Source organism: Oryctolagus cuniculus, chromosome 6 (genome assembly GCF_964237555.1).
Source record: "Oryctolagus cuniculus chromosome 6, mOryCun1.1, whole genome shotgun sequence".
Taxonomy (NCBI): Eukaryota; Metazoa; Chordata; class Mammalia; order Lagomorpha; family Leporidae; genus Oryctolagus; species Oryctolagus cuniculus.
The window spans coordinates 68401904-68518204 of NC_091437.1; the positions used below are offsets into that span (position 1 = coordinate 68401904).

The window sequence follows — 116301 nt, forward strand, 5'->3', positions numbered from 1 at the left end:
TAGGACAGAGATGGAGACTCTGCACGCATTGCCTCCCCTCTTCCCCGTCCCACCCTCCCCGACCCCCATCACAGCTCTTCCCTCCTAGGATTAGGTTTCCAGGAAAAAATACTAGATGCTGAGTTAATTTGTATTTCAGAGGAACAATGAACACTTTTGCCACATAAAAAACGGGGCTTACTTATACGAAAAAATCCTTCTCTGGAATTCAAGTTTAACTGAGAGTCTTATATCTTTATTTGCTAAATTTGGTCATCCAACCTATAATCAGTACACTGTACGTGGAAAGAGCCGCATTCTCCATGGTGCCCTTGATAGGACCAGGTGTTGGGGGAGGATAGGGGTGGACAAGGAAGAGCCTTCTGCTAAGACCCTTCTGTGAGTATTCCACAGATGCTTTTCAAGAACATGCAACGGATTCTCCACGTGCCTGTTAGATTGTTTCCAAATATTTTGCTTCTTGATTTTTTTGTCTTCTCATTCTGATAACTTGACAGAAGGTTGTTTGCTTACTCCCACTGATTGTTGATATTCTACTGTTTCTCCTATTTCAACTCAAGCTTCATCTGTTTTCCCCACCATGGAAAAATGAGTTGTTTTACTATTTTGAGGCCGTAGGTAGGAAAGCAGAGAGATTCCCAATAGCTCTCACCTTTTTGGTGACATCATTCTTTTACCTTTATGAGTTGGCCAATTTGATTTCCAGAAATAGTTTGTCTTGAGGCTTCCCTCTGACAGTGAGGCTTTTTTTTGGTGAGCTGTCCCAGGATAATAATTTCTATTCCTTTACTTTCAACTTTTCTATGTTCTTTGTGTCCTACTTGTACCTTGTGAACATACTTTTTTGGCACATTAGTCTAACATTTTTTATCTCTTAGTTGGACCACCTAGTTCACGGCTCTTCTGCTGGTCTCCATTGGTCCTGACTGCTCTGCGCTCTTCTCTTTCTTGCCTTCCTCTAGGTCGAGTGCTTTTCCATCCCACTTGAACCTGCCCTTAGCTTTGAAGCTGCATACTGCTTCTCCTTTAATAAGTCTTCAAGAAATTTCAACATGCAGTCTCGATCTATCAAAATGTTATTACTCTCAAGTTGAACCTTTTCAAACAAGGCAAAGTCTTAGAACAGTGCTCTCAAACTCTCACTTTTCGTCTCATCGTGGACAAATAAATAATGAAATAAAAAGGCAAAGATGTACAAAACACACACAGTTTTGAGATATAATAAACATGCAACAAACTGTACATGTTTAGGTGCATAATTTGTTAAGTTTTGGAATATGAGGGGGGTTCAAAAGACTCATGAAGAAATCGTTAAGATACAAATAAAAATATAAGCTTTATTCTTCAATGTAAGCACAGTCAAGTTCAATATACTTTTCTAAGTCATTATCAGTCATTTAGTTCGTCCCCAAAGAACAAAGGGGCCTGGGAATTTCACCATGTCATCGCAGTCCTGTTTACATTGTTCACTATGAAGAAAAAGTGGGTGCCTTTTAAAGGTTTTTACATTACAGGGGGAGATGCAGTCAGAAGCAGAAGGTCCTATTCTCCATCAGAACACTGCCCTTGTTTGATGTGAGCAGGAGCACCGTCGTGGAGGGGAAGATTCTGGTGCAGCTTTCTAAGGTGTTCTGTTAAAGCTCTGCTGACTCTCACGTTACTGTTCTCCAACCCTCTAGAAAGTAAACAAGCAAAATGCCTCGAGCATCCCCCAACCCTGCTGCTGCAGTCTCTGCTCTTGACTCGTCTGCTTTTGCAGGCCACTTCCCCCCTTGGCAGCCACGACTTTGTGCTTTGCCTTCAGGATTCTACCAGAATGCTGTCTCATGTCCTGGTACAATTCTTCAAAGAAATGCTTCAGCATCTTGATCCCACTTCTTTAAAACTGATCCCACTTCTTTAAAATTTCCACTGAAAGCCCTGCTTTTGTCTGCAGTACAATTTTGATACCCACTGCACAGAGTTTGCTCCTCTTTGATTTTTCAATCACAGTTATGTCAGCTGAACCATGAGGTGTCCTACAGCACTGACAACTGTTTCTGCTGTTAATCATCGGTCCTCCTCAATTAGGGCACAAACAGGATAATTTTTTTTCTCTTAAATTGATGTGGATGGTCTACTGCTGCTGGCTTCATCTTTCACATCATCTTGGTCCTTTTTTTTTAATTGATTTATTTGAATGTCAAAGCTCCAGAGAGAGGGAGACACACACACACACACACACAATGCATCCACAGGTTCACTCCCCAAATGGTTGCCACAATGGCCAGGACTGAGCCAGGCTGAAGCCAGGAGCCAGGAGCTTCATCTGGGTCTCCCACATTGGTGCAGGGGCCCAAATACTTGGGCCATCTTCTGCTGCTTTTCCCAGCTTATCTAAGCAGGGAGCTGGATCAGAAGTGGAGCAGCCGGGACATGAACTGGCACCCACATGGGATGCCAGCATCCCAGGCAGCAGCTTTACCTGCTATGTGTGGGGAGCAACCCGGACTGGACTGAGTTACTGGAATTAAGACTTATTCTATGCATCTGCTCTCCCACAATATGGTGCTGAGAAGGGAGAAACAGCTTCTACACAGCTGCCTCCGGTTCAACCAATAAACTGTAGGACCTACTCCTGATTGGAGGAGAGCAGCGTACTCGGCGTGTGGGTAGCAGAGTTGGGATTGGCGGAAGAGGACTATAAAGGAGGAGAGAGACAACATGCACCAGGAACATCTAAGGGGAACATCTAAGGGAACACCTGTGCAGCCCCCGAGAGAGCCGGCCGGCGGTGTGCCGCTCCCCTGCGGAAGTGGGGAATGTGGCAGGGGGAACTGCCCTTCCACGGAGGTGGAAGGGACGGCAGCCAACCCGGGAAGAACCAGCAGCAAACCCGGGGAGGGCCGAGCAGACAAAAGAACAGCGCAGGGTCTTGTGTCGTTCCTCCACGAAGAGGGGGAGCAACATAATGGTGCCGTGACTCGGATCGGAAACCTAGGAGGGATAGGAAACCTAGGAGGGAAGAAGTGGAAAATACCGGAGAGAGAGACTAGCAAAGAGCCTACGGGAAAGCTGGACAGAAAAGGTGCCGGAAGAAGCTATTGAAAGCCTAGGCATAGACTTGGATACGGACTGTGGGAAAGAAGTTAGGATTGAAAGCGAAAGTGAAAGCTTTCATAGACTCGGATGCGGACTATGGCGGGGAAGCTAGGAGATTGAAAGCGAAAGTGAAACCTGGAGGAGGCTTGGACTCGGATATGGACTGTGGGGAGAAGCCAGGAGAAATGAGAGGAATATTGTTGGAAGAAAACTTAAGGAAACATACCGGTAGAGAAAAATGTTAGGGAGGATGAAGCCGCGAGTGCAGGCCGAGGCGGAGACGTAAGCCACCTTGGAATTCTTCAAGTCACCCTGGGGAGCAAGAGGCGAAGATCTGGAACCAGAGGCAGAGACGTGGGCCGCCAGGTTGGAATTCGCCAGGTTAGTCCGGGGAACTTGGATTGAATGCTAGTGGCGGAGACGTAAGCTACGCTGTGTGACTCGTGGAAGCCGCCGCGTGCAGAGAGAGCACGGGGCGTGAATAGATAGGGAACGCGGGGCTGGCGCGAGGCCGTGGTGCGGACGCGAAGGGCGTGGAGACCACGGAGCGCGCGAAGCCAAGCCGCGCAAAGCCGGGAAGCCGCACAGATGAGAGAGGCGCGGGCTGAAGCGGCTCAGAGCCGGGAAGCCGCCAAGAAGTAGCCTCGGGGCGGGCGCCGGGAAGCCGCAGGGATAAGAGAAACAGAAGTCTAGAAGTGAAATGAGAGAAATAGGAATGCTGGTAGATAGAAGTAAAATAGGAGAAATAGGAATGCCCGGAGATAGAGAAATAGAGAAAGGCCTCCCCACAACACAGCAATGAGAGAGCTTGGATTCGGTCTGCCTGATTAGGACGATAAGCACCTGCAGGCGGCTAGCAGCTTATGCACTGCAGGTCACCGAAGACAGGCACGAATTAACACCAATAAGTCTCCCCACAATATGGCAATGAGAAGGCTTGGGTTCGGTTTGCCTGATAGGACTTGTAAGCACCTGCAGGCAGTTCTAGCAGAGTAGAGCATGCGCTGCAGGGCACCGAACACAGGCATGCATCAGCGCCTAAAAACCTCCTCACAACATGGCAAAGAGAGGACCCGGATTCGGTTTGCCTGATTGGTAGGCTTGTAAGAACCTGTGGGCAACTCTAGCAAGCAGAGCAGAGTGTGTGCCGCGGGGCACCGAAGACAGGCGCGTATCAATGCCAAAAATAAAAAGAAAGGGGGATCTGTGGGGAGCAACCCGGACTGGACTGAGTTACTGGAATTAAGACTTATTCTATGCATCTGCTCTCCCACAATATGGTGCTGAGAAGGGAGAAACAGCTTCTACACAGCTGCCTCCGGTTCAACCAATAAACTGTAGGACCTACTCCTGATTGGAGGAGAGCAGCGTACTCGGCGTGTGGGTAGCAGAGTTGGGATTGGCGGAAGAGGACTATAAAGGAGGAGAGAGACAACATGCACCAGGAACATCTAAGGGGAACATCTAAGGGAACACCTGTGCAGCCCCCGAGAGAGCCGGCCGGCGGTGTGCCGCTCCCCTGCGGAAGTGGGGAATGTGGCAGGGGGAACCGCCCTTCCACGGAGGTGGAAGGGACGGCAGCCAACCCGGGAAGAACCAGCAGCAAACCCGGGGAGGGCCGAGCAGACAAAAGAACAGCGCAGGGTCTTGTGTCGTTCCTCCACGAAGAGGGGGAGCGACACTATGCCACAATGCTGGCCTCATCTTTTTCCTTCTTAAAATGAACTCTCCATTTGCGAACTGCTGATTTATTGGAGGCATTGTTTCTGTAAACTTTTTGCAGGGCATCAAGGATTTCAGTATTCTTCCACTCGAGCTTCACCATAAACCTGGTGACTGTACTTGCTTTGATTTTAGAATTCATTTTGCTCTGATCGCAGCTCTTCAAGCTGATGTCTTCTCGCTTCTTAGTGCCTCAAACTAGATCCTCTTCAGATCCTCTTCCATTAGTATAAGTTTATTTTGGTGCAAAACACCCAAGATCCATGCATAGTTTTTTATAATACAGTTTCCAGGAACTATTTGAAGATTTTGTATCCCACACCTTGCACAAAAATTAACTGAAGGTGTATCCTAGGTTTAATTGTAAAACATATAATCATAAAACTCCCAGAACAGGAGAAAGTTTTACATTATTGTGTTAGACAAAGATTTCCTAGATACGCTCTATAAAATTTTTCTTCCAAACTTGTGGACTTCTGCTATCAGCCCCACCTTGCCATAGGGCACAACACAGTTTTGTTTTGGAAGGATGCTTACTGTCAGTCATTATAAAAAGCTCTCTGGAACTTACATGTATAATATATATTTCTGAACTTATGTGGCTATTATATCTGAATAAAGTAGTATTACTTTAGCTTTACCAAAGATATTTTTAAAAATGAAATGTAGGGGGCCGGTGCTGTGACGAGGCGGGTAAAGCTGCTGCCTGCAGTGCCAGCATCCCATATGGACACCGGTTTAAATCCCAGCTGTTCCACTTCTGATCCAGCTCTCTGCTATGGCCTGGAGAACAGTAGAAGATGGCCCAAGTGCTTGTGCCCCTGCACCCTCGTGGGAGATCTGGAAGAAGCTCCTGGCTCCTGGCTTTGGATAAGCCCAGCTCCAGCTGTTGCCACCAGTTGGGCAGTGAACCAGTGGATGGAAGACCTCTCTCTCTGCCTTTCCTTTTCTATGTAACTCTGCCTTTCAAATAAATAAATAAATCTTTTTAAAAAAATGAAATGTAAAGCCACATAACTGATATCTGCAAATCATTTAATTGACAAGGGACTTGTTTACAGATCATAGAACTCTTGAATCCAAGCACTAAAGAAAAACTCCAAAAATGGGCAAGATATATCATTAAGAAGATGTACAGAAGGCAAATGTTGGGGAAAGATGACCAAAATCACTATTAGTTATTAGAGAACTGCTTTTTAAAACCACAGTGAGACACCATTAGTAATCTATTAGTATGATTAAAATGAAAAACAAGAGGCCAGCCTTGTGGTGCAGCAGGTTAAGCCACCACTTGTAATGCCAACATCCTATCTGAGTATTGGTTTGAGTCACGGCTACCCCACTTCTCATCTAAGTGGAGGTGCTAAGGCACTTGGGAAGGCAATGGAGGATAGCTCAAGTACTTGGGCGCCTGCCAGCCATATGTGAGATCAGACGGAGGTTCTGGTTCCGAAATTTGGCCTGGCCCAGCCCTGGCCATTGTGGCCACTTGGGGAATAAACCAGCAGATAGATCGTCTTGCTCTCTGCCTCTCAATAAATAAATAAATAAATCTTTTTTTTTTTTAAAGGCAGAAAGTGTTGGGGGGGGCAGAGAGAGAGAGAGAGAGAGAGAGTGAGCTTCCATCCGCTGGTTCACTCCCCAAATGGCCACAATGGCCAGAGCTAGGCTGATCTGAAGACAGATGCCAGGAGCTTCTTCCAGGTGTCCCACATGAGTGCTGGGGCCCAAACACTTGGGATATCTTCCACTACCTTTTCAGACTATCAGCAGGAAGCTGTATCAAAGTGGAGCAGCCAGGACTCAAACCAGCACCCATGTGGGATGCCAGCACTGCAGAGGTTTAACCTACTGCACCACAGCACCAGCCCCTAAATAAATATTCTTTAAAAATAAGCAAGATAATCAAACCTTGATGATAACAAATCTGGGAAAGATGTGGAGCAGTGGGAACTCACACTGCTCAACAATGCAAAATGGGCTGACCACTTGGACAAACACTGGCAGCTTTCTATAGTTAAGCATTCACTTTTCAAGTGACCCATCAATCTTGCTGGGGACTTAACCAATAAAAAAATGTATTTGTGTAGATACATACACAGAAGAGTCAACATCTGTGGGACAATTACAAAGGATTGATAGACAATGGGAATATAAGAAAAAAGAAGAAACAATTGTAGTACTGATGGCCCAGGGACCAGCACTGTGGTGTAGTGGGTAGAGCTGCTGCCTGTGATGCTGGCATTCCATATGGGCACCAGTGGCTCCACTTTTGATCCAACTCCTTGCTAATGGTCTGGGAAAAGCAGAGGTAGATGGCCCAAGTGCTTGGGACCCTGCACCCAAGGTGGGAGACCTGGAAGCTCCTGGCTTCTGCCAGCCCAGCCCTGGCCATTGGTGCCACCTGGGGTGAATTGGCGGATGGAAGACTCTTCTGTCTTTTCTCCTCTCTCTGTAGCTCTTCAAATAAATAAATCTTAAAAAAAAAAGATGACCCAAATTCTTGCAAAATCAAATGACACCAAAGCACAGATCAAGTGAGCACAGAGAATACCAAGACAGATGAATATAAAAAAAATCTACATGTAGGCACAGCATATTCAAATTGGAGAAAACCAATGAAAAAGAAACAATCTTTAAAGATGCCAGAGGAGGCTCAAACTACCTTATAGAAGCACAATAAGCATTGCATCAGCCCTCACCAGAAAGCATGAAGGAAGATTTTTGCATATTGACCATAGAATGTGAGGCCTTACTAAATTCCTTAGTTCTAAGAGCATCTTTGTTGATGCCTTGGGATCTTCCAAGTGGACAATCATGCCATCTGTGAAGAGAGACCATTTTGTTTCTTCCTAATATGAATGTCTTATTTTCTTCTCTTGCCTGAGTGCACTGAGGACTTCTCATATGATGCTGAACAGGAGGGGTAAGTGGACATCTGCATCTCGTTCCTGATTTTAACAGCATCTAGTTTATCATCAGTAAGCATGATGTCGTTGTGGATTTTTGGTAGATGCCCTTCATTAGGCTTGCTTTTATTTCTAATGGTCTGAGTCTTTATCATAAATGAGCATTTGATTTTATCAACTGTTTTTTTTCTACCTCAATTGCAATGATCAAGTATCCTTTTTCACGTATTGTTTGAATACGTATTATTAGTCCTCAAGTTCACTCACTGTTCTATCATCTCCATCCTGTTATGAGCCTTCTAATGATTTTTTGTCGATTTTGTTATTGTATTTAATTCTAAAATTTCTATTTAATTCCTTTTTAAATATTATCCTGTTGAAAATTTTGACATTTCCAATCATTTCTGGAATGATCACACTTTTTGAAATACTATCATATTTGAAAATATTTTGTTTCGTAATTCCAACCTCTGTGTCATCTTGGGGTCAGTGTCCATTGTCTCTTTTCTTACCAATTGTTGAAATTTTCCTGGTTTGTATTTTTCATGTAATTGCTGCACTGCATCTTACACATTTTGAATGAAATTCTGGGTATTTAGTTCTTAGAGAAAATGTTTTCTCAGCAGGCTGTTTACCTGCAATTTTAGGTTGTGGTCACCAGTTCCACTCCACCTGCTGTGGGCAGTGCTCCCAGAGTCAGTTTTCTCAGTATTTACAGTGCTAATTGGATCTATCCTACACGGCCAAAATCAAACCTAAGCAATGGCCCATCCTTTCAGCATCAAACCTCTACATGTACAGCTCAGGGGAAGCCCAGGACTGCCATACAACTTCAGGAGATCACTTTCTGGAATTTCTGTTCTCTGTCATCACCCTAACACCGTCCAGCTCCCAGCAACCACTGCCTCTTCCAGTCTTCTGCTTAGGAATCCATTGCTGCAGGTTCTCCTCTCTGCTTCACAACTCATGGACACATCCAGTTCCAGTCCAAGTAGGAGGAAGACAGGAAGAGAAGGAAGCAACAGGGATTCTCCCAATCCTATCTGGCAAGGTTCCTCTGACCAGAGGTTTAGATGCCCACTCAACCATCATTCCTATCACAGGAAGGCCAACATGGTGGTACTTCAGATTCTGGTTTCCTTCCCAAGTTTGTCTGCTACCATTACTTTTCAAGGTCCTCAGACAGGTGCTCCACAAATATGTAGTGAGACAAAGTGGAATGTGTTTACCCCTTTTAGAAGTGGAACCAGTGAGGGGCCGGCACCGTGGCTCACTTGGTTAATCCTCCACCTGTGGTGCCGGCATCCCATATGGGCACCGGTTTTAGTCCCGGTTGCTCCTCTTCCAGTCCAACTCTCTGCTGTGGCCTGGGAAGGCAGTGGAGGATGGCCCAGTGCTTGGGCCCTGCACCCGCATGGGAGACCAGGAAGAAGCACCTGGCTCCTGGCTTCGGATTGGCGCAGCGCCAGCTGTGGCAGCCATTTGGGGAATGAACCAATGGAAGGAAGACCTTCCTCTCTGTCTCTCTCTTTCAAACTATCTATAACTCTACCTGTCAAATAAATTAAAAAAAAAAAAAGAAAAAGAAAAAAGAAGTTGAACCAGTAACAACTCAAAGTTATTTTACTTCCAGTGATTACATTCCTGGAGAATTAACTTTCCAAGAATCTAAGTGAGAATTCTGAGTGGAAGTTTCATATTCATTACTTTACCTTATAACTTTTTGCTTCAATTTTTATTATAAATTTAAACATACAGACAAGTTTAAAGGAAGACCAATGAACATCTCCATATTCACTACAAAGGTTCAACAACAGTTGACTTGTTTTACATATTTATTTGAAAATATAGGGAAAACATCAGGACTTTCTGAACTTCAAATCCTACATGCCTCTCCTAAGGGCATTACATTACATACCAATACCATTATCACTTTGATGAAAACTAAACCTACTACATTAACTAATGCATTCCATCTTCATATTACCACAAATATCCCCCAAACATATCTGAATGCTGCTTTAATTGATATAAATCAGAAGCCAATGAAGGATCACACTTTGGATTTGGCTACCTCTTGCGTGTCTTACTCCACGACAGTCTACTTTTTGTTATAGTGGCTTTTTGAAAAGTCCAGAGCAGTTGTTCACATACAATGTCCCAAACTCTGGATTTATCTATTTTCTCACTGTATAACTAAACTTGTTCCTCTATTTTTTGTATTTCTAGTAAAGAGGAGGATAAGCCTAGATAAGAGATTTAGTTGGAGTTTGGTTACACATGTGGCCACACCTCAGAGATAACTGTGTTCTTCACACTGCATCTTGTTAGGAGCCTTAATACCAACTTGCCCACAGCAGTAAAACTCAGCTTGACAGTCAGGTCCAAAAGCCAATCTCTCTTATAAATTGCATCTGCAATCTTTCTGATACCATGAAAATGTTCCTTAAAACTTTTTTTTTCACCTATAGGTTTTACTATCCATTGATTTTTGCCAGATTTAATTACATTAAGGGATGTAAAACAGTACATTTGAAAGATGGCATTCTTCAAATAATTTTATGAAGAGCTAACTTTCTTGTTTTTTTTTTTTTTCCCTTTAACCATTGTAAATCTTCTTTGTAGTGTATTGCAGTGATTCTTGATGTTGATTTCCTAAACTAGGCCAGTGCAAGCACCTGTAAGTTCACTCTTGTGTGCTTAAGACATTACCCCATTAGTCCTCAAAAGCCATCCTGAATTATTTTTCCTTCATAAAAAGATATTCCAGGCAAAACTTATAGTTCTCCTGCTCCAAACATGAAATCGGCCATTTTTGGAAGGAATCCTGGTTCCTGTTCCTGGGTAATGGCATTTAGGTTCTAAACCTGCTCACTGCTACTGGGTACAGTGTTAAATACTGAGGTCTGTTTAAAGCCTCATTTTCCTTGTAAATACAGTTAAAGTACCTAAAATAATATTTTCTGATGACTAAAACAAGTCAACTAAGAAATATACCATGCTAAATACTTGAGTTTGTTTTAATCCTAAAACCTTTCTCAGAGAGAAGGGACTAGCTACTTGTATTAGGACAATTTTTAAATTATACCAATTGTGAAAATCAAATACAGAATTGGAGGAAAGAGAGTCAAGGGAAATGAAATGTTAAAATGATGAATATATGGTCAATAACAAAACATGCAGGGCTGGCGCTGTGGCGTAGTAGGTTAAGCCTCTGCCTATGATGCCAGCATCCCACATGGGCACCAGTTCAAGTCCTGGCTTTTCCACTTCAGATCCAGCTCCTTGCTAATGGCCTGGGAATGCAGTGGAAGATGGCCCAGGTTCTTGGGCCCTTGCACTCATGTGGGAGACCCAGAAGAAGCTGCTGGCTCCTGCCTTCAAATGGACCCAGCTCTGACCGTTGCGGCCATTTGGGGAGTGAACCAGTGGAATGAAGACCTCTCTTCTCTCTCTGTCTGTAACTCTGCCTATTAAATCAATAAATAAATCTAAAAAATAATAAAACATGCATATACAACTTCACACAAAAAATTTCCAAAATATGTGTAATAAAGACAACCTTTTATGTGAAAGCCTCAACAGTAATTTCATACTCTGGACATCAGGTAGGTTTCAGGATTTAAGTATGGTTACAAAAGCAGGTACAGGCCGGCGCCGCAGCTCACTAGGCTAATCCTCCACCTAGCGGCGCCGGCACACCGGGTTCTAGTCCCGGTCGGGACGCCGGATTCTGTCCCGGTTGCCCCTCTTCCAGGCCAGCTCTCTGCTGTGGCCAGGGAGTGCAGTGGAGGATGGCCCAGGTGCTTGGGCCCTGCACCCCATGGGAGACCAGGAAAAGCACCTGGCTCCTGGCTCCTGCCATTGGATCAGCGCGGTGCGCCGGCCGCAGCGCGCCAGCCACGGCGGCCATTGGAGGGTGAACCAACGGCAAAGGAAAACCTTTCTCTCTGTCTCTCTCTCACTGTCCACTCTGCCTGTCAAAAAAAAAAAAAAAAGGCAGGTACAGTCAGGGACTAATCAAAAAAAGGATTATGATTATATGGTAGTTATTAACTTAAGGAGAAGAGAAATACTCCTATATGAAAAGATGACTTATTAAATAGCTGCATGTGTCTAGCCAGGACACGAAACAAGTAGTATTCTTGGAACTTGAGGTTGTAAATGACCCTGTAATCATCACAGTACCAGACCTGAAAACCTAGAGTCTGGTCTTGACTCTGCTAAACTCAACTTCTTCACTGTAAAGTGAAGGGCTGTAATTAAACTAAAATCTCTCATGGCTGTAATGAGTGCCAGATATAATCTGAGATCCTGCCAAATATCTATCTTCTACAACAGATACAAAATATTGGCACGATGGTCTTTCCACTTGCTTGTCTAGTTCACCCTCTACAGTATTATAGGAAGACTCTATTCAGATACACAGAACCATATCAAATTGAGAAATAACATAGGAAAGTAACTGAAAGAGGGCTTCCTTTTGGAAAGAAATTTTTTCTTTTTTTCTTTTTAAGTCTATTGCATCTGATATCCCCAGGTGATTATAAACATTAAATTCTAAGTTTAAAAAACTGCATTTTTAAAGTCATCACTTTAAAAAAATATTTTCTAAAACTCTGTATATAGGTGTATACATGTACACACACATGCATATATGTATATACAATATGGTTTCAATCACTGATGGACTACGTATGTGGCAGTGGTCCCACAAGATTATACTGGAGCTAAAAAGTTCTCATCACCTGCTATGTCACTGCCATCACAATGCCTCAGCACAATGCGTTACTCATTTGTGATAATGCCCGTATATATAAACCCATGGTACTGTCACTTACATAAAAGTATAGCACAATAATTTACAGTACAGGATAATTGATAATGACAATAAGTAACTCTTACTGGTTTACAGATTTACTTAACCATCCATCGCTATTTTAGAATATATTCCTACTTAGAAACAGAAGCTTACTGTGAAACAGTACCTATGCCATTTATGCTGGCCATTGCCTCATTCACCTCATGCTCACTGTGTCTCTTCATTGCTACAACAGGCCTGAGTGACTGACCTGTGCCATCAGGTGTGTGTACATACACTCTGATGTCTGCACAATGATGAAATCATTTGATGATGCATTTCTAAGAATACGCCCCCACGTTAAGTGATGTATGAATGTATATGTACACATGCAACTTGCTGATGGGGCAGCTCACAGAGATTCGTAGGAGTTAAATTTAAAGAATTTCTTTTCTGGGCAAGCGCTGAGGTGTAGTGGGTACAGCTGCTGCCTGTAGTGCTGGCATCCCATATGGGTGCTGGTTCAAGTCCTGGCTGCTCCCCTTCCAATGCAGCTCTGCCATGGCCTGGGAAAGCACCTGCATGGGAGACCTGGAAGAAGCTCCTGGCTCCTGGCTTCAGATCGGCCCAGCTCCAGCTATCGTGGCCATTTATGGAGCAAACCAGCAGACGGAAGACATGTTTCTCTCTCTGTTAACACTCTGCCTTTAAAATAAACAAGTAAATCTTTAAAACAAAAATTCCTTTTCATTCTTCAGTTTCTTTTTATGAAAAGGAGAGAGGGAGAGAGCTTCCTATGCTGGCCTGCCATTTTAGGAAACAAGGCCTCACACTTATTCACATCATCAGCTCTGATTTTAGAAGAAAATTCACTTACTCTTGGAAAGGAGTTATCATCCAACGAAAGAAACAAAATTTATATTCAATTGGTCTTCGTGCTTTTAAAAAAGCGAGGTCTTTTACTTTCTCTTTGCATTTAAACTTATTTTTAAGTTTCTAGAAACCTTAGAATTTAAGGGTTCTCAGAAAATTTGAGGTCAGTGCTCTTTACATGTTCGTTGATCAATTTTATCATTACATCATGGTAGCTGGCATATTTCCTGCAGGAGAAGTAAAAAGGACTTGATCTAATAGGAGTTTGTGCCATGTTCATGATTCGCCTGATCATTCTCCAGTGTGGAAATATTGAATTATCAGAGATTAACTAAACCTCTGAGGAATTCTCTCCCTTGAGAAATCTCTGATACTGAGTAAGTGAGGAGCTGTAGATGAAGGTCTTCCCATATTCCTTCCACTTAAAGAGTCTTTCCTTATTGTGAACTTTTTTGTGTCTACAAAGGTTTGATCTGTAACTGTAGGCCTTCCCACACTCCATACACTTGTAGAGTTTCTCTCCAGTATGGATTCTCTCATGTTCAGTTAGGAATGAATATTGGCTGAAGGCCTTCCCACACTGATTACACTGGTAAGGTTTCTCTCCAGTGTGGATTCTCTGGTGCCTATAAAGGTTGGATTTGCAACCAAAGGCTTTCCCACATTCTTCACATGTATAAAGTTTTTCGCCGGTATGAATTTTCCGGTGTTCATTAAAGGATGAGTACTGGTTGAAAGTTTTCCCACACTCATTACACTGGTAGGGCTTCTGTCCAGTATGAATTCGCTGGTGTTCGATAAGGGTTGAGATGCGTGTGAAGGTTCTCCCACATTCCAAGCATTTACACAGCTGCTCTCCAGTATGAAGTCTCTGATGTTCGGCTAGGGATGTAAACTGGCTGTAGCCTTTCCCACAGTCACTACATTTGTAGGGTTTCTCACCTGTGTGGATTCTCTGGTGGCGATGCAGTTTTGCTCTACAGTTGAAGGCCTTCTCACATTCACCACATTTATAGAGCTTCTCTCCAGTATGAATTCGCTGATGTACAGTGAGGGTTGAGCACTGGCTAAAGGCTTTACCACACTCTCGGCATCGGTAGGGTTTCTCTCCAGTGTGCACTCTCAGGTGTTTGATGAGGGTGGAACTGCTGCTGAAGGCTTTCTCACATTCACTGCATTTGTAAGGCTTCTCTCCAGTGTGGATCCTCTGATGGGCAAGGAGGGACGACCTGTGGCTGAAGGCTTTCTCACACTCGGTGCATTTGTAGGGCTTCTCACCAGTATGAATTCTCTGGTGTTCCACAAGATGAAGATTCTGGGTGAAGCTCTTCCCACACTCATTACAGACGTAAGGTTTTGCTCCTGGGTAAACTTGGAAGCATCTCATTAGATCAAAATTCTGTTTAAAGTCTTTCCCTATAGTGTAATACATATGGGGCATGCTTTCTGTAGGAACATTCTGTTGTGAGGCAAGATCTGTATTTACAAGTATGTCTTCTCCAAAACTGATGTCCCGGTCACCAAAACGAATGGGCTTTTCCTTTATTATTCCCTGAGATGTTTCTTCTATAACAGCACTCTGTTTGGGAGGAAATGCTTCTGTTTTAGGACAAGTCTTGAAATCTGAAACGAATCAGAAGAATGAATGCTGCCTGTGCTGGAAAGACAAGTGATGCATCAGTAAGACAAAGCAACTGGCAATAATCCATACAGAAGAGGTATGTTGCCATCAGATCACAACTATGGACTTGGATTTGGAGAAAAACAGCATGGGATAATGGAAAGAAAGGGAAGTAGGTGCACACTAGGGAAGTTGGCACTGAAAATGAAGAGAATGCATCCTGGCAGAAGCAGTGTCAGACATATTAGAGAACAGAGTGAACCCAAGGTATGAGGACACAGAATGACGTCAGACGAAAAGCTCAAGGTGACTACTGCAGGGTACTTCAGTTTCTCATCATTTCCACTCTGCTTATGAGGCAACGAAGCAGGTTAGCTCGTCTTCACTTTCTCCTTCCTACTCACATGTCACTTTCATAGTATCTTTTCTCATGCTCTCTCTCAAGTCCTATATACAATAATTTTAAGAAATCTGGATTTGTTTTCTTAAATTTTATGATTTTATATCAGACTGTGAAAGGGAAAAGAGTCCATTAAAAAGGGGATGTTCAGGTTTCAAAAATTATAATAACCCTAAAGTATGACTGTTGATGATATCTGATCAAAGTTTAAGGTGTTCATTATAAAGAGGAGGAAACACAGTCGACCAGTCCTGTGTGTCAATCTATCTCTTATTATTGCAGTAATGATGATATTTTTTCATACGACCCTTCCATCACTTTTTCCTTTTCTCTTTGATCATGATGCAACAAGATGGCACTCCCTTCTTGGAATCTTTGGGGAATATGAAAACCTGCAAGAAAGCTGATGTCACTGAATTATACCAAACCTCAAGCTCAGCTCTGTGGTGAGTGACAAGACACAGCTTGAGCTGATTCTAGGGTTGAAACCTGGCTTTCTTCCATCAGTCCATAGCTGAAAATAGGTCAAAATTGGATTGGTTTAATTAGGTAACTGCATGCTCATATAAATCACACAACGGAAATAAAATCTAACTGGCCCTAAGCATCTCACTGGGGATCAGAATTTCCAAAAACGTTTCCAGAGCATTGCCTCCTCAAGACTTGCTCACCTGTAAAGGCTCCCTGGTGCCCATTTCCCAGGCACTCACCGGGAGAGGTGTCTGGGGGGACTTCTCTTTCCACCACGCTCGGATCTTCTCCTTGTTGCAACTGGTAGATCACTTTTGGTGTTGAAAATGGAGTCCCTGCTCACAAGGAAAGAAATGCAACTTGAGGGAACAGCATGAAGAGCAATCCCAGAACTCCTACAGCACTCACTCGGAAGCTAAAGGCAGAGAAGACAAGCCCCGGGGTGCACAACAGGCAGCACAAGCACTTCTGTGGGCATGGAGCACTCGGGACGTGGATCAAGAAGCAGGGCTCACTGAGAAATAATACAGGGTCCTGGCAATCAATGCCTCTAAGGCAAAAGTCTTCCAGAATCTGAACTGGGATCTAATCATTGGCCCTTTCCAAGATGGAAACTGAGATTTGGAGTGGGGTGTGAGGAAAGGCAGAGAAGGGAGAAAAGAATAGCATGAAGGGAATTCCAACAAAAATGTACGCTTTCAGCTTCACGGTCGACCTTTCTGGAAGCCCAGAGAGGACACCCTACGGCACTGCCATAGCAGAGTCTTCATTCATCACTGGCAGAAGCCATTACCGAGTGAGAGCAGGTTGCTGTAGTTCTCCAGCATCACCTCCCGGTACAAGCGTCTCTGGGCAGAGTCCAGGTGCAACCACTCATCCTGGCTGAAGAACACGGCCACGTCCCCGAACGCCACAGACTCCTGCAACAGCAAACCCAGCCCTGCTTAGCCAGGACCATTTCCTTGAGTGCAGGGCTTGGTAAGAGAGTGACACTGCAATGTGTAGTGAGCAATTTTGAAACCATCTCAGGATTCTATGTATTTCAGAGCAACTAGCTGTGTGATTTTTAAAACTACCCTAACTAATTAACTAAACAAGTACTTACTGAGTACTTGCTGGGAACAAAGACATGACACATGCTGTGGGGGCAGGAGAAAAAAGGCAAAGTTCCTGCCAATAGGGAATTGGAATCCAGCTTGGAATCGCTCTTCCTTTTTAATTATTTTTATTTGAAAGGCAGAGTGATATAGAGAGCAAGAGAAAGAGATCTTCCATCCACTGGTTTACTTCTCAAATACCTGCAACAGCCAGGGCTGGGCCAGGCTGAAGACAGGAGCCATGAACTCCATCCAAGTGTCCCACATGGGCAACAGGAACCCAAGTACGTGGGCCATCATCTGCTGCTTCCCACACACATTAGCAGGAAGCTGGATGGGAAGTATGGAGTACCTGGGACTCGGACCATAGCTCTGATATGGAGTGCAGGCATCACAAGCGATGCCTTAACCCACTGTATCACAAGGCTGGGCCCCAGCCTGGGACCTTTCAAAGTGACTGAGCATACCTGTAACTTCTTCCCACTCAAAATTCAAATTAAATGGAAGAAAAATAATAAAAATCAGAATACATTTAGAGAAATGCTGGAAAACTGTGAGAAATATCAGAACAGAAACATAAAGGAATTTCTGAGATAAAAAGCAAATAATAAGCTGGCACCGCGGCTCAATAGGCTAATCCTCCGCCTTGCAGCGCTGGCACACCAGGTTCTAGTCCCGGTCGGGGTGCCGGATTCTGTCCCGGTTGCCCCTCTTCCAGGCCAGCTCTCTGCTGTGGCCACGGAGTGCAGTGGAGGATGGCCCAAGTACTTGGGCCCTGCACCCCATGGGAGACCAGGAGAAGCACCTGGCTCCTGGCTTCGGATCAGCGTGGTGCGCCGGCCGCGGCATGCCAGCTGCGCCGGCCATTGGAGGGTGAACCAACGGCAAAAGGAAGACCTTTCTCTCTGTCTCTCTCTCTCACTGTCCACTCTGCCTGTCAAAAAAAAAAAAAAGAGCAAATAATAAACATGTTATTATTTATTGAATATGTTAGGCACTGTAATAGGAACTGTGTATATAGTGTCTCTTTTTTTAATGACTTATTTATTTTACTTGAAAGAGTTACAAAGAGGCAGAGGCAGAGAGAGAGAGAGAGAGAGAGAGATCTTCCACCCACTGGTTTACTCCCCAAATGGTCACAATGTCTGGAGCTGGGTTGATCCAAAGCCAGGAGCCATGAAATGTTCACAGCCATTAAGCAGAATGAGTCAATGAGCATGACTGACATTGGAATTTGACCTTTACACATTTTTAATTCATATGAAACGAAGCAAGCTATGAAGCAACCTTTATTTGTTGATAATGTCTGCATATGTATACATACAGATGCATGGCACACACAAAAATACCCAGAAGAATATGACAGGCTATCACCCTGATGATTCTTCTAATTTTTTATTTCATTTATTTGAAAGGCAGAGAGACAGACAGAGCACTCCAATTTGCTGGTTCATTCCCCCAAATGCCCATAACAGACAGGGCTGGGTCAGGAGCTGGGAACTTAATCCAGGTCTTCCACAGGGGTAGCAGGGACCCACTACTTGAGCCCTGACAGCTCTATCCCAGGGTGCACAGCAGCAGGAAGCTGGACGCCAGGGGATTTGAATTGCAGACTTATAGTACGTATGCAGGAGTTCCTCCCCAAGTTTTAACTGCTGTGACAAATGCCAGGTCCCTGATTTTTCTTTGGTAACTGTGGAGAGGGGCAGAAAAGCCATCTTTCACTTATTACTTTATACTATTCCATTAGATTTACACTTTTTACAGTGCAATCCTTTGTTTTCAATTTTTTATCCCATTTTAATGTTTTTTAAATTTATTTATTTATCTGAAATAAAGGTAGAGTAACAGAGAAATGTAGAGAGTATGTGGTGAGTTTAGTTAGAGAGAGAGAGATCTTGCATTCACTGGTTCACTCCTCAAATGCCCACAGCAGTCAGAGTTAGGGTCTCCTACAAGGGTGGCAGAGACCCAAGCACTTGCGCCATCCTCCACTGCCTTCCCAGGCATATCCAGGAAGCTGGATTGAAAGCAAAGCAGCTGTGACTTGAATCTGCACCCTGATACGGGATGCTGGAAGTGGTGACTTAACCCTCTGTGCCACAATTTCTCCCCTGTTTGATTCCATTTTAATTTATACCTTGACTCTCTAGTTAGATCTCTTGGAACTTTTAGGGGCTGACCTTCCAAATTACAATACATACCCATGGGTACTCAGGGCTAAAAGCATTGCCAGTATACAGGGCAACCCTTGTCTTCGTGCTGTAGCTGCTGTAAAATGTCGCAGTCCCCAGAGCTGACAGGACTCACTGCACTTCACCGAGCACACTCATGACAGGTATGGAGCTGCAAGAAAGGCAAGTGCAGGGAAGCGCTGGAAAGCCAAGAGACAGTCCAGGCACAACCGCCCTCTTCTGCACACCCAGGCTGTGTGCTGTCTCCCCATCTGTGTGAAGAATCTTAGTTCCAGAAAGCTCACAGGAGGACATCTTGGTGTGGCTTTTATGTAAGCAGCAAGGCTTATCAAACCATCTAGGCTGCTTGTTAAGGATCAGTGAGGAAGTTTACTGGGTAGCCAGGAGCCCAGAGCTCATCAACAATATATATACTGCCCTTATCTCGTGGCCAAGAGTGGAAAAACAGACTCCAAACATTCCCAAAGACAACAGTGGAGTTTCTCCAGAGATAAAGACAGCTTTTCTAGTCCTGAAGTCAACAATTTATGGCCAGTTGTCAAAAAAATGTTCACACACATACACTGGCATTTCAAAAACAGGGGCCGGTTCTGTGGCACAGCAGATTAAAGCCCCAGCCTGCAGCGCCAGCATCCCATATGGGCACCGGTTCAAGTCCAATCCAGCTCTCTGCTATGGCCTGGGAAAGCAGTGGAAGATGGCCCAACTTCTTGGGCCCCTGCACCCGCATGGGAGACCCAGAAGAAGTTCCTGGCTTTGGATTGGCTCAGCTCTGGCCATTGCAGTCATTTGGGGAGTGAGCCAGCAGATGGAAGACCTCTCTCTCTGTAATGCTTTCAAATAAATAAAATAAATCTTAAAAAAATAATAACTGTACTGATTACATGTGAAGTGATAATATTTGGAACACTGGGCTAGGTGAAACATTTTATTGTTGTTAACGTATTTGTTTATGTTACTTCATTCTTTTAAAGATTTATTTGTTTATTTGAAAGGTAGAGTTACAGAGAGAGAGAGATCTTCCATCTGCTGGTTCACTCCCTAAATGGCTGCAACAGCCAGGGCCATGTCATGCTGAAGCCTGGAGTTTCTTCCGGGTCTCCCACGTGGGTGCATGGGCCCAGGGACTTGGGCCATCTTCTGCTGCTTTCCCAAGCCATAGGAGAGAGCTGGATTGGGAGTGGAGCACCCAGGACTCGAAATGGTACCCAAAGAGAATGCCAATGTTTTAGGTGGCAGCTTTACCCACTGTGCCACAGCACCAGCCCCTTATTTGCTTTTTCTAAACATGGCTTCTAGAAGTTTTTTTTTTTTTTAATATATTTATTTATTTAAGAGGGAGAGACACAGAGAGAGGTCTTCCATCTGCTGGTTCACTCCCCAAATGACAGCAATGGCTGGAGCTGTGCCAATCCGAAGCCAGGAGCCAGGAGCTTCTTTCGGTTCTCCCACGTGGGAGCAGGGGCCCAAGCACTGGGCCCATCCTCTGCTTCTTTCCCAGGCCATTAGCAAAGGACTGGCTCGGCAGAAGAGCAGCCAGGACATGAACCAGTGGCCCTACAAGATGCTGGCACAGTAGGCAGAGGCTTAACCTACTATACCACAGTGCCAGCCCCCTCTGGAAGATTTTAATTGACTATATGGCTTGCATTCGTGGTTCATTCCTGCTGCAGAGTGTTGGTTAACAGCAGCTAACTTTCCATACAGAAACCTCATTCTTTTTTACAATTGTGTGATATAGTCCATGTTAACTGATAAAACCATTTCCTGTATCCATGGATACTGAGTTTCTGTTTTTTACTGTCACGAACAATGCACAACGACCAACCTCATACATACAGGTACATATACACCTGTATCTGTCAGAGACTGAACTAATGGGTCAGAGTTACGTGCACTTTTAAGACGTGGCAGACTGCACTTTCCTACAATGGCCACACCAGGGTGGTCTCCCATCTCACAAGCTCTTCGTGTACTGTGTCTCCAGCAATTCCCCACCATGAACTGAGTTCTGTTTCCCTCCCTTGAATCTGAGCAGGCGCTTGTGAGTGCTTGTAACAGTGGCATTCGGTGGAACTGACGCTGTGATTTCCAAGGAGAGGGAGGAAAAGAACACACTTTGCCCCTGGCTCACTGGATGTCACTATTAGAGACAAGTCACTATTCTGTCAGCCTAAGACATGGAGAGGTCATGGGCAGATGTTCCATCCAACTGCCTGGTGTGAGCTGAGGGCCAGGAACTAGCATCAGCGAAGTGACGTGGGGGTGACTGACACTTGAGATAATCCTAGCCCCCAGGCTTTCGGCTGAGACCCCAGACTTTGTACAGTGAAGATAAGCGGTGTCTGCTGTCCTGTCTACATTCCCAAACTGAAGGAATGATTACTGCTGTTTTACAGTCTTAGGTTTCTTACTGATTTACCACACATCCTTCCATGTTAAAAATACAATTTTACAGGACTGGTGCTGTGGCATAGCAGGTAAAGCTGCTGCCTGAGGTGCCAGCAACCCACACGGGTGCCAGTTCAAGTCTCTGCTGCTCCACTTCCAATCCAGCTCCCTGCTAGTGTACCTGGGAAAGCAGCGGAGGATGGCCCGAGTGCTTGGGCCCCTGTACCCACATGGGAGACCGGGAAGACTGGCCCTGCTCCAGCTATTATGGCCATTTAGGGAATAAACCACCAGATGGATGAACTCTCTTTCTCTTTCTCTCTCTCTCTCTCTCTCTCCCCCCACCCTCCATGTTTCTCCCTCTCTCTCTATAACTCTGCCTTTCAAATAAAATAACAAATCTTTAAAAAAAATACAATTTTACTTGATTATCTGAAGTTGTTACATAATGAAAATAGAACAAAGAGAGAATAGTGCAAAACTATCTGAAGTAATAATGGCTGAGAATCTCCCAAAATTAATGACAGACACCAAACCACAAACCCAGAAAATTCAGAGAATATTGAGGAGGATAAATACCAAAAAATCTACACTTTGGCTTGTCATTTTCCAAGTGCACAAAACCAAGGTCGAGGAGAAACCTTGAAAGAAGACAGAGAAAAGGAATCTTATTTACAGAGGAACAAGGATAAGATTTCCAGTGGATTTTCTCATTAGAAATCAGGCAAACAAAAAGAGAGAGAAGTGAAATATTTAAAGTGTTGCAACAAAGATGTCAATAGTCTAGAATTCTATATCCAGTAAACTTACCCTTCAAAGTGGATGAAAAATAAAGATTTTCTCAATGAAACAACAACAGAGAATTTATTACTAGCAGATCTGTTTTGCAAGTGGTAAAAGTTATAGCCGGCGCCGCAGCTCACTAGGCTAATCCTCCGCCTTGCGGCGCCGGCACACCGGGTTCTAGTCCCGGTTGGGGCGCTGGATTCTGTCCCGGTTGCCCCTCTTCCAGGCCAGCTCTCTGCTGTGGCCAGGGAGTGCAGTGGAGGATGGCCCAAGTACTTGGGCCCTGCACCCCATGGGAGACCAGGAGAAGCACCTGGCTCCTGCCATTGGATCAGCGCGGTGCGCCAGGTGCAGCGCACCGGCCGCAGCGGCCATTGCAGGGTAAACCAACGGCAAAAGGAAGACTTTTCTCTCTATCTCTCTCTCTCTCACTGTCCACTCTGCCTGTCAAAAAATTAAATTAAATTAAAAAAAAGGTTCTTCAGGAAGAATAAAAATAATATAGGTCAGAAATGTGAACGTACATAAAGAAAGGACAAACGACAAAGAATAAAGACAAAGTAAAATTTTTCTTTTTCTTAATCCAAAAGATAGCTGTTTGCTTAAATTAATACTGACAATAATGTTTTGGTGATTACAGCTTATGTATGAATGAAATGACAGTAACTTCATACTGAGTGGATGGAAGAAGTGGGAATACTGTTTTGAGATTCATGTACTACCCCCACCAGGAAGCAGTAGGGTGTTCTTTGAAGGTGAACTCAGATTAGTTGAAATTTATATTGCAAACTTCATGGACACCATAAAATTTTTTTTCAAGAATCATAACTGATACGTATAGATAGTAGAAAGATCCATGTTTGCTATATTGTTATAAATGATTAAATAGAAAAATAAATGGGAGAGAAGTGGTAATCTCCCATACAGATTTTGATTTACAGATTCCCCATTCCTTGAGTGTGGGTTGAACACAGTTGACTTCCTTGCGAAGATTACAGCATGGGGAGGTGGAAGAAGAGGGTGCTCCACCAAGAAGAAACATGACAAACATCACCTAAGCAGGTGAGCAGGTCAATGCAAATGGGGACAAGTCACACTGACAACTTGTAATTGTTACAGGATCTCATTGAAATGATACTTTAGCTCTCATGTTCTTCCTTCCCCAAACCCATAACCCCAGCTGAATAATAAGAAAAACATCAGACAAATCACAACAGAGGGGCATTTGAAGAGGGCCAGTACCCCTCAAAACTGCTTAGTTGTCAAAAACAAGGCAAGTCAGAGAAGCTGGAAGCGAGGAGGAATCTAAGGAGGCGTGACAAGTAAGGGGAATGTGGCATCCTGCATGGGCTCCTGGGACAAGAAAGTGACATAAGTACAGACCATGGAACTCCACATAAAGCAGGCACTTGAGTTAATAATTACATATCAATTCACTGTGACAAGTGTACCATACTGACTTAAGATGTCAGCAAAGGGGCTGGCGCAGTGGCGTAGTGGATAAAGCTATGCCTGTAATGCTAGCATCTCACTTGGGCGCCGGTTCGAGTGCTGGCTGCTCCACTTCTGATCTGGCTCTCTGCTATGGCCTGGGAAAGCAGTAGAAGATGGCCCAAGGGACCGGCACCATGGCTCACTTGGTTAATCCTCCGCCTATGGTGCCGGCATCCCATATGGGCACTGGTTTTAGTCCCGGTTGCTCCTCTTCCAGTCCAGCTCTCTGCTGTGGCCCAGGAAGGTAGTGGAGGATGGCCCAAGTGCTTGGGCACCTAGACCCGCATAGGAGACCAGGAAGAAGCACCTGGCTCCTGGCTTCGGATTGGCGTAGCTCTGGCTGTAGCGGCCATTTGGGGAGTGAACCAATGGAAGGAAGACCTTTCTCTCTTTCTCTCTCTCTCACTGTCTAACTCTGTCAAATAAATAAATAATAATAATAAAAAAAAAGATGGCTCAAGTCCTTGGGCCCCTGCACCCACATAGGAGACCTGGAAGAAGCTCCTGGCTCCTGCCTTTGGATCCATGCAGCTCCAGCCATTGCGGCCAGTTGGAGAGTGAACCAGCAGATGGAAGACCTCTCTCTTTCTCTGCCTCTCCTACTCTCTCTGTGTAATTCTGACTTTCAAATAAATAAATAAATAAAAAGATGTTAGCAACAGAGGAAGCCAGGGCAGCACACATATTAACTGTGCCTTTACCTAAGCAACTCTTCTCTAAAACTATTCCACATATATGTGTGTGTGTGTGTGTGTGTGTACATAACATATGTTTACAAATATACTATATACACATATAAATATATATGTAAACATATATGATATATATATATATACATTTTAAGATTTACTTTAAAAGCAAAGTGACAGAGAGAGAGAGGGATGGACATAGAGAGAGAGAGAGAAAGAGACTTTCCATCTACTGGTTCACTCCCATATGGTCACAATGGCTGGGGCTGCTTGCAACCTGGAACTCAATCCAGATCTTCCATATCAGGGGCAGGTACCCAATTACTTGAGCCATCATTCACTGCCACCTAGTCAAATTCACAGGAAGTTGGATGGGAAGTGCAGAGTAGCTGGGACTCAAACCAGGCAGTCTAATAGGAGATGTGGATGTCCTATGCAGTGGCTTAGTTCACCGCACAACCCTACTCCTTAAAAAAATTTTTTTTAAATAGTGACAATATAAAAAAAAGTACTTAGTTGCTGCAAGAAAAAGATGTAATTAACATATTACAATTATTAACAATACCAAGTTCCACGTATCTTTTCCCCAAATTATAAACTACTACATGGAAATAGATAATATTGACAAAATTTGCAAAGATCCTATTTTTCCCCAAATTTATGTTTATTTGCTGTCTAATTTTTCTAGCAGATAACAGAGAGAAATTGGACCCTGAGTACCCTGAATGAGGACAGAACTGACACTGGACATTACCACTGCCTGATTCATATGGGGTACTGAGACTTGTGACTGGGTCACCCTGGCTCCTCAGGAGACTTCATCAAAAGGGTTAGATACTGAATTAGCTGTCAAAGAAAACAAAAGTCCACCAGCTCTGAGTTGGAAACGAGCTCTTCTACACCTGTTTAATGAACGTAAAGGAAATCTCCAGCTTGGCAGTGTGAGAAAGCTGCAGAAAGGTGAAGCGTCAACTTCAGGCAGAGGAAAGCCTAGGTAAGAGCTGGGTATGGCACTGCACTGCATTTTGGTGGCCTATATCGATTCCCTGAAACGTCTGTCTCTCTACAATTTAAAGAATCAAAGAACAACCTAGGGGCCAGCACCGTGGCGCAGCAGGTTAGGCTGCCACCTGCAAGAAGCCGAAGACGGCCCAAATGCTTGGGCCCCTGCCACCCACATGAGAGACCAGGATGGGGTTCTAGGCTCCTGGCTTTGGCCTTCCCCGTCCCTGGCTGTTACAATCACTTGGGGAGTGGACCAGGGGATGGAAGATCTTTTCCTCTGTCCCTCCCTCCCTCTCTCTAGCTCTGCCTTTCAATTAAATACAATAAATCTAAACAAGGGTAGGGAGGAAAGTTGATTAAGCAGACACACGCCAAATTTGGTAGGTCCTAAAATAATGCTGCCGCTGCTGCGACCACAGCTCCAGCCAGCACCTCCTGAGCTCTCAGCATGGCACATGTGTTCGCTCAGCCCCTAAGGCTGACAGGTGGACAGACTACCCTACCCGGCCAAGAGCCAATGGTCAACCTTGGTCAAGCTGGTTTCTTCTCCATACCTCAAATTCCATCATCTGGGGGCTGGTGCTTTGACGCAATGGGTTAAGCCCCCTCCTGAGACAACAGCAGGCATCCCATATGGGTGCCAGTTCAAGCCCCAGCTATTCCACTTCCAATCCAGCTCCCTGCTAATGCACCTGGGAAAGCAGCAGAAGATGGCCCAAGTGTTTGGGCCCCTGCACCCAGGTGAGAGACCAAGCAAAATCTGAGATGGAGATGGAGATGGTTTAATATGACAGCTCCTGGCTCCTGGCTTGGGCCTGGCCCAGCCTTGGCCATTGCAGCCATGTGTAGTGTGAACCAGCTGATAGAAGATATCTCTCTGCCTCTGCCTCTCTCTCTCTGTAACCTGGCCTTTCAAATAAATAAATCTTTTTTTTTTAAAGTCCTCATCTGTAAAATGCAGGTATTAACAGTCCTTCTGTAGAGATTAAAGGAGTATTATATAGAAAGAGTATTTCTGTACATAGTAACAGATAGCACCTGGCACATAAGAATTATGTTTGTAATTATCACTCCTATTAATGCTCACCAAATCTCTGAGGAATCTACTTTATTAACTTCATTTAAAATGGGGAAGTGCAGAGAGATTGAAGAATTTGCCCAGGGTCATCTCCCTTGCTGGGATCCCAGCCCAGGAATTTAAACTCCAGAGTCCTCATCTGTAGTCTGCAGGCCTGCATGTTGCCACGAGGGGCTTCGGCAAAGAGCCCAACAAAAAACAGAGCTTTGGAGGGTGGCAGAATGGAAAATCCAAGAAGGGAGGCTACGAGAAGGAGGTTTGTGTTAGGGCTAAGGAGGGACTTCTATGTGGGAACACTTAACAAGGGGCCAGGAAAGGCAGGCTGGATGCCAGGTGGGAGGTCGGGCCTGAGGACAGAACTGGGGGAGACCTGCAGAAGCTGAGGGTTACAGTAGTGGAAACGGACCTCAGAAGAGGGAAGGAGCAAGAAATCCAGGCCCAGTAAGGAGTCTGAAGTAGCAGGGAAAGCAAAATCTGAGATGGAGATGGAAGCAGTAATTGGATAAGTAAGAGGGACATTTGGATGGTTTAATATGACAGCTGCAACCAGGCAGCGGAAGACCCCAGGCAGCCCTGTGTCGTCCAGTGCCACTCCTAACCCCAAGGCAAGCTGAGCTCCTTCTGGCAAGCCCTCAGACTTCTCTCCACCAATATCAGTCCAGGCTTCAATTCCAAATGACCCCATTTCTAGAAGGCATCCCCTGAATCTCCTTGTACATTTAATCACGTGAACTTCCTGAAGATGGAAATAACATCCACTGCCTTTGTCTCCCTAGTGTGCTGCACGGCATCCCGTACACAGTCAGTGCCCAATAAATGCTGCTGAGGAGGTCTTCTGGCCCTTCCATGTCTTTATCCCAAGTGAGATGCTATCCTCTGTGAAGACAAAAACTCTCACACCCCATACTTCTCACCAAACTACCATCATGGTAAGAACCTTACGTTCAGAGCTGACTCAACTTTTGGTCATGAAATAAGTTTGGAGTGAATCAAGAGTGACCTGGGGACAAATGAGGCACCTTCCTTTGCAGCCCCTCCATAATCACAGGACCCTGGGAAAAACCTGCAAACAAGGCTTTCATTGGATAAAAAAGTATTGGGACAAAGAATGGAGATGTGTCCACCTCATTAACCCGAGAAACTAACTTGTGCAAAAAGAAAAAATGTTCACTGTTTGTCACCTGAGCGGGCAGCAGGTCCACGGCCATTCCTTCCTTCTTAGTTTTCCTGTCGTGGAGGGGGCAGAGTGCTGACCAAGTGGGTCTAGAGAGGAGAAAGGTGAAGACAAGGGATGGGTTGCAGAGAGAAGTGACAGGTGCCTGCAAAGTCCACCAGGTCCCAACCAAGCCACACCTACAAGGATGCAAACCAAGTAAGGACTGTGTTACCAAGCCGCCCAGCCAAACTCCATCCCCTCCCTGTATTAATCACATTCGTAACTTGTGTTGATTAGAGTTGATGCTTTAACGCCCACCTCGGGCCTGTCAGCCACCTCTAGGCACACTGACTCATCCAGAGGCATCCTGAACATGGACAGCTTTAGACTATACATCTGATCGGTCATGGTGCAGATGAACTTCCCAGGGAGATACCACTCTCAGATGCAGGCAGCAGATCCTACGCCTGCTTGGCCAGCCTGCCTGCCTTCTACTTCTGTGAAAACCACAACAAAGACGTGTGCACCTATCTCTACCTCGTGACCATTCTAGTGGTCCTGCATGGAGTGCTGTCTTCTCCCTAAGGGACTGTGAGTATAATACAACCTGTAGGATTTCTCTAGCCTCTCCTCATCTGCATCTGGCTATACCATACCTCACCCAAGGTGCTATCATTAAAATTCCGCTGGCCACCCAAGATACACACCAGATTACCATTCCACTGCCCCTTCTAAATACTGACTCAGTCTCTTACGGCATCCAGGCCCCACCCACTTGCAGCAGGCAAAGTCAAGGGGGGCCTGGAGCAGCCAGAAGGAGTCAGTCATCTGGGCACAGTCTGCCCGAGTCTGCAGTGAGCTCCCTTGGGGTGCTGGCCCTGGCCTGAGAGGACAACATGCTACCCGTGCCGTGCAATCTCCTGCGGGCACACCTCAGCCGGCCAGAGGGAAACTGCTGTGGAAGTGATCAGTGCCACTCCATGGTGCACACTGCTCTGTGCCAGGAATCCTGCTTCCCGTGTATTATCTTTAATCTTTGCAACAACCCCCAAAAGTGAACACAGTAGGCCCCAGTGGGCTCTGCATCCATGGGTTCAACTCATTCTGAAAAGGGTTAAAAAACTGTATCTGCATTAAACATGTGAACAATACAGTCTGAACATTATGTATACAGCAATTACATTGTATCAGGGATTGGATCATAGATGATTTAAAGGATACAGGATATGCATGAGGCACCAGAGCATTCAGGTATCATCAGCTCAGGGTTCTGGGACCAATCCTGGATGGAGACCAAGGGACACTGTATTGTGACCCGTCTTGTCCCCTGCTACCTCATTTTACAGCTGTGGGGAAGACCGACAGCTAAGGAGTCATGACCTGCCCAAACTCACAAAAGCAGAAAGTAGCAGGGGCTGGAAGGGCACTCCTGGCGCCAGTCCAGGACCCTACATACATTCCAGTAAATTACCAGGCCGCTCTGGGCCTTGGTTTCTTCTTGCAAAAGGGAAACCCCGTGTATGCTCAACCTGTTGTTGGAGGATGCAGCGAGTTAACGCCTGCAAGCCGCTAGGCTAGTTCACTAAAAGCTATTGTTACTGCCTGTTTCGCTAAGCAGCTCCAAAGCAACAGCCCCAAAGGACTGGCAGGCCGCCCACCCCGCGGGGCCCGGACCACCCCCGCTCACCTGAGGCGGGTCCTTTCCCCGCTAGCGTCCCGGGCGCCAACGCGACGCCCGCAGATTCGAGCTCTGGCGCGCGGGCCGCGGTCCCGCGCTGGCAGGACCCGCTCCGGACCCCTTCAAGGCTCCGACGTGCCGAGAGCTACCGGGCTCCACCGCGAAGGGGCAGAGCCACCCGGAGAGTCTCGGCCTCAGGCTGCCGGTGCTACCCGAGCCGGGATCACCCTCCGCCACGAACCCCAAGAAAGGCCACGAACGACCCCAGAGCCCCGCGAGAACTACGATTCCCGGCATGCCTCAAGTCATACCCAGAGGGCCCCGCGGCGATACCACTTCCGGCGGAGGAGCAGGCGCTCTGCTCCTGCGTATTCAGACTGGATTTTTATTTTTAATTTATTTTATTTTATTATTTTATTATATTTTTTTATGGACATGAGTTTGGATTCCACGTTTCTCCTCCCCTTTTTCCTCTGCTGGGAAATTGTGAGGGGTTTTTCTAGATGTGGAGTTTCCTAAAATCCCCTGGGGGCTTGTCGGCACAGTGCTACGGAGTCTAGTAGCCCACTGGGTGCGGGGCTGGGGGACTCCCCTAAGCGCCCCCTGGGATAGGGCCGACTCCCATCCTAAAGGGTTGCGAATGAGAGCAATAGCTTTAGGCGGAAACTGCTTACCTGCTTTCGCGGCCCGTTTCCTTGTTCCATTGCATGTAAATTTATTTTCTCTAAAAATTCTCATTTTCTTACCAGCCCCTCTACACACACAGGCTAATGTCTACTTAGCTACTTTAACGCTTATTCAGTGGGTCCTAAGCCTAGACAGGATTGCAATTGACTTTAATGTGTTACGCAGAAGATAATGTCAACAAGGGTTTAAGATAATAAAACGAATATGCAAATATGCAACAATTGGTGTACAGAAGCAGACTTTTCCGGGAGTTGAGGAACCTTGTCCTCAGTGTTCCTCCACCATTTTCCTGACTTGGCACCCTTCCCTTGCCTAGTTTGGTAATGACACTGTATACCAGTGTCTCTCAAGCATAAGTGCTTTTGCAGTTTTTGAGCTTCATATAAACTACATCTTCTTTATACCGTCGGCCCTCCTTAAGCACCAATCCTGAAACTATTTTGAAAATTTCCAGAAAATTCAAAAGCAAATTTTGAATTTGCTGTGTACCATGCACGGTGCTAAATCCATGTGAGTGAAGCGATGCATAGGCACTGTTAGGTCTAAGTAATCTAGCACATGGGAGGATGTGCAAAGGTTACGTGCAAACGTACACCATTTTATAAAAGAGACGTAAGTGTTCATGGGTTTTGGTATCAAGAGCACTGGGAAGCACTTCCCCTCAGATATCACAGGAGGACTGTGTTCTCTTTTGTGACTTTTGTGCACCTTCAGGGCCCTCTCTGCAGATACGTGTACTGTTCATTTATTTTACTCCTAGAGAGGATTCCACCCACCATCGATTCAACAACAAAAACATGTTGAACACCTGTCTCTTCCCTGGCATAGGTGCTAGAAATGCACCAGTGAGAAAAACTGGCCAAACCACTGCACACACGCAGCTTGAATTCAGCTGGGGAAAGAGAAAGATGAGAATGAGGATGTTTTGAGATAGAGATGAGTACGGAGAAGAGTAAGAAAGGGGGCAAGCAGCTGGGGGAAGGAGCTACATATTTACAGAAAGTGGCTAAGAAACATTTCCTGAGCAGGTGCATTTAGAGAAAGAAGCCCTGCAGAAGATGAAACTTGAGCCGAGTGAAGTATCTCCAGGGTGGCTTTCGGCAGAATAAAAAGCAGAGGAACAACAAGCGTACTGATGCCAGAGCAGAAAGCAAAGGAGATCAGAAGAGGCAAGGGCCAGAAAGTGGAGACTCTTAATGGGTGTTATGCCACTGGATTGTATTCAGTGAGACAAGAATACTGTGAGCTGTGGAGAGCGACAAAGATTCTCTCATTGACCAAACTATAGCCAAGCCTTTCTGAGCCCTCTTTTAGTTTTTTAAAATTTATATTATTTTGAAAGGCAAAGCCGGGGGGGGGGGAGAGTTAGACCGCCCATCTTCTAACTCACTCCCCAAATACCTGCAACCACTGGGGGCCAGGCCAGGCTGAAACTGGGAACTCAGAACTCAGTCTGGGTCTCCCACATGGGTGGCATGGAATCAAGCAATTGAGCCATTGGCTGCTGCCTCCCAGGGTTTGTATTAGCAGGAAAATGGAATCCAGAATGGAGCTGGGGCTTAAACCCAGGCACTCTGATTGAGTCCTCATATTGATCAGGCCTCAACCTTGACCCCTAGCCTGTCCTCTGGCCTGTTCAGACTTTGCAGAGAATCATGCCAAGTCAGTTTAACCAGAATATCCCCACCCTTGATAGCTGATCCCTTTTGATATCTGCTAGCATTCCCCATGCCCCACCTTGGATATATTGTCAAGAATCCCCTTGATGTCTCCTGTTAGTCATGTGCCATCAATGAGCCCCCTCATCCTTCTTCTTGGCTACAAACCCACTCCACTCATCCTTGTGTTTGGAGTTGAGCCCCATCTTTGTCGTATTAGCTGTATGTCAATGGAACAATCTTTTCTTTGTGGCCGCCATGCTGAGAGGAAATGAAGGGTCACAGGAAAAGGAGAGAGTGAGGATGAGTCAGGTCATTGTCATCCCTGGGATGGAAGACAGCCGTTTGTTCGAGTAGCATTGTGAGAAGTGACTGGTTTCTGGTTATGTTGTGACGGTGGAGTTGCTGGGTGATATTGAAGAAAGAGAAGAGGCACAGATGATGCTAAAATATGGGACCTGAGCACCTGCCGGAGGGATACCAGCACTGAGATTGAGAACATGGGGGAGGGCAGCTCTGGAGGGGCCAGGGAAGAGGACGCGGTCAGAAATGAGGTATGGATGTGCTGAGTCTAGCTGGCTGATTAGATACCCAGCAGGGACATCACAGAGACAGAGGTAGATACAAGTCTGGTGTTTATGAACAAGTTCAGGGATGAGCATCATTCACATAAATGGTGTTAAACCCATGAGATCATAGCGGGGGAAACTGTCGCGTGCTGTGGTGCCAGCATCCCATACGGGTACCCGTTCAAGTCCATACTACTCCTCTTCTGATCCAGCTCCCTGCTAATGCACCTGGGAAAGCAGTGGAAGATGGTCTGAATCCTTGGGCCCCTGCACCCACAAGGGAGACCCAGAAGCAGCTCCTGGCTTTGGATGGGCCCGGCTCTAGCTGTTGGGGTCATTTGGGGAATGAACCAGTAGGTAGATCACCCTCTCTCTGTTTCTCCCCCCCCCTCTATACTCTGCCTTTCAAATAAATAAAATCTTAAAACAAACAAACAAACAAACAAACAAAAAAGCAGAAACCATGAGATCAAAAGAAAAGGACTAGAGATGGACAAAATAAGTGGACCAAAGACTTAGCCCTTCAAGCTCTTCTGTTTTAAAGGTCAAGAACATGAGGAAAAACCAATTAAAGGGAATTCCAAGGAAATTCCATAAAGCATGGTGTCCTGTGGTATAAGAAATATATTTGGTTGGGGCCGGCGCTGTGGCACAGAGGGTTAATGCCCTGGCCTGAAGTGCTGGCATCCCATATGGGTGCCAGTTCGAGACCCAGCTGCTCCACTTCTGATCCAGCTCTCTTCTGTGGCCTGGGAAAGCAGTAGAAGACAGCCCAAGTCGTTGGGCCCCTGCACCTATGTGGGGGACCCAAAAGAAGCTCCTGGCTCCTGGCTTCGGATCAACGCAGCTCCGGCCATTGCGGCCAATTGGGGACTGAACCATCAGATGGAAGACCTCTCTCTCTCTCTCTCTCTCTCTCTCTGCCTCTCCTCTCTCTGTGTAACTCTGACTTTCAAATAAATAAATCTTTAAAAAAAAAAGAAAAATATATTTGGTCTTCCTCTCCACTTCCTGGCACAGAGATCCTAAAACCCTGGGCATTTCCTTGGTGATACGGGTGATAGAAACATCTTTTGTTATATTTGGGTTTTGCACAAAGCTCCTAAAACCTTTGGCATTTCCTGAGTGACAGAGGTGATAGGAGCACACAGCTGTCCCTGTGTGTCCATGGAGGCTTGGTCCTAGGATGCTCGCAGGTACAAAGATCTGTGGATGCTCAAGTCTCTCATATGAAGTGGTGCAGGGATTTCATAGAGCTTAATGCAGTCCTTCAATATACCTTAAATCATCTCCAGATTATTTATCATAATACAGCGTAAATGTTGTGTAAGCAGTTGATATACCATATTGCTTAGAGAACAATGACAAGAATATAAGTATGTACAATACAGATGCATTTTCACCCCAGAAATTAAACTCTGTAAAAACTCTTGAACCAAGAGCTTTGATGAGCTTTGGCACTGGTGAACAGGTGGAGCCCTGGCAGGGTGACACCTGTACCCCAGGCATGCACCTGCTTTGGGTTGTCAGGGAAACAGAACCCTGCTTACTTCTGGGTTGCAGGAAAATGACCACTACCTCCCATGTGGTGTTGGCTGAGCATCAGGGAAGATGAACTTTCAGGTGCATCTAGGTGATGTTGTGACAGAGCAGGTACATGACAGTTGCCGGTATCCCAGGAGTTTGTGACGTGCCATCAATCCTCGTGCCCTGAGTGCAGTCAGGAGCCGTTCCCTGTAATAAAGTGGCTTCTCCCTACCCTGCAGCTGGTGCTGAGTCATCCACACTGGGCCCAGGCTGGTCCCTGTGACACTGCTCAGCTGACAACCCCAGATGGGGCCCCAAGAGGTGAGTTGCCCCAGTCCTATAAGGGATCAGCAAGAGGCAGACTGAGTAGGAGAAATATGGTGTCCTAGGCTCGGGAGGGGCAGGCAGAGATGTTGCATAACGTAAACAGAGCATGGGATACAAGGGACCAGGGCGCCTCAGCTGTGTTCGTGAGCTTTGGAAGGTGAAAGGTCAGAAAAAGCTCCAGGCCAAGCATGTGTTCCTGGCTAGGAGGGCCACTGGGTGTCCCCACTACCACAAGGCCCTACTCATGGGCAGTCTGGTGAGGGACCTGACCCGTCCCAACTCCTGGGTGTCAGGCTACCAGCAGCCCTGGTACTGCCATCTCTTCCAGCCTTGCCCCAGGGCTGCCTGTGCCCTCAGGACACCAGGACCACTTGACAAGGCTCCCAGCAGCAGGGCTTCCTCCGCTGTTTCCAGCTCATATCAGCTCAGGGAAGGGTCAGTGTGGGAAGAGTGGGAGGGGGGTCTGACCCAGGGCTGACCAATGCTAACTGTCCTGTTAGAAGGGCCAGCAGAACTTCTACACCTGCTCCTTCAGCACCCAGCCCCACCCTGATAGCCTTTGTAATCTCAAGAGAGCTAAATTCCAGACATCTGCCCCAGCACTACCTCCAGTGCAGCCCTGGTCAGGAGGGTGTGATTGGAAAAGGGTGGGGCTCAGTCCCCCCCATACCAAAGTTCCCAAAGGATCCCCATAGGCATTCCTGGAACAGACAATCAGCCCACAAGCAGTTCCCTGCAAGATGCTCTCGGTGGACCCGGCAGGGGGATGCTATGAACACAGCTGTTTTCACGTTATAAACTGGAGCAAACCTGTTTCAGTGGGAGTGGGAAATCCCAGCGAAGCCGCTGCTACGGGCTTCCTCGGGGCAGAGCCATGGGCTGGGTTGCAGAGGCAGCAGGGCTGGACAATGCTAGGTGTTGGGCAGGCACCCAGCTTGCCCTGGTCCAGGAGTGCGTCGGGGACAGAGACTCGGGCGCGCCCAGCAGAGGAGCTGCTCCGCTCTATTTGGGTAGGACGCCCAGGGTGTGACCCTGGATCCTGGATCTGCAGTGCTGTTGCAATTGTTTGATGTGAGGTTATGGTAACAATAACAGTAACAATGATCAGCAAGGAGCCCGGGAGGCAGCAGCCAAGGGCTGTTCTCTCCCTGGCCTCTGTGCTTGGGTCAGCTTGGCCCAAACTCCATGCTCTGTTGGGTGCCTTGGGCCCTTGGGAGGCTGCGGATCAGCAGGATTCAAGAGGTCCAGCTCAGGGTACCTTCTGGGGCCTTGATCTGGGCTCTGCACCCATGGCGGCTGAAAGGGATAAGAAAGCTTCAGACCCCCAGCGTCCATCTGGTGCCGCTCAGATTGAAAGGAGGCGAGACTACCTCCAGAGGCAGGGCTCTGGCGAAGAGCCATGGAGGCCAGGACAGGTCCTCTCCTGACAGTGGGAGACTCCAGCCTCCACTTCTGGGCTGTGTGGCCAGTCCAGGTCACACAGGTGGGGTATCTAAGGAGCTTGAGCCTCAGAGCTGTGCTGTTGGTGTTTCAGGGCCCTCACCCCAGGAAGGCTTCTGGAAAGCATGCTTGTGGGGTCTGTGATGCAGCTGAGACCTAGAGAGCAGGTGGTTCAGGCTCCACATGGGCTTTGGAGGAGAGCAGTTGGCCAGCCCCAAGCAAACTCAAAGTACAGCAGCCCAGACCCACCTGCAAAAAAAAAATCACCTGTGCACCTGGACAGGTGTGTGTCCACCCACAAAACATGCTTCGGGAAGGTGAATGTAGGCCTGAGGGCTAGCCCTTGCAGTCTGAGCCTTTTCCCAGATGTGAATACCGTTAGCTCCAGCTCGCTTTGTCCTAGCCACGGGTCCTCTGAGATGTGTGCCCCTGCAGGAGCGCAGGGTGCCAGGGATGCCTTCGGAGAGGTGTGATCCTGGGGCAGGAGACAGGGCTCACCCAAAATGTTGCCAGTCCCCCCAGGCATTTCTGCAACTGCAGAAACTTCTGTGTTCAAAAGGAGAAAGGGGACAAATGCAATTTCTTAAAATGTACATAATCCCGAGAAACTGCTGGAGAAGACCAGTTCCTGTTGCCAGGACGTGAGGGCAGCATGGGGGTGGGACAGAATCGGGGCTCCCAGGTGAGGGTGGGTGTGTGAGGGGGAAGAGCTGGGTCCCTGAGATTCTTCTGGGAGCTTTTCTTGCCACTGGGGCTTTTCTCCCTCTTGCCCTACGCTGTCTGCCAGTGCTGCCAGTGGGTGCTGCACTTCTGGGAAACAGGAATCCTTTCCAGCTGTCCCCCTGTGCCTCTGATGCTGTGTCTCCATTTCCAGCTCTCTATACCTGGGGCGGGCCAGCACATGGGGGTCCAGACCCTGAGTCTATCCAAGATTCTGTCTCTGTCTTTGTCTGTGACTCTGGTTCGTTCTAGTTTCTCTCTCTTTCTCTCTCTGTCTCTCTGACTCTCCCTGGGGCAGGCCAGCCCTGGGGGACCAAGCCCAGACACTGGCTTCTCTTCCAGTCCAGAGCCCTTCAGGTCATCTTTGGGTGCATCCCACAGACAGGGAAACCTCTGGTTTCTGTTTGAACAATAAGGACTCCAAACTGTCTTCCTTCCCCTCTCGTCCTCTGGCTCAAAGCCCCAGGTGCATTCTGGGGACCCAGGCACCAAGGGGTGACCCTTGCAGGTGACATGGGGCTCTGAACCCAAAGCCTTATGGTTGTGTAGCACCCTCACACGGGCCGGGCCCTTCCCCTCTACAGGCCTCTGGCACGGGCGGGGGGCTGCCAGGGAGGGGAAGACATAGGAAGCGTGCTCTAATGTGGCTCACAGGAGTACCATGTGGTGCTGCCCTTGGCAAATGGGATGTCGCAGTATTTGTGGATGAAATGGCACTCTCAGATGATAACATTTTACAGGGGAAACTGGCTTGCACATGCTACACACTACAACTTTTTGTGGTGCATATCCATGAAAGAGGGAGGGAACAGCTTCAGGTAGGGCTGGGTCCAGGATCCTAGCAGTTTCCCCAGATCCACAGTGGCTTCGTTCTAGGTCCTGTACTATCCAGCTGTGTGACTGCAGCTCCACACGCCAGGCCCCTCTGTCCTTGCCCTCTCTGACCCATGGTGTGGGCTGCTACTGATGCAATGGACCTCTCAAGCGGGCTCTTGCCTGCCCTCACACTGCCTGTGCTGCCGAGTGAGGACCCAGTGTTGTCTGTGTCACAAGCTCCTGGTGATGTGTGTCATGCACTCTGGGCAGCAAGGCTGTGTTAATCCTCAGGGCCTGTGCCCCAGGTGGCCAATATCAATTTTTTTTTAAGATTTATTTTAGGGGGCCAGCACTGTGGCATAGCAGGTAAAGCTGCTGCCTGCAGTGCCGGCATCCCATAAGGGCACTAGTTCTAGTCCCAGCTGCTCCACTTCTGATCTAGCTCTCTGCTGTGGCCTGGGAAAGCAGTAGAAGATGGTCCAAGTCCCTGAGCTCCTACACCTGTGTGGGAGACCTGGAAGAAGCCCCTGGCTCCTGGCTTCAGCTCTGACCATTGCAGCCATTTGAGGATGAACCAGTGGATGGAGGACTCTCTCTCTCTCTCTCTCTCTCTCTCTCTTTCTCTCTCTCTCTGCCTCTCTCTGCCTCTGCCTCTCTGTAACTCTGACTTTCAAATAAATAAGTAAATATTTTTAAAAAATTTATGTTAGGAGCTGGTGCTTTGGCATAGTAGGTTCAGTTCCGCCTGTGGTGCCAGAATCCCATATGGGTGCCCATATCTGATGTTGCCACAGACCTGGAGATTCAGCGCACAGGAACGTGGCTATAAAACTCATCTAACAGGGTCGACACTGTGGCATAGCAAGTAAAGGGGCTGCCTGCGACAGCAGCAGCCCACATGGACACTGGTTAATGTCCCAGCTGCTTCACTTTCAATCCAGCTCCGTGCTAATGGCCTGGGACATGCAGCAGAGGATGGTCTGAGTGTTTGGGTCCCTGCTACCCACATGGAAGACCCAGATTGAAGCTCCTGGCTCCTGGCTTCAGCATGGCCCAGTGCAGGCCATTGCAGCTATCCGGGAGGTGAACCAGGAGATGGAAAAAACTCTCTCTGTGTGTATATCTCCCTTTCGCTCTGTAACTCTAACTTCCAAAATAAATCTTTCTAAAAAAAAGTCATCTCACTGCGTGTGATCAACTGATGTTACTGAAGGATCCCTCATCTAAGTGGCTCCAGCTCACTGCCCTCCTGGCCTCTGTGAGCACCATTTCCCTTGTGTCCCGTGGCCTCCCTGGTTCCTGACCACTCCTCGTAGGCCACACTGCCCAGCTGTAGTTGGCTGGTTGGTGTGCACGTTACCCAAAGGGCCCCAGAAAGCTGCTTCCCGTTGTCCCCACCTGCACCCATGGGGATGGCCATGGGCACAACTCCCAATGGGAGCTGTCACTGTCTTTGTCCTCTAGTCACTGAGATAAAGCCCAACACCTATCTCTGTTTCTCTGAAATTCATTCTCAGCTCAGGGAAAAAAAAGGCAAATCAGTTCACAGGGTGCCAGCAACTTTATATGAAAAATACAGAAAAGCTTTGGTGTTCTCGGTCCTCACATGACTTGGGCAGAGACATCTGTGCCCTTGGTGATCTCGGTCCTCAAGTGACTTGGGCAGAGGCACCTGTACCCCTGGGGGTGGGGGTGGTAGCACTGGACCACAGGGAGGCAGTGTGCAGGGGTTGGGCACACCAACACATCCACCAACCCCACCAACACAGGGCCATGTGGGCTCTCCCTCCCTCCCTGCCCCACACAGCCAGCTGCCCTGTGCAGGAGGAGGCCAGGAAGCCAGCTGGGTTTGTGGGGACCTGGGGCAATGACCTGGCCCTGTCCTGGCTCCTGCAGGCCTCTGCAAGTCACTGTCCCTTAGGGGTGTGGACTGAGGGGCTACAGACCCTGGTGCAAGTCTGCAGTCTGGACATGGGGTGTGCAGTGGGCTGGGGGTATCCGGTCCCATGGGGACCAAGGAAGACCTGGAAGCAAAGCAGGGTGTCTGAAGATTTTGCCTTTTGGGAGCCAGTAGTCTGTAGGTTTCTGAGGGCCTCATTATGAGAGGAAAGGGTCCTGCCAGGCCTTGCACGGTTCCAGGTCAGGACAAGGCAGGCTGGAGCTATACACTGTGAGGTCCCCGAGACAGTCAGGGGGAAGCCCCCTCAACACTGCACTCCTCGTCCTCCATGGTGGGCTCCAGAGGGGTGAGCACTGTGGGATCCAGCTTTGGAAGGTGCTGAGCTGCAGGGTGTCCCCGGGACCGGCTGTCTCTGCTGCACCTCAGGCTGGGCTGAGCAGGTTTGGGGGAGCCCAGGAGTCCCTGTAGGGGCTTACCCCCTGGGAGCCCACACTCTCCAGTATACAACAGCGACATGGTGGTGAAGAGGCAAGGCCCTTGGGAGAGGTCTCCTGTGTCTCCCAAGTCTGAGGCCCCCAGAAAGAAGCCAGGGTTGCTTTCTGGATGTCCTGCCCCCTGTGTGCGAGGTGCTAACCCCGAGGGCAGCTCCCGCCAGTCAGCTGCAACAGGGCGGCCCACCCTGTCCTTGCGACAGCCCACCCTGAGCCTCTGAGATGTGGGGTGAGGCCTGGGCACTAGGGACATGAGCTCCAGGCCCAGCAGCCTTCTGGGCATCTCCTCTTGTTTTGCTGAAAGGAAAGCAGACGTGCTCAGCTTCTCCCCACAGCCCTGGCACTCACAGGCTGGGCCACCCAGACCTGGAACCCTGGGGCCCTCAAGTTCCTGCCTGGCCACCTGGGCTGATAATGAGGACAACCCCCCCATCCCACCACCAGCACCAGCACCAGGCTGCTGAACCCGGAGGGGAGAGTGTGTGCAGCCTGGCCATGGGAGCTGTCCGGGATGGCCCTAGTGGGATGGGCCAGCTCTAGGCTTCTTGCTTTCTCTCTCATCTCAGGGCAAGAGAGCCATCTGTCCCCAACTCAGAATTACAGTGGCCTTACCTTTCACCGTACACATCTGTCACCTAACTCACTTGTCACTAACCGCTCTGCCCCCAGGGCGGCCCTCTTTGGCTAGCACTGAACCTTCCCTGCACTCAGCTGGATTCTGGGTTCTAATCGGAGCCTGGAGCTCTGCCTCTTCCCTCCAGGCCCATGGATGGGCTGAGGACTCCCGCGACTTCCAGGTGGCCTCTGATGGAGGTGGGGAAGGTGTGGCCAAGGGCTCAGTGGTGTCTCCCAACATACCCTCCCACCCTGCCTGTGTGGCCTGAGCTCCCAGACAGTGGCTGGCACTGCCCATGTGCAGGCTGTTGCACCCGTGCTGTCCTCTGATTGTCCCGTCTGAGGGGAGAGTGTGGCCGACAGCTGCTTGGGCCCTGTCCCAGGTCAGCCCACAGTGGCTCAAAGAGTGCACATGGCTCCTGCTACCACAGACCCTGGGCTATACCTGCCCTGGGCTGTGACACTCAATGGAGGGTATTGTCTTCACCCCAGGGCTCAGGAGAGCCAGGGTCTTCAGAACACACATACAGCCCAGCACTCATGATGGAGTGGGGGGGGGGGCAGTGATGAGGAAGCTGCCCCAAGGGGATGTTCTGGAAGCTAGAAGTGCAGCAGCTACACTGAGGCCATCCAGGCCATATTGTCCAAAGCTGCTTAGAGCTGAAGAGGAGGAGGAGGAAGGCCCCTGGCAGGGCTGCTCGTGCCTGGGCAACCCCCAGGGATCCCCTAAGAGGGAGAAAGGGGAGGGGGCCGTGCGCTGGAGCAAACCTGGTGGAGGCAGCAGACCCTTGCACCTCTCTAGTTCTGTCTTGGAGGCCTTGAGCCGCCTCAGCACCGAGTTGTCACGCAGGGCCCAGGCCTGGCGCAGCCCCTCCTGCAGGTACTCAAGCAGGTTGTCCCCAGAGAGCTGCAAGGCTTGTTCTAGGCACAAGGACAGGCCTCAGGCCAGGAGGGGCCCCACCAGGAAGAGAAGCACCCGGAGTCTTGCCTAACCCCTGCCCCTCCTGCTGGGAGCATGTTAGGTGTGCCAGGATCACGCCGCAGGGTCAGCCCTACACAGGAGGTCATGTCCCATGGGAGGCTGGACCAGGAAAGTGCCCACCCACTCCTGCCCAAGATGGGTAGCAGTGGGAGAGGGGGTTCCCAGGAGGGATCAAGTGCCCTGAGCAGCCTCCCACTCTGGGCCCAGCCTGCCCTCTCCTGCCACCATGCCCTTGCTCTCTGGGGTAGAAAAGTGGGGCCCCATCACTGCTCCCAGAGGAGCCCTGCAGGACTTACTCCGGTGGATCTTCAGGGCCGTATAGGACATCGCCGTCAGCATGGGTTCTCCCTCCAGAATGTAGACGTCAAAAAATCGCAGCATCAGCGAGAAGGGGACCTGTGGGGACAGCTGCGTGAAGGACCTGGGCCATCCAGGGTGAGCAGCGCCCTCTAGAGGTCAGCGTGTGGTGCCTGCAGCAGGCAGGGCCCTAGCACATGGGGAGGCCCCTGTGAGGCTGCATTTGCCAAAGCCCTGCAGCTCAGCATGGGGGTGGATCCCTCTCAGTAAGGACTGAGTATTTTTCTGAGGATCCTCCGGCCACTCAAGGGTCCAAAGCATACCAAAAGAAAGAGTGACAATTCCTGGCTGGCATAAGCACTGCCCTGGGGGCCACAGAGGGTGGGCTGTGCTTTGGGACCAGCCAGGGGGAGCGAGACACACCCCCTACCCCCTACCAGCTGCAAAGTGCAGGCTTCTGCCCTGGGAATGAAGCAGCTGCAGCCCAGCTTGAGGCTGGTGTGGAGCCCAGGGTCCTCGTGGGCACGCCCCATCCTCCTTGGCTCTCCCGGGATGGGTCCTGGCCGGGGCTGCCTGCATGCGGTGAGCACAACCCTTCTGGCAGGATGAGACCACCAGAACAGCAGAGCTGGCCCTGTGGCCAGGAGCTTCCCAGGACACAGGGTCTCCTCTGCACCCTTACCCCATCCACGAAGCACTGTTGGAACCACTTCCGGGTATATGCTGCAGTGGACACTCCCTGGTCCTCCTGAGGGAAGAGGTAGAGGGGCTCAGGGCCTGAGGCCTGCAAATCTCCCTGGACCCTCTGTGCAGTTCCCTGGGAAAAGATAGCAGCAGGCCTGGTGTGTCACCTTCACCTGGACCCTACCCTTATACCTGCACCAGGCCGGTGACTGGGTCCCAGTGCCCGTGGCCTCACCAGGGAAGGGAAAGGAAAGAAAACTTGAGCCTTCTGCAGAGCTCCCACCCTGAGGAAGGAGCTGGCCAGGCCTAGCGTCTCAGCCCCTTTAGACAGGCCTGGGCCCCATCCACGCTCCTGTGCGACCCAGGGCCCTCAGGACGGGGGCCCCACTCACCAGGTGCTTCTTTAATTTGGGAAGACGACATTTCAGGATGTTCTCGTGGTGTTGCTGCAGCCGCACCAGCTTGGCACAATTGGCCTTGTAAAATCCTAGGAACACGCAGCCCGCCCACCCCCCACCCCCAACAATCAGAGCCAGGTGACAAGGAGGTGAGGCCATTGAGCACATGGCCTTGGGGGCCCTGAGCACACAGGGGCAGAGGACACTGTGACAGGGTCAGCCTGAGCTGACTGAGCTAGGGCAGAGGAGCAGGAGGAGAAAGTGAGTGCAGACAGCTGGTGGAACCATACAGGGCCAGGTTGCAGATGGATGCTGGGTGATACCAATGGGAATTGGGTGGAACACGGCCATCCCTTGGGGCCAGGAGTCAGGGCGGGTGAACCAGGAGGACAGAAGCTCCCACCTGGTGTCCTCTGGCTTCAGACTCAGAGCTCGGATGGGCAGGAGAGAGGGAGGAGTCCCTGGGACCAGCAAGGATCTGAGGGCTGTGGGCATAGGACACAGAGGGGAGTGACAGCAAGGCTGCAGGGCCTTTGGCTGATGGAAGGCCATCATTGCAGAGAGAACCCCTTCAGGGCTGGCTCCTATGGGACCCTCCAGAGAGAGATTGTCCTGGACACCGTGAAGCCAGATTGGGTTGGAAAGCAGGTGAGTCCCCGCTGTACCCGGCCACCTACCGTGCATGGCGTGCCTCGGCTTCCTCATCAGCTGTGTCAGGGCCCAGAATGCGTCTTCCTCATCTAAGAACATCAGCAGCACAGCAGCCACCCAGTTCATGCCCTGCCTATACCCCACCTCCTGAAAGAGCCAAAGACACTGTGGAAGACACCACCTGGCACACGGACCTCACCGGGGAGGGCGGATCTCGCAGGGAGGCATCACTTCCTCTCAGAGCTGGGGAGACCCTGGGCCTTAGACCCCAGCCAGTTCCAGCTCAGTTACATTGCACGGCCCCTGTCAACCCCAGCTTGCATCTCTATGACATGGGATCCCACGGGGGGACAGCCTGGGGTTAGGCCTGGCCCCATCACCCTGGCATACTCACGACATCAAACTCAGAGTGTGCCAGCAGGACGTGGAACAGCGCCTGCTGCCTGGGAAGGAGAGGGAGGGGGCGTTGCTGCGCCCTGCTGAGGCTTTAGCTCTGCTTTGGGGACCGACCCTGAACTCAGCACAGAGGCCCCGATACATTCTCTGTCACAGTGCAGTGAGGGCTCAGCTCAGCTGCACGTTTCTGAATTTGGGAGGAAATCTGTTCTCCATGACATGTGCACGCCTCAGGGGTACACATGGATGCACCTGCAGTGTCAGTCCCATGGCTTTTCTTTCATTAGAGCACTGGGAAGTTCAAGTCCAGGGTAGTGAACCAGCATGAATTCTCTCAAGCCCCAGGCCAGAAACTTACAGAGCAGCTCCTTCTCCCAAAATGTCCCTGCTGGGAGAAAGCACTTGCTTCCCTCACCAGCTACGCTGTGTCCAGAACTCTCTGCTTGGAGGAGGGGCAGGGACTGAGAGGCCTTGTCATGAGTTGTGACAAACGCTGACTCAGCACCTGCTCACAGGTGCTCAGCTATAGGCACGGCAAACACTGGGTATCATTCTGTGCTCAGGACCCTGGTCTCCCAAGGGACTCCCCTGTCTCCCCCAGGGCCCTCGCCTCCCCTGCAGGACCTCCTATCCCCTGGGACTCCCTGGGCCCAGAGCCTCACTTCATTCCATAGCGCTGCCGGAACATGACGTGGTTCCGGAACGTTCTCCGGACGTCTGCATCGATCTGGTGGATGTGCTCTGACAAGAGTTTGCCCTGCCCCTTCATTTGCTGTAGGGCAGGCCCCAGGGACAGGGGTCAGCCTCAGGACACACACACACGCCCACTGCCCCAGCAGCCATCACAATGTCCTGCAGCTATGCTGCCTGAAGGGGGCGTCCTGCAGGAAGCTCATTGTCCTGCTATTCCCCATGGAGGGGGGCGGGGCACTGCTGCCTGCTTGGCCAGGCAGCCCAGGTAACTCCCATGTCCGGCAGCCTGGGGCAGGAGACTAGCAAGGACCACCCACTAAGGGACCTCCTGTCCCCCTCAGGAAAGACTCAGACCAGGCTGCTCTCTGCCAGACTCTTGCTCCTTCTCACTGGGCCGGAGGCTCTGCCCTGATGGGAGGCAGTCACACCAACCCTGCAGGAAGGGCTGGCCGCACTTAGCACATTGGAGGGATCCTGGGGCTGAAAATTTTCCCCCTTGGAATGCTCCTCTCAGGACCTGCTCCCGGGGACAACCCTGCACATCTGGAGACTTGGGGATGCCAGGTGTGGGTGTGTCCAGGCGGGCCTGGGGTAAGTTAAAGGGCCAGGTGAGAGCAGTGGATGAGAGCAGCCAGGGGAGGGCAGTCCAGGGAGGCGTCTCCTGCATGAAACCATCACAGGAAGACAGGAGGCCTCTGTGCTGGGACCCAGCATCACCCAGGGCCAGCCTCTGGCCAAGCTGCACAGAACAGCACAGCAGGGAGAGGGGTGGGGCTGGTGCCCGGGGCCTGGCTGAGTCTGGGAGATGCTGAGGAAGCCCCGAGGGAGGGTCTGGGGAGAGGAAGGCAGGATGGGTCAGGACCCCAGAGGCCCCGAGGGTGGACCTGGCACCCCCATGGCTCCACTGTCCCACATGCCAGACACCAGGGCCCCTGACAAGGCCTGGCCTGTGAGGGCCACCCCGGCTGAGGACAGAAGGGCTGTACCTGGTATTTGCCAGGATTCTCCGCCTTCACTTTGTCCACGTCCAGCAGGAAAGACCACACCTTCCCCCGCATTGGGAGGGGGATGCCCTTGTAGACCTGGCTCTCCATCTATGGCAAAGCAGAGGCTCTGGTGAGCCAGGCCACAGCGCCAGCCCCAGGCAGGGCGGGGAGCAGGGGCGTCAGGACCATGGAAGCCTGGGCCGTGTCCTGTCCTGGGAGAGGCTGGATCTCCTCCCCCTGGGCCTTACCACCCCCCAGGGACACAAGGGACCGGGGCTAAGGGCTGGGGGTTGGGGTTTCAGTGGATCCTCGCTAGGGGGCCAGGAGCGTCCCCACCCTGGGCCTGGGGTGATCTAAGCCCTGACATCGCTTCTCTCTCAGGAGGGGGCCCTGCATGGATGGACAGGAAGCTGGGGGAAGCCTGTGTCTTGGGGATCAAGACAAGGAAGTGACCTTGTGGCCCCAGAGGCCGGCAGGGCCCAGACACAGAGGTAGGGGCCACACAGGCTAACTCTGCAGAACGTGGTCCCAGGTGCCCCCTTCCCCGCACCTTCTTGCTGCTCTGATACTGAGTCCAGTGCTTCATCATCTTCACCCACTTTTCCACTCGTTGAGCCTCCTGATGTCTGTGCTGGAAATGTGGTGAGGGTGGATTGAGCCCAGCTGCTGGCCTCCCTAGGGGGCCCTGCGCGTAGCTCGGGAGCCCTGAGCTGAGGGAACTGGAAGGAGCCAGAAACAGCCCAGAGCCTGAGCCCAGACCTGCTGACAGGTGAGCACCAGCAGCCTCAGGTGGGTCTCAGCCACAAGGGGATTCTGGTGGTCAGTGCACCTGGACCTCTGAGCTGCAGGTCTGACCCAGGCTGGTGGGTTTGGTAGAACAACCCCTCAGGTCCTCCAGGAACTGCTGCCCCTGGCGTGGCCTTGTAGGTCCTACCGACCACTGCCTGAGCCCCCAGGCCACGCAGGTCTGCCTCCCACATGATCTGCTCAGGGAGGTGGGTCTGTCACCTTGGCCTCTAGGGCTCTGTCCTGGGGCAGCATCTTCTCCCTGGAAGGCAAGAGAGGCCGAGCTGTGAGCACCCGAGCCAGGCCGGGTACCGTCCACCTCCTGCATGGGGTGGGGAAAGGGCTGAGCCAGCCCCATTCAGCCCCAAGACTGAGCCCAGGACCCAGCAAAGGGAAGGGCGGTGGCAGCCTTCCTGCTGGGGGACACCCACGGAGGGTGGGGGCCTGGGATCTCAGTGAGGGCAGTCATAGCATGGCTCTCGGTGTCACTGGAGGGCTTGGGGGTCTCTGAAGCATCCGCTCGGAGACAGGGAGCAGCTCCCCCTGCAGGCACTGGGAAAGGTCACTCTCAGGAGGGAGGGCTGCCCTAGCTGGGCAGGTTGGTTCCCTGCAGCATGGAACGAACAACCAGACACCAAGCAGAGCCAGGGCCTGGCCTGAGTCCTGCTCAGGCTGAGGGTGAAACCCTGAGTCTAGCCCTCTGGTGCCCACAGCCCTCAGTGTCCACTCTGGAGCAACCACCCCTCCTGCTGCCCAGCCGCTGACCCATCCTGTCCCACCTCCCCCCTTCTCCCATCTGGCACAGAGATGGAGACCGTCTCTCAGCTCTTTTGGGTCCTGGGGGGAGCTCAGCCTGACCCCTGCTCGGCCCCGCCCACACACTGTGCCCATTTCTCCCCAGGCCGCTGCTGACCATCTAGAACACCCCGGGTCACTGTCTCATTGGTCCCCTTAGCTCATCCGTCCAGTTCCCCTACCTTGTCCTGGAACGACTGTGGATCAGATCCAGGGCCTGCTGCCTCCACCCCAGTCCTCAATTCTCCTAGCACGAGGTCTGGGGGCAGCTTCCCCCTGCTGCAAACCCTCAGGGCCCTGCTCCCTTCTCAGTGAGTCTCCACCCACATCCCCAGCACCCGGGGCCACCCTTGCCAGCTCCTAAGGCCCCCTCCCAAGGATATCTCTGGCCTGAGCCCCTGCACTCCCAGTGACAAGTTGCACCGCTGCTCCCAAGACAGCCAGGCACCCCTTGATCATGGCCCTGACCTTCAGACGGTTGATGACTGGGCAGGCTTGGTCAGGGACAGGTGGGACCTCAGGCCTCCCTGCCCTCTGGCAGAGGCAGAGGCCCCTGTGTGAGCTCCCAGCACATGTCCCACATGCACCTCTGTCTCTGGGGCACTCTTGCAAGGGGCTCACAGGGCCACTGTGCTGTGACCCAACACCCACCAGGGCCTGGATGGCGTGGGGGCCTGGGACAAGAGTGTCCTGACTCAAGAGAGTTTCCAAAAACTGCCCCCACCCCGCACTCACTGCAGTATCCCCAGGTAGTTTATGAAAGGGCGGGTGTTGATGTCTTCTTCTTCCGGTCTTGCCACCTGTGCCCGTCCTTGGCATCCCTGAAACCCAGAGGGGGCCTGGGTGAGAGGCCTGGGGCCTGAGGCAGGGGGCAGAGCAGCATGACCCCTCCTGCCTCTGTGTCCCCACAGGGCCTGGGACCGTGACCACGGGCCCCAGCATGCAAGGCGGACACCTCCTCCAGGCTGCAGCCTGGCCTGTACCTGCTCATACTTGCTGATGATCACGTCTTGCTTCTGGGGTAACTGGGACTTCACGGCCTCCATGTCCAGACTGCAAGACAAACAACCAACCCTGACCCATGTGGGAGCACCCAGGGCACCGCCCCCAGGTTCCCGGCTGACAGCAAAGCCCAGTGATGTCATCTGTGCCTGGCACTCGCTCACAAGGACACCCCTGTCTGCCTCACAGGGCAGGTCTGCAGCCACAGGTTTCTATGCTCTGGGAGCTTCTCTGAGTAGGGGACCCAGGACGAGACCTAGGGGCTGCTCATGGAGAACAGGACAGGATATTGTGGTTCACTTCCAGCTCCAGCTCTCTGAGGATGGTCCAGTGCAAACCTGACTTGTCCCTGTCCTTGGACCCATACAGTGTGCACCTGCTGCCCTGCCCCCAGCATCTACCTGGGGCTGGGATCTGCAGGAGAGGTCCCCTCAGAGACTGGGATGCCCCTGGGAGCCGCTGTCCTCCTCCTTCACTCTTGTGACCCTTATTCCTTAGTTTTGTTAATTTAAAAAAAAAAATTTATTTGTGGCCGGCAATGCCCGCTCACTTAGCTAATCCTCCACCTGTGGCACCAGCACCCCAGGTTCTAGTCCCGGTCGGGGCACCGGATTCTGTCCCGGTTGCTCCTCTTCCACTCCAGCTCTCTGCTGTGGCCCGGGAAGGCAGTGGAGGATGGCCCGAGTGCTTAGGCCCTGCACCCACATGGGAGACCAGGAAGCTCCTGGCTTCGGATCGGCGCAGTGTGCCGGTCGCAGAGCGCCGGCTGTAGTGGCCATTTAGGGGGTGAACCAATGGATAGGAAGCCCTTTCTCTCTGTCTCTCTCTCTCACACTGTTTAAATCTGCCTGTCAAAAAAAAATTTTTTTTATTTGAAAGAGTTAGAGAGAGACAGAGAGATCTTCCAGTCTCTGGTTCACTCCCCAGATGCTGCAATGGCCAGCACTGGGCCAGGCCAAAGCCAGAAACCAGGAGCTTCTTCTGGGTCTCCCACATGGATACAGGGTCCCAAGGACTTGGGCCATCCTTCTCTGCTTTCCCAGGTACATTAGTGGGGAGCTGGATCAGAAATGGAGCAGCTGGGAGATGAGCTGATGCCCATACGGGATGCTGGCATCACAGGCAGCTTTACTTGCTATGCCACAATGTTGATCTTGGTACTCCTGCTCCTTTGGGGGTCTTTCCATGCATGGCTCCACTGGATGGGCACTCAGACCTTCCACCCATCTGATCAGAAAGGACAGCCCCTCCAGCCAAGGGGGCAGCACCCACGCCAGGCTCCCAGGAGAGCAGCTCGTCCAGAACACGGGGACAGGGCATCACTGTGCTTCCCTATTGGCCACAGGAAGGACCCTCCTCCCCAGCTGGGCACAGGACAATCCTATAGAGTCCCTGACTGCCAGGGGACAGGGGCTCCACACCTCCCTCCTCAGCACTGGGTCCTGCATCTCCAGTGTGGCCGTAGCTGGCCTGGCCCCAACCTCAACTTGGACCAGAACTTGGACCCGAGAACCATCTCCTGGACAGCCTCCCACCAAGGGAGCGTTCTTACCACCCCACGGGCTCACTATGGGGAAGGATGGAGATGACTGTGTACACAGCACACAACAGGCACCTCTTAGAGCTAAGCTGGCAATAACATCAGCAACAGCTCTGAGAGGCCAGGGTCACCCAGCTGCGAGTGACAATCCTCATGTGAGCTGACCAGGAGGATAGCAACACCCACTCTCACCTCTGCCCCAAACCCAACCACCTCTGCCAAATGCACCTCTTTCCTCAAAAAGCAACTCCAGTCGGTCACGAGGAATGCCAGTGTCCTGCACCTGCTCCAGAACATGAGTGGGTGCACAGTGATGGTGACATCATGGAATTCTCCCAGCTGGTCATAATGGCACCCTCCCCAGTCAGCAGGGCCTAGAGTCTGGGTCCCAGCCCCTAGGGGTGGCTGCCATGGTCTCTCCAGAGCCCATTTGAGGAGGGCAGGTGGGGCTGTGGCAGGAGTGCTGTGGGCCCAAGGGTACCAGCGCTGTCTGTCAGCTGTGGACCAAGGTCCTATGTCCGTGGTGCCCTCTGCCTCCTGCCCTTCCTCTTCTCCTCCCCTGCAGTTCTATTTTGTGATGGCTTCTTAAGCCTGTCCTACTGAATTAGTTATCCAGTGAGACCCCAGGTGCCTCCCTGTCGCTCCCCCTCTTCACGGAGGAACGACCCTAGACCCTGCGCTGTTCTTTTGTCTGCTCGGCCCTCCCCGGGTTTGCTGCTGGTTCTTCCCGGGTTGGCTACCGACCCTTCCACCTCTGTGGAAGGGCGGTTCCCCCTGCCACTTTCCCCACTTCCGCGGGGGAGCGGCACACCACCGGCCGGCTCTCTCGGGGGCTGCTCAGGTGTTCCTTCAGATAGATGTTCCTGGTGCATGTTGTCTCTCTCCTCCTTTATAGTCCTCTTCCACCAATCCCAACTCTGCTACCCACACGCTGAGTATGCTGCTCTCCTCCAATCAGGAGCAGGTCCTGCTGTTTATTGGTTGAACTGGAGGCAGCTGTGTAGAAGCTGTTTCCTCCTCTCCCAGCGCCATATTGTGGGAGAGCAGATGCATGGAATAAGTCTTAATTCGAGTAACAGTCTAGTCTGAGTTGCTCCCCACACCTCCCCCAGTTTTCTGAGGCCTCCCACTCTGTGCCCAGCATGCAGTGACTGGACACTGGGACTCAGATGGGTGCAACCTGCTGCCCCACCACAGACTTCACCCACACTGCCAGCAGCCCCAGGAGGTCTCCCAGCCCTGTCCTCTTCTGCTCTTTCCTGGTGCTGCTGGGGACATCAAGGAAGGGGCCTGCTGATTGGGACAAGCTGGCAATGCAGAGACTGCTTGTGGGACGTACAGGGACCCTGTCCTGGAGGCACTCAAGGGGTTAGGGGACCAACGACTGTGATGTCTCAGTACCTGACAGGCTGAGAATGATGACGTGGTCAGCAACAGTGGCCCAGGAGCAGGCACAGGCTCCAGGGGTGCCACTCGAGGGCAACACCAAGCCTCAAGGTCACGACCAGCAGCTCCACCTCCCCAGCTCCTGAGCCGATCATGCTGACCTCTGGCTGTTGCAGAGGTGGTGGAACTCAGCAATTTGGGGTTGCTCAGCAGCCTTGTGGGATCCAGATCCTGAGTGAGTTCCAGCTCTTTCCCACTCTTTCCTCCACCTCGGAGCCTGGGCATTGTTCCCTTGCAGCATGTGTGTGTGTGTGTGTGTGTGTGTGCCTGTGCCTATGTGTGCATGTTCCCTGCTCCATCATGATGCACACAGGCCCTGTCACTGTCACCCCCCAAGGCGTGGCCAGCATTGCAGTGGCAGCAAGTTCTCCCCAGTTCCCCACATCCTGTTCTCGGGGAGCAAACAGAAGGAGGGCCGAGGGCACAGTGGTGGAGAAGCTCACCTCGCTGAGTGGACACAGGTAGTGTGTTGGGGCAGGGCGTTCCCAGCAGGGCAGCAGAACACACAGCTGCTGGAGCCCATGTCCTCCTCATAGTAGCAGCCAGGAGGCTCCAGACACCAGACCCTGCCCAGTGTCACATGGCAGCATGCTGGCCCAGTCCTGCTGACCATACCTGGGGTGGATGAAGCCTAGGAGAGAGGCAGGTGGACATGCCATGGGACATCACTCCTGTCCCCATGAGTGTCAGATGGGGCCTCTCTCATCTGTCATCTCCGCCTCTGCCATTTGCCCTGGCCATTGGGGTGGATGGAGAAGGGGCTTGGGACACACCTGTGGCTGTAGCTCCTTTCGTCCCGCCTGGGGGCCCCTGCCTTGTCCTCTGGTCCCTTGCTCTGTGCCAGGTGACCATCCATGTTGTCCTGTGCTGCACAGGTTCAGGCTGGCTGATGGGGCGGTGGCCTCAGAGTGGACACACAGAATGACTGCCCCCTCTGCCTGTGAGCCAGGCTCACGGGGTGGGAGGGATTGGGCAGCAGCTCCCCACCAGGACAGCCCAGAAGCTTTTGGAGGAGTAGCTCTGCCATGGGGTGCGTTCTCTTTCACGTTTGGTTGCTGTGTGCCCCTTCTGCACCCCATGGCGGGGGGACCTGGAGCCTCAGTGGGGCCTGCACAGGGTGGGCTGCGAGCCTGTGTTTCCTCAGAAGCTGATCTGTTGTCCCTGCCTAGACAGAGGCCTCAGGCCCGGCTGGGCTCAGGCAGGAGTGGAGTCACCCGGGCAGGTGAACATGGAGTATTTGTGTTGACTCACAGCTCTAGCAGGGGTGGGAAAGCCAGGAAGACTGGAAAGGATCTAGGGGAGTAGGGGGAGCAGCCCCCAGCCTTGGGCTGAGAAGGGCCCCAGAAGCACCCTCCCCAGCTGAGATCCAGGCCAGGGTGCTGGACTCTGGAAATCTGCCTGTGCCAGGAGGGAGGGTGTGGCCAGCAGAGTGCTGCAGAAGGCAGATGGTGTGGAGAAGCTGCCCTCCTGCTCAGCACAAGGGGGAGCAGAGACAGCGCTCAGTGCCACTCCTGAGCAGGGGCCTGCATTGGACTGGACCTGAGTGACTGGAGCTGGCCAGGGACACAGGTCTCCAGGGCCCTCAACAGAGAGAGCAGGGTGTGGCCTGGGGTGGAGGGCCCAGATTGGGTCCTTGAGCTTGGCCTCTCATCTCCCCCCCATGCCTTGGTAGGCCTGATCACGGGGAGCCAAGAATGAGGGGGCAGAATAGCTCCCGGGGAAGGAACAGGTTGAGGGTAGCATCAGGGGTGGACACTGAGGGATGTGGGAGTCAGGGATGGCTCTTGGGAAGGGCCTCCCTGTAAGAGGACCGGTCATACACTGACTTAGATGGGTTTGGAGTGGGAGGTTTAGGGTGGACCTGAGGAGACAGGAGGCAGCAGGAGAGGACACTAAGCAGGACGCTGGTGCTAGGTTAGGCCTGGGGCAAAGCGGCCTTGAGGTAGGGTCAGTAGGGGTTCCTGGGGGGTGACCAGGGCAGGAAGAATGGAGTGAGGGGGCTCCAGGGATTTCACCGGAGTAGGAGCCATTCCCCCACACTACATCTTTTTGTGACCAGAGTGTCCTGTAGGTCAGGTCTGTGAGGTCAGGGTGTCTCTGGGTAAAGATGTTGAGTGGTTGTCAATGGCAACATGCCCTTGGCAAGATTAGAGCCTGCTGCAGGTTCTGAGTGAGCAGGAGTCTATATTCTGCCAGACCAGCCATCTTTGTAAAGGCCCGGATTCTAGAATCTGAGCATGGCCTTGGGTCTGAGCGCCTTAGAGGACCATGGAGTCCTAGGGAGCTGAAGCTACTGAGGTCAGAGATCCTTGGAGGGCCATTTGTCCAGACACTGATCACACCCTTTGTGCCTCAGGGACTCATGGATCTGACAGGGCGTTAGAGTGCCCTGGGGACTGTGGTAACAGTGCTGATAATAAAGTCTGCATCTACTGTGTGCTTGCTATGTCTGAGCCACCACCCTCAGGGCTTCTATTAACGATTCTTTTAAAAAATATATATTTATTTTATTTATTTGAAAGGCAGAGTTAGAGAGAGAGGCAGAGACAGAGATGGGTTCTCTCTCCAAATGGCCACAATTGCTGAGGCTGGGCCAGGCCAAAGCCAGGAGCCAAGAACTCCATCTGGGCCTCCCATGTAGGTGGCAGGGGTCCAAGGATTTGGACCATCTTCTACCACTTTCCCAAGCCATTAGCAGAGAGCTGGATCAGAAGAGGAGCAGTCTGGACTTGAACTGGCGCTCTGATATAGAATCCAGCATTGCAGGAGGCAGTTTTAACCTGCTGTGTCACAATGCCAGCCGTTCTATTAACTCTTCATCATTATGACTTCTCGGGGTAGGTTCAGCCAGTCCTCATTATTCATGGATTCTGTAGCTGCACACTTTCCTCCTCATCAAAATGTATTTGCAATCCCCAAATATCCTGTTTCTAACAGCCTTTGCCAGGTCTGTGGGCACTTGCATGTGCAGAGCAGTGGAACGCTGAGGGGCCATATTCCCGGTCCACCCCATGGGTCTTTTGCCTCCAGTTTGGTGCCATGGTTCCCATGTGTCTGTGCTTTTGTTTGGTATTTTACCCCAGGGCATAATGCCTAATTGTCACCTAGTGTGCATTAGAGCAAGAAGGGGAGGAAGTGTGTAATGGAGAAATTTCTCACCTTAGACTAGCTTTGGTTAGACATGAGTTCCAATGCTATTGGTCCTGAATTCAGGTTTAATCCATCAGTGATATGTAGGTATGTTCAATATTGTTGCTTCAAATAGAATCTGGTACATCCAGAAATATACTCAATGCAAGGTTATGTATCAATGGGAAGACAAAAATGTCCCCACCAGACGCTACTTTCCCTAGCAGCAATAGCTCAGTATTCATGAATCCAGTTTTTGTGGTGATACCTTAAATAAGGCACCTTAAATCCAGTCTTTGTTAATTGTCTTTACCTTAAATAAATACAATTAACTAAATAAAGGCAATTAAATATGTTTTTAAAAATATTTATGTATTTATTTGTTAGAGAAGTGTACACACACACACACGTAGTGTGTGGGGGGAGTGAGAGAGAGAGAGCTCTCATCCACTGATTGAGTCTGCAAATGCCTCCAGTGGCCAGGATTGAGATGGTCTGAAGCTGGGCATCAGGAACATAGTCCAGGTCTCCCCAGTGAGTGGGTGACAGGGACCGAAGTACTTGAGACATCAGCAGTGCCTCCCAGGGTCTGCATTAGCAAGAGGCTGGAATCAGGTGCGCCAAGCCGGGACTTGAATCCAGGTACTCTGATGTGGAATGAGGATCCGAATTATGATTGCCAGATGACAAAGACAGGACAGAGTGATATTGAGCAATGAGCCCCACCTCTCATAATCAGTAAGTGGTATAGCCATGACTTGAACCCATGACTGCCCACTACACTACCCTGTCTCTCGTAGGGTGAGACAGTGCTGGGTACCAGGTCTACTTGAAGGTCAGAGTTGGGGAGTGGGAAGATCAGAGGCTTCTGAAAGCCCCAGTCTCCTGAGAGCCTGTGGAACTCTGAGACATCAAGTGAGACTTGTAGTGTCTCAGTCTTTGGGGACAAAGGTGGTGGGTCGGAGTCCTTTTGTAATAAAAGGGGGTGGCTGTCCTGGATGGATGGTCTGAGTTCTCTTGCAGGGTTAGGGTATCCCAAAGCAACAGGATGTACAAAGACTCAGGATTCACCTGTGGTCCAAGTTGACGGTCTTGCTTGGTCCGGGCTGCCATGGAGTCCAAGGTGCCTGGGGAGGGCACAGCATACCCAGGGATAGAGAGAAGAGTTAGGGCTGGGGGCAGTACTTCTCAGCTCTGGACTGAGTGCTTGTGTCCCCTACCCCAAATCCTTACATTGAAGTCCTTGTCCCTGTTGTGATAATATTTGGCAGTGGGGGCCTTTGGAAGTTAATCAGGTTCCAATGGTCATGAAGGTAAGGCTCCTGTGGTGAGATCAGTGTCCTTATAAGAAGAGCAAGGGCACCAGAGCTGGCTCTCTCACCAGTCCGCGGTGCTTCATCATGGCGGCCTCAACACAGACAGGTGCACAGGGTTCTCCTCCTGGGGATCTTGTTACAGTGCAGATCCTACCACACAGGGTGGAGCTGGGGCCTGAGACTCTCATTGCTAAGGAGCTCCCACTGGGTGCTGCTGCTGCTCCATGACCCTTATGGTAAGAATCAAGCTCCCTGTCTTGAATTGGCAGGTGCTTTTTTTTTTTTTTTAAAGATTTATTTATTTGTTTGAAAGGCTGAATTACAGAGAGAGGAAGAGATAGAGCTTCCATCCCTGGTTCAACCCCGCAGTGGTCACAGTGGCTGGAGCTAGGTTGGTCTGAAGCCATGAGCCAGCGGCTCTTTCTGGGTTTCCCACAGAGTGCAGGGGCCCAAGCACTTGGGCCCAAGCACTTTCTCAGGCACATCAGCTGGGAGCTGAATTGGAAGTAGAGCAGCCAGGACTCAAAGCAGTGCCCATATAAGATGCTGGATTTGCAGGGGGTGGCTTTATCTACCAGGCCAAACGCTGGCCCCAGCAGGTGCTTTTAAAGGGTATATGTGCAGGCAGGATTAGTATGATCTTGGAGATCAGATTGTCCTGAGGGGTCAGTGTGTCCTGAGAGGTCTGACCTTGATGGAGGCGGGGGTAGGGGTAGAATGTTCTGGGGATCAGTGTGTCCTAAAGTGTCAGTGGTCCTGGGGTATCAGGTAGTCCTCAAAGGACCAGGTGTCCTAGGTGGTGCCAGGACTGAGGGACCTCTAGACACAGAGTGCTGTAGCGGCCAGGTTCTCTTCACTGCTCAGGGATTCTGAGTGTGGCAGAGTTTCCTTGAAGTACCTGAGTGCAGGAATCCTGAATCTGCCGTGGGGGTGGGGAGGATGCACCCGGAACTCAGATGCTTTTAAGGGTCAGGTTTTCCGGACATTAGGGGTCCCTGGAAGGCCACAGTGTCTTGGGGGTGCTGAATCCAGGAGTGGCAATCAGACGGTGCTGAGGAGACTCATCCTGCCCGTTGGTTTCAGGTTGTCCTGAGGGGGCGTGGCTGGTGAGCTCTGCAATATCAGGGTGTCCTGGAGGGGGGCCGGCATGCACTTGTGACTTTTCACTTTTTAATTTCCTGGAAACAGGTCCCTTGGGTATCAAGTACCTGCTGAGATGCCAAGGCAGGCGCTGTCCTGGCCCCTACCTGCCCCCCTCCTACCCTTCCCACCGTGGGGTTCTGAGCAGGGCTCTTGGGAGGAATGCGTTTTCCCCTCCTGGCCCTGCCTGCTCCCAGGAGGGGATTTAACAAGACAAAAGAATCTGGTCCCCTGGGAACAGGAGCCCTTGGCCCCCAGCCCTGGACCCTCGACAGAACACCTTCCCTCATCCGGCTTGTGATCCGCCCCTGAGCAAGGGGCCTCGGTGTCGGTGTCCAGGCAGCGATTGGATGGGTTCAGGGGCCAGGAGGGGGTCATTCTCCAAGACACAGGGAGAAAGGAGAGGTGTGGGAAGGCAGGCAGCCGACCGGAAAGGGGGAGCCGTGTCCTGGTGGAGAGAAGGTACAGGGAGAGCAGTGGAGACACAAAGAGAGAGATAGGTGACGTCAAGGCAGAGGACAAGAACAACCTCCAGTGAAGGAATGAGGAGTTAGGAAAAAATTAGAGTCCAGGAGAGACAGTGACAGAGACAGATTCCCACTAGAGCTACAGAGACAGAGAAACTGAGAGAACCAGAGACAGAGACCTGGGGAGAGATCGCAGCCTAAGAGGAGAACAGGGTAACAGCGAAAGCCTGACCAAGAATCTAGATCAAGGGTCGCAGGGGGCTGGCATGGAAGAAGCCCCAGGCAGGAGCCAGCCGGCCAAGCTCAGGAAGGGGCGTCCTTGCAGCAGTGTGTTGCCGCAGAGCGGCCCAGCGGCAGGGACCCTCATCTCCGCCGTGGCCGGTAAGTGGGTCCGGGGCTGGCCTTGGTCCTCGCGAGGAGTTAGCGAGGAGGTACTGGCATGCGGCTCGGTGCCCAGGCTCCTGCGGGGCAGTGGTTCAGTGAGCAAGATTGAGAGGGAAACTCAAAGCAGAATGGCGGCGTTAGAGGACTGTGGGACCTCGGGCTGCCTACCCGGGGAAGTGTGACACCTTGGCTTGACCGAGGCTGGGGCCGGGGTGAGGACACAGTGGACACTGGGGCGGGTGCAGAGGCAGAGCTGAAACCTGCCCCAGGGTGCCGCTTCTCGGAGGGAGGCAGTGAGCTCCATGGGGCCTCAGCTCTGCTCCCCACAGCAATGGGTGCCTCCGCCCCAGGCTCTCTGAGCCTGCCTTCCAATTGCTCCCTGTCCCCTGGTGTTCTTCCCCAGCTGCTCTCAGACTAATTAGTATGGGGCTTAGTGAGCCTGTAGGGAGGAGCAGTGGCAGGGCTTTCCCACGGGCTCAGGTTCCGGCAGTCTGGTGGCTGGGCCAGGGCAGGGGCAGGGGAGGCGACAACAGTCCTGGGGTTGGGGGTGTGGGGGTGTTTGTGAGCAGTGAAGGAGGGGGATGCCCCAGCTTCCCTGGTGAGAGCATCAGAGGCGTGAGTTGCAGGTGATCCGTGGAGCAGGGAGGGAGCCAGCAAGGCAGGCTGTGCTTCTTTATGGTGTGCACCGTGGGCGGGGGTCTTAGAGCCGACCCTGTGTGGAGAGCACAGCCAGGTTTGGGGACTCTGAGGGGAGGCAGAGACAGAGGCTGAGCTGGTTGCAGGGACAGTGGCAGGAGAGCTAAGGCGGGTCTGGTAGGGGGCACTGAGCAGACCCCAGGGACCAGCACCAATGGCCAGCAGGAACGAGCTGTCCACTGGGAAGCCACAGTTCCCTCTCTTCTTTCAGACCTGAGCCCGCAGCCCTGCAGGAGGCTGTCTGGTGTAGGAGTGGGGAGACCCAGGCCCTCCCCGCAAGGACAGAGGGCTCGCCCGCATTCCCGGCGCCGCCACCGCACCACCTTCAACCCAGCCCAGCTGGCACAGCTGGAGTCAGCCTTCGGGAGGAACCAGTACCCTGACATCTGGGCCCGAGAGAGTCTCGCCCGGGACACAGGCCTCAGTGAGGCCAGAATCCAGGTGATGCCGTGGGATCCTGCTCCCCTGGGGGAAGGAATGCAGGCTGGGGGCTGCCTGGGGGCACTGTCTCAAGGCATTACATCCCTGACTTACACATTCAGCAGAACAGAAGCCTCACCCAACAGGGCGTACAACCGTGAATCTCACTTGAGTTTAACCCTCACTCTAACCTAACTTGAATTTCAGTGCCTACCACCATTAATTGGGACAGGAATTAAACAGAAAAGCAATCCTTGCAACTCCACCAGCCCAATGCCCCATTCAATCCTAACCAGAGTTAATTCATCTTAAGCATAAACGCTACCCTGGATCTAAAGCATAGGGGAAGATTCCTATTATCTGGGAAAGGGGAGAAATTGTCCTCGTGGCACATTTGTGATCCCTTTCTTGTTGGAAGTTAACAGTCCTAACTCACCCAAGGTTGTAGAAATCGGGAGAATCCAGACACAGGTTGGGGGACAAGGGTCTGTGTTTGGCTTTGCCGGTGGACCTGGCTCAGCCACACCCTCTACAAGAGCTTTGCTTCCTCTTGGAGCTGCGGGAGAAGCTGACTGTCCTAGCACCTCCTGTTGTCGGAGGAAAGGCTCGGAGTGTCATGTCCTTGGGACAGGACTCTGATGTAGCTGTCCTCCCCCTCCTCAGGTCTGGTTCCAGAACCGCAGAGCTAAGCAGCGGAAGCAAGAGCACTCACTGCTGCAGCCACTGGCCCACCTGTCTCCTGCCACCTTTTCAGGCTTCCTGCCCGAGTCCTCTGCGTATCCCTACCCTTATACCACACCACCTCCACCCGTGACCTGCTTTCCTCACCCCTACAACCACACCCTTCCCCCCCAGCCCCCCACAGGGGGCTCTTTTGCTCTTCCGCACCAGTCTGAGGACTGGTGTTCCACTTTGCATCCCCCCCCTGCAGGCCATCTGCCCTGTCCCCCACCCCCACCCATGCTCCCTCTCAGCCTTGACGCACCCAAGCCCTGGAACTAAGGACTACCGAGTACCCCAGCCTGTGGCCTTTGTGAAACACAGAGAACGGCGGGTGGCCTCTTTCTCTTCCCAGGGAGAAAGAGGAGCACGGTGAGGGGCAGCTCAGTGACTGAACATTTACACATGGGAGCTCCTAAGGACAGTGAGCTGCCGGAAGATAAGGAGGTGGCTGGCGGAAGGGTGGTGTTAATGAGCTGATGGTTGCCACTGCTAGGGGATGACGGGAGACTGAACGCAAGGGCTTGCCTTCGTTGAGATGTGGACTGAAGATCCCATTCCAGCTCTGCTTGGTAGGTTTCAACAAGGCTTTTGATTTAAAGGCAACCCACATGAGGGCACCTCAAAAATTCATGGACAATGGAGTTAAAAGATATGTTTATTTTGTTGCAAAATTTTTTGAAATCATGTATATATGAGGAATCTTCAAAAAGATCATGAAAAGATCATGAAAATGTGTATTATGAAAAAAATGCATGGGTTTCAGGGTTTGTAGATTTTTTTGAACCAAAACAAACATGTTTTAATGCCATTTTCCATGACCGTTTTGAAGTACCCTCCATATACTCCCTCCCCGACACATGCCACTACCACAATCACTCATTAACTTGGATCCGTTCCGTCCTAGAAACAGATCTTGAGTCTTTTCCTTTCCTTTGCTGTCCAGCAGGCACTTTGCTTTTCCTGGCCTCATGGTTCCCTTAGCTCCAGTCTTTCCCACTTCCATCAGGCCTCTGCAAATTTGAACATCAATGGGTGGCTTGCCAGTTTTATAAAAAATCCACAGGGTATGGGGGGTGGGTGGGTGTAGAGTGTAGCAGTAACAATGCTGCTTGGGGTGACTGCATCCCATATCAAAGTGCCTGGGTTTGAGTCCCACCTCTGCTCCTGATTCTGGCCTCTCATCCTGAAAGGCGGATGGTGATGGTTCAAGTACTTGAGCCCTTGCCACCCATGTGGGAGATCCGGATTGAGTTCTGGGTTACTGGCTTCAGTCTGGCCAAGCACCAGCTGTTGTCAATATTTGGAGAATGAGACAGTGGATAGGGGATCTCTCTCTGTCTCACTGTCCCTGTGTCTCTGCCTCTCAAATAAAATTAACATAAGTAAGTAAAATTTTTAAAAAACTCCTTAAAATAATCTGCTCAGCTTGGCCTGTAGGAGCCATCAACATTGGCCTCAACCTGACTTTTAAGCACGCTGCCCTTTTAATCACGTATGATTGGTAATGAAGAAGCCATTCGATTAGGGCCAAGTTTTGCAGGAGTTAACTAAGGTTCATAAGAGGTCATTGCCAGGACAGGGGCTGCCAAGAAGCACATTAGTCTGAGTCCTCCCCAAGGAAACATGGCATAGCCCAGCTGGTGCTGCCCTTTTAAACTCAATTGTTTATAATGTACTCATTTAATTCATAATTCACTTTTTATAGGTAGACCAGTTATCCTTTTTGGTAAATCCATAGAGGAACTAAGTAAACAGCCTTCTGGTGATGGATACTTGTGTTATTTAACATGACTTATAAAAAAGACTAGAGTAAACATGCCTGTAGTACACATTTGTTCTTCTGTCTGTTTCTCTTCTTGAGCCACATGGCCTTCCAGAAAGATTACACAAACAGGGCTGACACTGTGGGTGGCATAGTGAGTCAAGCCACTGCTTGCAATGCCAACGACTCCAGCTTGAGTCTGGCCTGCTCCACTTCCAAATCAGTTTTGTGCTAAAGCACCTGGGAAAACAGTGGAAAGATAGCCCAGGGCCAGAGCTGTGGCATAGTGGGTAACACCGCTGCCTGTGGTGCTGGAATCCCATATGGGCGCTGGTTCGTGACCCAGCTGCTCCACTTCCTGTCCAACTCTCTGCTTCGGGCTGGGAAGGCAGTAGAAGATGGCCCAAGTCCTTGGGTCCCTGTACCCGCATGGGAAGACCGGGAGGATGCTCCTGGCTTCAGATCAGCAAAGCTCCAGCTGTTGCGGCCAATTGGGGAATGAACCAGCTGATGGAAGACCTCTCTCTCTCTCTCTCTCTGCCTTTCCTTCTCGCTCTGTGTAACTCTGATTTTCAAATAAATAAATTAATATTTTAAAAAAAGACAGCCTGAGTCCTTGGACCCCTGCATCCATGTGGGAGACCTGGAAGAAGCTCCTGGCTCTGGTCTGGTCCAGCCCTGGCCATTGCAGACATTTGGAAAGTGAACTAGCAGATGGAAGCTCTCTCTCTCTCTCTTTCTCTCTCTGTAGCTCTGCCTTTCAAATAAATAAATTAATTAAATAAATCTTTAAAAAAAAACAGATGGCATGGCTGGGCAATCCATATCTACAGATTCAACCCAACTACAGATCAAAAATACTGGAAGAAAAATTCTGCGTGTAATAAATATGTACAGTCATTTTGTGTTATTATTCTCTAAGCAATAGGGTTTATCAACTGCTTACATATTATTCCCATTGTACTGGGTGTTAGAAGTAACCTAGAGATGATGTGAAGTACAAGAGAGGATTGTGTGGGTGATACGCAAACACCGTACTACTTTATATGGAGTTGAGCATCCGTGGATTTGAGTATCTGGGGAGGGGGGCCTGGAACGAATCCCCTGTGGATACCACGGTCCACTCTACTCATCCGCATTTCATGGAAAGTTCCTGAATGCTGATTTCAGCACATCTTGTTGACCTTGACTATTGCAGACGATTTGCTGAGAGCAATGACTCCTTGTTGCTTGTCTTTAAATTTCATTAATTGCTAGTGAGAGAGAGAGAGAAGAGTTTCATGGTTATTGACAATTTACATTTTTTTTTCTTTTTAGCATTGTCTCTGAGTTATTTGTTTATTGATATAGTCATCTTTTCTTGGTCTTGAGAGCTTTGTGTATCAGGGACATGAATACCCGTGACTATATTTTTCACAGTTATTTTTCAAGCCATCCTCATTGAGGGTTTCCTGAGGGAATTAAGCCCTACTTCGTTAGGCACCTATTGTATGTAATGAGTTGTCTGCCTTTGTAATCATCCAGAATGGTCCCAGTTGTATAGAAATGGCAGCACTAAAAAATGAGTGACTCCACTGATTTTCTGTGTTTTGTGGGTCAGGGAAGGATGCCCAGGTGACAGATCTTCCCTGGCTTCATCCATGCTTTCTTCATTATTTACATCCAAATGTTATGCCTTGAACTATCTTCATTTCATTTCATAAAATGAATTTTGTCATTGCCTCTCAGCGAACGAGGTGTTCCAGTATCATGTATGTAACAGTCTAACTTGGCCCCATTAATTTGTAAAGTTGTGCTTTTTCATATACTAAGATCTGCCATGTTCCTGGGTCAGTTGCTGACTCCTAATTCTTTTTCATGAATAGTCTCTCTGTTCTACAGCCAGTATCGTCACATTTTATTAGGTGAAAATGTAAGATTATTGATATCTTTGAAATGAGTCTGACCCAAACACAAGGGTATCTTGTCTAAAAATGTTCTTGTCTAGAAGGGAAGTCCTTGCCCTTTAAAAAAAATCTAAATAGGAGTTCCATAAAATGTAAGTCAGGGACATACTTTGTGATGAGTCAACTACAAAAATTTATATCACAAAATCCTCTCTTTAAGAAGGAAGCATTTTCAGGAAGAACAGCCAATGAAACATGTCATTGGATAAAGGTTTTGAATAAAAGTTTATTTTAAAATTCTAAAATGCCTGCACACTGACTTTTATATTGTGTATGTGTGAGAGCACTTTCAAAAAATGTTTGCTTTTCAAAAATAAAGGGGCGGGGCATGGTGGTTAAGAAACCACTAGAGACAGTCACATCCCACAGCAGAGTCCTGCTTTCTGCTAACGCTCACCCTGGGAGGCAGTAGATGATGAGTCAAGTATGTGGGTCCCTGCCACCCTTATAGGAGACCCAGACTGGGATCTCGGTTCCTGGCTTTGGCCTGGTCTAGCGTGAGCTGTTGAGGACATTTGGGGACCAAACCAGTGCATGGAGGATCTGTTTTTCTGTCTCTATCTGTCTTTCTCTCTGTGCCTTTCATATAGATAAAAAGGGGTTGACGCTGTGGCATAGTGGGTAAAGCTGCAGTCTGCAGTGCCAGCATCCCATATGGGCGCCAGTTTGAGTCCCAGCTGCTCCACTTCCGATCCAGCTCTCTGCTATGGCTTGGGAAACCAGTGGAAGGTGGCCGGATTTCTTGGGCCTCTGCACTCATGTGCAAGACCTGGAAGAAGCTCCTGGCTCCTGGCTTCGGATCTGCACAGCTCCTGCCATTGCGGCCATTTGGGGAATGAACCAGCAGATGGAAGACCTCTCTCTCTCTCTCTCTCTCTCTCTCTCTCTCTCTCTCCCTGTCTCTGCCTCTGTCTCTCTGTAGCTCTGCCTTTCAAAATAAATAAATAAATAAATAAATACATCTTAAAAAAAAAAACACAGCCTATGGAATTTTAAGTGTACCACATAGATTCCATTGGTTTAAGAGAATCCTTAATAGAATAGAATCTATTCTACTGTTTTAATGGAAACTTGCAGCCATTCCTCTATTTTTCAAGATTCAGAGTTGGCTTGGTATTGTTTAATTTTTTGAGGAATTTTTGTAATACATGAGATTCTCAGGGTCACAGTTAATTTCTTTTTTCTTTTTTTTTTTTTACTACCACAAGTGTCTCTGCACTTGCATATTCAAGGATAATTTCATTACAAAAAGGTGAAATCATGATTCTCACAAACATGTATTAGATACCTTTCTTTTATTTAAACTTCATTTTTATTATTTTATTTATTTTTATCATTTACTTGAAAGGCAGAGTTACAGAGAGGCAGAAGCAGAGAGAGAGAGAGAGAGAGAGAGAGAGACAGAGACAGAGACAGAGAGAGAGGGAGAGTCTTCCATCCGCTCGCTGGTTTATTCCTCAAGCAGCCGCAAGGCCAGGGCTGGGCGGATCTGAAGCCAGGAACCAGGAGCTTCTTCCAGGTCTCCCGCACAGGGCCATCTTCTACTACTTTCCCAGCCATAGCAGAGAGCTGGATAGGAAGAGAAGCAGCTGAGACTTGAACTGGCCCCCATATGGGATGCCATCACTGCTGGTGGCAGCTTTACCCGCTGTCGTCATCCTATAACATAAATCAGGTAGGTTCTAAAATCTATTCCAGGTTCTCTGTGTTGACACTGCTTCTACTATTAGCTTTATAGGTTCACATGGCCGGCGGCACGCACCTGGGCAGGAGGTTAAGGTCTCTTCGCCCCTCTGCCCGGAATCCCCGCCTCCAACTCCTCCCACCTTCGGGCGCACTGCGGTGTGGAGGGCAGAGGACTGAGAAAGGCGGGGTGGGAGGTGCGGATGGAGACGCGCAGCGTCCACACGGGACCCCGGGAGGAAGGGCAGAGCGGACCTCACTCAATTCCCCTGGCCCAGCCTCCTGGGAGAAGGAGTGCTCATTTTGTGAAAGGGTATTTATTTGAGAGGCAGGAGAGGGGCGCGGCGGGGTGGGAGGTGAGAGAAAGCGTGCGCTGGTTCAGTCCCCGAATCCCCTCAAGAGCTGGGGCAAAGCTAAGAGCTGGGAACTCAGCCTCAGCCTCTCACGTGGTGGCAGGGATCCAAGTACTTCGCCTGGGTCCCCAAGATGCTGTTAGCCGGAAGCTGGAGCAGGGACTCGAATCCGGGCTCTCCTTGTGCGACGCGGGCATTTCGACCGCTGGGCTGAACGTCCGCTCCTCGGAGAATCTCTTAAAGCTTGACACCCGCAGAGGGATGCGAGTATGTGTCCCACTTCGGATTTTAAAAAAGGAAACCAGTGCCCTTGTCCCAGCATCCCCCACCCAACACACCGTCCTCGCTCAATGAGAAGGGAAAAGCAGCCGCGGAGGAGGGAGAGGAGTCATGAATGGGTCTCTGCGCTGGGAAATAGAAGACCCTGGTCTTGCAGAAAGGTCTAAATCCCAGTTCAGAAAACGAGGCGACTCGGCGCTCCAAGTGGGCGTGCGGGGAGTGGCGGGGCGTGGCGGGGCAGCCTGGCCTGGCGTACGGCTCCCGGGGACCCAGCGATCCTGGACTTCTTGGTCCGCTGCAGACCAGCGCCGGAGCGCGAGACCTCGGGCAGCAAGGCTCGGTCTGGAGTCGCCACCTTGCGGATGGACACTCTGGACACTGAGCTCAGGTGCGCTCGGTGTGCTCGCTCCGCAGCCCGAGGCTTTCGGCTCTCAGCCCAGGCAGCGGAGGTGCTTCCACGAACCGAGGGACTCCCGGTAGGGGCAGCTTCTGGCTCTACGGTTCTCAGCTTCCGCGGAGCCCGGGCAGCGCGTTTGTGCGCGCTCTGGACACTTCTGTGTCCCGATGTCAAGCTCTTGTCTCGTCCGCAGGCCTAAAAACCTGCACCTGCAGCTCTGCAGAGAAGTCTACTGAGTCCGAGCCACTTCGGCCCGACCGGTGCCTGTTTGCCCGACAGGTCACGTTTGGTGCCCAAGCCTAGAAGAGAGCCAGTGCATGCTCAGTTTCAGTTTTTCTTCCAGAACCGGCGCATAACACCCCCGCCTACTGCCTCCGGTGCGGCTCTCCCCAGCCCTGGCTCCTTCTGCGCAGAGAGATGTACCTGGCTAGCTGACTGACGTAACCTGCGCTTCCTTTCGTGTTTTCACCGCCCACCCCCGCGAATAGTGCGCCCTTCGCTCCTGGGAGACCAAGGCTCTGCTTCGGAGGATTTTCTCGGCAGTAGTGGGATGGGTGCCATTTGGGCAGAAAATCCCGGTACCGGAAACCCAGACTGGAAGGCGGGACAGGGGCCTGGGCTCTGAGTGGTGGTTCCCTGGACCGTGAGGCTCTGCACCAGTGAGGACAGGTGCAGCTGGAGAAAGACCAGAGAGGGTTCTCAAGTCCTTGGGCCCAGAGCAGGCTGTCTCGTGGGGCTGTATCAATGGGCATTATTAAGAAGCCTCCTTTTCACCAGGTTTTGTTGGAATTCGGCCCCTCTCCCAGGACTGAGATCTCATAGCCTTCTCTATGGACTCAAGTCCCAGTAACAGAATCACCATATTTCACATATGAATAGGGATTTCTCTTGAGTTATTTAAGATTCTGCCCTTCCATGGTCACCTCCCAATAGCCCCCCTTCACCCACCAGGGTCACCTCCCCAAGGCTGAACCTAGAGACACCTAACGCTCTCCTGGCACCCAACTAAGAAGTCCAAGGTGAGGTAGGATCAGAGGTCAGCCCATAGGGTCATGGCTCATGGATTTGGGGTTCAGGAGAGAATGACTGTGTTTGTGACCAAGTGTGTGTGCGTGTATGTGTGTGTGTCCATGTGAGAGTTTATGTTATGTGTGAGTGCATGTGTGGGAGTTTGAGTGTATATGATGTAAGCGTGTCTATGTTGACTGTGTGTGTGGAAGTTCATGTTGAGTGTGTGCGTGCATGTGTGAGAGTTTATGTTGTGTATGAGTGAGTGCACATTGGGAGTTTATGTTGAGTGTGTATGTGCATATGTGTTTATGTTGAGCGTGTGTGTGAGTGCATGGGGAGTTTATGTTGAGTATATGTGAGTGCACATGTGAGTATGGTGTGTGTGTAGTGAGAGTGAGCATGTGTGGGAGTTTATGTTGTGTGTGTGAGAGAGTGCATGAGTGGGAGTTTATGTTGTGTGTGAAAGTATGTGTGTGGGAATTTATGTTGAGTGTGTGTGTGTCCATGTGTGTTTATGTTGAGCGTGTGTGTGTATGTAGGTGTGTGTGGGAAGTTTATGTTGAGTGTGTGTGTGCATAGGTGTTTATGCTGAGTGTGTGTGTGTGTGTATGTAGGTGTGTGTGGGAAGTTTATGTTGAGTGTATGTGAGTGCACATGTGAGTATTTTTGGTGTGTGTGTGTGTGTGAGAGAGTGCATGTGTGGGAGTTTATGTTGTGTGTGTGTGTGTGTGTGAGTTTATGTTGTATGTGTGAGAATACATGTGTGGCAGTTTATGTTAAGTATGTGTGTGCACTGTGATTATGTTGAGTGTGTGTATGTGTGAGTGAGTGTGGAGAGAGTTTATGTTGAGTGTATGTGAGTGCACATGAGAGTATTTATGATGTGTGTGTATGTGAGAGAGTGCTTGTGTGGGAGTTTATGTTGTGTGTATGTGTGTGTGTGAGTGAGCATGTGGGAGTTTATGTTGTATGTATAAGAATGCATGTGTGGGAGTTTATGTTGAGTGTGTGTGTGCATAGGTGTTTATGCTGAGTGTGTGTGTGTATGTGTGAATGAGTGTGGGGGGAGTTATGTTGAGTGTATGTGAGTGCACATGTGAGTATTATGATGTGTGTGTATGTGAGAGAATGTGTGTGTGCACTGTGTTTATGTTGAGTGTGTGTGTGTGAGTGTGGGGGGAGTTATGTTGAGTGTATTTGAGTGCACATGTGAGTATTTATGGTGTGTGTGTATGTGAGAGAGTGCATGTGTTGTATGTGTGAGAGTGCGTGTGGGAGTTTATGTTGTGTGTGTGATAGAGTGTGTGAGTGTGAGTTTATGTTGTGTGTATAGGTCTTCCACACCTGCAGACTGTGGCTATACCTATGTAACCACATGGCTGATGGAAAAAGGTGCCTAGAGTGTCAGTCAATTTGATTTTCGCAAGACTCTGGAGTCACCTACGCACTGGTATCCCTGTTCTGCTTACTGGGACCCAAGGAAATTGCTGTGGGGTATCTCAGCTACTAGCCAGGACAGCACTGGGAGAATCCAGCATTTGCTAGAGTGAGCTGGGCCCATGTGGACACAGGGTAGGGAGAATAGGGACACCCCAGGAAATGGGATGGGGCCTAACCCCAGGGGCAGGGGGCATGGGTGGCAATACTACACAGGTTCATCTCCTATGTGGTGGGAGGGGCTCAAGTTCTTGGGCTACTATATGATGCTTTCCAAGGTGCATTAGTGTCGCTCCCCGTCTTCGTGGAGGAACGACACAGGACCCTGCGCTGTTCTTTTGTCTGCTCGGCCCTCCCCGGGTTTGCTGCTGGTTCTTCCCGGGTTGGCTACCGTCCCTTCCACCTCCGTGGAAGGGCGGTTCCCCCTGGCCACTTTCCCCACTTCCGCGGGGGAGCGGCACACCGCCGGCCGGCTCTCTCGGGGGCTGCACAGGTGTTCCTCTTAGATGTTCCTGGTGCATGTTGTCTCTCTCCTCCTTTATAGTCCTTTTCCACCAATCTCAACTCTGCTACCCACACGCCGAGTACGCTGCTCTCCTCCAATCAGGAGCAGGTCCTGCTGTTTATTGGTTGAACTGGAGGCAGCTGTGTAGAAGCTGTTACTCCCTTCTCAGCGCCATATTGTGGGAGAGCAGATGCATAGAATAAGTCTTAACTCCAGTAACTTAGTCTAGTCCAAGTTGCTCGCAGTTGCTCCCCACACATTAGCACAGAACTGAATAGGAAGCCTAGTAGTTGGAACTCAATTCCGCGCTCTGAAATGGCATGCTGGGGTCACAACTGGAGGCATAACTCGCTGCCCCACAATGCTAGCCCTGGTAAGTTTATGATTCTCCAGTTTGCCTTTGCAAAGTTTCAGTTACCTGCATCCAACCACAGTCTGAAAGCATTGTATGGAAGATCCAGAAATAAGCAATTCATACATTTGAAATAGCTCATTAGTCTGAGTCGGGTGATGAAACGTCACCCCATCCTTCTGCATGCTGTCCAGGATGTGAATCATGCCCTTGTCCAGTGGATCTACCCTGTGTGTGCTGCCTTACTCCTCAGACTGTTTGTGCAGGGCTCATGTTCAAAGTTTCAGCAAAACAAAAACAAACCTTCAACCAATGAGGATCTCCAACCAATGACATCGCCTGCTTCTGACATCCAGCCGTGACACTGATGTGGCTCAGCGATCACCCTCCTGATAAGTTGACACGGGGTCAAAAGTAGCCTAATGTTATGTCACTGTGCCTGTGCCACTCACTCCACATCATCTTGGTACATGGGCAGTGCGTCATTTCTTGTCACCAAGTATACATTCATACAACTTTTCTTGCAGTACAGTGGCCCTACATTTTTTCTTCTGAATTTTTTATTTTTTAAAGGTTTTTACTTAATGAATACAAATTTCATATGTACAGTTTTTAGGAATATAGTGTTTCTTCTCTCCATTCCTGCCCTCCCACCCCCACTCCCATCCCACCTCCTGCTCCCTCTCCCATCCCATTTTTCATTAAGATTCATTTTAAATTCACTTTATATACAGAAGACCAACTCTATACTAAGTAGAGATTTCCACTGTTTGCACCCACAGGGACACACAAAGCATAAAGTACAGTTTGAAGACAAGTTACACTGTTAATTCTCATAGTATACCTCATTAAGGACAGAGGTCCAACATAGGGAGTAAGTGCACAGTGACTCCTGTTGTTGATTTAACAATTAACACTCTTTATTTTTAATGTCAGTGACCACCCAAGGCTCTTGACATGAGCTGCCAAGGCTATGGAAGCTTTTTGAGTAGTGGCCCTATTTTATTATTAGTTGTTGTTTGTCTCTTACTGTACTTAATTTACAAGTAAAACTTCATCATAGCAATGTTGAAGAGAGTCTTAGGGGCTGGTGTCATGGTGCAGTGGATTAAGCTACCTCCTGTGGAGCTGGCATCCCATATGAGTGCAGGTTCGAGTCCCAGCTGCTCCACTTCAGCACTACCTCCCTGCTAATGCGCCTGGGCCCAAGTACTTGGACCCCTGCCACCTATGTGGAAGACCTGGATGGAGTTCCAGGCTCCTGGCTTCAATCTGGCCAAGCCCTAACTGTTGTGGTCGTTTGGGGAATGAACCAGCAGATGGAAGATCTCTCTCTTTCTGAACTCTTTCAAATAATATAAAATAAAATAAAATCTTTAAAAAAGAAAGAAAGAGAAAAGGAAGGAAGGAAGGAAGAAGGAAGGAAGGAAGGAAGGAAGGAAGGAAGGAAGGAAGGAAGAAAGAAAGAAAGAAAGAAAGAAAGAAAGAAAGAAAGAAAGAAAGAAAGAAAAAGAAAGAAAGAAGGAAGGAAAGAAAGAAAGAAAGGAACTCCCAGTATGTCTAACATTAAGTACTACTGTGGCAAGCCAAGGAGAGCTGTGAGAGTGAGGAAGGAAGAGGAGGCGTAGGGCGAGGCTGGGAGGAGAGCTGGAAGCCCCACCCTGGGCAGAGAAGGCCCTGGTGTCCTGGGACTCCTAACCCAGTCATAGGAGGCAGCCCAGGGAGACTGTCCTCCTATGCTTCAGGCACCTGCTGGGAGTCTTGGAATGCAGCCCTGGCAGGTGAAGGGAGACTGCTGTGTGACTCACCATCCTCAGGAGGAGGAGAGCCCGTTGTCTTTCCCATGCTTCTGCCTTTTCCACTTTCCTTTGCTCCTTGATGCTCTGTGACGCATTCCTTGATCATCTGCTCTCTATTTGAGGAAGCTCCATTAGGCCACATTTGCAGGTGACAGAATCTTCGTTTCCCTCTGGTGGGAGCGTCTTCCTTTCCCTTTCATTCCTGGGTGACGGTTCTGCCTGATAGGCAGGGCCCATTGCTGGGTCTTGTCTTCTTGCTCTGGTGCACCCGTCTCTGGTTTCAGGTGAGCACGCTCCCGTCCTGGAAGCCACGCCTCCAGGTAGGCGTGGTTTCTCACGGGCTGCTTGCTGGAGTTTAACTTGCTTTAGTTTCTAAAAACTGCTAATGTTGTGTTTTGCATTGGGTTTATCCTAGTTGGCATTTACTCAGCTGCTTGAATATGCAGATTTATATTTTTACCAAGGTTGGAAAGCTTTCAGCTGTTATTTCTTTGCATTATCTTCAGCCTCTCTCTGTCTGTCTGTGTGTCTTTCTTTTTGTCGGTCTTTCCCTCTCTCTGTCTTCTCCTTCTGGTACTCTGAGGATACAAATGCTGATTTTTCTGTGTGTCCCGTAGGTCTCTGAGGTTCTGTTGTTGTTGTTGTTATTATTATTATTATTATTTGGTCCATCCTCTCTCTGTTGCTTGATTGATTCTGTCTTTTACCATTTCTGTTGAGTCTTCCACAGAGTTAGAGAGAGAGAGAGAGAGAGAGAGAGAGAGAGAGAGAGAAATCTTCCATCCGCTGGTTCACTCTAATTGGCCACAACAGCCAGGACTGGGCCAGACTGAAGCCAGAAGCCAGAAGCTTCCTCTGGGTCTCCCAGGTGGGAGGCAGGGGCCCAAGCACTTAGGCCATCTTCTGCTCTTTCCTAGGTGCACTAGCAGGGAGCTGGATCAGAAGTGGAGCAGCCAGGACTCAAACTTGCCCTGATATGGGATGCCGGTGCTGCAGGTGACAGCAGCACATGGCACCACCACACCAGCTCCAGACACCTTATTCCTGAAAGCAGTTGTAGGTTTACAGAAAAATTAAACAGAAAGTACAGAGTTCCCATTAGCTCCCCTCCCCCATTGGACACAGTTTTTTCTGCAATGATTATGGTTTTTTTTTTTTTTTTTTTGACAGGCAGAGTGGACAGTGTGAGAGACAGAGAGAAAGGTCTTCCTTTTCTGTTGGTTCACCCCCCAATGGCTGCTGCAGCCGGCACATCGCGCTGATCCGAAGCCAGGAGCCAGGTGCTTCTCCTGGTCTCCCATGGGGTGCAGGGCCCAAGCACTTGGGCCATCCTGCACTGCACTCCAAGCCACAGCAGAGAGCTGGACAGGAAGAGGAGTGACCAGGACTAGAACCCGGTGTGCTGGCGCCACAGGTGGAGGATTAGCCTATTGAGCCGCAGCACCGGGCCACAATGATTAAGTTTTAAATTCCATCACCTCCTGCTAATATGTCTCAGGTAGGCAAGAAAGCTCCTCTCAGTATGGCTCCTTGCTTCCCTGGGGATGTACTGCTGGGGTCCTTGGTGAGAGGATCCCATTTGACAAGCAGAGGACAGTCTCCCTGGGCTGCCTCCTATGACTGGGTTAGGAGTCCCAGGATACCAGGGCCTTCTCTGCCTAGGGTGGGGCTTCCAGCTCTCCTCCCAGCCTCACCCTACGCCTCCTCTTCCTTCCTCACTCTCACAGCTCTCCTTGGCTTGCCGCTTGCATTATTTCAAAGATTGAAAGTTATTTGTAGTTGGAAGGGGCAGGGAAGTACTGATCTATGCCCTAGTGCCTGGGCCAGAAGTCTCAGGGCATTTTTAAAAAATATTTACTAATTTATTTATTTGAGAGTTAGAATTACAGACAGGGAGAGAGAAAGACAGAGAGAAAGACTTCCTTCCATTGGTTCACTCCCCAAATGGCCGCAAAGATCAGAATTGTACTGATCCTAAGCCAGGAGCCAGGAGCTTCTTCCAGGTCTCCCATGTGGGTGCAGGGGCCCAAGGACTTGGGCCATCTTCTACTGCTTTCCCAGGCCACAGCAGAGAGCTAGATCGGAAGAGCAGCCGGGACTAGAACCGGTGCTCATATGGAGGATTAACCTACTGTGCCACTGGCACTGGTGCCCTCAGGGCATTTTAGTTGCATTTTGTGAAGTCTCTGTCCCTGTGTTTACCACCTGCAGTGTTTCTGGAAGCTTCCCTCATCCTTAGCTAGTCATTCACAGCGCAGTAAGAGGTGTGAAGTCTTGACAGCGGCAGGACGTCAGGCTGAGGGGGTCACCGCTGGCGCCCATAGGGATGCTAACGCCGCAGTGCCGTCACCCCCTTTTTTTCCCAAAGTTTTTTATTTTTATTAGGTCTGATTTATCAGGCTTTTTTTTTTTTTAAATGAATAGTGCTTTTGGTGTTAACTCCATGAGGACTTTCGTTAGCCCTAGATCCTAAGGCTTTTCTCACTTTTTTTTTTAGCCCTTTTACAGTTTCACATTTTACTTTTTAAGGCCCTGGGGAGTTAAATTTTGATTAAGGTTTGAAGTTTATTCCAAAGTTGTCTGTGTGCTTGCATATGGATGCCCAATTGCTGAGCTCCACATCATGAAGAAGCCACCTTTTCTCCGTTGAATCTTGTTTCCACTTCAGTCAAAAATCAGGTGGGCAGATTTGTGTGAGTCCATTGATGGGCTGTCTTGTTCTATTGGTCTGTGTCCATCACTCTGTCAGTACTACCTATTGTTGGTTTCTGTCACTATATAAAAAAGGTATGAAATCTTATAAACTAGTTTTTCCCACTTTATTCTTGTTTGAATCTCAAATTTAATTAAAACCAATTTGCATCTCTGGAATGTGCCACTGTTCATCTTATGATTCTCTTTCTACATTGCTGACTTCTATTTAGTATTGTGTTAGTGTTTTCTGTATTAATATTTAGGAGCAATATTTTCTGTTGTACTGGTGTTGTCTGATTTTGGAATCAGGGTAGCAGTAGCTTCTTCTTAAAATGTATTTTATTTATTTGAAAGGATGTAAGAGTGAGAGTGTGTGTGTGTGTGTGTGTGTGAGAGAGAGAGAGAGAGAGAGAGAGAGAGAAAGGTCTTCCAGCTGCCTCTGGGTCACTCCCCAAATGGTTGTAATGGCCAGAGCTAACCCAAGCTGAAGTCAGGGGCCAAGATCTTCTTCTGGGTCTCCCATGTTGGGTGCAGGGGCCCAAGGACTTGGGCTCTCCTCTGCTGCTGCTTTCCCAGGTACATAAGCAGGAAGGTGAATCAGAAGTGGAGCCACTGAGACTCAAACCAGTGCCAGTATGGGATGCTGGCGCTGCAGGTAGAGGCTTAAGCTGCTGCACCATAGTGCTGGCCCCAACAATAGCTTCTTTTTTTATTTTTTATTTAGTAAATATAAATTTCCAAAGTACAGTTTATGGATTACAATGGCTCCCCCCCATAATTTCCCTCCCACTCACACCCCTAATAGCTTCTCTTTCTTTCTTTCTTTCTTTCTTTCTTTCTTTCTTTCTTTCTTTCTTTGACAGGCAGAGTGGACAGTGAGAGAGAGAGACAGAGAGAAAGGTCTTCTTTTTTTCCATTGGTTCACCCTCCAATGGCCGCTGCGGCCGGCGCATCGCGCTGATCCGAAGGCAGGAGCCAGGTGTTTCTCCTGGTCTCCCATGCAGGTGCAGGGCCCAAGTACTTGGGCCATCCTCCACTGCACTCCCGGGCCACAGCAGAGAGCTGGCCTGGAAGAGGGGCAACCGGGACAGAATCTGGTGCCCCGACCGGACTAGAACCCGGTGTGCCGGCACCGCAAGGCAGAGGATTAGCCTATTGAGCCACGGTGCCGGCCTAATAGCTTCTTAAAATGAGTTGACAAGAATTCCCTCTTCTATTTGCTGGAAACTGTATTGAATTGGTACTAATTTTTTTTTACACACTAGATGGATTCCCCAGTAAAAACATTTAGGACTACAATTTTTTTTAGTTTTATTATTATTTTAATTTCTTTCAAAATATAAAATTATTGCAAGTACTTCTTTCTTATTATAATTGTATCTATGAACTATTTTAAATCTGTTCTATGTATATTAATAAAATAAATTATTTCAGTTTGGAAGTCTGTTTTTTGGGGAACAAGTTAATTTCACTTAAGTGCCAAATTTTATATAGAGAGAATTCATATCATTTCCTTATTTGTTTTTATTTTTATTTATATGAAAAGCAGAGAGGTAGAAGCAGACACAGGGAGATCTTCCAGCTGCTGGTTCACTACAAATGCCTGCAATTTAGCCACAGCTTGGGTCAAGTCAAAGCCAGGAGCCAGGAGCCAGGAACTCAGTCTGGGTCTCCCACTTGATTGGCAGGAACCCAAATTCTTGAGCCATCACCTGCTGCCTCCCAGGGTGTGTATCAGCAGGAAGCTAGATTGACAGCGGAGCCAGGACTTGAACCCAGGCACTCCATATAGGATTCAGGCATCCCCCGGGGATCTTAACCACTGCACCAAGCCCTGCAGGGTCTGTGGTGTCATCCCATGTATCATACCTGATATTGATGATTTTTTTTCTTGTCTCACTCTTATTAATCTTGCTTCTCAGCAAGAAATATCCTACTGGGTTGGTTCTCAGCCCTGCTTTGGCTGGTTGCACAAGTTTTGGTTTGTGGTGTTTTCATTTCCCTTGAGACTTCCTACTCACCCCTGGGTTATTTACAAGTGCATTATTGAGTTTCCAAGTATGAGAGGTGTTTATGTTGCCTTTCTGTTTTTTTTTTTTTTCATCATGGTCAAAGGACGATCTGTTTTGGTTCTGTTAAACATGTTGAAGTTTGTTTTATGGACAAGGAGATGGTGTACTTTGGTGTATGTTCTGCAAGCACTTGAAAGATATGCATTTTTTAAATGTCAACTGGGAGGGCTGGCGCTGTGGCATAGTGGGTAAAGCCGCCACCTGCAGTGCCAGCATCCTGTATGGACGCCGGCTTCGGCCGTTGCGGCCAACTGAGGAGTGAACCAGTGGATGGAAGGCGCCCCCCCCTTCTCTCTCTGTGTAACTCTTTCAAATAAATGCATAAATAAATACATAAATAAATATTTTAAAATAATAAAAATGTCAACTTGGGGGAGTGTTGTGGCCTGGCTGGTAAAGTGGCCTCCTGTGACACCGGCATCCCATATTGGTGCCAGTTCAAGACCCGGCTGCTCCACTCCCTGTCTGGCTCCCTGCTAATGTGCCTGGGAAAGCAACAGAAGATGGCCCAAGTACTTGGGCCCCTGCACCTATGTGGGAGATCCACAAGAAATCCAGAAGAAGCTCCTGACTCCTGGCTTTGACCTGGCCCTAGCCCTGGCTGTTGTAGTCATTTGGAGAGTGAACCAGCAGATGGAAGATCTTTCTCTTCTCTCCTTATCTCTCTGTAACCATGACTTTCAAATAAATAAAATCTCACTGTCTGTATGTCTACCTCTCAAATAAATAAATAAATAAAATATTTAAAAAAAAATTCAGTCTACTAAAGGCAAATCCCCCTATAGCCTCAACCTCTTTTTGAGCGATGCTTCCACCTTCTAGTTCCAGGCTCTCCCAGACATTCCCCTGAGGATTGCACCTCCTCTGCAGCCCCTCACACGGTAGCTAATGGTCTGCCCCAGTCTCCTGTTACTGGATCAGGAGCTGGGGTGGGGACTCATTGTTACTTCAGAGTCTTTCTTCCAAAACACACCTTACATTTGGTTGTCAAGTCACAGCCTTTCATTGCCATCATCTTCTCATCCGGGAGAAACACAACCCAGTCCATCACTTCCTGCGACATCAACTACAGTCTCGTTGTCACTCTCCTAAAGGTCTTAATTTTACACTCTCATCAGGGAGTCTTTCAACACACTGACTCCTTAATTCTTCAGCTCCTGTCCAACAAACATCTTTCCTCTGCTCCTCTTCAATCCTGGACTCCCTTGGACATGCTCAAGGGCTGGCCATTTCCAGTAACCCCCAGCCCTTCACAGTGTCCACTTCAGGAAGCCCATTCTCAGACTTTTTGCTCCCATGTTTCCAGTTTGTTCCATGTGGTATTCCAACACCACTAAACCTTAACACTACTGGAATCTGTAAACTACTAACTCTACCACCTTTCCACAGATTCGTAGTCCTATTGACCTCCGTTTTTAGGGTGGTCACCCACTAGACTCTCTCTCTCTCTCTCTCTCTCTCTCTCTCTCTCTCTGACATACATCCTCAATTCCCTGGCACCTCTTACTTTCATATATTTGCATGCTAAAACCATCACTCTAAGTAAACCACACACCTGCTCTGAGCAGGCACTGTCGTTGCTGAATGCTACCGGAGAAAAACGACCACTCCACCGGTCCTTAATCCTGCCTAGCAATCGTGCTACATTTTCCACGACTACCTCCCTCCCATTCTGGTGCTTTCTCATATTTGCTCCCTCTCTTCACACCTCCAACACTTTGTCTTTTTTTTTCTTTTTTCTTTTGGACAGAGTGGACAGTGAGAGAGAGACAGAGAGAAAGATCTTCCTTTTGCCGTTGGTTCACCCTCCAATGGCCGCCGCGGCTGGTACGCTGCGGCCGGCGCACCGCGCTGATCCGAAGGCAGGAGCCAGGTACTTATCCTGGTCTCCCATGGGGTGCAGGGCCCAAGCACTTGGGCCATCCTCCACTGCGCTCCCGGGCCACAGCAGAGAGCTGGCCTGGAAGAGGGGCAACTGGGACAGAATCCGGCGCCCCAACTGGGACTAGAACCCTGTGTGCTGGCCCCGCAAGGTGGAGGATTAGCCTAGTGAGCCACGGCGCCGGCCTCAACACTTTGTCTTCATCTTCACTGCCAGCGGGTGACCATGCTGACTGCTATACTAAGAACTGAAGCCACAGAAGGAGAATGTCCTGACATCCCAACCACTCCCTAAAACTCTTACCAACATCTTTTTGATATGCCAGATGAACTACTCGGAAGCTTTTCTAAAGCCAATAACTGCAAGTGTGCTGTGTTGCATCCCCTCTTGCCTATTGGAGGATATCAGCTATCAATTCTCCTTTCTCTCCTGCAGACCTCCATTTGTTATTCCCTATCAGATCACTCCCATCTACATAGAAACATTTGTTCTTATTCCTCCATAAAATAAAACCTTAGACCATCCCCCACCATCTTCCCTGCCAGAAAAAGCCATATCTCTCTACTCTCACTTGTAGAAACATCCTTCAAAGAGTTGTCCTCTATCACTGCTGATAATTTTCACCTCTCATATTCTCTTAAACCTCACAAACCAGATTTTCACCCCCACTCTCTATAGAAATTTTTCTTGTCAGGTTTACCATTACTAAATCCAATGACCAATTATCCACATTCAATTGCTTACCCTGCTAGCAGCATTTCATATAGCTGAGCATATCTGCCTGCTTGACTTTTGCTACTTTTTCCTCTTTTCCCAGACTTTTTGCTAAGCAAAAGATTTATATACTTATTTGAAAGACAGAGTTACAGAGAGGCGGAGGCAAAGAGAGAGGGAGAGGGGAGGAGGGAGGGAGGGAGAGAGAGACAGAGAGAGAGGTCTTCCATCCACTGGTTCACTCCTCAAATGATCACAATGGCCAGAGGTGGGCTGATCCGAAGCCAGGAGCCTAGAGCTTCTTCTGGGTCTCCCACATGGGTGCAGGGGCCCAAGGACTTGAACCATTTTAAATTGCTTTCCCAGGCATACCAGCAGGAAGCTGGATTGGAAGTGGAGCAGCCTGGACATGAACCAGTGCCCATATGGGATGCTGGCGCTTCAGGCCAGGGCTTTAACCTACTGCGCCACAGCACTGGCCCCTGCAGCTTATTGTTTTAAACACATCAAGAAAACAACATTTCTCAAATTTATGAGTGCATACCATTCTCCTTAGCAGCAGATCAGTACATCCACCTGCCACCCTGGATACTTGTCAACAACTGAAATGCAACAAGTGCAATCCCAGGTCCTTGTTTTCCACTTGTACATCCACTGAACCTGCTCCTTCACCACTGATGCCATTTCAGCCAAGATCCATTCCAGCGGCTTCTGGTCGCAGCTCCCATCACCCTTTGTTTTTTTGTTTTGCTTTGTTTTGTTTTTGTTTGACAGGCAGAGTGGACAGTGAGAGAGATACAGAGAGAAAGGTCTTCCTTTTTGCTGTTGGTTCACCCTCCAATGGCCGCCGCGGCTGGTGCGCTGCAGCAGGCGCACCGTGCTGATCTGAAGCCAGGAGCCAGGTGCTTCTCCTGGTCTCCCATGGGGTGCAGGGCCCAAGCACTTGGGCCATCCTCCACTGCACTCCCGGGCCACAGCAGAGAGCTGGCCTGGAAGAGGGGCAACTGGGACAGAATCCGGCGCCCCGACCAGGACTACAACCCAGTGTGCTGGCACCACGGGTGGAGGATTAGCCTATTGAGCCACGGCGCTGGCCTCCTATCACCCTTTGTGTCAATGACGGCAAAAGCCTCCTCACCAGTCTCCCTGCTTCCATATTTGCTACCTTAGGAGACATTCTCAGCGGCCTGGGCAATCCTTCTAAAACTGAAGCTCACTCTCCCAAATCCCCCCAAAGCACTGACATAGGAGCCCATGGCCATTCTCTACAGCTGGTTGCCACTCCACATCAATTTGCACCACTCTCCCCTGGCTCGCTCTGTGGTTGCCCTACCGGCTGCCTTGCCACGTGCAGATACTGTGCTATTGCTGCACTTGGAATAGCCTGTCCCCTCCAAACTCGGGTTTCCACTGTGAGGAACTCAAAGCATGAAAACTTTCTCTGAATTTTTTTTAAGATTTATTTATTTATTTGAAAGTCAGAGTTACACAGAGAGAGGAGAGGCAGAGAGAGAGGTCTTCCATCTGTTGGTTCACTCCCCAGATGGCCGCAACCGCCAGAGTTGCACTGATCCGAAGCCAGGAGCCAGGAGTTTCTTCCAGGTTTCCCACGCAGGTGCAGAGACCCAAGGACTTGGGCCATCTTCTACTGCTATCCCAGGCCATCGCAGAAAGCTGGGTCAGAAGTGGAGTAGCAGGGACTTGAACCAGTGCCCGTATGGGATGCCGGCCCTGCAGACAGTGGCTTTACCCACTATGCCACAGTGCCAGCCCCTCTCCAGGAGTTTTATGGTGTTTAGAGGTGGGCCTTGGAGGTGACAGGAATAAGATAAAGCCATGAGGATGGAGCCCTCTTGATTGGATGCTGGTGATATTACAAGAAGAGGGAGAGAGATCAGACACAGACAGCTATGAGAGCTCCTTGTCTCTCACCCATGTGATGTTTTGTGTCATCTTAGGACATTGCCAGTGAGAAGGCCACCACTTGTGGCCCCTTGATCTTGGACCTCCAGAACTGTAAGACAAAATAAATCTCTGCTTTAAAACATAGTTTTAGGGGCCAGGATTGTGGGGGTCGTGGGTAAAGCCTCTGCCTGTGACAACAGCATCCCACATTGGCACCAGCTCAAGTCCTAGTTGCTACACTTGGGATCCAACTTGCTGCTAATGGCCTGGGAAAAGCAGAGGAAGATGGCTCAAGTGTTTGGTCCCTTGCCACCCACCTAGGAGACCCAGATGAAGCTATTGATTCCTGGCTCCTGGCTTTGGCCTTGCTCAGCCCTGGCTTTTGCAACCATTTTCAGAGTGAACAGGCAGATGGAAGATTTCTTCTCTGTTTCTCCCTGTCTCTCTGTAACTCTGACTTTCAAATAAATAAATAAATCTTAAACCAAAACAAAAAAGACTGTAGCTTTAGCTCTTGAATCTAAGTCATTTTTAAAAAAGATTTATTTATTTATTTGAAAGTCAAAGTTACAAAAAGAGAAGGCAAGGAAGATTGCGGGGGGGGGGGGGGTCTTCCACCTGCTGGTTCACTCCCCATTTGGCCATAATGGCTGGAGTTGTGCCAATCTGAAGCCAGGATCCAGGAGCTTCTTCCGAGTCTCTCACGTAGGTGCAGGAGTGCAAAGACTTGCACCATCTTCTACTGCTTTCACAGGCCATAGCAGAGAGCTGGATCGGAAGTGGAACAGCCAGGACTCAAACTGGCGCTCATAGGGGATGCTGGCACTGCAGGCAGTGGCTTTACTGGCTACACCACAGTGCCAGCCCCAAATCTAAGTCTTTTTTTATATTGAAAAATACTGTAATTTTTTATAGAATGCATGTTCATTATGGAAGACTTCTTAAACACTATGAAAGTTAAAATAATTCATAATACATCTTCTCACATTTTCTTTAGTTACTTTAAAAAATTTTGGTAAACTTTCAAATCATTTTGAAAACTATTTAACATTATCTACTGAAACTGAAATTACATACATCCTATGACCCAACAACCTCATTCTTGGTGGAATTTTAACTGAAATACATACAAGTGGATACCAAAAGACATGAATACGAATGTTTACAGAGACATTATTTGTACAAAAATTGGAAATAATCTAATAGTCCATCCCAGTATACTGGATGAATAAATTCTAGGATATTCACAGAATAGTATTTACATGGCAATATAAATGAAGTTAGCTACTGTAACATGCAAACACATGAATGCATCCAGCAACATTATGCTGAGTACATAAGTCAGTCAGAAAAGCACACAATATAGGGGTCCACATAAGTTGCAAAACTCAGAACTTATCTATGAAGTTTGCAGTCAAAATGTATCGACTTTTGGAGACAGAATGGGTAATGACTGGGAGGGAACACAAAGAAGACTGATTTACAATAATTTCTATTTGACTTCAATGATAGTTACAAAGTTTAATTTCTCTGTTGTAGATTACCAAATTACACACTTATGATCTGTGCATGTAGTATATAAAGTTTTAAAGAAGGTAAAATGTTTTCATTCCAGAGACTATGAAGAAAACTATATACTACAGTCTGTAATCCATCCTTTTCCTCCCATATTTCCAGACACTTATTAAATATTGAATGTATTTTTCCTATATGCATTTCTATCATTATTACAATTACAATTATATGATATATTTTAATGTTTTACATAGCCTATGAGAATGTTCATATTCACTAACAATAAAACAAAATCAACTATTCATTACCCATACTATTTTATTTCATATTTTATTTAACAGGCAATTCAAATTATTATGCTATGTGAATATGAATGCATTTTTAATGCATAAATGGCCTGTTGTTTGTACTTGTTAAGCTATAGCCCCAAAACAAGTACTATGTGAAATACTGTTCAATAATACTGAAGGATAGTTTGTTGAATTAACCTATCTTTGTAGTTACGGTTTGTCATAAAAAGTAATCTAGGTGGAATCTTAAAGAAAACCAAGAAACAAAAGTAAGTTTTTAATCTACCACTGTCAAAGTGGAACACATGTTCTAGTTGTACACTAGCAGAACTCAAACTGCACCTGGGAAAGCAGTGAGGGATGGCCCAAGTCTTTGGGCCCCTGCACCCACATGGGAGACCTGGAAGAAACTCCTGGCTTCTAGCTTCGGATCAGCTTGGCTCCAGTGGTTGCGGGCGTTTGGGGAGTGAACCAGTGGATGGAAGACCTAACTTTCAAATAAATAAAACAAATCTTAAAAGAAAAAAATACAGTAACAAATACACTTGTTCATGGGCCTTAGAGTAAAGTCTCTACCTTCTATTTAACTGAACAGAATTCTGGAAATCTGAGTAAATAAGAAATCAGTACTATTTAGAACTATCTCTTTATATGTAATTTAGGATTTATTCCATACTTTCATATACCTCCAAAAAAGAAAACCACAAAAAAACTGAAAGGACATATGTATTGGATTACAATTATGATCTATGACTTTTTTTTTTTTTTTTTTGACAGGCAGAGTGGACAGTGAGAGAGAGAGAGACAGAGAGAATGGTCTTCCTTTTTGCCGTTGGTTCAACCTCCAATGGCTACCGCGGCTGGCACGCTGCGGCCGGCACATTGCGCTGATCCGAAGCCCGGAGCCAGGTGCTTCTCCTGGTCTCCCATGCGGGTGCAGGGCCCAAGGACTTGGGCCATCCTCCACTGAACTCCTGGGCCACAGCAGAGAGCTGGCCTGGAAGAGGAGCAACCGGGACAGAATCTGGCGCCCCGACCGGGACTAGAACCCAGGGTGCCGGCGCCGCAGGTGGAGGATTAGCCTATTGAGCCGCAGCGCCGGCCTATCACTTCTAATTAAGAATGTCCTTCATAATAATATATTGCTCTCATGTATGGATTTTGTAAATGTAGCAACATTTATACAATAAAATACTGCTTTTATCTGTTTTACACATTAAAGTTCAAAGCAAATTCCTGCCCCACCACTCAAAAAAGGACTACCTACTTTTTAACTGGTTCAAAATCTATCATTCTAATACATCCCCGAGTTTTGTAGGAAACTGCCTCCTTTATTATTTATCTAGAAGACATAGAAGATTCTTATTGGAATGTATTCCAGTCAAAATATAATTATTATCTGTGGTATTTGCAAACAGTTTACCAGAGACAGGCTCTGATCACCTAGAAAGAATGCCAATTACAACCGGAGACTCGTCAGGTAGTGTAAGTGAAGTGTGATCTTGTGCTTGGATTTTATATACAAGTGCTTGGTACTGTTTAAAGACCATATTTAATTTTGGACCAATTTCTCATAAGATCAAAGGATTTAAGTCTATTACAAGAAAATAATTGAAAGTTGATATCTAGGAACACCAGAATAAAAACCTGTTAATGAAGTACTAGCAAAGAGCTACATTCTATTTTATAATATTCACTAATATTTTAAGCTTAAAGCCATGTAATTTTTTGTTCAGTGTAGACTTTTCACAAGTACACCTTCAAAGATGAATTGCACAAATTGTCTAAAATAGTATATTCATTCTGCCCTACTCTAGTCAATTAAACTTAACATTCAAAGATTTCATTTCTTAAACTAAAATATACTACACCTTTCTCTGAAAAGAAACCTAGCCATTTTATTTCAGGGTATTTATGTTCCATTACACATATTTTATTGCGAACTGTCCTGTTATTAGAAACAAGACCTTCATATTAAACTACTAAACCTGATAATGGGGTATGATTGAACAAATGTAATAGAACCACTGCATCAATGAAAATAATTCAGCTGCATTTGTGATTGATATAGGTTTATTACTTATGATTCTACTGACATAATATCGGGCCTCAGAAACAAACTTAAGTACTTACTAGTAATTAACTTTTATTATGTCCATGTGCAGAAAACAGTTACTGTAACAGGCATGACACTGCCAAATCCTTAGCAATGCCAGCTTGTAAGGGTTAGCCCTTAGCTGGCATCTGAGAACTTGAATTTCAGAAGTATCCCCACCATAAACTGATAAAAGTAACTCACTATGCCCAAAAAGTTTATGTAAACAAAGTGATCATGCTGAACACCTGCTTTTCTTCTAGGAATCTGAGATTCTAGTGTGTTAGGCATAGGGTGGCCATACAGATCAACTGGCAGTTAACGCTCCGGGGACTATGTCTCCAAGGAACTATACTGGTAGACAACATTTCCCACTTGCTGCATTTCAGTCCTGGAGGAATAAGCATATAAGTGACTCAATTAACAGAGTATTCCTGGAAGCCTGCATCCAGATTCCTCTGAACTTTGTCCTATGTGCCTTTTCCCTTTGTTGATTTTGCTATGTATATGTTTTATTGTATTAAATCTTAGCCATGAATATGACTAAATGCTGAGTCTTTCCAACAAGTCACCAAGCCTAGTGATGGTCTTGGAGATCCTTGACACAGTGCAATTTAAGTCCAAAGAGCAGAAACTGTTAGAGTACAAACTTAGTTTATACATAACAGACATCATACTCGGTGATTATATGTATCATCCTCTTAATATATCCAAATAAATCTACAGATGTGTTGTAGTTCTACTTCAATGTTAGTTAATGTCAATGAACCGGTTAATGACAAAAATATACACAATAATCATGGTACAAAAACAAAGGGAAAGCTTTTGACAGGTTCAAGAAACAGCTGGACAGAAGACTGATGATTTTGACTATGCAAATTCTGTTAATGATGTTTTGATGGTTCTCTTCCTGCCAACTTTTCCAAGACTATCCTGTGTTTTTTTTTTTTTTTTCTATTCATCTGTCTTTGGAATTTGGAAAAATCCAATGTGGGTCAGGTTTGTCTGATAGAAAAGTGCAGGCATTTTATCAAGCTTCTGAGTCATCTAATTATGGCACCATGATTTTCAAAGAAACAATTTATTCATACTGCCTCGTACTCTACTTCATTCATTCAGAACTATACCCACTTATTAGTCTGAAGATCAAAAAGACTGCAACAGGTACGAAAGATTCATTAAGGCCGGTGCCATGGCTCACTAGGCTAATCCTCCGCCTGTGGTGCCTGCACACTGGGTTCTAGTCCTGGTCGGGGCACCGGATTCTGTCCCGGTTGCTCCTCTTCCAGTCCCGCTCTCTGCTGTGGCCCGGGAGGGCAGTGGAGAATGGCTCAAGTGCTTGGTCCCTGCACCTGCATAGGAGACCAGGGGGACGCACCTGGTTCCTGGCTTCGGAACAGCACAGCGCACTGGCCGTAGCGGCCATTTGGGGGGTGAACCAACATAAAAGGAAGACCTTTCTCTCTGTATCTCTCTCTGTCTAACTCTGCCTGTCAAAAAAAAAAAAAAGTATTTTTTCAGAGAGAGAGAGACAGACAGAGAGAAAGGTCTTCCATCTGATGGTTCACTCCCTAATTGGCTACAATGGCTGGAGCTGTGCTGATCTGAAGCCAGGAGCCAGGAGCATCCTCCTGGTCTCCAGTACAGGTGCAGGGCCCAAGGACTTGGGCCATCCTCCACTGCTCTCCCGGGCTACAGCAGAGAGCTGGACTGGAAGAGGAGCAACCGGGACTAAAACCAGCGCCCCAACCGGGACTAGAACCCGGGGTGCTGGTGCCACAGGCAGAGGATTAGCCAAGTGAGCCGTGTTGCCAGCCAAGAAATACTTTTTAAAAATTTTATTTATTCGAAAGTCAGCATTAACAGACAGCAAGAGCGAGAGATGAGAAACTCTTCCATCTGCTGGTTCACTTCCCAAATGGCCGCCACAGTTGGGTTTGGGCCAGTCTGAAACCAGGAGCCAGGTTACAGAGCCCCAGGACTTGAGCCTTGTTCTGCTGCTTTCCTAGGCATAGCAGTGAGCTGGATGGGAAGTGAAGCAAGCGGGACTCAAACTGGCACCCATATGTGATGATGGCATTGCAGGCCATAGCTTAACCCATTATGATACAACATTGGCCCAATAAATACTTTTTTTTGTAGACCAATAAATGCTTTAAAAATAATATTCAAGTGATTGGGATCCTGCTGCCCATATGGAAGACCTGGATTGAGCTCCCAGCTCCCAGCTTTGGCCCTGGCCCAGTCCTGGCCATTGTGGGCCTTTGGGGAGTGAACCAGCAGATACTTAGCCTTTCAAGTTAATTAATCTTTTTTATTTTTTATTGTGGTAATTAACATAATATAAAATTCACCATTTTAACTATTTTTAAGTGTGTACAAATTAGTGACATTAAATATATACACAATTTGGGCAATCACCACCACTACCTATTTCCAGAAAAATTTTCATCACCCCAGACCAAAATTTTATATCTATTAAACAAAACCTCCCTGTCCCTTTATTCTACTTCCTGACTCCATGAATTTGCCTATTCTAGATACTTCACATAACTAGAATCACACACTAATTTTCTCCTCTGTGTCTGGTTGATTCCAGTTAATATACTGGTTGCAAGGCTCATCATGACTCATTCATTTTTGGTCTGAAAATATTTTATGCACATACCATCTTGTTTGATGACTCACTTGGTGGTGGACACTTAGGCTGTTTTCACCTTTTTGGCTATTGCTGATAGTGCTGCTATGAACGTTGACATATCAGTATCTGTATGAGCCTCCTTTCAGTTCTTTGGAGTATATATCTCTGAGGGGAATTGCTGGATCGCAGTGTAGTTTTCACATTTTGTGGAGTGATCAAAATGTTTTTCATCATGATGACACCATTTTATATTCCACCTAGCAATGTGCAAGTGTTCCAGTTTCTCAACATCCTTAACAAAAAGTGTTGTTATGTTGTTTTGTAATAGCCATTCTAATAGGTGTGAAGTGGTATCCTATTGTGGTTTTGATGTTCCATTTCTCTAATGACTAATGCTCAACATCTTTCAAGCATTTGTTGGCCATTAGTGCCTCTTTTTGGAGAAGTGTTTATTCAACATAAGCAATGTTTATTCTTTCACCTATGCTTAAAACATTTCTTTAGTTATTTACTTATTTATTTGAAGGGCAGAGTGACAGAGGGCATCTTCTATCTTCTATCTGGTTCATTCCCCAAATGCCCACAACAGCCAGGCCTGGGCCAGGATGAAGCCAGGAGCCTGGAACTCCATCCACATCTCCCTCATGGGTGACACGAACTCAAGTACTTGAGCCATCATCCACTCCTTCCGAGGCACATTAGCAGGGAGCTGGATCAGCAACTGAGCAGCTGGGACAAGAACCAATACTCAATATGGGATGCAGGCATCCCAAGTGGTAACACCCACCCCCCTCACCTATTGTTAAATTGAGTTTTTTGTGTTTTTGTTGTTGTACAGTTACAAGAGTTTTAATATATTCTGGATATTAATCCTTTCTTGAACAAATATCCTCTCTCATTTTGTGGATTTTTCTCTCCTGGTAGCGTTCATTGTTACACAGAAGCTTTTGACTTTCTGGCATTCCAATTTACCTTTTCCCTTTGTTACCTGATTTTTGGTACCACACTTGAAAAGCCATTGCCCAGGGGTGGGTGTTGTGGCGTGGTAGGTAAAGCTGCCACCTGCCATGCCAGCATCCCACATGGGCACAGTTCTAGTCTAGGTTGCTGCTGCTCCTTCTCCTCCTCCTCCTTTTAAATATTTATTTATTTATTGGAAAGTGAATTACAGAGAGGGAGGGAAGGAGAGAGGGAGAGAGAGAGATCGGTGGATCTTCTATCTGCTGGTTCACTCCCCAAATGGCCATAACAGCCAGGGCTGGGCCAAGCTGAAGGTAGGAGGGAGACAGGAGCATCTTCCAGATCTCCCACATGGACACAGGAGCCCAAGAACTTGGGCCATCTTCGGCTGCTTTTCCCAGGCCATTGGCAGGGAGGCTACTTCTGCATTCTTTATTCTATTCCATTTGCTTATATTTTCATCTTTATGTCAGTACCTCATTGTTTTGATTAAAGTAACTTTGTAGTAAGTTTCAGAACCAGGAAATGTGAATCTTTCAATTTAATTCTTCTTTTTCAATTGTTTTGCCTATTTACAGTCCATTGAAATTCCTTTGAAATGAATTTTAGGATTTTTTATTTCCTGCAAAAATACCATTGGCATTTTGATAAGAATTACATTGCATCAGTAAATAGCTTTGGGCAGTTTTGGCATTTTAACAATATTAAAGCAACATGAAAATTGGATTGCTTTCCAGTTGTATAGGTCTTCTTCATTTTCGTTAACAACGTTTTGGTGTTTTCAGTAAACAAATCTTCCACCTCCTTTGTTAAATTTATCTCTAAGTTTGTTTTTTGTTTCTGTGCTATTATAAATTAAATTGTTTTCTTTTTTAATTTTAAAAAGTATTTAATTTACTTTTTATTTTTAAAAAGATTTATTTATTTATCTGAGAGAGAGAGAGAGAGAGAGAGAGAGAGAGATGTATCTTTCATCCAGTGGTTCACTCCCCAAATAGCTGCAATGGCTGGGACTGGTGGGGGCTGATGCCCAGAGTCCAAGTTCCAGCTACGTCTCCCACATTGGTGGCAGGGGCCATCGTCCACTGCTTTCCCAGGCACGTTAGCAAGGAGCTGGTTCAGAAGCAGAACAGGCAGGACTGGAACCAGCCCTCTGGTTTGGGATGCTGGCATTGCTGGTGGCAGTTTAACTCACTGCACCCTGGGGTTGTTTTCTTAATTTCCCTTTGAGATTGCTCTTTGCTAGTGTGAAAAATCCATACATAGGAGAGGTATTAAAAAGTGTTGCGGGAAGTATGTATTTTGAAAAAACTATGCATAACTTAAAATTTTTTGTAGCAGAATAAATTTATAAATAATTCCATTTTCCAATAAGCTTTTCTTGAGGCACCATCATAATTACATTATTGGCTTATTGTCTGCTTCCTTCTCCCAAAATAGTTCTTCAGTGCAATGATCCTTTTGTTCACTGATGTATTTTTATTTATTTGAAAGCCAGAGTTACAGAGAGAGCGACAGAGAGACAGAGAGGGAAATCTTCCATCCACTGGTTCACTCTCCAAGTGGCTGAAGCAGGAGCCAGGAGCTTCATCCGGGTTCCCAAGTAGGTGCAGGGGCCCAAACACTTGGGCTATCTTTGCCCCTTTCCCAGGCCATCAGCAGGGAGCTGGATCGAAGTGGAGCAGCCTGGACTGGAACCTGCGCCCACATGGCTTCACTGATGTATTTCAAACTGCTTAGCACTGAGCAGGTGGCTCAATCCTCTTGCTAAATAGACTCAGTGTAAATAAGTTTGTTCTTGGCCATTTTCTGGTAACCTCACCATCATTTACTAAAGTGCGGAGTTAAAAGATACCGCCTTAGAGGAGCCTCCCTTCCTTTCTGGGAACTCGGAAGCCAAGGCCTCTACCAGCTCAACTGAGCATCGCAGGTAATCCGCTCACGCAGGGCGCCACCACAGGCTAGTGCGGAGTGCTACACGTCCCAGAATCCTTAAGTTCTCGTGCGGACTACATTTCCCAGCGGCAGTAGCGGTCCCCCGCTCGCCCAGTCCAGACCTGCGAGGGCCGCGCAGTGCGGCAGGGAGGTGAGCGGCTGCTGGCCTTGAGGTCGCCGGGTTGGTTGTCTGTCTCGCGGCTGCTGCCGGGTGGGGCAGTTAGGGAGCCTCCCTTCTGCAAGCATACTAGGGATGCCCGGCCCCAGGAACCTTGAGCCTGGGGAGGTGAGTGGCAGGAGGCGATCCCAGGCCTGGGGGACTGCGGCGCCGGCGCCCGCGAGACGCTGGGGGAGGCCTGGGCGCGCGGGTGGAGCCCCCGGCCTGTCGCCTCCCTCTCCCTGCAGTCTCGCGGCGCCCCTGACCGCTTTGGTTTGGGCGCTAGGGTTTCCTCCTGCAGTTCCGGCCGCTGGCCCGGGGCCGCTAATGGGAGGCGCCTGCGTCCCCGACAGCCCGAGCCACGGCTGGACCTGGGTCCTTAGTTCTGGGTCCGTCCCCCTTTCCGCCACGGAAAAACCCGCGTTTTCCTTTTCTCAGACGGTTTTCTCTACAAGTCTGGAAGTGGATTCTGTGGTGGGAGGGAGGTGGGGGCGGTGCCCAGGGCCCGCGTGCTTGGAATCCTGGCGGTGCCCTCACTGCGGTGGGACCTGGGCCCGTGGCCGCGCGCTGGCCTCAATCTCTTGATCAGTAGAATGGGGCTTCTAGTCTATGGGGCTACGCAGTGTAAGGCGGTGCTGGCGCTGCTGCAGTGGAGTCCAGGGTCCTCCTCCTCGAGTGTTGCTCCTGGCAAAGTGGACCAGGACGACCCTGGCTGCCTCTCTGGTTCTGTCCACTCCTGGCTCCTTCTGACTTTCCTCTCCGCGGCAATTTCCTCGGCTGTGTAAGAATTTCAGAGCCGCTGCCTTTGACGGGTGGGAAGCAAAAGAGGCTTCCTCCTGCTTCCCTTTCTCTTCTCTCAGCTGCACCTGGAGCCTGCACCTGCCCTCCAGGGACGAGCGCAGAAGGAGGATATGGCCGCCAAGCTGAGGAAGAAGCGGCCTCAGGTGAGCCCATTGCCGTCTCAGCCCTCGGGGAGTGGGATTTTTTTTTTATCCCTAGGCGACCAGTTTTGGGACCATAAGTCCTTTGACTTTGGAGGACTTGGTCTACCTCCGTGAGTGGTGGATTCTGCCCTCATGTCTAGAGGGTTTTTTTAAAAAAATTTTTTTTTAGAATGTATTTATTTGAAAGGCAGAGTTGGGAGGGGGAGGTCTTCCATCTGCTGGTTCACTCCCCAAATGGCTGTAATGGCTGGGGCTGGGGCTGGGGCTGGGTCAGGCTGAAGCCAGGACCCAAGAGCTTCTTCTGGGTCTCCCACGTGGATGTGGGGCCCAAGCACCTGGGCCATCTTCTGCTTTCCCAGGCCCATTAGCAGGGAGCTGGATCAGAAGTGGAGCAGCCTGGACCCGTGGAGTGCTGGTGCCTCAGGCAGCAGGTTAACCCACTACACCACTGTGCTGGTCCCAGGGGGGGTTTTCTTTCCAGCTCAGAATTATGAGCCTAGCCTTCCTCCCATAGTTTTTGTTGTCTCTGTCTCTTAACTTCATGGGTCGTGTGCCTTGCTTGTACCACTTTAAAAACTTATCTTGACCTGGAGCTTTCTTTCTCATGTTGGGGGAGTGAGGGAGGCATCCTTTCCAGGTGAAATGATGGTGAACAAAGGATAGTGGCATTGCAGGGGCTCGAGGGATCTCCCGAATCTGACAGCAGGTAGAAGACTCCTCAGGAAGCCACAGGGAGGGGTCTGTGGGATATGGGTGGTGGGTAGGTGGTGTACTTCCAAGATCAGAAAGTGGGGATCTGAAGCCAGTTGGCCAGCTTTTAACTTATCTTGTCTGTTGCTGTTCATGGGCCTTGAGCAAATAACTCCACCTGTTTGTGCCTCACGGCTTGTGCCTCACTTTCTGCACCTGTGAGATGGAACTACTATGCCTGCCTTCTCTGATAGATGGGATGATTGTGTGAGTTAGTGCATGGGAAGTGTTTGATCAGGGCCAGGCACAGTGTGTAGCTGCTGTGGTAGCTAAGTGATATTACCATGCTGATGATATTGATGTGGACAGAAATTGCTAAACCGTGCTTGTAAGACCCAAAAAATACTTGTCCCTTATCTACTCATCTTTGACAAGAACAGTTGATTTTTTTAAAGATTATTTATTTATTTGCAAGATTGAGTGACAGGAAGGGAGGGGGGGGAGAGAGAGAGAGATTTTTTTTAGCTTGCTGGTTTGACTCCCAAGGGCCCATAATAGTTGGGGGTGGGCCAGAGCCAGAAACTCCATCTGGTCTCCCATGTGGGTGGCAGGAACTCAAGAACCTGGACCATTGTCTCCTGCTCTCAGGCACAGTAGCAGGAAGCTAGATTGGAAGCAGAGGCAAGACTTGATTGCAGACACTTTGATATGGGGTGTGAGCGACCCAAACTGCGGCTTACGCCACTACGCCTGCGTGAACAGTTGATATTTGCTGAGTATCTAGCATGCTGGGAGTGTGCTGAGGGCTTTATGTTTCTCACTCTCACAGTAGCACAGCGATTACTATTCCTGTGTTGCTTACATGTGAGGAAACAAGCCCGAAGAAGTCAGTTAACCTGGATTCCGTCCCAGGTGTGTCCAGCCCTCAGTCCACACTCAGGCCTTCCAGCCACTCCTCTGGTATGGGTTTCAGGGCAGGGGCAAATCCAGCCACCTGTTTCCAGAGCTCCTCTGCCAGGTAGCATTTTTTTCAGGACTAACAAATGTGGTGGGGTTGAACTTTTCCCCTTAAGGCTGCCTGATTATGGGTTTCAGGGCAGGGGCAAATCCAGCCACCTGTTTCCAGAGCTCCTTTGCCAGGTAGCGTTTTCTTCAGGACTAACAAATGTGGTGGGGTTGAACTTTTCCCCTTAAGGCTGCCTGATTTGACTGCAGCAGAGCCAGGTTGCTCTCTTGCCCAGAATCTTCTCCAACCCCGTGTAAGATCCTTAACTTTGCCTGCTGCCGGTGTGTCTGCTTGCATATGAAATTCAGTGATGGGAAGTTTAAGTCCAGAGGGAACAGAGAGCGTGCAGGTTCACAGAAAACTGGAGTTTGGGTTGTGCTGCTGCCATTGGTAAGGTGCTTGCCTGGGGCCTTCGCTGCCCTGGGCCTCCTGCTCCTGTCTCTGAAAGAGAGTGGGGCCAGGAGATGGCATTTTGTCCTTTGAGCTGGCCAGCTTTCTCTCATCGTTCAGATTATGTCATGTGTTTTTCTAGTCTGTCAGTTTGTGAATTCTTCGGGGCAAAGATTATTCCTTGTATTTCTCCCAAGATCCAAATAATTTAATGCTGTTTCTTGCCATAAAAATATTATAGGTCATGGTAGAAATTTTAAATAAAGTGTGTGTGTGTGTGTGTGTACACATACACAAATGCCTGGGCCAGGGAACTTCTGAAAGTTCATAGAGATACATCATTAAAGATAAACTTACTTTGGTACAAAAAAACTTGAGATCCATAGTTTGTTCACAATACTCATTTTCCATGAACTTTTTGAAGACCTCAGTATGCTTGTGTAGATCTGTATATATGTATGTTTGTATATAAGTGTATTTATTTTAGATTTATTTACTTATTCAAAAGGCAGAATTAGGGAGAGACAGAGATCTATCCACTACTTCATTCCCCAAATGGCTGTAACAGCCAGGTCTGGGCCAGGCTAAAGCCAGGAGCCAGGAACTCCGTTTGGGTGTCCCATGTGGGTGGCAGGGGCCCAGTGCACTTGGGCCATCTTCCATTCCTTTCCCAGGCACATTGGCAGGGAGCTGGATCAGAAGTGGAATAGCCAGGACTTGAATCAGTGCTCATGTGGGAGGCTGATGTTTCAGGAGGAAGCTTAACTTGTGTGCCAAAACGCTGGCCCCAACTAATTTATTTAATATATAAAAAAGAAAGTAAAATTACCCTTAACAGTACCATTCTGGGAACAATCACTGTTTGTTGTTTGTTATTTTTTATGCATCTCTAAGGGTAATATTCTATTGTGCATACATAGTTTGTCCTCACAACTGTAATGCATTGCATAATATTTCCTTATACTGATACAGTGATAACTAAGATTTGAACCTTTAATATGAATCTGACTTGGGATAGATGCATTATCTCATTTATTAACTATATGGAAGGTTTTTTTTTTTTTTTTTAAATTGAAAGTTATAGAGAGAGGTAGAGACAAAGAGAGGTCTTCCATCCACTGGTTCACTCCCCAAATGGCCACAATGGCTGGAGGTGAGCTGATCCAAAGCCAGGAGCCAGAAGCTTCTTTTGGGTCTCCCATGTGGGTACAGGTGCCTAAGGATTTGGGCCATCCTCTGCTGCCTTGCTAAGGCACATGAGCAGGTAGCTGGATTGGAAGTGGAGCAGCTGGGCATCAAACTGGTGCCCGTATGGGATGCCAGTGCTACAGGATGGGGCTTTAACCTACTGCGCCACAGTGACGGCCTCTGGAAGTATTTTTTGTTTTTGTTTTTGTTTAATTTACTTGAGAGCTAGAGCTTCTGTCTACTGGTTTACTCTCCAAATGGCTGCAGTGGTCAGGGGTGGGCCAGGCCAAAGCCAGGAATCAGGAACTCAGTCCAGGTCTCTTCATGTGAGTGGCAGGGACCCACCTACTCTATCACCATTGCCTTCTGGGGTCTGATTAGCAGGAAGCTGGAGTCAGCTGGGGACAATTGGAGCTGGATATCCAACCAGGTACTCCACACTGGCCTCTTCGCCATAATGGCAAACACCCACCCCAGTGTGTAAGAGTCAGAGGCACTTGACAGAGTGACTGAGAATGGAGCCTAGGGGTTTCCCCTGGTTGCCTTTCCAGCTCTGCCACTGAGCAGCTGTGACTTCAGGCAAATGTCTCATCCTCCCTGTGGCTTTGCTTTCTCTTGGGTAAAATGGGAACAGTACCTGTACCTTCCTTGAAGGTCATTGTGAAGATTAAAGTTTACACCAAAGATTAATACAGCTCTCAGAGTAGTACTGGCCCGTGTAAAACATTCTAATTTTTTACTCCTTTCCTCAAGCTTGCCTAAGCATGCGGATGGTGCCCCAATTGTCTAACCCGTCCCTGATCAGAGAGAATTGAGGTTGTTTCCAGTTTTTTGCCATTACAATACCGTGACAAGTATCCTTATGCTTGTGTTTTTGTGCACTGTTATACAAACATAGTAATTGGTAACTTAAAGAACATATTTTAAGGCTTCTATTCATATTATTAAGTCACCCCAGAACAATTATCCTGATTACTGTCCCACCAACGACCTCTACACATCCCTCACAGTGGTTACACAAGGCCCGTTCCTGCTTTATGCTGCTCTCTGTGTGTTTGTTACCAGTTACTTGCTTGGTAAAAAGGACCTGGAACCTTTAGAACCTTGCCTAAATCAGAAGCATTTCGTGGGTGACCTATCTCCTTCCCCGCTGTTGCCTCCCTCTCTGTATGCGGCGTGGTCCCTGGAGAGCTGTCCTTCCAGTCCTTGGCTTGTCCTTCCAGGTGTCAGTGACGTTCGAGGATGTGGCCGTGCTGTTCACCTGGGATGAGTGGAAGAAGCTGGATCCTTCCCAGAGAATCTTGTACCGGGACGTGATGCTGGAGAACTACAGCAACCTGCTCTCACTGGGTAAGGAAGCTCCCCATGGACACGGAATTCAGAAATTGGGATCTTGGTACCCCCTTTCCTGTCTAAAGCCGTGGGTACTCGGCAAGCTCACGCCGAGTGTGCTGACTCCCCCCTCGTTGGTGTTGAATTGCTCCATGTCTGAGATGGGAGGGTGGTTATTAGTAGTCGTCGCCCTCCGTGCGTGCAGCTTCACATTTGCCGTTCCTTCGTGTTGAGTCAGTGTTCCTACTGTTTCGTGGTTCCCTGGCTCAGCCCTGAGCAGAGGCTTCTTTCGCTACCCCCTCACTTGCCTTTTCCATGTCTCTTCTCCAGCCAGATAAATATCTAAGGTTCCATCTCTGAAAGGGAGTCGGATAGTATTTTCTCACTAAAAAGTAGCCTGCTTGGTACAGAATTCTTCCCATAGATACAGCTTATACATTTAAATTCAATCTGTGCATCCAACTTCCTTCTATAGCGAGTTAGTAGTATCCTGTTCATCCACTCTGCCTTTATGTTTCCCTAACATAGAATTATGACACAGTCCCTGACACAGCCCCTCACATTATGGGGGCACAACCTGAACACCTCACATAAGTTTTTATACCATTCTTTAGATCTTCCACTCATGTGTGGAATACTACTTTGTGTCAAAATAAGAGCAAGTTTTTTGTTTTGTCTGTCTATGAGCAGGACTCCCATGTACCAAGCCAAATGTCATCTCCCTGTTGGAGCAAGGAGAAGATCCCATAGAGGAAGAAAGTCCTGGAGGCTTCTCTCTAGGTGAGTGGGAGGTCAAGGTACTGGCGACAGCCTGGTTGATAAGAGGAGGCAAAGCTTGGAGTGTTGGCTGGGAAACCACCTTGAGGGTTCCCAGCCCCCACTATCTGGGAAAGGAGCACCCTGACTCCTAGACATGAACTTCCTCTTACTGTCTGGCAGTCACTCTCAGATGAATCTCTCAGGGTCTCGTTTCTTGTTCTGTTGTTTCAGAGGAGGGCTGCATTTTCATGTGGGCCTTCAACAGATGTAGTGTAGTTAAGGAATTGGGTTAATCCGTCCTGGCTGAAGCCCAGGGTATGTAAAGGGGGAAGGAATGAGATTGGAACTGTCTGATGTATGACCAGAAGTGATTGAAGCAATAAGAGAATTGTATGGTCCTTGGTATGTTAGCAAATTTAATCTGAACCAGAAGCAACTTAAATGTCCTTTGAAATAACTATAGCTAAAGAAGCTATGAGATGCCCTCTTTATCACCACAGTTAAAACAAAAGACCGTGCTCATGTGGATGGTACTACAAGGCACGTTAAGAACCGAGGAAAGTTACAGAGAAGTGTTCAGCTATGTCCCCATTTATGTTTAAAGAAAATTCGGTGTGTGTTTTTGAGTGTGAACACAGAAAGAAAGGTGAGGGGGACCCCTCCTTAGCAAGTGAACCTTGTTACATTTGAGAAGGGTGATGAAAGGGAACTTTTTTTTGTTATTTTTTTTTTAAATATTTATTTATTTTTTGACAGGCAGAGTGGACAGTGAGAGAGAGAGAGACAGAGAGAAAGGTCTTCCTTTGCCGTTGGTTCACCCTCCAATGGCCGCCGTGGCCAGCGCGCTGTGGCCGGCGCACCGCGCTGATCCGATGGCAGGAGCCAGGTGCTTCTCCTGGTCTCCCGTGGGGTGCAGGGCCCAAGGACTTGGGCCATCCTCCACTGCACTCCCTGGCCACAGCAGAGAGCTGGCCTAGAAGAGGGGCAACCGGGACAGAATCCGGCACCCCGACCGGGACTAGAACCGAATGTGCCAGCGCTGCAAGGCGGAGGATTAGCCTAGTGAGCCGCGGCGCCGACCCTTTGTTTACATTTAATATTTAAATATTTTGCAGACAGAATTTATTCATGAAGTCCTTATGTGAATTGAATTTAATAAGAAGGATCACTTTGGAAGCATGCAGGGCTAGATTTAAAGACGAAGCAAGAAATGAGAAGCCTCATAGCGCTGTTGCAGTAATGGAAGTCCCAGGAGGCTTGTTCTGTGAGGCTTACAGAGAAGAGCAGGAGCCAGCTTGGCAAGGGTTTGGTGAGGGATAGATTTGTTTGTTTGTGGGCAGTTGTTTCAGTAGGTAGCATTGGAACTAAAAAGGGAGGTCAGGGCCTTCGGTGTGTCGGTGGTGTTTGAGGCCTTGAGCGATCAGGTTGGGCAACAGCAGAGGACAGAATCCCAGGGTTTTTGGGAAAGAGGAATCTGTGACCAAATCTGGGAAATAATGAGAATGAAAGAGGTGCCTGGTGTGGCAGTTGGGCACAGAGCCATTGATTGGAGGCTTTGGCACAGGAAGATAGATTGGCACCCCCTCAGCCACTGCCTGCCTGTCCCTTTCTAAGTACAGAATGAGCCTGGAGCTTGCCGGGGCCCTTGTCCTCAAGGAGTTTGCAGTCCTGTGGGGAGGTGGAGGGTGAATACAGCATGTGCACACAGGGTGTGGACTGACAGATGCTGGGGAGAGCCATGGGAAAAGGCACAGGTGCTGTGAGAATGCAGAGTGGGAGGGGCGATGTCTGCACAGACTTCCCTGAGGTGGGACCAGGGATCTGAGAAGGTAGAGGATTATCCCAGGCTAGGAATTAGCAGAAGTGCAGGACCAGAGAAGGGAAACCAGCTGTGGAGACCAAAATGGAGCAAGGAGAAGGAGAAGAGAGTTAGCAGCAGAGAGCAGCGGGCACCACATCCCACCAAGCCCAGGCCCTGTTGCAAAATTTGGTAGGCAGCTTCGGGACAGCCACTCTGCAGAGACCAGCCCGTAGCCCATGGCTGGGAGGCCAGCTGCCCTGTGTGCTGGGGAGAGCTCTTCTCATTTCTGTGTTGAGATGCTTTGGTAAGTGAACCACACTTGTCAGCCTTTTTTAACTCTCATTTAGGAGAAGTCTACTAATTGTGTGGAAACTACCAGAGGCCACACAAGATAAACAGAAAGTGGGCTGCAGGGAGGCAGCTGAGAGGAGGCACCATGTGGCCTGAGTGTGAAAAGTCAGAGGGAGAGAAGAAAGATCTGTTCCCTTGCCCTGTCTTAGTGAGTCTCTCCTCCTGAAAACAGTGAGTCCACGAGATTAAACTGAGGACATGGGCTGTCCAGAGCTGTCCTGAGAGATGCAGGACACCTGATTACAGACAGGGTCAGAGTTGTGGCCTCGCCTCAGTTTTAGGAAAACTAGGAGTGAATTACTTAGTGAAGTACAGGGCTCCTTGGTAGAGTTTACAATGGATTGTCTTAGCAGTTTCAGTGTCCCAGGTGAGGGCTTTGTCAAGCAATAAAAATCCGATTAGCGTTTAGGTGATCTGCACCCAGTTTCATCTTGTTAGGGGGGAATGGCCTGGAGAAAGATGACCTCCATGCAGACAAGGTAGAAAGCAAAGCAAGATTTATTTAAGTCAGAAACCTCCTGCCACAGTGGCTAGGAGAGGGACTCCAAGAGAGGCAGACCCCAGAGGCTCACGGAAGTGGGGTTTTGAAGCATGATTTTTGGGGAAAACAGGACAGCAGCTAGCAATCCGAAGGTGGGGACCAAACCCATCCAAAGGTCGGATTTGTAATCTTGCTTGCCCTGCCTAGCTTGCTGATCAGAGCTGGAGGCAGGCAGGATAGGGAACTTCTTTTATTCTCAATGATGAGACTAGAAACTCTGAAGGGCGGGATGGGGAGAAGCATGCAGTGGGCTTTGGCACTTCAGTCTTGTTACATATAATTTTTGGGGAGAAACGAGCATTTTGCATCCTCTTAGGGGGACTCCCATTTCCTCATTTCCACTGGGATCAACCTGACTGCCTGTTAACCTGTGTGACTCCTCCCAGTCTGGTTTTGGGTTTAGGGCTTAGTGGCCTCACAGATCCTGACAGTTGGATTCAGTGTAGCAGACCTCTGGGAACTCCTCAGGGGAACCTGGATCTCCAGAGCAGTGTGGCTCACTCTTGAAGGTAGAGAAGGTACTCCAGGTCACTACACAATTATAACAAGAGGACAGGAATAGAGTCTAGGTTTTTCTGAAGGTTCTTAGTTTGTTAATTTGTAACTATGAAAACGTCGGTCGATTAGGAAGCAGAATCAAGTAGAAGCAAAAGAAATTCCTAGAAATGGAAAGTAAAACACAGCAAAAGGACCTTTTTGTTAGTTTCTTAGCCAGACAGAAAAGAATGATTTCTAGTGATTTTAAAACACAGCAGTTCCACTGAAAGTGCTGGTGGGTGTAGCCTAAGGACAGAAACATTGCAAACAAATTTCAAGGTTGTTTTTAACCATCATGATTTTTAGCAATAACACTGGTATGGTTGTTTTTAAATTATAGCCTGTAGGATAAACAAATGAGTAATATAGTAAGGATACAATTTTTAACACATAAGAGAGGATAGAAAATGAAAGAAGTTGAAAAGCAGAATCCTTTTAATATTAAATTTGAGTTGAAAATACCACAATGAACTCAATGGGGTTTAGTCTCATTTAAAAAGTATCTCTTTTTTGTTTGGTTGTTGGTTTTGGGCAGCTTGAACAATAGAAATTTGCTTTCTTACAGTTGTAAAGCCTGGGAAGGCCAAGGTCAAGGGCCTTGCTGGCTTAGTTACTGCCACATGGCTGCTTCCTCATGTCCCTATACAAGGGTTATGTTACTGGGTGCTTGCTTATTAATAAATTTGGAATATTAATAAGCCTTGTGGGTTCTTGCCACAAATTCAGAGAATTCTGAATATTGGCATAAAGGAACAAGGCAGCATGATAAGTTTTAAGCTTTTTCTTCAGTGAGAGAAATGTATAGGAGTGAGGGCTCTAAGAGAGAGGGAAGTCTGGATTCATACTGAGTACCAGGAGCCAGCCATGTGGAGGAGCATGCAGGCCGGGAGGCATGGAGCGGGTGGTCCGAAGGCATAGGGTAGCAAGGGGATTCAGGGCAGCGAGGAAGAAGGGCAAAGGGAAGGGGGCAAAAAGGGCTAGGCCCACCGTGTTTCAGGCCTTTAATCCACTTCCAAAAGGGAGTGGTTAATTAGCCTGATTGGCAGGTGGGTACACAGGTGTGGTCAGGTAGGGGCATGAGGTCACACAGGTGCGTGGTGAAGGTGTGGTCTTCCAGCTCACAAACCTGATCAATTTTATCCTATATGCTTGCCTACAACAGTTGGGGGGAGGACACCTTAAAAGCGTTTCTTGGCTTTATCGTCTAAATGAGGTTGAAACAAACCCAGTAGCCAGGAACACCTCCAGCTCCCAAATTTGCAGTACTTTTAAACATTCTTTCCCATTGCAAAGAACCAGGACTTCTTGGGGAAATGATTGATTCTAGATCCGGAAAGTACCTTTTCAAGATGAACCTTGATTATCTCTTCCTACTGAAGAGGAAGAAAGCTATCAGGGTGAATGAATCATATCAAGAGCCCATTTGAAGGGACTGAAATTAGTCATAGGTAGGATGGTTGGGAAACAAGTGGTGACTACATGCATTTTAAAAAGAAAAAACAACTCAGCATAAATTCATGTTGATGTTCGTGGAGGTAGGTGGGATAGGTTCTTATCTTTGCACAGAGAGAATTCAGATGTGAGACAGAGCAGTGGTAAGCAAGGTAGCAAGGTTTAATTGGGTAAGGCATCCATCAGAACAGATGGACACCTATCTAGTCAGAATCAGAGAGAGTGCTCAGACTGGGGAAAGCAGGGTTATGGTTTAATGGAGAGAATATACCAGACAGGCCAGGCAGGTAGCTCAGAAAGAGCTGAGAGCTGAGTATGCAGCTTCTATTCAGACTGGGGCTTTTAAGGGAATGAGGTCCTGGTGGGTTCTCCTTCCCTTCCTCCTCCCCCTGGACAAAGGATTTGCTGAGTGTGAATTAGGTAAAATTCCTCCCAAGGCTTCATAACTCAGTGCTATCAGAATGGATAGCCCGCCTGGTGCTGGGAAGAGGACTTTTCTCTGGTGTGCTTTCCCAGGGGAAAGCTGGGAAGGTTTTTTTTTTTTTATTTGGACAGAGTGGACAGTTTTCCTTTGCCATTGGTTCACCCTCCAATGGCTGCCGCGGCTGGTGCACTGCGGCCGGCACACCGTGCCTATCCGAAGGCAGGAGCCAGGTGCTTTTCCTGGTCTCCCATGGGGTGCAGGGCCCAAGCACTTGGGCCATCCTCCACTGCACTCCTGGGCCACAGCAGAGAGCTGGCCTGGAAGAGGGGCAACCGGACGGAATCCAGTGCCCCGACCAGGACTAGAACCCGGTGTGCCAGCGCCGCATGGTGTAGGATTAGCCTACTGAGCCGCAGCACCGGCCATGGGAAGGTTTTTATTGCCCAGTGTTAACAGGCTAGGTAACCAGTTTGGTGCTGAGGAGAGAGGTTTCTTTGGGGAGCTTTCCTTGGTGAGGCTGTCAGAACTTTGTAGTGTAAAATGCTATGCTGCTTCCAAGGTGAGCTTCTGAGGCTGTTACATTCCGCTCCCAAGAAACTTGTTTTCCTCAGACACCTCCTCACACACATAGGCTATTTTCTAATTTCCTACCTAACATTCATACTTGTTTCTCTGTTTTATTTCTGCTTTGTGTTAGTTAATTCTTTTTAGTTACATAACTTATGAAGTGAGGCTGTTAACTGTGTAAATTTCCCTCCTAGCACTGCTTTTGCTGGATCCTTATGTTTTTGTAAATTTGTTCCTCTCTATTTTCTGATTTTCCTTGTAACTTCCTCTTTGACTCACTGGTTGTTAGGGTACTTTGTTGAATTACCTTATACTCCTTTTAGTGAATTCTCCAGTTTTACCTTTGCTACTGATTTCTAACTTCATCCTATTATGGTCAAAGAAGGTAACCTGCTGTGATACTCATTCTTGAATCTGTTGAGACTTTGTTATCGGACATATAACCAGCTTGGATAGCCAGTTCACCACACACGAGTGTTGGTAAGAGGAAAGGGTTTATTTCAGAAAGCCGGCATTGTGAGGAAAGAGATTCTTAATCCAAAATGTGCTCTTTCTGCCCGGCAAACCAGCAAGAGGGGGTTTTAAAGGATAATGGTAACCCTAGGGGTAACCCTTATAAATAAAGCAATAAGTATTTAATTGATAATCATGCAGATGTTTTTTTAGTTAGAAAGTATATTTTAAGATAATATAATTTTTAAATATCTTCTGTTAACTGATTTTTCCAAGAAAATTCAGCTACAGGAATCAGAATTTTAAAATTATAGTATTTTCAGTAGGTATGATCTGTTAGAGGAAAAAGATCAACCCATTCAATCTTGTTGCAATGGAAGGACAGAAATTAGAATTTTTTTTTTTTTTTTTTTTTTTTTTTTTTTTTTTTTTTTTTTTTTTTTTTTTAGTTTTATGGGAAAGTTTAAACATACAATGTAAAAGTTAAAAGACTACTATAATGAACTTCCACTTATCTGTCACCCAGTTTTAGCAGTTACTAACTTGTAATCATTTTTCCCCCCATCTTTAACAGTGGCTGTCTGCTGAGGGCAGTTTTATTATTTGTCAATGGCTAGAAACATTTTGCTTGTTACATCTTGGTGGGGAGAGATGGTGAGGAAGTTACTACTGCCACCTGGAGGTAGAGAGGCCACGTATGCTGCTAAACATCTTCCAGTTCTCGAGACAGTTCCACATAATGAGGAATTATCTGACCCAGAAGGTCAGCTCGTGTTGAGAAACCCTGATGTCTATCCTGCCTGTATGCACCAACAATTTTGGTGTTGAATTGTTCTGTTCAAGAATAGAAGAGGTCATCTCATTTGGTCAGCAGTACTTTAGTGTTATTCAAGGATATTATAAAATTGTTCTCATATTCATATAAGATTTTCATATTCTACTTTTCTTATTTTGTGTTAGTATAAGTGAAAGGTATTGATTTTCATCTGTCAATTTCATATCCTGCTACTTCAGTGAATGAGTTTGATTATCTGGGATTTTTCACTTAGAGTGTTTGCAGCTTTTTGCTTTACTCAATTGGTGTGTCCAATATCTAATTGAATTTGTTAATACTTCTAGAATAGCATTGGATAGTAGGGAAAATAATAGATACCCTTGCCTTCTTCTTGATCATAGTGGAAATACCTGCACGGCTTCTTGATTAAATAAAATGCTAGCTTTAGGATATATAGATATATATGCATACACATATGTCTGTATATATACATATATAAACATGTAAATATATGCATGCACTCTGTGATGTTCCCACAGTGCTGAAGTTGCCTAACAGTGTATTTCACAGAGCACACATGACACAGGATTGTATGCTGCAGTCAGAAGAGTGCAATGTTAGAGCTCAGAATCAGGAAAAGGTTTACAGAAGAGTTAATACTTAAGAGGCTACAGAGAAAATAATTACAGGAAAAAGGTGTTTTATGAGTCCATGATATGCTTTGGATATCAGGCTGAGTTTCCTGGTTCATACTTTTTCTGGTCCATCTCCTGGTCATGCTTACACTTCCACCCTCCTTAAAGGAGCTTGCTGTATTCATTTAATTACAGTTCAGTCATCATCCACAACTCTATGCCATGTTACTTTCCTATTTTTCCTCTTGCTGGTATCTTTTTAGCTATATAACACACCTTTGTTTAGATAGCATTAATCTTTACTCTTTAAACATTTGGTCTCATTCAACCACATGAATTGTTGGCAATTTGTTTTTTTTTTTTTTTCTTTGTTTTTTTTTTAGGATGTAAGAGCAGACTTAAAACTGTAAAGTCAACACAAGCTCAAGACTCATCAAGTCAGGAACAGATGAAGAAAAGACTCAAAGGGGATGAATTCAGGGACCTCATATCAGGAAAACACTGTATATATGATGACAGATTAAAGAAACCCCAAGACAAAAATGAATGTTTACAAATAGTTTCAGACTCCCATGTGAAAAACCTCAGTGTAGACAGAAGCCATAAAAACATTGAACCTGACCAAAACTTGAGCCTGAAGTCAGTCTTTGTAAAGGCACAGAGGATTGCTAGAGAAAAAATATCCTCAAAATACGTAATACAACGAAATACCTTCAAGCAAACTTCAAGTTTACTTACCCAACCAAAAGTCAAGACAGCAGAGAAACGCTATAAATGTAATAAATGTGAAAAAGCCTTCATTCACAATTCATCCCTTCGCAAACATCTGAAAAATCACACCGGAGAGAAACTATTTAAATGTAAAGAATGTTTGAAAGCCTTCAGCCAAAGTTCTGCTCTTATTCAACATCAAAGAACGCATACTGGAGAGAAACCTTATATATGTAAAGAGTGTGGGAAAGCCTTCAGCCATAGTGCATCCCTTTCTAAGCACCTAAGAACCCATACTGTGGAGAAATCCTATAGATGTAAAGAATGTGGTAAATCCTTCAGCAGAAGGTCTGGCCTTTTTATACATCAAAAAATTCATGCTCGAGAAAATCCCCATAAGTATAATCCAGGTAGGAAGGCATCAAATTGTAACACAGCTCTTTCTGGATGTCAAAGAAACCTCAGAAAGAAGTCCTATTTGTGTAATGAGTGTGGCAACACTTTTAAGTCCAGTTCGTCCCTTCGTTATCATCAGAGAATTCACACCGGAGAGAAACCTTTTAAATGTAGTGAGTGTGGGCGAGCCTTCAGTCAGAGTGCATCTCTTATTCAGCATGAAAGAATCCACACTGGAGAAAAACCCTATAGGTGTAATGAATGTGGAAAAGGCTTCACTTCTATTTCACGACTCAATAGACACCGAATAATTCATACTGGAGAGAAACTGTATACTTGTAATGAATGTGGTAAAGCCTTAAGTTCCCACTCAACACTGATAATTCATGAGAGAATTCATACTGGAGAAAAACCTTGTAAATGCAAAGTGTGTGGTAAAGCCTTCAGACAGAGTTCAGCTCTCATTCAGCATCAGCGAATGCACACTGGAGAAAAACCCTACAAATGTAATGAGTGTGAGAAGACATTCAGATGTAACTCATCCCTTAGTAATCATCAGAGGATTCATACTGGAGAAAAACCGTATCGGTGTGAGGAATGTGGGATGTCTTTTGGGCAAAGTGCAGCTCTTATTCAACATCAGAGGATTCATACAGGAGAGAAACCCTTTAAATGTAACACATGTGAGAAAACTTTTAGACAGAGCTCATCCCTTATTGCACATCAAAGAATTCATACTGGAGAGAAACCCTATGAATGTACTGCATGTGGGAAACTCTTTAGCCAGAGGTCATCCCTTACTAATCATTATAAAATTCATATTGAAGAGGACCCTTTGAAAATAGATTTGGATGTGTGAAAGTCTTAAACCAAAGAGCATCAACAAACACATATCTGAGATTGATTTACTAAATATGTGAAAACTTCTAATTTAGTCTTCACCAGATACTGAATTCCAAGAGTAAATCTTGTCCACGTCATAAATACAGAGAAAACTTTCATACCTGTTAGTCACTTTTTAAAATACCCAGACATTTCACAATTGTAGACATTTATATTAGCCATTTGTAAGATAAAAGATTATTTTCTCAATCTATAGCACTGTATGCTATATGCAGCATATAAACAGGAGGAAAATCTGGGTATGGTGGTACTAAATTTCTCATTGCTAAAGTACCAACTATAAAAGCTGCTAGCATATTTATTACAGGTAACATTTTAGTAGCAAACAAAAAACTGATCCTAAATGCATTTTTTACAGCAAAGGACCAAATAAAAGATAAACCACAAACTACCTCCCAGTGTCTGGAATTTACCTTTTCTTAACCTGTTGTCAAACTTTGTGATTTTTATTAAAAAAAAAAACAAAACTCTTCTCCTTTTGTTCTAGTAATTTTGAAACTACTAACAGCCTGCCACATTTTCTACACAGTTCTTCATTTTGTTCTCAGAACTTTATTTGCTTTACAAGTCATTTTATGAAATGATAGTTGATGTCATGCAAATAGTCATGTTAACGTTAAGTAGGAACGTTTAGTTCAGGCAGTTGCTTCAAGGGACAAACAAGCCCATGTGGGATGCCTAAGTTGGAAAGAGAATTGAAGTGATAGATTCTCCATATGGAACTGACATAGAACACCTCAAGATACAGATGTTAATAAATACCAAAAACTTGGCCTGCGCTGCGGCTCAGTAGGCTAATCCTCCGCCTTGCGGCGCCAGCACACAGGGTTCTAGTCCCGGTCAGGGTGCCGGATTCTGTCCCGGTTGCCCCTCTTCCAGGCCAGCTCTGCTGTGGCCAGGGAGTGCAGTGGAGGATGGCCCAAGTGCTTGGGCCCTGCACCCTATGGGAGACCAGGAGAAGCACCTGGCTCCTGCCTTTGGATTAGTGCGGTGCGCCGGCTGCAGTGTGCCGCGGTGGCCATTGGAGGGTGAACCAACGGCAAAGGAAGACCTTTCTCTGTCTCACTGTCCACTCTGCCTGTCAAACAACAACAAAAAACAAAAACTTGCTACAAAGGAAGGGTGTAAAGAAAAATATGAAGAGCTATCCCGAACACCTAGCAGGCTAATGGGAGATAGCCAATAGTTTTAAAATTTGTCAAATATGTGGAAATGCTGAAGTAGAATGTTAGTAAGCTACAGTGAGACATTCCAACAGAAGTGAAACATATACGCTCTCTTAATTAACATTAGGATAATAACTTTAGATAGTGAAATACAGCAGAAATTGAGTTCATGAAATGTTAGCTGTGTTGATCTAATGCTACATTGGAACAGTTCTCTGCCTCCCTCCCTCCCTTTCAACTAAGTTAAATAAGTGTTTTATTTTTTAAAAAAGGAATGGGCATATGATGCTCACATCCATATTGGAGTTCCTAGATTCAGGCTCAACTGCACTTCGAGTTTCTGCTTCCCGCTAATACACTCTCTGGATGGCAGCAGGTGATGGATGGAGTAGTTGAGTCACTGTCTCCCATGTGGGAGACTGAGTTTCAAAATCCTGGCTATGGTCTGGCACAGCCCTGGCTGTTGTGCGTATGGGGGAGTGAAACAGTGGCTGAAGGATCTCTTTCCTTTCTCTACCATTAAATATAAAATATTTTTATCTTACATTCAATAATAAAAATTTGAAAATATACTAGCAGTGTCAATTCTTTTTTCAAGGAAAATCAGTTTCATTATTTGAAGCATATAAAAAGAAATTCAGAGTACATTTGGAAACACTTTAGTCTTACACGAGCTACTTCATTCTTCAACGTCACCACAGGTGAACAGGTCTGCTGAGTAGAGTTGTACTCACTGACTTAGATCCATTATGAACGGAGGGTTGAGTCAATTTCAATTTAATATGTAGTAGAAAAATCAGCTACAATGTAAGGGAGACACAAAGTTTACTGCTCTTCTAAAACAATTTCTTTTAAAAAAATTTATTTACTTGAAAGTCCGAGTTACAGAGAGAGGGAGATCTTGCCAACCACTGGTTCATTCCCCAAGGTGGCCACAACCCGTGATTGAAGCCAGAATGCAAAAGCTTCATCAGGGTCTCCTATGTGGGTGGCAGGAGCCCAAATACTTGGGTTGTGTTCCACAGCTTTTCCCAGGCCATTGGTAGGGGGCTGGACTGGAAATGGAGCAACCAAGACACAAACAGAAGCCCACATGGATGCCAGCATTGCAGGCAGCAGTTTTATCCACTATGCCACAACACTGGACCATAAAAGCAATTTCTTTGAGAACATAAGTCATGTGTTCACAATGTCTAATGAGACTGATTATTTTGCATTCTGCTTTGTGCATGATAACTCCTAAATGAAATATAAATTCAGGTCTGATGATTGGAAGAAAAAATGTTAATCTATATGGAACAATTGTTAAGCATTTTGTTTTAATGATAATTCAGAGGATATCGGACACCAAAATGAAATAATCAATATGCAAATTTTAAAGAAAAGTAAAAGGGTCTATTAAAGAGCTGGAGAGTCTCGGATATTTTGGGAAAGACGTTTAATAATGCCATTTTTATTCCAAATATTGTATGCCATTTGCCATTATTACATATTGTTTTCTGCAACAAAATATATGCATATTCTCAGGAAGTGAGACAAAGATTTCTAATAGTTACAAAAAAAATCACAAAAGTAAGATTTATTTTAAAACGATTTTCCATTTGTAACTATCATATAGAAGACAACTGATTTTTTATATTTACCCTGTACCCAGCAATCCTGTAAAATCCATTTATTTCCAATAGCTTGTTTGCATAGTCTTTGATTTTTTTTGCATACAGAAACATGTTATCTAAATTTATTTTTTCCAATTATAACTTTTTCTTATAACTGTATGGCATAGGCTGGTACAATTTTGAAAGGAACTGATAATACTTAATATTTTTATATTTAATTGGATGCTACCTTTAATTTATGGATACGAGAATAAGAACATTCCTTTGCATTCCTAGTATGCTGTCATTTTTATCAAAAGGGAGCAGTATTTTGTCATCCACTCCTGCATTGATTGAAATGATTGTATTGTTTTTCTCCATTTTTTAAACTTTGTTAGAATTGCTTTAAATTTACAAAATACTGGAGTTCCCCAATATTCCACATCTGGCTACCTTTATTATTAACATCTATGAATATGTATGTCACAGTTAGTGGACTATACCCAGCTTCCTTTTTTTTTCTTAATCTGAACTCCCTGTATCCCTCCCACTCCTCCTAGCCTCTAGTAGACAGCATCCTGTGTTCAGATTGAGGACCTTTGTTTTCTGCCCCCACCTGTGATATTTGTCTTCCTGTGTCTCACTTGTTTCACTTAACATGATGTCCTCAAATTCCATCCATTTTGCTGCAAACGACAGGATTTCATTTCATTTCATAGCTGAATAGTATTCCATTGTGGTTGGTGATGGGCACTTTGGTTATGTTAGCTATTGTGAACAAGGCTGTGAGAAACATGGTGGGGCAGGTATCTCTTGTCTTTTGGCTATATACCCAGTAGTGAGATTGCTAGATCATATGGCAGTTCTCAGTTCTATTTCTAGTTTTAAAAGAACTCTCCACACTGTTTCTTGTAGTTGCTGGACAAACATAGGTGATCTCCCAGGTGGGTGCAGACGCCCAAGGACCTGGGCCATCCTCTACTGCTTTCCCAGGCCATAGCAGAGAGCTGGATCAGAAGTGGAGCAGCTGGGACTAGAACCAGCGCCCATATGGGATGCCAGCACTGCAAGCTGCAGCTTTACCTGCTATGCCACAGCACTGGCACCAGAGAGAGTAGAACTTCTGACGTTAGAGTCAAAAAGACCTCAAGATATATGATCCAGCCTTCTGCCTTAACTCTGCCTTACCTCAGATAAAAATGTTAGTTTACAGTTTAAGGCTACTCAGTCTTAGAGTAAATATCTCATACATCACAGAATCATTATGCAGTTGAGTGGGAACCTCAGTCTTCTGGTCCTGAGTTTAGTACTCTTGCAAGTTAACCATAGATCACTTAATACTAGTAGTGATAATAATAGTAAAAGTAATATAAAGCACTTAGCAAAGGTTATCAGTCACAACGTGCCAGATGCTACACTAACAAATGAGAAATGATGTTTAGAAATAGTAGGCAACTTGCTTTAAGTTACCTATCTGGGGAAGTGCAGTGTAGCAGGATGAGCCACTGCCTGCAATGGCAGCATCCCTTATGGGCACTGATTCGAGTCTCAGCTGCTTCACTTCCAATCCAAATCCATGCTGGCAGGCTGGCGCTGTGGTGCAGCAGATTAACGCCCTGGCCTGAAGTGCCAGCATCCCATATGGCATGGGTTCGAGACCATGCTGCTTGACTTCTGATCCAACTCTCTGCTATGGCCTGGGAAAGCAGAAGATGCACTTGTGTGGGAGCCCCAGAGAAAGCTCCTGGCTCTTGGCTTTTGCAGCCATCTGGGGAGTGAACCAGCAGATGGAAGACCTTTCCCTCTCTGTCTCTCTCTGTCTGTCTGTCTCTCTCTCTCTGCCTCTCTTCTCTCTGTGTAACTCTGACTTTCAAATAAATAAATAAATGAATCTTTAAAAAAAAACCATGCTAGGAAAGCAGTGGAAGATGGCATAAGTGCCTGGGCCCCTGCCAACCACATGGGAGACCCGGATGCTTCCCCTGGCTTCTACCCGGTCCAACCCTGACCATTGTGGCCATTTGGGGAGTGAACCAGTGGATGGAAGATAGCTCATTTGCTCGCTCTCTCTCTCTTCTACCCCTCCCAGGCCACTGTCTCGTCCCTCTGTAATTTTCCCTCTCAAAGAAATAAAAATCTTTTTTTAAAAAAGGTTTATTTATTTTTTATTTTAAGGAGTTAGGTGGAGCCAGAGAGAGAGAGAGAGAGATAGATAGAGAGGTCTTCCATCTGCTGTTTTACTCCCTAAATGACTGCGACTGCCAGAGCTGAGCTGCTCCAAAACCAGGAGCCAGGAGCTTCTTCCAGGTCTCCCACACAGGTGCAGGGGCCCAAGGAGTTGGGCCAACTTGTACTGCTTTCCCACGCCATAGCAGAGAGCTGGAATGGAAGTGGAGCAGCCAGGACTTGAACCAGTGCCCATACGGGATGCTGGTGCTGCAGGCCAGGGCTTTAACCCGCTGCTTCACAGCACCAGCCCCAAAGAAATAAATCTTTTTTATAAAGTTACATATTGATGGAGTGGTGGAGCAGGAACTCATATCCAAGAATCTAACTTTAGAGCCAAGGCTTCCAATCACCATTCTCCTTCTGGAGCTTTTCCAGAAACATCACTCACTGCAAGTATAAGGCTGTGTACACTGAACTCACACTTATAAACACACAGCAGGGAACAGTGCTAAGCATCTTACAGCATGACCTGAAAGAACAGTGTCAATCATTCGGGAATATTTATCAAAATCTCTTGAGACGATGGCTTGTTCACATTTGTAAAACAATAATACCAATGTCATTACCATTTTACCAACCTCTCCCATCATCTTTCACATATACTTCTGAAACTAATTATCTAGCATCTCCCAAACTTTAACCAACTAGATATCACTTATTTTTACCTTGTCAGATTTGGTTCAATCCTCTTGAATAAAACACAGAGCCACTGTGATACCAGTCAGTTTTCTAAAGTTAACTTTTCATTTCTAATCCTTTATATTCAAAATATGGCTTACACTTCATAACTTGGCCATGTTATATAAATCTGAACAGAGACAGATGAACCTACATGAACTCCACTCTTCAGAGTGGTCATTAAATCTGAAAACATAGATATTATGTTAACCTATTCTGCAGGATAACTTCCATAAACAATTTACTGTATATCCATTTGTGTTTCTAAACTTGGTGGCCACCCGGTATTTTTTTTTAGGTTTTTTTTTTTTAAATTTTTTGACAGGCAGAGTGGACAGTGAGAGAGACAGAGAAAGGTCTTCCTTTGCCGTTGGTTCACCCTCCAATGGCCGCCGCGTCCAGCGCGCTGCAGCCGGCGCACCGCGCTGATCCGATGGCAGGAGCCAGGAGCCAGGTGCTTTTCCTGGTCTCCCATGGGGTGCAGGGCCCAAGCACCTGGGCCATCCTCCACTGCACTCCCCGGCCACAGCAGAGAGCTGGCCTGGAAGAGGGGCAACCGGGACAGAATCCGGCGCCCCAACCGGGACTAGAACCCGGTGTGCCAGCGCCGCTAGGCGGAGGATTAGCCTAGTGAGCTGTGGCGCCGGCCGGCCACCTGGTATTTTAATAACATCAAGCAAACAACTACAGAGGCTGAAAAAGCAATACAAAGCAAAAGCACAGAAGAGCGAATACCTGAACTAAAATGCAAGAAAGAGAGTCACTAAGAAAGAGTCAAATGCAGAGTGAGAGCAATAATGCGATGCAAATCATGAATGCTTCCAACACTCTGCTGCCCTTACAACAGGAGTTATGAGTTATAGAGCAAAAATATATTAAAAAAATAAACTAGTAAAGTGGGTGTTGTGTCATGGCAAGTTAACGCTGCTGCATGGGGCATCCACATACAATTCAAAGTTCAAGTTCAGGTTCCAGCTAGCTACTCCACTTGCAATCCGGCTTCCTGCCGAGGTGCCTGGGAAGACAGTGGTCCAAGTACTTGGCTTCCTGCCACCAAATGGAAACCTTGGATGTTGTTTTCTGCTCCTGGCAGCAGCCTGGCCCGGCCCTTGTGGTTGCAGGCATTTAGGGAATGAATCAGCAGGTGGAAGATCTGTGTCTCTCTCTGCCTTTCAAGTAAATAAATGAATCTTAAAAAATAAAAATAAAACTAATCATCTGAAGATGTGTTTGGGTGCAACAAATGGGTCTCCCAGGTCATGAATACAATTAATGTGCATTTTTATTCTGCGACACCGAAATAAAGTCAATTTGCTTTAAAATAAAGAAAACAACATTGATTCACTGCAGCAATCAAGATCATAGGAAACTCAAATGAAAGCAAAAGATGAAGAATTAAAAACAAAGGATTCTAGACCTCTAATACTTAAGTGTGCAATGTTTGTAGAAAATCAAGACGTCTTCTCAAACTGGATCATCCCTAGGAAAGCTATTGAACAGAAAGCAGAAACTGAACAGCTGCTTCCCTTCCCTATGAAATACAAAAACTTCATGCAGAAATTCACAATATAGGAACAGTAAAGGCACGACAAGTAATGGAGCAGCAATGAGATAAAAAGAAACAGTGATAAATATACAGACCAATCAGCCCACAATAAACCAGAGACAAACTTGCCATCTTTCAGCAGAACTGTCAAATAACTGCAGAAGAAATGTGGAGGCAAAAAGCAGTGATTGTATTATCAGACACTATCAGTCAACAACCACTTGTAGAAGAGCAAAAACAGCAATAAGGTGTGTTTCCCACACAAAGGACAATATGCGTTTTGTAGGTACCTGGCAAATTATTTAAACAGGGGCAAATGTTTGGTGTAGTGCCCACATCCCGTATCAGAAAGTTTGGTTTCAAGTCCCAGCTCTGCTCCTGATCCCTGTTTCCTGACAACGTACACTCTGGGAATCAGCAGGTCATTGCTCAAGTACTTGGGTACCTGCCACCACATGAGAGACCTGGACTGAGTTCCTGGATCCTGGCTTCAGCCTGGCCCCATCCCTACTGCTGTAGGTCTCTGAGGAGTGAACCAGTAGATGGGAGAGCTCTCTCTGCCTTTCAGATAAATGAAAATAAAGATTAAGAAAACATATTTAAAACAGACTTGCTAAAAGTCCTATTCACCCTCCTCCTATGATTCCACCATCTCTCCCATCCTCCTTGCCAGGAACTCATGCATCCAAGGAAGGAGAATAGATGAAAAGACCTGAAGCGCCTGGACTTCCATCACGTCTTCCCAATGTAGGGATCATTTTTCTTTGGGCCAATGTCTCAGAGCCCTCATTTGGTCTAGCAGTTATAATGACATTTGAGATGCCCATATCCCATTATCAGAGCACCTGGGTTCACATTCTACACCCTTTACTGGCTTCCCGCTAATGCAAACCCTGAGAGGCAGGTAGTGGCTCAAGTAGTTGAGTCCCTGCCCCCAACCTCTTCACCCCCAATAGGAGTTGAGTTCCTGGTTTGTAGTTTCACCTGTCACAGCCCTGGCTGTTGCAGGCATTTTAGGAGGGAACCAATGGCTGGAGCTCTGCCTGTCTCTCTCTGCCTCTCAAGTAATTTTTTCAAATAAAATAAATGCAGTATCTTCTGTTAGCTACAACAATCTTTCTCTCTTCCTCTTTCACACTCAGGGTCTTGTTCAATTACATGAACATTATTCTTACTTTCCTTTTGTTAAAAATAAAGCTCTGAGCAGATTTTTTAAAGAAAGCTTTTATTTAATAAATTTCATAGGTAAAGCTTTTGAATTATAGTGGTTCTTCCCCTTTAACCCGCCATACCACTCCCAACTCCTGTCCCACCTCCTACTCCTTCTCTCATCCCATTCTTCTTTAAGATTCATTTTTAATTATCTTTACATACAGAAGATCAACTCTATACTAAGTAAAGATTTCAACAGTTTGTACCCACACAGACACATAAAGAACTGTTGGAAGACTAGTTTTACCATTAATTCTCATAGTACAACACATAAAGACAGAGATCCTACATGGGGAGTAAGTGCACAGTGACTCCTGTTGTTCATTTAACAATTGACACTCTTATTTATGACGTCGGTGATCACCTGAGGCTCTTGTCATGAGCTGCCAAGGCAATTGAAACTTTTTGAGCCCACAAATTTCGACATTATTTAGACAAGGCCACAAAGTGGAAGTTCTCTCTTCCCTTCAGAGAAAGGTACCTTCTTTCCACTGGGATCTCACTCACACATGTTTTTCATATAGGCCATTTTTTGCCACGGTGTCTTGGCTCTCCATGCCTGAAATGCTTTCATGGGCTTTTCAGCCAGATCTGAATGCCTTAAGGGCTGATTCTGAGGCCAGAGTGCTGTTTAGGGTATTTGTCATTCTATGAGTCTGCTGTGACCACAGCTCTTAAGTATAGTGCATCAAACACTCAAATGCATACATCTCAAATTCCACATCAATTTTTTAAGCCAGACACAGAGAGAGCAGAGTAGTAATGTAAATTGAGGAAGAGCTGTTAATCATCAGAATCTCAGATGAAGGCTAGGGATTTTGTTTTTTGCTCAGACACCAGCCTGAAATGGTGCCTGGCAAACAGAAGGCATTCAGTGAATGCAAGAAAAATAGCTGTGGGGCTGGCGTTGTGGCGTAACAGGTAAAGCTGCTGCCTCCAGTGCTGACATCCCATATGGGCGCCGGTTCTAGTCCCGGATGCTCCACTTCTGATCCAGCTCTCTGCTATGGCCTGGGAAAGCAGAGGAAGATGGCCCAAGTCCTTGGGCCCCTGCACCTGCGTGGGGGACCCAGAAGAACCTCCTGGCTCTTGGCTTCAGATCAGCTCTCAGATCCAGCCAATGCTGCCATCTGGGGAGTGAACCAGCAGATGGAAGACCTCTCTCTCTTTCTCTCTTTCTCTCTCACTCTGCCTCTGCCTCTCTGTAACTCTGCCTTTCAAATAAATATAATAAATCTTCTTTTAAAAAAGAATAATACCGGCGCCGCGGCTCACTAGGTTAATCCTCCACCTTGCGGTGCCAGCACACCGGGTTCTAGTCCCGGTCGGGGCGCCGGATTCTGTCCCGGTTGCCCCTCCTCTAGGCCAGCTCTCTGCTGTGGCCAGGGAGTGCAGTGGAGGATGGCCCAAGTGCTTGGGCCCTGCACCCCATGGGAGAGCAGAAGAAGCACCTGGCTCCTGCCTTTGGATCAGCGCGGTGCACCGGCTGCAGTGTGCCGGCCGCGGCGGCCATTGGAGGGTGAACCAACGGCAAAAGGAAGACCTTTCTCTCTGTCTCTCTCTCTCACTGTCCACTCTGCCTGTCAAAAAATTAAAAAAAAAAAAAAGAAAAGAATAATAGGCTGGCGCTGCAGCTTACTAGGCTAATCCTCTGCCTGCAGCTCGGGTACTCTAGGTTCTAGTCCTGGTTGGGACACCAGTTCTGTCCCGGTTGCTCCTCTTCCAGTCCAGCTCTCTACTGTGGCCCGGGAAGGCAGTGGAGGCTGGCCCAAGTGCTTGGGCCCTGCACCCGCATGGGAGACCAGGAGGAAGCATCTGGTTTCTGGCTTTAGGTCGGCACAGCGCACCGGCCATGGTGGCCATTTGGGGGGTGAACCAATGGAAGGACGACCTTTTTCTTTATCTCTCTCTTTCACTAACTCTGCCTGTCAAAAAAAAAAATAATAGCTGGGATTTTTTGAGATGGGGTAAGGGATGCTGCAGACTAAATAAATACTATTAGATTATTCTAAATTCTTTACTCCTCAGTGGGTTGGCAACCTAGAGTAAATAAAAGTAGCAGAAAGCCTCCCAAATCTAAATTTCATCTCCTATGCATTCTACCACGTGGAGCTTGCATCATGTTCATTCCCTCTTTACAAGGAACTAAGAAGGGCCACCTGGGGGCCAGCTACACCTCTGCCTGTGGTGCCGACTTCACCTATGGGCACCGGTTTGTGTCCCAGCTGCTCCACTTCCAATCCAGCTCTCTGCTATGACCTGGGAAAGCAGTAGCAGACGGTCCAAGTGCTTGGGCCCCTGCACCCACCTGGGAGACCTAGAAGAAGCTCCTGGCACCTGGCTTCAGATCAGCACAGCTCTAGCCATTGTGGCCATTTAGGGAGTGAACCAGTGGATGGAAGACCTTTCTCTGTCTCTCCCTCTTTCTTTTCTCATTATTTAATCTCCTTTTATGCCTCTAGAATTTTTTATGATAATGTTTATTCTGTTTGATCTGAATGTAGCTGT

The 116301-nt window shown here is 48.0% G+C and overlaps 4 protein-coding genes across 19 annotated transcripts in view; 2 read left to right on the top strand and 2 right to left on the bottom strand.

Moving 5' to 3' along the window:
• ZNF354C (zinc finger protein 354C) overlaps positions 1-29770 on the bottom strand; it is a 31639-nt gene extending 1869 nt beyond the window's left edge. Inside the window, exons 1-5 of one of the 7 annotated variants that reach the window (XM_008274964.4) lie at positions 29457-29770; positions 27795-27876; positions 16672-16798; positions 16118-16213; positions 1312-15009 (exon numbers count right to left, since the gene is read on the bottom strand). In XM_008274964.4, the coding sequence (XP_008273186.2) occupies positions 13718-15009; positions 16118-16213; positions 16672-16798; positions 27795-27821 (1542 nt within the window). In that variant the 5' untranslated portion in view covers positions 27822-27876; positions 29457-29770 and the 3' untranslated portion in view covers positions 1312-13717. Of the gene's footprint in view, positions 1-1311; positions 15010-16078; positions 16214-16671; positions 16799-27794; positions 27967-29456 lie in introns of those variants that run through there. The other 6 variants (XM_051833780.2, XM_070076524.1, XM_017350851.3 and 3 more) reach the window with 6 other exon arrangements.
• Positions 29771-38733: 8963 nt separating this feature from the next.
• LOC103352420 (USP6 N-terminal-like protein) lies at positions 38734-51391 on the bottom strand. Of its 6 annotated transcripts, none has more exons than XM_051833774.2 (14): positions 51297-51391; positions 47849-47918; positions 47601-47686; positions 46293-46332; positions 45835-45915; positions 45285-45392; positions 44268-44377; positions 43604-43652; positions 43236-43356; positions 42553-42647; positions 42159-42224; positions 41476-41575; positions 40966-41118; positions 38734-39879 (listed from the first exon to the last, which is right to left on the bottom strand). In XM_051833774.2, the coding sequence occupies exons 1-14, from the start codon at positions 51374-51376 to the stop codon at positions 39380-39382; spliced, it is 1659 nt and encodes a 552-aa protein (XP_051689734.2). In that variant the 5' UTR covers positions 51377-51391; the 3' UTR covers positions 38734-39379. The 6 variants fall into 6 exon arrangements, with proteins under 6 accessions (XP_051689734.2, XP_051689736.2, XP_008273184.3 ...); XM_051833776.2 differs by lacking the exon at positions 51297-51391 and adding an exon at positions 50809-50946; XM_008274962.3 differs by lacking the exon at positions 51297-51391 and adding an exon at positions 49636-49787.
• PROP1 (PROP paired-like homeobox 1) lies at positions 46477-61452 on the top strand. Of its 2 annotated transcripts, none has more exons than XM_002721316.5 (3): positions 46477-57286; positions 58197-58426; positions 59069-61452. In XM_002721316.5, the coding sequence occupies exons 1-3, from the start codon at positions 57172-57174 to the stop codon at positions 59405-59407; spliced, it is 684 nt and encodes a 227-aa protein (XP_002721362.2). In that variant the 5' UTR covers positions 46477-57171; the 3' UTR covers positions 59408-61452. The 2 variants fall into 2 exon arrangements, with proteins under 2 accessions (XP_002721362.2, XP_051689742.2); XM_051833782.2 differs by having other exon boundaries at positions 46480-51028.
• A 27980-nt stretch (positions 61453-89432) lies between these two features.
• Positions 89433-105839, top strand: ZNF354B (zinc finger protein 354B). 4 transcript variants are annotated; one of them, XM_008274955.4, is made up of 5 exons: positions 89433-89506; positions 90373-90456; positions 94954-95080; positions 95753-95842; positions 103741-105839. In XM_008274955.4, exons 2-5 carry the CDS (start codon positions 90424-90426, stop codon positions 105321-105323), a joined length of 1833 nt encoding a protein of 610 aa, XP_008273177.1. In that variant the 5' UTR covers positions 89433-89506; positions 90373-90423; the 3' UTR covers positions 105324-105839. The 4 variants fall into 4 exon arrangements, with proteins under 4 accessions (XP_008273177.1, XP_051689733.1, XP_069932630.1 ...); XM_008274954.4 differs by having other exon boundaries at positions 89451-89641; XM_051833773.2 differs by lacking the exon at positions 90373-90456 and having other exon boundaries at positions 89442-89641.
• Positions 105840-116301: the final 10462 nt, after the last annotated feature.

What these genes read in the sequence shown, in the direction of transcription:
- ZNF354B (XM_008274954.4), top strand. Translation starts at nt 89,609, where the DNA reads ATGCCCGGCCCCAGGAACCTTGAGCCTGGGGAG. An exon ending in CAGCAACCTGCTCTCACTGG is followed by an intron (nt 95,081 to 95,752) that starts GTAAGGAAGCTC and finishes GTCTATGAGCAG; the next exon opens with GACTCCCATGTACCAAGCCA. An exon ending in TCCTGGAGGCTTCTCTCTAG is followed by an intron (nt 95,843 to 103,740) that starts GTGAGTGGGAGG and finishes TTTTTTTTTTAG; the next exon opens with GATGTAAGAGCAGACTTAAA.
- PROP1 (XM_002721316.5), top strand. Translation starts at nt 57,172, where the DNA reads ATGGAAGAAGCCCCAGGCAGGAGCCAGCCGGCCAAGCTCAGGAAGGGG. An exon ending in CCTCATCTCCGCCGTGGCCG is followed by an intron (nt 57,287 to 58,196) that starts GTAAGTGGGTCC and finishes CTCTTCTTTCAG; the next exon opens with ACCTGAGCCCGCAGCCCTGC. An exon ending in TCAGTGAGGCCAGAATCCAG is followed by an intron (nt 58,427 to 59,068) that starts GTGATGCCGTGG and finishes CCCCCTCCTCAG; the next exon opens with GTCTGGTTCCAGAACCGCAG.
- LOC103352420 (XM_051833774.2), bottom strand. Translation starts at nt 51,376, where the DNA reads ATGGGCTCCAGCAGCTGTGTGTTCTGCTGCCCTGCTGGGAACGCCCTG. An exon ending in AACTACCTGGGGATACTGCA is followed by an intron (nt 46,333 to 47,600) that starts GTGAGTGCGGGG and finishes CTTGCCTTCCAG; the next exon opens with GGAGAAGATGCTGCCCCAGG. An exon ending in AGAATCCTGGCAAATACCAG is followed by an intron (nt 44,378 to 45,284) that starts GTACAGCCCTTC and finishes CCTGCCCTACAG; the next exon opens with CAAATGAAGGGGCAGGGCAA.